The 144179-nt window shown below is 42.4% G+C and overlaps 1 protein-coding gene across 1 annotated transcript; it reads left to right on the top strand.

Moving 5' to 3' along the window:
- Nucleotides 1–44818: 44818 nt before the first annotated feature.
- On the top strand, nt 44819–117444 carry LOC311507979 (ephrin-A5b-like). The gene is made up of 5 exons (XM_084572559.1): nt 44819–45635; nt 104751–105043; nt 111598–111663; nt 111799–111879; nt 113312–117444. The coding sequence occupies exons 1-5, from the start codon at nt 45511–45513 to the stop codon at nt 113434–113436; spliced, it is 690 nt and encodes a 229-aa protein (XP_084428685.1). The 5' UTR covers nt 44819–45510; the 3' UTR covers nt 113437–117444.
- The last annotated feature ends 26735 nt before the right edge of the window (nt 117445–144179 follow it).

The raw sequence follows: 144179 nt of genomic DNA, 5'->3' as shown, positions 1-144179 counted from the left end.
TTGTCGCCGTATATAGTTCAGTGTCAGGAAAGAACAACACTACTTTTGCCGAGATTAGCACTTACATATTCGTTTCAATATGAAAATCCAGGTTGAAGAAGCAGGTCTAAGGCAGCAGAAGAGGCTGGTTCATGGAGCCATGGGATCTAAAGGGAAATTGTAGAGTGGCAAAGTGTCCACAGGCAGCGGTGTAAGGTCATGACTGATTATTTAGTTTGAGGCTTTGTTTGTCTCCATTACTCATTGTTTCATTGGCTTCAAGAAATGCTTGAAATGAACCGTGACAAGCCCATTATATGACTTGTCCAGTCTGCCACAGCATGCCTGTCCCTATATCTGAACCAAGCTTAATTCAATACATTTAATGGATATCATAATGATAAACTAAAAAAAAATGTTCCTAAAAGTGCCAATTCAATAAAACTGAAATGCAGTCGATTGGTAACAGCTGTTGGCACCAGCTTGGCCTTTGTGTCATATGTCTTGTCTAAATGTTGGACAAGGGCTCATATAGGTTGTATAGAGTTAACAGGGAATATGGCTTTTGAAGAGACATTACTGCCAGTTAGATGCATTGCAAAAGAACCAGTCATTATTGAACAATAGAGCTAATGGAACCTTAAGGGCCTGTTATTGATCAACGAGCTGCTACTCTTTTAGACTAATGCAGTCAATAATTCAGCCATAGCCTGAAAAAAAAAATTTAATAGTGCCAGTGGTGTGGCACTCACTCCTCTGACTCCTTTTGAGAGAAATGTGAGATGAACACCTTCCTACAAAACATTTCCATTTGTGAGACTGCAATAAAAGCTGCACGCGAGATGCTATTAATACCATGTATTCATGGGAGAGAGGGCACTTTTCTGTGAAAGGCATGCACTTCGTCTCAGGGAGGAATCAGCAAGCTGCTTCGGCATGGTAAAATGGTTTTGATAATGGGACAGAGAGAATGCATGTGACTTTTGGAGAGGCAGTGGAGAAGGTAAAAGGGGGAATATGAATAGAGATTGGAGGGGAGGACAAAGAGCCAGGGTGTGAAGAGGTCAGACAAGAAATAAAGCTGTAAGAAGCTGTTTGATTTGGTGATAAAGTGGAGAGAAAGTACAGTGCCAAGAGAAACTTGAACTGTGAAAGGTTGAAGTTTCCTTGATACCAAGGTTTGATTATTATGTACGGAGGTCACATAGCAGAATAAAGGGCCAACTGACATTGAAAAATCCGGTATTTTTGAAAAAAGGACAGTTGGAAAGTATTCCTAACTAAACAAGACAAGTTGGCTCCATTTTACCCTTAAGATTTGATTACAAAAGCTCCATATTGCCTTATTTTTGGGCAGTTAAGTCTCATGTAGTAGTGTTTCCACACTTTCAGTCATTTTCAGTTCTTTGTTAGTTCACTTGAGGCATCTAGCTAAGTCACTTCAGATTTCATCAACACTCAGTGTAGTAATCTGACATGCTGATAATTCCTTGTAGGACACCCCCCTCAGAGGAGTCCTCCACGGCTTTGTGCTTGGTCCTCATCTGCTTGTACACTGACTTGATAATGTCCAAGAAAATGCTCACAACTTCTGTCTTTGTATCTTTTCACCAATACATGCTTGTCCACTTTATATATATATATATATATATATATATATATATATATGTAGCAGCTATGTAGTATATATCATATTACTATGCATATACCAAATAATAAATGTCTGACAGTGCTTTAAAAACATGTGGCTCTTATTGTGCAGCTTCGCATGCACTTACGGAGTGGGCAAGAGGTGTATTACATCAGCTGTCTCAACTTGTTCTTTTACCCCCGGCTATGAGGAGATTAGATTAGGATCATATCCTAGCTTGGATAAAAAATAGTCATATTCATCCTGCCTCATTTATCCCTCTCACTGGAGCTTGACATCATCAATCAGGCTGCATACATCTTTACCTGTTTGTCAGCCTGTGTCTTTGTTCTGTCACATTTTTTTTTTTTTTTTTTTTTTTCAGCAGTTTGCTTACCTCAACGCCTCAGGAAATCAAGCTGGGTTGTCTAAGTTGTGCTCTGTGTTTCTTTGCGGGCTTGATTTGATTGAAAATTTCATGACTAAGTCAGAGATTTAGCTCAGTGGTGCTACTTTTGAAGAAAACTTGATGACAAGAGATGGTGGAGTAAATGTATTTAAAATGGTTTTCTATTTGTCTATTTGACTGTCCAGCTGGTCCATGAGAGTCAGCAACTGCCCCTGCCAGCCACGCCATCCTGTGACACAGATTCTCCTCACCTAGTCATTATCTGGGCTGATATGTCCAGGACGAGGATGACTCGTCTGTCTTACTCTGTTGCTTTGCTCTTTTTGTTTTCTCTCTTTCGATCTCTGTCATTTAGTTGTTCTTCTAGTTGTCTGTGAAATGTATGTACACACATACAACACACTCAACACACTGGTGCTGGTGATGAGAAGAGTGGACCTCTGGATGGGATGAGGACTGGATTCTGATAAGCTCAACGTGGGTCTTGGATGTGTAGACTAGAGGTCAGTGGGTTTGAGGTGGGTCACAACTGTGTTGAAATGGAATGATACCTGAAAACAGCAGAGGAGAAACATACATTCATAGTCAGCTGATTAGAGGAGAACAAATGAGTGAGGACGATGACTATGGAGTGCCATTTGTAAAGTTGCACATGTTAAAATTAACACAAAATGTTTCCCACATTTGCCAGAAGGTTTGCTGAGTCTCCAAGCACAGTCTCAAGGGCATGGAGGAGATTCCAGGAAACAAGCAGTTACTCCAGGAGAGCTGGACAGGTCCATAGAAGGTCCTCAATCCATCAGCAGGACATCTGCTCCTTTGTGCAAGGAGAAACAGGATGGGCACAGCCAGAGCCGCCCTAACATTTTCTTGTTATTCCCTGAACACTGTCTGGGAACACAGTGGCCACCAGACCTCTACGTCTGCAAGAACCCAACCTGTGCTTTTACCATGCTAGGTCTGAACTCAAGGCCAAGAGGTGTAGATCTTCATCCAGTTTTCAGCATGGCACAGAGACTGTGCTAGTATTCTCTAATGGCCATTTGAAGTGGCCAAATCAGCAGCGTGGTGTTCTTTCTTGACACAGGCTCCAGGTGGCGGCTTGTGTGTGACACAGTGGCGTGTCATGCCCACATGGAGAGTACAGACCTTAGCCTCTGGCCTAGAGACCACAGTACCCAATGGAGCCGGAGCACTTATGGGACCAGATACATGAAGATGTGTTTTGGCAAACAGTGGTGCAGCTGTGAATTTGTCAGAGCAGTCTTAACCCTACCCTTATTTGGAGCTGTTGTCCTATGTTCTTATGTACTGCTGTTGGATGTCAAGCACTACCACTTGATCACTGTCCCCTTCTCTTCATATGCATGTACTCTCACCCTCTTTATGTAGCATCTATTCCACCACAGACAAGTTTTTGCACGTAGGTGCACTAAGTTTCTGGGCCTCACACAGCACTCCTTGTCTTCTGCTGCACTATCCCTGTTAGGGAGGATTTTTGTGTGAACTATGAACTAGTAGAACTGAGTTGAACTTGAACTAACTTTGTGAAAGATTTGAAAAGAAAACCTGTTGCTATGCTGAAATCATGTCATTACAACAGCTAACATTAAAGGATTTACACCTTGTCTGGCAATATGATTACAAAGACTTATGACTCAACCTTGATATGAAGGACTGTTGAAATTACTCAAGACTACCATTGAGATTTGTCTCTCACTTTGGAGAGACAGTTGAATGTTCTGAGGAAAACATGCAATCAATATATTTGATACTTTTGTTGTAATCAGAAAGATAAAATATGTCAGTGTATATTTAGGGTACCCTAATATCTATAGTATTTAAATAACTAAAACTAGCTCTGGATATTTTGTCCACCAGGTTTAGATTATTTTCAGCTTTCTCTCCGTTCACTTAATTAGTCTTCCCCACCCCCTAATTCTGTATGTTTTTTACTTTCCTCCTTGAAATCAAAATTACACAAATAGATATACTCATGAGGGTATTTGCTCACACATAGATGAACAGACAGGCAAACTAAAAACATATTCAATACCAGTGTACATCAGAACGGACCACTAATTTAAAAAAAAAAAAAAAGCCTCTCCAAATCTCTTTGCAGATTTGATCAAGGCTGCTTTTGACATTATCAGGCCCATGGGTGCCGTTTCTATTCTCGGCTCCATATACGTCCCCTTCAAACTGAACGCTCCTTAAAGAATTAGCGACCTGCAATAACAGAGTGCCCGGCTAAAAGTTACGGTCTGCTGCACAGCCTCAGCTGCACACCACGGTTCAGCTGCTTATAAATCTTCTAATAAACATCTGGGCTTTCTATAAAAGTGAGGAGGGTTGAGCATGCGGAGCGTAGCTGACACCAGATACTCCCAGTGACACCGGACCTTAAGGACACCTAGTACCAGCCTTGAGCCTTTTCCACTGACTGAGACGTGTGTGAATGACCGGAGACTTAATGAGAGAAATGTGCACTGTTACTCCTCACACTTGTGCCCCCGCTCCTAAGCGAAATTACGACAAGTATATGAGCAAAACTGAAAACATATAAAGCCAGTGCCCTTTATCAATTACGCCGTGTAACTTAATATTTACGAGCTTCTGGGGATTCTCTGATAGTCTGGCCTCCCACTGAACTGGAGGTCTGGCTGTTTCTGCAAAACCGAACCTTTCTCAGGGGTCCGTCAGGGGTGAGAGGTATGAGTGATTAAAGGAGAAAAAAGATGATGGACATATTAGCTGGTGACAGGATCCATGTCGGGCGCCGGTTTATACTTCCAAGGTTGCTGATCCATACGCCTGGCTGAACGTGGGTTTATAGGACCCAGGGACCTGCAAAGTTCCAACATGACACACTAATGGCTTCATGTGTTTAAACGGTGTGCACTGTAGCATTTCATTGTACGAGCACTATCTGCAAGATCTGACAAGTTGATTCCTCGGAGGAGAGATAAGAGCCAATTTGTTAGCCCTGTAGGATTAACTACGCCCCTGCTCTGGATTTTGGCCTCAGCTTTGGAAGTAACAGACGGAATCCAGTTGTGAGTTTCAGTTTGGGAGCTTGATGATGCTGTGGAGTTGGGTGAGGATGCATGACAGATACTGATGACTCATAAATGAAGTTTTATTTCAACACAGCTTTGTTCTGCTATCATCCCGTGTAGCCGTGACGGCCAGAGGTTTACAGATTCGGTTCCAAGTTTTAGATTCCATGAACTAAAAGCCGAACCCTAAATGTCCTTTGGGAATGTTTCTCCTGGCTGCCATTTCGGTCTGTTGAAATGTGATTATGTAAACTATGTGGGCCTCACAAGGGGAATCTACACAGAAACACATTAGACACGCAGTATGTCATATGACAACTGAAATGCCATAAAATCCCACAAATAAATGAAAACATAGAATTATCTCCAAGCAAAACAGTTTTTCTTCCTGGCCCGACATATCTGGTTATGTTTGTGTTGAACTGTGGTATACAGTATATATGTATGTACAGTCAGCTGTCAGTAGGTCTACAATATTGTCATGAAAGCGAAATGTTGTAATTTATTATCCTTTGGACTTAAACTAAATGTGATTCTGATTAGTCTAAATTGAGAACAGAACATTTTTCTTTTCATTTTCCTGATGCGGGAAAGTTCGGAATTTCGCTCACCTCATTTATCGATGTACCAGCTCAGTTTCTGTGTTGGCACTGCTGATCCCTTCCTCCACGCCAATCTGCTCAACTATTTACCTTTTCTTCCTGTCCAAGGACATTTGCGGTTTTTGTTACTAGTGGGTAAGGTCTAGTATTGCCTCTCTGCACCCCTGATTTATGTGGTACGAGGGGTTTGGCGGATAAATATTAAAACATGGCCGTTCCATTGGCTGCCAGCAATAACAGGCTGACTGGTTTCCTGTGCAGGGATAGATTGCCCTGCCTTGGCGGGGCTTTGGGGACGGGGAGGCCTAAGGAGTCACAATTCAGGGGAGGGGTGCCCAAAGAAGCAAAAGAAGACTGGATGAGACAGAGGGCCAAAGAGAATAATCATCTGAAGGTCATTTCACATGTGAAAGAAGTATTCACACTAAAACAAAGACAAAATAACACCGCAAACGTGGCTCACACGGAACATCAACAAGGACATGACCATGGGGTCAAGTACACAGTGTCATTGGTGCAGAATCAAGACCCAGCTGCCAAAACTGTGGAGGAGGGTGTCCTGGTAGTTTGAGAGAGCATCCCATCGCTCCAAAATCACAGTGTTCACTCTGTGTTTGTCAGTGTCCTTGAGCTAGACACTGAATCTGACATTTTCCCGTTGCTTTGTAAAATAACCAACCATGTGAGCTTAACCCCAGAGGAGTATAACAAGGTGGAGTGCGTGTTAAGGTCTGGAAGGGAGAGCCCATAACGCTTGACAGTGGTATAGACATTTCCTGTAAGGAATCCTTTTCAGCGAGTTTGAAGCACTTTCTGTGCAGCCGCCTGAAGATATTGTTTGCTTGATAGCTAAGTGGTTCCTGGAGACAGTGGACTGATGCTGTCAACACGGGCCTCAAGATTAAAGGAAAAGAGCTAACATTAGCCCAGCATGAAAAAAAAATGCAGACCCTCAATCAATTCAGTGAGATCACTTTGTTTGAACAGTGGGCTGTTTCCCCAACTCAGTGGGTGGCCTTTGCTGCAGCACAACCTAACCATGCGAGTTAGCCTCTCAGACATGGACAATTTGTATGTACTTCCTACCTGGTGATCTTTGCACAAAGATTTTTGTTTGCCATTTCCAGTTGTAAAATCCTTCCTTATTGTGTTATGATGTGCCAGTTTTGGACTTCGTGGCTCACATTGTCTCACCAGTAAAAGAAGCTGCTTTGTTTTTCTTGCCACGCCAGGTTCGGCAGTAACGGTTGGTTTGTTAATTCATCTGTCAGATCAATAATAAACTCTCTCAACAGCTATGTAATGGGCTGCCACGCAATTTTGCGAAGACATTCATGCTCCCCAGAAGATAAATGCTATTGACTGCAGTGATTATACGACCTTTCCACCAGCTCCAAAGATTCCTTTCAGCCATCATCTGTCTTTTGGAGTCATCTTTTCTGGACAGCCATCTAAGGAGAGCAGCTATAGACAGCTTGTCTAATTATGGAAAGAAAAATTCCTCTACCCTGTTTAAAATGACTCTCAAGATTTGCTGAAGTCAACAGTTATTGATAGTTGTCTGAGATCTCCTGTTTAGGAGTGGTTCACATGAACAGATGCTTCTTGTGAACAGCAAATAGTTTATTTTCTATAAATCAAAGCCACACCTTCATTGACAGGACTCCAGGGCTGCTGATTCCAATTAGATTTGGTTGATGTCATTAGTCTAGGGGTTCACAGCCTGCACTCTGAATGATTAAATGATGTATTCAGTATGGACAAAACAATGATTTCTGAATTATATCTATAAAATGGATTCATCATTCGTAATTGTAACACAAATGAAGATCTGCAGATACCTTCAAAGGGCTCACTTGCCTTTCTGTCCATTGTACATCTTTGCATTCCTCATTTCTTTAGAGCAGATGAGCACTCCTACAGTCCTCTAGTCAATAAACCAATTGTTCATCTTACACGTTTAAACTAAATCCAGAAAAAAAAAAAAAAAAAAAAAAAAGAGGCAGACGGAAAGTAAAAAGGCAGCCAGAAGTTTGTTTAGCCCTGGGTCTGTGGGACGAAAGTAATATCCCCACATATCCCTTTCAGTGCAGCGTGTGTGTTTTAACAGTCGGCGCTTCTAAAAATGAATCGAATCCCTGATAACAAAACAAAGAGACCAAAAATGAAAGATCGAATTCGCCATTTTCCCTCAGGAAGCAGGATATTATGATGATCCGAATCACTGCAGCCACCAATAACTGTTTAAGAATTTGTATTGGCAGAGATGTGAAACCTAATAGGGCTTCACAGGATATAATAATCACAGACAAGGTAGAAGGACAACAGGATCCCACGTATGAACCAGAGACTGCGAATATTAGTCCAAATATATATATTATACAGTGTCAGTGTTTGTGTAGTGTGGTGTACAGAGCATTTGCAGCTGTAGAGGAACTTGCGGTGCCTGATAGTGCACATTATACGGGTAGACGGTTAGATGGAAAGTTGCTGCAATTAATAATTGTGTTTGCTGAATATGCCTCAAAACCTTAACCTTTTAGTAGTATTACAGCTAACATGTCAGCAAATATTTATTACGTAGTAGTTGCATATGATTTGAGTGTAAAATGTCTCCTAATAGTTTGTGCCGCTAAAAAAAACAGACACTTTGCAAGGGGGTGGGCAAAAAAAAATGCAAAGCCACCATAGCATCTCTGACTGTAAAGATGAAATGGCTACTGGCTGTTAGTAGACATTATCATCACGCTGAATAATTGGTTTGCTCTTCACCAGCTCTCGGGGAAAATATCCGTCTCTTTAGTTACTAAATCCTCCGCTTTCCCAAATGCTTTTGCTACAAAGCCCCCTGCAGCATCAGGGTGGTGATTTTTTATATTTTTGGGGGCTATTTTTGCATCACCTCCATCGATGTGACCTATGTGTACGGTTGGTGTTTTGTTCCAGGCCAGTATACTGCCAGTTAAGAGAAACGCTGTAGAAAATACAGATAGGTGACGTGACGCTTTATGTGATACATTTATCGATCATTTCAAGGCTGATCTCTGACTGTAAATAGCCACTGGCTGTGAGCAGAGCTGCTGCTGCTGCCCTGCCTCCCCGTGACAGGTGAAGCTGTATCTGAAAATGGTTACAGCTTGGAAATGGTTTGTCAGTCTATGGTTCTCCGAATGTGTCTAGCTGTAGTGTTAGTTGACCCGTCTGTGACAGATGTGTTACCATCACAATGGAGGAATACAGTAGCTTTAGTAAGCCAGCGAACCTACTGTATGGAAATTTACAGCACTAACACAATCGCTACGCGTACCCCTGTCGTGTTGCGGACGTGAAAAACTAAAAGTGTCACGGCTAGAATCATAGCAACTAAAGCGCAGCCTTGAGCGCGGCCGCGATAACAGTGACAGCTGCGTTGTGATTTGGCTGCAATCATAATTCCAGGCTGTCACAGTCGGGCTCTGCAGGGGTCAGCAAGAGAGCTGAGTGAAACAGTTCTACTAGTCATCCTTCTTAATGCAATAGTGTAGAGGCACAAGTCTACACTGTGCCTTGGCATGGTCACAACAAGCAGAGGTCAAATAATTGCAATGTGAACAAGTTTTATGAACATAAAAGTATGAGAAATTAAATAGCGACCTTCAGAGGGGTACGTTTTTAACTGTTGTTTTCTGATGGATAGCCGCAAGGTCTTGAGCTGGTTCACTAAAAACCTATGCCTACTGCTGGAAAACCAGGTTGTTGAATAAATATGAATTTGCCTTAAAAGCAGACCCATGAGCAAAAAGAAGACTCAAAAGCACTGTAAAAGCTGCACCCTTGTGATTATGATATGAAACCACTGTTTGATAAAGCTATGAATAAATGATAACCAATTTAAAAAATGTGCTTTCCCGATTCTGAAGTGTGAGTTCGTAGCTGGTGTACACAAGGGCAGGTGCACTTTAGGGATCGTGGACTAGGAGCCGGTGGGTGTGTATTCACCCAACCCTTGGGTTACGTGCGTGCTAGCCTGAGGATACAAGAAGCATGTGAGCAACATCGGAACGGACTTAACAAAGCCCGCTGCGAATCCCCGTGCACCTGCATTCAGGGGCCTGTGGAGAAACAGGAGGATTATCAATAAGGAAAATATGCTGACAGCCATGAGGTGGAGGTCATTCATTATACATGTGCATGTCCGTGTGCATGCACCTGCGCAAGTACACACATGTACATGTTTGCACACAGTGTCATTTCTGCACCCAGAGGGGAGTTTGCTGCAACTGTAGTCCCCTGCTCATCAGTCTTGCGCAGATTATGTACATGCATGTGCATTTATAAATACACACAAACATGAAATAGCTCCTGCAATTACACAGTGATAACGGTGCTTGTGACAAGCAAGTGAAGATGTAAGAGTGCAGGTAGGTATGCAGAAGCATTTCTCACACACATGGATATATATTCACACATTCTTTCCTGAAAATGCACTTTAGAAGGCACAAACAGCACACTTATGTTGTTCATGTTATTCTGATACATGGCATTTTATTGACAACATCCTCAAATATAGTGATGAGTTAGTATTGTGAAGCTCCGAGATGCAAAGAATGTCTGAAGGTATCATTTTAGAGATTGATGGTTGTAGGCAAATGCAGATGTTCCTTACTGGTTATTTCTTCGGTAATAAAGAGCAGAGGCTCTTTGTAACAGTGTCTGTTTAACCCACGGATGCAGCTGCATCGACGTGTTTGGATCAAATGCGCTTTAAGGTCGATTGCCTTCATCAATATCTTCAAATGTATTGATCCGGGCACGGGTATGTGGTGGTGCCTGTGTGTGTGTCTGGCTTTACGTGGATTGGTGAGACGCACCGTGTCTTGATTATCTGCACGCAATATTTTGGTGGGTCTATCAATAGCCATTTGCTGACCTGCTAATATCTCCAGATGTTGTGGTATATCTTTTTTTTTCTCCCATACTAACAGCAACAGTGCTATTAAAAAAATAGGTGCTCGTGGTCATGGAAGGGCAAATTGACACACTTGTTCAGTTGACCAGAAATATAATATATCCATCCAAAAGTCTGTCATATCTAGAAGGAAATGGGAGGCCCCGAATGCAAGACACTGGAGGCAGAACGTTTAAACCAAAGGTAATCTAATCCAACGAAAGACTGTCCAACAAATGAGAAACCAGAAAACACCAAGAACAAGGAGTGCACAGAATAACATGAGAAGACATGCAGGGGAGAGCACAAGCACATGTCAGGTTGGCAGGTACAACAGATGAAGTGACAAAGGAAAAACACAGGACTATATATATATATATATATATATACAAGGGCTAGCGAGGAAGTGAGGCACAGAGACTACTGATGGAGGATCACACAAGGAGAAACATATCATATAATCAATGGAGGGGAAAAAAACACAGACAGGAAGTAAAGCAAGACCGCAAACACCAGTCAAGAAACTTTCAAATAAAAATAGGAATCACAAGTAGGTAAAACTTCAGGTTTTACGTCCTGTTTTATTTTACGCCTTTTGGTTTATCACGATACATTCTTGATACTCAACATAAGACTCTGAATTGACCAATGAGTGCAGGCTTCTTTCTAAATAGTCAGTTAAATCACTTATTAGTGTCTGTGTGTGTAATCCATACGCATGTGTGGCTTATACTCTGATACAGGTGGTAAAAACTGTCAGATCTGGTGTGTCTTTCCACAGCCTCTACAACGATGGCTTCACGTGGTTGAAGATCAGCTGATTTACAGCAGAAGCGCAAAGAATTATATGCCATTTTCCACTGAGAAAATGGTTCGAACTGAAACACCGTGTTTGTGCCCACAGTAAGTCTCTACAGCCTTTGTTCTGATTCTCAAGGGATTCCTGAGCTCATGTGCTTTTCTACTTTCCTTAACATGGGCATTCCCATCATCACAGCTGCAATCAGTCATATGATGCCTCCACTTCCTTTAAAGACCACACTGACATTATTTTGCATAATGGTTGGAAATACTTACAAAAACATTTTTCGTTTTACTGCCAGTAGATGGAGGGTAATTCTAGTCATTACAGCACAATGGTGGGTAAATGAATGGACTCATTGGCCTCAGATGGAAATAATTTACTCTGTAGTCTCTGTTGTCGTCATGTCTGGTTATTCATTTATATCGTTTTGGACTTTTATTTGTTTTTAAGTCGTATTATTGAGTTGGACAAAGTTAACCCTTGAACGCATGGGTGAGCCTGCAAACCCTTTGGTTTCGGAAAGATGGCAGTGACAGTATACAACTTATTAAAGATCATCTTACTTGGAAGTGTTTTCAGAATGTCTTATTAATGCCAGAAATGTTGAAAACATACTGTTCATTAGAGATGATCTAGATACTATTTAAATAATATAGTGTGGCCTGTTACAGCTTATTCATAGCCTGCTATCATACCAACCAAACATAAAATAGTCATCACAGTAATGACAGTCACATGTCTGTGATCAATGTAACATGGTAGCTGATGAACATCCACGACTGAAGCGTCGGAACCTAGCGCTACCATTTGGAAATCACAAAACCTCTTTCCTTTTCTGCAGGCTTGGTGATGGCAACTAAGAGACCAGTTACAGGCAGTTGAGGTTAAACCGGTTTCCCTCATCTGTCCTAACTTCTCTTGGGGCTACTCTCAATGGCATATTGACCGTTGTCAGACTCAGGGCGCATGTCGATGGAGTATCAATCGTTAGTTCCGTTTAGTCGCCGAGACTTTTTCTGTCTCTGTCTGTCCTTTGGTAATGAAGCTCAATATGTATCCATTTTATTTATTTTTCTTTAACATGACCATTCTCCTTCCCGGTGCATATAAATGGACACTGTTCAGTCCAACTTTGCTTATTTGGGTTTTCATGTGGAACACTGTCCTGCTAACTGATTCAGGATTCAACTGGCCCGCCTCTCCACACACTTCTTAAATTATGCTTGCTGGTTTCCAGGCTGTGGTGACAGATGGGTAGAAATTCTATGTAGCGCTTACACTCACTTGCCAGTTCATTAGATACACTAGCGAAACAAATGCATTCTAATACAACAGTCCTGAACTTAATCTTAGCTTTGTGAAGGCTGTGGTGTTCAGCATTTGTTTTGAATAACTGAGAGAGCTGTGGTTTGTTGAACTATTGAGCTGTATTGTGTTGCACTGACACATGTTTCTATTATTTTGCAAGTTTTAGTCAGTGGGCTAGGCTAAATGACAGAAACACTTTGATGTTTGATCCAACCCAGTTTAACAGCAACACAAACTACATCCTCCACAACAACCATCCAGTTGAATTACTAACTTTCTCACACTGTTCCAGTATGAAGGGGGGTTTAGTGTTTATTGTGGTTCATGCACAAACTGGCAACTTTGGCATTGTATGGACATGTGTGTGATGTTATTCATTCTGAAGTTTGAGAGCCATTCAAATTACTGGAGATCCCTGACCCTGAGATACAACAAAGCTGGAGGACAGGGCGAGATGGCCTTAAAATATGAGAGAAACTCAGGACAAATGTCGGCAGCTACACTCTGCTGTTATCACCATTGCCATCTCATTAATTAAAAGTCCTCTCATGGTATTATCTTTCTCATCCCAAAAACAGTAGGATGCAAAAACAACAACAACAAATCTGATGCGTTCACATTAAATAGAGGAGACGTTGTTTGTCACAATTTTTAATGATTTTACTACTTGCATTTGCAAAAGTCATTAGTGGTGTTATTTTGCCTGCAGCGCCGAGGTGTTAGCACGATCCGGCTAATATAAGCTGTGAGTATGCAAAAACATGCTCCCTATCAGTCTTTGAACAGTGTGTTGTCTCTCCTAGCACCACCAGCTGAGACGCACATCCGCTGCCAGCATCAATTCCCAGTATGATGAGATCGCACTGTTTGTGTGTGTGTGTGTGTGTGTGTATGTGTGTGTGTGTGTGCGTGCGTGTGTGTGTGGAAGCCTTTGTTTATCATTAGGTCTTGGTAGACAGCTCAATATGTTTGTCCTGGTTGACATCTTTCTTGATGGGCCCTGAGGTAATCATGTGATGCCGTTTTATTATTTGTGAGCGTTTGTAGTTTGACATCATCTACCCAACCCATTCTGTCTGTCTCCTCTTTAGTATGAAGCTGAATTTAAACCAGACCTCCTGGGCTCCGTTCCACAAGTGGGAGAACGTTTTCAGACTCGCAGTGAGGTTTGTAATAACATAATTAAAAACCTAGGCTTTTTGAGCGTGCTCTTGTTCAACAGTACAGGCATGGTGTGTTGTATGATTCACTCCACTGGTCTGGAAAGGATGTTTCACTGCTGTGCCAGCTAAGTTAACTAATGTTAACTAATCACACAAGGAGAAACCAATCATACAGTCAATGAAGGGAAACACGCAGACAGGAAGTAAAGCAAGACAAGAAGGACCAGCGAAGAAACTTTAAAAAATAAAAACGGGAAACACAAATAGCTTCAGATCACCACATAAACATTTAGTTCATGTTTAGTCAGTTGTATTATTTTAAAAAGTGTACTCGTGTATTTGAACATTTCAGGTTTTACATCATATTTACACTGTATTGTAAGAATCGAAAAGGATTTGTTGGTGTCTGTGTGTGTAATCCATGCACCTGTGTGGCTTACAGCTGATTTATAGCAGAAGTGCAAGAAATTACATGCCGTTTTCCACGGAAGAAACGGTTCGAACTGAAACTATTCTAACGTCCCGTGGAGATGGATGGATTTGCAGAGGTGTTTGTGCCCACAGTAAGTCTCTACAGGCTTTGTTCTAATTCTCATGGGCAATTCCCATCATCAAAGCTGCAATCAGTCATATGATGCCTCCACTTCCTTTAAAGACATTATTTTGCATAACACCTACAAATGAATGATTCACTCCACTGGTCTGGAAAGGATGTTTTTTTAAAGAATGTGTTCTTTATTTCATCTTTAGTGTTCTAGAGTCTATTGAGGCTCTACTGACTAAGATTTCCACTCTGGACAACAGGGCTGGACATGCTGCTGTGCCAGCTAAGTTAACTAATGTTAGTCATCAAAAAAAAAAGGAACAAATGAAATAACCTTAGTTAAGTTAGTAATGTTCAGTTAGCTGTTTAGTATTATTATTAATCATTACTGCTTGCTTCACTCACGACTGTCTTGGTTTTTTTACTCCCTCTTCTTTTTACTTTTCTTTCTTTTTATTTATTTTTTACTCCCAGAAGAATGAATTCTTTTCATTTTGAGCTGAGCACTTCACTACTTATAACTCGCAGATTTGTGCCAAGTGGAAGCCCCTTAGGGAGGCAACTTGCTAAGTTTTCAATGACGTACGATGAAATTCTGCCTTGCCTGCCAAGATGCACCTCTGTAGATGGAGTAGTAGTAGCTAACAGTAGGTAGTAGTAACAGACTGTGGAATGAATTGCATGATATCTATGTACTTCAGTGTACCCTAGCTGATTTTTGTCTGTTTCGCCACTGTTTTAAGCTAAGCTATGATAAGTTGTCAATCAATCATATTCATTTGCTTCCCCATTGCCAGGTTAAAGTATACAGTTAGTTCTAACCTCCCCCACCCATCAATGACGTCACAGAGCGCTTGACACTCCAATGGCGACTCGACTACAGTGTCACTTGCAACGCCAACTGAGTTGCTCATTATCAACCTACAGAGGGCCGAATTCAAAGACACCGAGAAAATCAAAGTGAAAAAATGATGTGGCAGCCCAGTCCATTTTGCTGAAATGGCCCTCACGTGCTTGTACGCATGCCTAACAATGTCGCTCCTAATGTGGCGATGGATGGTGTCCTGGGGTATCTCCTCCCAGACCTGGAACAAGGCATCACTGAGCTCTTGGACAGTCTGAGGTGCAACCTGGCAGCGTGGAATGCACCGACAGATAATGTCTCAGATGTGTTCTATTGTATTTAGATCAAGCGAGCAAGGGGGCCAGTCAGTGGTATCAGTTCCTTCATCCTCCAGGAACTGCCTGCATACTCTCACCACACGAGGCTGGGCATTATAGTGCGCCAGGAGGAACCCAGGACTCGCTGCACCAGCGTTAGGTTTAACAATGGGTCCACAGTGCCAGGCAGTGAGCACAGGGCCCACTAGAGGGTATCGGGCCCTCAGGCCACTCTCATGAGACCTGTTTCTGATTGCTTGGTCAGAGACATTCACACCCCAGATGAGTTGGACTGCCTGTGCAACCTCTGTAGGGTCCAGATAGTTACCAGTAGTGACACCGACCCTAGCCAAATATAAAACTACTGAAAAACAGTCAGAAAAAACGTGGAGGGAAAAAAAAATATCAGTGGCCTCCACCTCATTTTTGCCCCTCTAATCCACCATCAAAGCAGCTAAAGCTGATTAACAACCCCCTCTACTACTAAACTGACCACATCAATATCCCAGTATCAATATTAACTGACTTGATATTATTCTCTGATTAAGAAGTGTTCTTTACAACAGTATATATTAGCAGTATAATAGTAGTATATAATAGATGTGTTGTTTTATCAGCGCTACATAACTCATGTTGCTGGTATCAGTGCTGGTGGGCCGCAGTTTAATTTCTGAGGAAAAGTTTTCTCCTGATGTAGCAGAGCTGCTTCCTTCAGGGGAGAGAGACGCCGACTCCCCAGGGTCACGGGCAATGGATACAAACATCTCCTTTTAGTATGTGCAATAAAATCACTTAATTTTCTCCACAATTCATTTGCACCCTCTGTAGTTGCCAGCGGTCGCTTGTTGTATACTGTTTTCTTTTATTAACATATTTATTGGACTTTACCTGTTTTAATTAGTTTTTATTTATTGTTCACAATTATAGTTTTTACAGATTTTTTTTATTCTGTTTTTACTAATGATGAGGCTGTTTTAATGAGCTGCGAGCCAAATTTCCCAAGTGGGATAATAAAGACCAAAATGAGCTGCTTTTACAAGCTAAACATCGTCGCACGTAAAAGCTTAACTGCTGAGAAACTGCCAACAATGCACGCAAAATACAAGCAGCAGAGCAAAAACAGCATTTAAAGAAGAAGCATAAAAGTGAAGGATTTGCGCACTGTACTTTTGTGCACTTAATTCAACATTTCCACTTTTAATACCACATTATTTGGCCTCTTGCCTTTCATATTTGTAACCCTTCTTGTAAAGACTAACTCGCTTTTATTACATACAGCGATCGCAGTCAGCTTTGACTCTATTTGGTTTTGTCATTCTGTTTGTTCTCAAGCCTTCTGAAATTAATCCGTTGATCAGAGCAGAAATGTTAATGAGTTCCATGCAAGGTTTGTTTTATAGAACTGTGTCTTCCTACTACTGACTTGATATGAAAAATTGATTAGCCAGATTTCTACCTTTACCAACATGGTAGAGGCCCATACACTGTGTGATGCTATCATGTAGACTATCATCTAAAATCTCAGGATTTTCTTGAAGCCCGTAACACATGAGCAAGATCGAAGACCCCTGCCTTTTTTGTTTTCTCTGGGCTCATGATCTCCTGTTCTGGAACAAAACCTGTAAAAATCAGTTCATCAGTGGTTGAAAAGAGTATCAGGTATCGTAAATTCAGACATTTACAATAATCTTGTACTTATTTTATGGTAAAATTTGTATATAATGTTGCTTTAAGTCCAACCTTTTTTCACTTTTTAAAAAAGCTTGCAGACTAGCTGCCAGTTTCTTAATTTTCCAGTGTAGGTCAGACGTTTGGTTTTGAAGATGTTGTTGTATATTACACTCTTTATTACAGAAGCAGTTTCATTGCAAATTAAACATACGCTCCTCCACTTGTGTTGAGTGAAGAGATATTCATTTTCACACACTGAAATATTCTGCATTCACTTGCTACCTTGTGTTTGATTCATTCTGCCATTTTTGGTCTCCTGTGATTGATTAATCTTGTTTTGTGTAGACGCTGCAGAGTTCAAGACGCTAGGGTCACTCTCTGAGTAGCACAATACAGTCAGGTTGCATGAGTAGGTCATATCCATTATTCCATTATATGTTTAGAATTTGCTGCCAATTAAAAATGGACCACGGGCTGCACTTGGCTGTAGTTTATACATGCCTGCTTTAAGAGGTGGTAAAATGTCACAACTTGCCAAGGACTAATGTCCATGTGGAACAGACACAGTCTGTCGCAATGAAGTTTTACCCCTGTTCATACCTTTAGACTGGATTCTCTGGGTCATTAGAGAACCATTTAGAACCTTTGAGAAAGAATACAAGATCAAAAACAATCTCCTCCAACTACAGGTAAGGATCTGGTTGTTAACAGACACTAGTCATGTGACACCCACAGATGTTCCTATTTAGACCCCAACTCCCCACCACTCTTTTAGCATTATAAAAGGTACTTGGATGAAACATCTTCAAGAAACTCCACGAGTCCAGTTGTCATTGTTTCAGCTTGTTTTTTGGGCTATATTTAAGACATTCCTCTCTTCATCTAAGTCATTAGAATTCATTCTCTGGGGATCATGAGTCTCGTCACATCAGCTTAATTTATAAAACCCAATATTACAAATGTACCTCCTTTACAGGCTTGGCAGCACAAATGAGATAAGGACCAACCATATGAAATTAAGTTTCCTGTCACCTACATATTTTCTAGACATGTATTTAAAATAAAAATGAAAATATTAAATTTAGGAAATGTCTGAGCCAAACATCTACGGCATTTGATCCAGTAATTGTCTAATTAATTGTGTCTATATCAAAGTGATTGGCCAGTCAACAATTAGCATGGCCAAACACTTGCTGTTTCCAAGGTGGTGGGTAAAAAAGAGTTAATGAAGGGAATAAATAAATCAGTTAAGAAAGAAAGAAAGAAAGAAAGAGAATGAAAGAAAAGCAGTGTGTTGTCTCCTCGGAAGCTCTCATCTTAGGCATGGGGTCCCCTCCCTCCCTCCCTGTGGAAGTTCTTTGGCTCTAAACAGAGCTGAGTGTTAGGGTTGGGTAAACTCACAAGGAGAAAACACTTCTGAAATGAGGACGGACCCCAGCTTCGGCTTCAATCACCAGATTATAAAATGTAACCGGTGTCCTCTCACGGAGCTAACGAGAGCGAGGCCGCGACCTCTGACCCTTGCGTGGTAAAGGCCGCTATGCTCATGTGAAATTAAGAGCTATTAACAGGGGAGGTCATTGCTAATGAGGACCCCTGTCTGGACGTCCGAGGAGATCTCAGCCTGTGGAATGTGGACTTCTCATGCGCTCCGGGAGAAGTTAGCACCATAATATCCTGTGACGCGGGATAAGGTGACATTACATTACACAATACAATGAATTTTAGGAATTCCTCTGTACACTGTGGGACTGGAGACTCGCAATGAGTGCAGTAGCTTATTTAGCTCAGTACAATAATGAAGACAAGACAAGAAAAGCCTCTATGAATACCATGTATTTCTGCAGGGACACAAGTATTTCTAGTTTATTTAAAGGTTTCAGATTTGATGTCACACCCCATATTGTTGATAAGTAGCTTTAGGAAGCAGACAACGCGAGATGATTCAGATCAAGCTTGCTAGCTCCTCAACAGTATGACTCATTGGTTTTGCCTCATTAATAGAGTTAAGAAAACAACAAAATAAGGCTGAATGGAAGGTCAGAGTTGGCTGTGCTGGAGGCAAGGCAGAGGGATGTGACTGTATAGGTGAGACATCAAAACCTCATGTAAGTCCTTGTGACTCATTTAAAGGCACAAATTGTGAAATTATGAATATTTTAATACTTAAATCATATCTATATAACACTTAGGCCTGTTTTAAAATGAAAAGTCATGGATGTCCCTTTTTTGACAATACGGGCCCTTTAAATGAAGCTTTTTATTACACTCACACATTGTGAATTGCCATGCATGATCTGGCCATCTTATTTTGTGAGACATTACACAAGCTTAAAACTGTTGTGGTTTCTTCACATGTCATGTCTCAGTATGTTTGCCCTTTTCTCTGAATCATTAATGTGCATGGCTAAATGCTCCCATTTGCGCTGTTCCCAGGCCCTCAATTTAATTTTCCCCATCTGAATGTGGCTTGTTGTCTGTGTTGATATGAACTAACTGGATTGCAAGAATTTCATTGTGATTATCTGATTACAGTTTATTACCCTGTGAACTCACACCACCCTGTGCTGCTAATGTTCAGGCACCAGGAGGTGCTGCAGGCCATGGTGGGGGGAGGGGGGGCAGTTACTTCCTGTTAGGTCTATTTGAGGGCGACGTCAACTCTCCTTTTGCTGGTGGAACTCTTGGATATTAGAGAATGCATGCCGACAGCTGAGAGGAAGATTGTGGATGAAAACGTATACTGTGTTTGTTCTGTACAAGGGGTAAACATCCAATTTTACACTGTGCAATGTTATTAGGTCATCATGCCATTAGTGGAGGGTTTTATTGAAAACATAACATAGCCATGAGTCATGACCATATTCCTGTACTGTTGTGTCTACCTGTTCTGACACTGATACAATGTAAATTTCCCAGAAACAAGCCAAATCTTATTATGTATAAAAATAAAAATTCAGGGACCACTGATGACAGACACTCAGAAAACAACAATGGCACTGCTTTCTGTTTTAGAGAAATTAAATATGAATGAACCTCAGCCGAGCACTGACATATACTGTAGACTTTAATTAGTCAAAAGGTCATAACTAACACGTCCTCCAGTCTTAATTAAATAGAGATGATTCAACAACTGATCTTATGGTGGGAGTTGCCAGTGTTGCCAGACCCAGCTGATGGCTTTCAGTCTGCTAAAAACCACCAACACACTCACAAACTGCTCAAAATATTTTGATATTTTCATTAGTTCTTTAACCACCAAGATGGCCTACTCTAATAATAATTAATTAATTAATAATAATTTGTATAAGTAGTAGTACAAATTATGTTCCTGCTGTCCGACCCATCTATTCGTTCGCACGGTAGTGTGTGTGTGTGCAGACCGCACCAAAAACTTCTGGTTTTATATCAAATAACAACTGTTTTTGTTATCTTAGCTTTAGATGTTTAGTTCTTTCTGATTTCTTTTTTCATATACTAAAGGACAGAATGTAAAATAGCTCATTTAGCATATTTTGCTTTTGCTTTTTAAATTGAAAATCTAATTACAGTCACACGAAAACACCAAAAACTTCCTGGAGAACACCAGGGTCACTGGGAACCGCCTGTTGCCGAAACCCGGGATCAAGCCAGGGACCTTTAGATCTTCAGTCTAACGCTCTCCCAGCGCCGCGATTTCGGCTGGGTTCGACACGTGAGGTCACGGCCCCTGTACTTTTTGCTTTTGTAGAGTCACCTTCTTTGATTTTCAATTTAAGAAGCGAAAGGAAAATATGCTAAATTAGTTCATTTACATTTTCCCTTTAACATATGAAAAAAGGAAGAGAACTAAACGAGAAAACTGTCATTTTTTGATTCATATAAAACAGACATTTTTGTTGGTGAAGAAGAAGAAGATGACGACAATTAGGAAGAAGAAGTAGTTCACAGCGGTCATACCGGACTACGGACATGACTTTGGAACAATGTTCAGATGTAATTTTCTGATTTTCTGTAAGATTTTATGACAAGGTTTGTCATCTGAATTTATCTCTGAGCCTCTGTTTTCTGAATATGGGAATCACCAGGTCAGGTTGTTCCGTAAGAATCATCATGTTCAGCACAACATCCAAAGATTTTGTGCTGAACATACCCCGGGCTGTAGTAATGATCCATGCCTGTGTTCAAGTGCTCCAGATGTAGTCTACTTCCCTTCTCAATGAAGGAAAATATATCTGTTTTTATTTTATTTCTTTTTGTTGGACTTTTATTTTTTAAATTAATAGAAAGTCAATAAAGTCTAATATTAACTTTCTTTTTAGATTAAGGGATAAAAGAATGGTTTCTTTTACTAATTTGTTATTGGATGTAATAATAAAAATCAAATAACAGTAGTGTTTCCCACTTTTGTTTCTGGTTTTAAAAGCAAATTTGAAATACCAAAGAATACACCAACATCAATGACAATAGTCATTCCAGGCAAACCAAATCCCCCAAGGTGTTTGGCATGCTCTTTTCAAATTTATTTAGATCATACAATATGAGGACAAACTGTAGGTGCAGAGTTCCTCTTACGCAGATGAGCAGATTGCATCAGTTTAACAGACAATCCCATACGGGGATCCTGGACAGTTGTCACACATAGCTAAAAGAACTTGGCTGCAGCTCAGACCATCTTAGATTTAATAGCACCTACTTTACCAAAATTGAGAGCCTTGCTTTTATGTCTCTGCACACATGTGTTTTAGTGTTTGACTTTTTGCTGCGTGCCATGTAAAACAGTCCATCTCCAATCCCAGTGCGACTCTGACCAGTGTATCATCACAGTATCTGCTCCTGTTGCATCCGACAGTTACCACATAATGGATAGCCTGGGCGGCAGAGTAAACACTTCAGGGGCGTGAGCTGTGTGCAGGAGAGGTCAGACATCTTGATTTATAGCCGCTGTGATAAATCGCCTCCTCTTTCGGGGAGGAGGTCACCGTCAGGATCCTCCTGACTGAAGAGCATCTGTGGATTCAGCTGTGGCCTCCGTGACCTGCAGGCAGGGCCGCCAATGCGTCCTGGAGCCTGAGCGCCAATCGAAACCTCCTCCTTCCCCTTGTCACTCTCCTCCTCCTCCTCATTTGCCCTTTGTTCCCTCCTGCGCCTCTTCCCACTTGAGTACTTTTCCTTTTGCCATCCATCTCTTGTTTTTCACTCTTGTGTTCTCTTTGTCTCTTACATATCTTTGTCCTCCTGCATTTGTATCTCCTCCACTTTCTGTCTCAAATATCACAAAACCTCTTTCTTTGCCATCTCCTGCTTCTACTCCACTTACACAAATCTCCTCCTTTGTCTCGTTCTTCTCCTGTACCCATTTCCATCCTCCTCTTTCCCCCCTCCACTCTCTCTTACGTCTTGCTGCTCCTCCGCTCATCCCTTTTTATCTGTCTCAACTGCACTCCTTTCTCTTTGGCTTCTCTCCTTCCTCCTCCTCTTCCTCCCACCTAATGAGACAACATGCATTAATGCTCACTCCATCATCATGTGACCGCAAATGGCTACTTAAAAACAGAGAGAGAGCATGCAACAAAGGGGTATATTTATGTACTAAGCCCACCACAAATCACCATAAAGGATGATTTCCCCACAAACTTCTCGGTCCAACAGGGTATTTACCATGAGACTATATATGTTAATGAGCTCGGATGCAGTTCATCTGCATTGCAAGTGCTCCTACTGTAAATAACTCCTGATGCCGAGCTGTTATGACAAGTGTTACACATGGAAAATAACAGCACAAAAGGAAGCGTGTGCCGCTGTTTGACTAACAAGGCTTTGGGTATGATGAGAAATGTCAGCTAAACAAAGGGATCAGTAATTGAATGACTTTTTGCAAAATTCCTTTCACATCTCTGCGATATATAATTACACATGCAACAATCTATACCAAATTACTAGGTGCAGATAGAAATATTGCACAGGACTTGAACTGCCGTAAAAGTCAGGAAGAACAAGCATGATGCAGACGTGTTAAACAGAAAGTTTTATAGCCTTGCCTTTAGACGTAGTCCAACTACGCACTATATGACGTTTGCTTTAGAAGCTCGACACTCCATGTGAAATCTTTCCAAATCAAGAGGAAACAGGCAGATTTGTTTGAACCCAAGTTAATGCCACTTGCCTGAATGGCATCATTAAATGTGCCAGCTTCTATTCTGCTATTGTTCACTTGCTCACATAACTGTGTGTTATGAAAAGGTGTAAAAGAACATGAGTCCATGACAAGTCATTAGCTCATTATTATGACTAGGGGTGCTGCTGAACCACTGGCAATAGCTGCCGACTGTGACGTCGCCTCACATCGCTTCTGTCTGCACCAGAAAGTTGCACTTGAACACAGCCAATGGCAATGCTTTGAGTCTGCACGAAAGGAAATAATTCTCCACACCAGCAAATGGTAGTAAAGTTCAGTAGAGGTTTAGCTATGAAGCTAGGTAGCAAGGGGAAGCTACAAACCGAGGCAGAGAGCTTGCATCTCCTGAATCATGCTGGTCAACAGTTTATTCATTCAAGATGATCATGATGATTGTTGTAAAAAATATTTGTGTAGTTCAATGTTCAGATTAGATGCACACTGTACAGGCACAACATTATGACCACCTTCCTAATATTGTGTAGGTCTCCCTTGTTCCTCCATAACATTTGTGACTCATCAGAGAATGGACATGGTCCTATGGGTTGAGGGTCCTCTGTGGATCGGTCTTGTTCCAGTGCATCCCACGGATACTTGATCAGGTTGGGATCTAGTGAATCTGGAGGCCAGGTCAACACCTTGTGCTGTTTCCCATGATTTTTCAGTTTACTAAACCATTTTTGTGTGTGTGAACAGCAATGGGAACGTTCTTGTGCAGAGTCAAGAATGCCAACTATTACCTTATCTACACAACCATCTGTACCATGACAATGTGGCATGAGGATATAGATATCAGCAAATATCAGCACCCGTTTTCATTCATATTGTGTGATTTAGACGTTGGATTAATCCTCTGATAGTCCAATGACCTATCAAGGATGTACCTGGGCTCTCACCCAATGCCAGCTGGGATAGGCTATTGCCCCCTGCAACCTTCTAGTGGATAAGCAGTGATAGACAATGGACACATTGACGGATTTCTATTTTGCCATTTAATATTATGTGTTTCTTTATTTATGATGCAAACTTGGATCCAATTAATAAAAAGTTAGACCTCACAGTCTGTTTAAACCCAGTCATCTACTAACAGAAAAGGAACAACATTGCGTGAATCGATGTTCTCATCAGTATGGAGCAGGTGATCTCTGCCTCTCTGTCTCATCCTTCACTTCTCTCATTATCTCACATTCCAGTAAACACATATGGACACAGTGAAGGGAAGTATTCTCTCAGGAGATCAGTGCTTGCGTTCATGCTCCAGATTTCTCCCACGTATCTGAGCGTGTTGGTATGTGCATGTGATGCTGTGATATGGAGAGATGGGTTGAAATCACCCACGGCGGGGTGTTTGTTTGTGTGTTTGTGTGTGTGTGTGTCACAGGACCCTGTCATTTGATTACAGGTCACACTAATCTAATCATCCAGCTGTGAGCTCAGTGAGCAGGCGTTTACGAGAGGGACTGTAGCGCTGGTGAACACAGACCTCAGTCTGCCACCACGTTACCTTTTGCTCAATGACAAGCAGTGTCTGGGCTGACTCTGATATCCCGCAGCTGTTTCCCAGACTGATTACCAAGGGAATGAGTGGCTTTTGCTTCAATTTAGACACCTCACCAGCTTCGGTTAGACATGGAATTGTAAACAAGGGGTCACGACTGGCCTTCCAAACAAATACAGGTCTATGTGAAACCTGGAAGATGTCCAGGTGTGATGGAGGACAGAGGCATCTCAGAGATAAAGCTGTTATCAGTGTGACTTACAGGACTGGCTGGGACAAGCGAGTCAGTTCTCCTCCCTGAAATCATATTGACAGGAAATACAGTTCCCTCAGATGAACTCCGAAGGCGCTTCGACTGATTTTCGTTCTCGTGGCCGCTTGTGAGGGTTGGCAGCTGATACAGATTTTCTCAGGCTCAATCAGCTGAGCGGCTTGAGGTAAAAGAGATCAATACTTTTCATTTTTAACACAGAGGCAGTATCGACCCTCCGAAACGGCCTCTTCAGTGGGCACGGAGAGGCTTTCTGCACCGCGATAAGAGGCGTATTATTTTAATCATCATCATCTTTCATCTGCTCCTCTCTTATCTGGCGGCCTGACACGGGAAGATGGCCGAGGAGAGGGTGGCAGTATAAAAGGCTCCACGGAGTGCTGTGCAGTCACGGAGGCAAAAACAGATGGGTTGATTCATGTCTGAACCAGTGACTTCTTATTTTCTGAATTGAGGCTGGAGCTAATTGGATGACACGCTAATGCCAGGTTGTGAAAACTTGTTGGCATTCACTCATGAATGCAACCACGTAGGCAGAAGCAAATGAAAACTTAGGGCCACCACTGCCTTCGCCAAACCGAGCACAACATGTACTATTTGTACTAGGTACTGGTAGTGTAGGTGATAACTAAGAGTTGTACGGACTAGATGATTAGTCGACTAGTGACTTCTCACGTGACAACATGGACGCCTCAGAGAAGGCAGATGAGGAGCCGCATTTCATCAAGTGTGTAGAAATATTTCACTTAAGATGAAGCCCATGCTACCGTGACATGCAGAATATGTAAGTCAGTCCTGAAATACGACAAAGGTACTACTGCATTACGCACTCATCCAAAAAGGCATCCGCTAACGCTAGCAGAGGAACCGTCCAAATCCTCTTGACAGCAGTCAATAATCATTTCTTTTTTTATCCCGGCTACATTATCCCATCTTACAACACGCTGTGGAGTACTATTAAATGCTGTTGCTCTGCAGCGTACAGTTTTGATAAGCTCATGTGTTGACATTGTTGCTGTGGTTGTAGAACGTGCTTTTTGTCCTTGATGTCAGTGAATGCACCATGTGAGAGAAGGTAGTTACGGTAGTGCTGAGAGTTTGTCAGACTGACGGTGTTTATGATGTTGACATGGTCTACAGCTGACAGTAGCCCGTGTTCAAGCTTCAGAAAATTTGCAGAAAAGCCTCCGCAGCTTCCTTTTTGTGAGATGCTACAATATATTCAGGTCAAGAATATAGCATTCACTATTGCAAAGCATTACTATCTACTGTGTTTTTATGTGTGATGCCATCGACTAGTCGACTGTGACTCGACTTTCACCACATATTAGTTGACCGTAAAAAATCGGAAGCCCCTGATAATAACAGCAGTTTTACAAGCACTGTGGTAGTAGTACGGTTATGATAGACCACAGGAGGTACTGTTGCATTGAGGCAGAGGATTTAAATAGTTAATCATGGCCATCTGACTGAATTCAGGTGGGGTAACATAGTACTGGGCTGATCTGTAGGGTATTTATAGGTTTGCCATTGCCCTCCGCATTGGCAAATCACATGATCTTTAACAATTTGTGATCAGTTCTCAGGCCAAACAGATTTTTTTGATTAGGAGACTATGGCTTTGACTTTCTGATTCTTTTCCCCAAATTGTTTGTTGTTGGAGCAGCTACTAAAGACTAGTTTGTGGTTTCTTGGGCCCTTATTCATATGATAATTTAGGGTATGCATCAATCTGCTACTTGGATGCATTACTAATTGTATCATTCTGAGGGGCATTGCTCCTCACAACACAGAAAAACACAAGGCTCCCAAGGATATTTCTGAAAGATTGGCTGTGACTTTGTGCTTTTTTAGCAACAGTATCTTCTGCAGCAATATACAGCAGCTAATAACAGGCTGCAGCCCCAAGACAAGCGCCATGGAACAGCTTGCAGCTGGAGTTTGTTGCCTACCTGTCCCAACCAGAGTGTGCAAACATAACACAGGGTCTCCGGAGAATTTTGAATTGATTTCTTGTCAGCGGTTCAAAACCATTTGTATGTCCTTTCCTGAATGAATTATAAAGATGTGGATAACAGCAAATTTCTTTTCACTGCTTCTCTTCAAAAATTCTTCTCTCTTTGCGCATGAAGTGCCTGCAGTTTGCAGACAGGGGCCTCCCGGACTTGATTTACATCACACTAACCCTTGTAGGAGTTAAAGGCATGAATTGACATTAACAACACAGCTCTGCTCACCTTTCTTGCATTGCTGATTTTTCTTTTCTCTCTCCCTCCTCATCTGCCTGTGACAGGCTTTTATGAGATAAGCTCCAGCCTTCATGATGTCTGGCAACCAGTCAATGGAACACTGACAACCATGTAATGGTGACACTGCTGAAGCTACAACAGGAGGCTTTTCAGTCGTATTTTTTGAGTCATCCATCTTATGCATGTCTGGCAGAATTAAAATTAATTAGGCAATTTTAATATTGGTCCGTTTTAATTAATACAGAAGCTAAAGTGCTGTTTTAGTGCTGCGTCTGAGCATAAGCTGAATAGACAGTGTGACGGAGAACCGGAGCTGCCACTGCCTTCACGATGCAGTCTATCTAGACATGATTTTGCTGCTGCAGCTACGAAAAGTACTCATGCTTCCACTGATACGTCAACCACTACTGCCGTTGCTGAAAACGCCACTGCTGAGATGGCTCTGCAGCCACTAGTACCTAATGGTGTGGCTCCAGCTGCAAGGTTTATTGCTAGGGCAGCTGTGGCTCAGGACAAGTCCACGAATGGCAAGTGTGGTGGTTTGAACCTTGTCTTTTCAGCAAGACACTGAAATCTGAATAAATGTGCTGTATAATTGCAGGTAAAAACTAAATGTGTGTGTGTTTAGGGAAATACCCAACTCGGTGCCTTGCATCTGAATCTTAAATTGTGTTGTTGATCAAGGTGCAGAAGCGCTGCTACTGACACAGCCTGCAGAGGGGGGCAAATGAAGGATCATTTCCATTTTGGAATCAGTATTATCATGAGTTGCAACACATAGATATGTAAACACTCAACAGAGGAGCCTGGAGACACTGTAATGGCTGTATTATCATAAGAGAACAATAAATGTGAGTATTCACGTCCACATTCATGCACATTCTATGATGAAGCCATAATATTTAGGGGGGGAGAAGAAAAAAAGATCATGTACCATCACCCATCCTGATGAAGATCGGAGCAGTTGGGTTCCATCACAATTTGTCAAGAGGCAGAGCAACCAGCAGACTGCTTATTGTAATTTTATTCATTGGCCAAACTGGCATAGGAAACACAAACCATATCCGTAAAGTGGAAAAGAAAGAACAATACGAAGCTAATGTGGTTGTAAAGTTGTTGTTTCACTGTGGTAATAGACTGTCTGGGACAAACTGTTGTTTAGAACTGGCCTTAATGTTGGAGGGAAAATCACATGTTTAGTCAGACAGATTACATTATGTTAAATACAGCGTGGGTAGTTTTTGCATTTTTCCTTTCATGATCTACAACTCTAGGGTTATGGTTAGGTTGAGGGTTAGGGTCAGGGTTAGTTAGTGCACATCTCTGCACAAAAGTTAGAAAGCTTGATTCAAAGGAGGAGTCTTGCTGAAAAAGTTGCTATTGTGGTAGTAGTAGTCCTGGCAACAACTGTCTACACTGGAGAGCGATACAAAAATATGCAGTTTAACAAAAAAGGAGTCGAATAGAGAGACAATAAAACACATGTCAATGAGCGTTTCAGAGTTGGGGAGCATTCTCTCAAGTTGGATTCTGAACATGCTGCTAACTTCCTGTAACATATGGTTAACTAGCTTGTGTTACTAGAGTTACCATGATAGCATCTTGCCTTCTTCTAACAGTAGCCAAACACAGTTGTGTCTATGGTTAATTTAATCTCATGTTCATGTAGCTACTAGGGAGCTCAAATCACATGCTGTATGTCTTTTCAAAAGCTTTATGGGCCCACATGTTTACAGCGTAAACAACCCCGGGATCACAGTCACGATCTTGATGATTGTATATTATGCACATGCAAACTGTAGGCCTGAGCTCCATAGGTGGAAGGACATAGGACTGAGAGAGTTGCATGAGGAGAGCTTTATTATCAAAGTTTGTCTTCTTTTCCTTTTCAAGGTCTTTGCTTTGCCTCAGCTTTAAGCTATATTTCTATACATTTCCTGGTTACAGTTTCTCAAACATTTCATCCATAATAAGGATTTGAGGGTTTTGTATTTTTAAGAAGTCCTCCTAGGTCCTTCTAGGTTTGGACTTTTTCCACTCTTTTATATCTCTTAAAAATTCCAATTTGATATTGTAACATTTTGTAACCGGTAAGAGTCTTCTTCTAGGTAAACATCTGTCCTATTTAGCCCATTAATTAAGATACATACTACTGGCACACTTAATATTCCTCTGTAATGCACAAATATAACCATGACATTTGAGAGTACCCGCTCAAGTTTCTCATGTGTAATAGTAGCATTAAACATCTTCTAATATAAGAACTTTAATTCAGCATTATTGTGTATTTTTATAGTTTATTACCATCGCATACCTAATGATACAGACATCATGACTTTTACATAAAAACAAACGATCATCAGGATTCACTGCTTGTTTCCCATTAAAACAAGTATAATGGACAGACCTGAGTCCAGCTATTGGCAGATAAAAGTGGAAAGCACTAAAAATGTTGGTAGTTTTTGTAGTTTTCATCCACAAAGATGACAATAGAGACTTACTCCATGAATGTAATCCTCATCAGTACCATTGGATCATACCGTTACTTTGTCCTCGTTGCTTCATAAGATGTAGACTAAGTCTGGACGTGCGAAAAAAATCTTGAAAATGCTGCTGCTGCGCCGCTGTTTTCACACCCTCATTCTTCCTTTGTAGATGGGACACATTGGCTTCTTTCTCTGAAACCAGGCTCAGTTCAGTCCATTATGACACTCCTTTGTTTTTTCGCGACAAGTTTACAATAACCAGGCACCTCAACGCTGCCAAACACTGATTACCTTGAGCTATCACTGCCAGCTCCCATTCAACCTCCCTATGAATCACTTCTGCTGTGTCCATTGTGAGACACAAACCAGAGATAGAGAGGAATTTACTCACTTTTTGTGTTCCTGCTGTTAGGTAAATGTCAATGTCACAGGGTTGCTCTCTCTTGGCATGGAAAAAAAAAAAGAATATTATTTTCAGATTGGTGACCGTGCATTATTGGAAGATGCTTGCTTTCCTGAGCCCAAAGGTGGTTTTAATCATCAAGCTCAATAAGATCACCCAAACTGTAATCAGGAGACTCCTCCTTCTTAAAAAAATGTGACCTCTGCTTCCTCTCCCAGCAGCCCCTGACAGATTTACCCAATAATCCTTGCTGACAATTCACCAGCAAGAGCTCTCAGGATTGTAAAGGAGATTAACTAAACAAATACATCACCTTTGGAGGCTAAATCTGTCTTCAAGGAGAGCGACGAGAGATGAGCCTATGTGCAGAGAAATAAAGACAATAAATGAAAACATCTGATAGCTACTGAGGGTGGTCTGTGTCAGCCAAAACATGCATGTCATCCTATAGCAACCTGTGTGTCACTCACTGCTGAAGTGCCCTTGAGCACAACCTTAAAATATATGAATTGTTTCCAGGAGTCTCCTTTTTTGTTACCTTTTTTTCAGAGTAGTATATAAAATAAAATAAAATAAATAATTTGCTATGTAAAGCACTCTGCAATCCACTTATATGAATGAATAAGCCACATTGCCTGCACCTTGTCACCTGGGGCTTGATAGTGAGCACTGAGTTGAAAAGTAAAGATCATTCAGCCTTTGAAACCTTAATTAACAACCACTGAGGATAGGAGGGCTTCTTGTGGTGAATTCCCTAATACAATTTCATCACTTCTTAGAGTAGATTATTAACTGGATAGAATATAATTTTGAAAACTTTATCCTTTTCCCTCCATTGCCCCTCACTGCAAGGGGCAAAGTGATTTTTTATAAAATGATGTGAAGTGAAAATCTCCATCACATCTGACACATCTTGTTGTGATCAGTGAAATACACTTTTTAGAGCAGCAGCTCTGATGTCCTTCAAGGACAAATGTCCCTGAATGTCCCTGTACATAAGTTTAAATTAGTTTAGAGGGATCCTATCTCCGTGGACCCCATTATGTTGTGCCCCCATGTTTCTACTGTATGGGCAGAAAGGACAAACCAAATCCTGACTCTAGAGAGGTCCTTTTATATTTTCACAAAGAACTGACGACCGTGGTATGTGCACCACACAAAACAATGGGTGGAGGAGGGGATCTCATTTTGGTTGTAATCTGCAACCCCACCACTAGATGTCACTAAATCCAACATACTGGTCCTTTAAACAGAATTCATGGTCAAATAGTATCAGAAACTCCATCCTACCACATGTTGCGTATGAGCTGGGTGGGTCATACAACTATTTGTAGCATATGTGTGTGTATACGAGAGACAACGGATTGTCTGAAAATGTAATGTTGTGTTGCCATTCAATCCCCCATGACCTCCCACATTCACCCCGTGGCCATGTGAAATATGATCTGTCCTTTGCTTTGGTTGGACAGCACATCTTATGAAGTTATACTGGGATGCCATCATTATTCCCTGTCAAACACGAGTGACATGTAACATTGCCATCTGGTTTATTCTTCAAATATTTGAAGGGTATAAGAAAGCTTTTGGCTTTGTCTGTTCTCCCTGCAGCTGGGTCTTCATATTGGCCAGACAAGAAGACAAACGCAACTATGTGTTGTGTTTGCTTCCTTACCTTCTGTTGTCTCCATCTTCTATTATTATTTGTTTTCAAAACCAAACATACTTCACCATCAATCTTATCAAAGTTGTTGTTCTTTTTTGCTATAGAGAGAGACTTCCTTTGGGAGTTTTTCTCTTTGCTTTGTAATTGCTTCTTCCTTATATCCCCTCTCTGTCTCAGACAAATGTTTTATGTTTGTTGTGGAAAGTGTTATGCAAGGTTTTGCAATCAATTGCCACACAATTGTTATTGTTTTATGTATTATTCCGTATATGTACAGTGAATTGATAGATTTAGTCTGAAAATGACTATTTTCAGAACAAAGTATCAGTTCATGCACTATTTATTTTTTTGTTCATTTGCAAGGCCCTTGGTACCCTTGTGATTCTCAGTGTACTATCAGAAAACTACCAGTGTAAAGCCATAAATGCATTGCTGCCTGCTGATGTCATTTTTGCTGCAGAAAATTATATAAAGCTTGGCATCAATGAGAGGTTGATTACAGGAAGCCAACCACGAGAACTCTTGAAAGGCAGTCACAAAATACTTTAGTGCCATTAGCGCCAAGGCACTATTTAGAGCACTTAGGGCTTGATTGTTACTGTACACAATGTGACATTGCAATGAACAAGAGCTTTACCAACATACTTGATGTGTGCGTTCAAACGTTTGTGGCTGTCTAACATCAGACCTAAGACTTTGTCAAGAAAGGTCAGGAAAAGTAGCATGGTTAGGAGAACGTTTGCCCAGATATAGTTCACAAGTATATTTTAAAATGCAGCTTTTTCTACTGACCTTTTGGAAAACTCCCTCTGGGTGAAGATATGTAAAACCTCAGTTTAACCGCGAGGATATGCACTTCTATCGACATGATCAGAACAATACTAAACTGGTAACATGTTTTCACACCATCGTAAAGTTATTCTTCCACAATACTGAGGAACAGAGGAGTCAGAGTGTCGATTGAACGGAGATCTCTGCTACATAATCCTTTGCCAGGAAGTAATCAAAACTGGTAATATTCTTATTTTAGGCTTCTGATTGGCTTACATGACTTTAGGGTCATGTAACTGCTGGTTTGGCAGGTTCTTTACAGTTGTCTTTTTGCATTTAATGTGGGCAGGCAGAGTTTGTGTGCAGTGGATGTTTTTAGGTCTAATTTAATATAATTCAGACAACAGAGGATGGGAGGAAAACCAGTTATAAAAAAATGAATGCATGTATGGACAAGGCATGATTATGCAAATTAAGCTCAGGAAGACTATTTCTATCCTCAGTCATTCACAACTCTCTCTCTTCCTGCTTCTCTAATCAGCTGACTGCGGGGGTTTCCTATTTAACCATTCAGCTCTCAGTCAGACAATCATGTCTTTGCTGTCAAATCTAAATATATTTCTCCTCATCTTCTCGTGTTAGATAGATCAGATCATCTGAAGGAAAAAAAAAAAAAAAGATCCAAGAAGTTGTAATAATGGCCGCCTCCTCCACAGGCCTTCATCCAGTGCAGGGGAATACTAAACTATATAGTTTTACAATTTTTGGTGCCTTCCATATTGGGTGTTGGTGGAATGCATGCTTTGCAAAGTGATTTGCTTGTGACCTGCAGCAAATTAACAGTTAAAAACTCTCACACTCACTTGGTATTCTTGGTAATGGACGTAGATTAATCACAGATACAATAAGGAATCAAAAGCTCCAAATAACACATCCTGAACCAATCCCACAGCATCATTAACCAAACAGCTGGTGTAGCCGGGCTCATACTCTGAGAAGAATTGGTAACACACCATTTGGATTTCATTACAGGGGAATGTTTCAGCTGATATGGAGACAAAATTCTTGCCAAGCACAGTCCTACAACCAATCAGAGCCACTTTGCTGTAAACAAAAACGGTGTTCAGACGACATGTACGACCACGTCACTGTTACTCTTTTGTCCATCACTGCAGAAAGTCCAACCAGACGATGATTGGCTCGGCAGATCTTTGCCAGAGCGTAATCAGTTCCAGACCAACTTTTTGCCGCAAAAGAACTTTGGGCGTGGGGAAGTCAGTCTGGCTTCCAGGCTACTGTTGACTCATACGTCCAGTATGTTCTAAAGTCTAAACCATATTAAATACAACATTCAAAGATTCGAATTCTACATTGTTTCGTCTCATAGACTGACAGAGTGATGGAATAAACGTGCAGATATGTTGCAGCTCTCTCTCCCCTCTGAGTGCGTCTGTGATGCTCCGCTGGGCTGGCACAGACACCTGCGATCCATCATTACCAGACTCAGCCAATGCATAGTCACCTCATCCACACACTTCTCCGCGGGCTGTCTGCTAATTAGGGGAAGCACAGAGTTGTGAAGTAGCTGCGGTGCAATAAAATAAAATCCACAGCACAAGTTATGCGTGCACCCCCCAACGTGGATCGGTGATATCTTAGATTTAGCTCAGTGAGCGGATATTTAAATACGGTTTTACATCAAAAGTTTTGTCCAAAGATAACTTCTACTGGAAAAAGAACAAAATTAAAAATGAAATGGAAAAGTTTAGGGAATAACTTGAGCTGAAAGTTAGGACCGTGACAAAACATGAGTGTGGAGGCAAATAATATTTCTTTGTGAGTGTTTTATATTTCTGTGTTTTTCCGGGCCATATTTCTTTCCCCCACCGAACAGAGAAACATCAGTAAAGGGTGATGACTGATTTCAGGTATTTGAAGTGACACAGCCTGCATTGCCCACATACTGGTGGGACCACATGTCCCACCAATCGTTAAAATGCCACCGGTGCTGCACCTGGCGGCCGGTTTTCGTTGGCTCTTTGACAGTTTCATGATAATTTGGTTGCTCACAGGATGCTGTGCCGGAATTCCTGGAGCTGGGCCAAGCTTTAAAAACCAGAGATATACAAATGAGGAAGAGTTAGGCGGACAGCTCATATTTATAGCTTAGTGGATTTAATTAAATCCCACTTCACTCCACACAAGGGTCTTTGTCAGGTTTAAGTGTTGTAATTTTACAAAATCCTCGGAGAGTGATACGAGCTGCGAGCATTCTTGTTGGTAATTCAGCTGTGTGATCATTTTGGAGGGTGTAGTTTGCCGTACCCTTAAACTGGATTGAGTTAAACACTAAAGTGTTCTATTATATAACCTAGCCCACTGACTGAAAGGAGGATGCCAAAATAATAGAAACGCAGAATTGAATTGACAGCTCTGTCAGTGCTCTTTACTTTTAGGCAACATGTGTGTGTTTATGATACAGCCAGCTACTTTTTGAAATCAACTGGGTGCTGGTTATACAATGTTTTTTGATTTCTATTTTCAGGATATCAATCACCTGGGGCCCTGGCATCAGTCAGTAGACCCACACAGAGGCAAAACTGTGCTTACACAATAGTTGCCCTGTAAAGTAGGTGGTCTTTAATGTGATCCAAGACACATTATCCAGACCATCTCCAAATGTGGTCAGAGATCGGATCACTCCAATGTGACCTCAATTCGTCCTGGGAGTGTTCACACCTGTACTTCAAGATGGTCACTTACGATCAGATTCCTGAGGATGGATGTTAACGTAACGTCTGAACTGGGCCTTTCTCTGCTCTTGACACTGGATAGCTGCTTCAGGGCTGCATTTTACAATAAAAGTATGCAGACAAATGAACACTACACTGACATGCGATCTGTCTGTTCAAGTTCACCACAATAGTGTCGGATGGCGACGAGTTCAGAACTTCTCGCAGGCCGGTCAAGTTCCTCCGCACCTAATTGTGAAAATCTCGATGGACCTGCGTGCAAGGGGGGATTTTTTCATGTTGAAACAAGAAAAAGTCAAACACAATGTTGGAATTATACATTGTTCAAGATTGTAAGCTGTGGATGTGAGATTTACCTTAATTGGAACTGAGGGAGAAAAAGGAGATGGAGAGAGCGCATTTTAGTTTGTAGTGCAAGCATATTGCACAATATTTTTGTGTGTGACACATTTAACATTATTTATTGACATTATTACATACACATCATATACATCTTGCATTACTTTTGAAGTCTAGAAATCTATTATCTATTGTCCTATTAGCTGCTGAACGGAACATCAGTTGGCCTTATTTTTCATAAGCTAATAGTCTTTAAGTCATTTTCTTAATGTGACAGTAACAGCAACCATTTCAAGCTTCTCGTATTGTCAGTATTTCCAGTTTCTTTGTTGTTTTTTCATAACAAGAAACTGAATATTGCTTTGGGATGTTAAGCCAAAGCAATAAGCATAACAAGCTGTTTGAATATGTGAACTTGAGACACAGAAAACCTGATTACTTCACAATTTTCTCATATTTTATAAACCAAGCTGAGAAAATAATCAGTCAGTTTGATGAACTGACAACAAAAACTATCATTAGATTCCCTAGAGTGTGTGTATCAGATCAGTTTGCCTCCCACTGGCTGACCTGGTTATTCTTGAATCCAGTGTCATTTATATTAAAACTATAACACACTTGAGTCAACAGTGTAACTCAATAGTTTATTTGTGCAAATGAGTGTCTTTGCGGCTTCGTTCTGCCAATTTTTAGATGCTTCCACTTTATGTTTGGAGAGTTCTTCCGCAAGCCGACTGCAGCACATGTCATTTATTTACAAAACCTGGACTAAAGGCCGCCAGCTTTATTGAAAAGTGTTTGTTTCATTTTCACACAGATCTTCCCAGAGGGCGATCAGATATCTGTCGGAAGCAGAGCCAGACAATGTATTCCCTCCTGCTCTGCCACAGACCTGTCCCCCTCCTCCACTCCAGGACAATATCAGGTCGAGATCATGACCCATCACCACGTGACCCGCCCAACCCCCCCTCAACTCATTCGTTCCATAGAGGCACATGAGCTCATGATTGTTTTCGGTCATTATCTTCGGATCGATGTTGCTGTGCACGGAGTGATTATGTTTTACCAGTCTGATTCGCAGCACAGTCGTGGCGTGCTTAGGATGAAGTGCGCACTTCAGCCTGAAATATCTCACATCAAAGGCTAATGAAGAAAAGCTGGGTACACTAATTTCAAGACCTGTTTCATTGGCTGAAATAAAAGGTGTAAGTGTGGCATATATAATTAATCACTTTGACAGAGATTAGCTGGAGGAGCTACTTCAAAGGGTCATTTCTTCTTTACATGTTCAGCATACCGTACTGTACAAAAGGTTTTTCAAGAGGGGGACGAGGACAAGCTCAGGCCACTTGGACAAAAATACATTTCAATATAAGTAAATCTCCTTAGCAATTTTCCATTCTGTCTTTATCCCTCTTCCCAAATCTAATGGAGGCTCCCGCGGCTTCAGAAATAAGCTAATTTCAAGCTGACAAAATTGTGTTATGAGAATGGGCTTGAGTAGATTGATTGAAAGGGCAATAAGGGAAGATCAATGTGCAGATAAGCATTGGACCTTTGACTCCACAGTGTATGGCTCCCCGAGGCAGATTTTGCTTCGATTTGGATGACACCCTCTCATTTAGTCTTTGGAGCAGCATGCTTTGACTCTAACTGGCTCAGTCCTGCTCACCCCATAGCACCATGTTCAGAATCTCTGAGTTCCAAGAGTAGAAAGGAAAATGGGCACCTCATCCTACTCTCACAGGTATAAGGATTATTTCTGTCACAAGCTCAAAGGAAAATAGCAACTATTAAAAGGGCTCTTGGCATGGCCCTGGCACTAAGTTGACTTCAAAAGTGTTTGGGGAAAATATCGCTTAATTATTGAGGTACTTGGGTTCACTAAAATGGCAGCTTTGTTCAAACAACAGTTGTACCAAGGGACACTTTAATCAACTGCCAGAGCACTTAAACAGAGTGGCCATTTGGTTGTCCAGTGTGGCACTACGATCAGCCAGAAAGCTGTACCACACGGGCAACCACGCTCGCTATAAGGTCACCTCTGGGTTTGTAGATGAGTTGACTGGAAAGAATTTGGGCTCACTAAAACGGCACACTGGTCAACCAGAATCTGTTGGTCGGCAAGAGTGGCATTTTAATTCACCACAAGGGCACGTGGGGTCGCTTCGGTCGACTAGGCGAGCATTCTGGTTGACGAGAAGGGCACATTCATTTATCAGCACGGTTGAACAGAAGGACCTTTTTCTCATTTTAGTCAACCAGCACGGCAAACTGTTTGATCAGATGCTTTTAAAGGATGCAGGGCATGGTAAATCCAAAAAAACAAGCTGAAAAGGTTTCCTTGAAGACGTTTCTCCGCTCATTCAAGTAGTTTCTTCAGTTCTAAAAGACTGGTGGGGAGCTGGGGTTTAAATAGGAACATGTGTGAGCGTTGATAATTGTTATTGGGCGAATCGGTTTCGACAGTCACTTGGAGGCTCTGTGATTTTGAAGACTGGCTGTAAAGCTAGTGGTGTCCTTTGGCCAGTCAAAGATGTGTGAACACCAGAGCAGTCAAAGATGTGTGAACACCAGAGGTTTATTGGGTTGACCTGAAGACATCAGAAGGTAAGCGCAAGAGTTGATCAACCAGTGGGACATGGCAGGGATGCAAAAACCACGTCCAGGCAGAGCACTTGGACCCATTACCAGAGCGACGCATCGGTTGACCACAACCACAGATTGGTTGACAATAGGAGTGGTTAATGAGAGAGGCGCTTGACCTTACAAGAAAGTCAACCAGAGAGCTTCCTAGGTTGTCTAAAGGGATATTTGGATTGACTGGAAGAATCAGGTGGAACAGAGTGAGGTACTAGGGTCGGACTGAGGCACACGTTGATGCACTTGTGCTGATCACAGGACCAAATAGAGAGGTAGGGGTGAACATGCTCAAGCACTTTGTTTTACCACAGGGGTATTTTGGCCACACGAATACTACAGCGGTGCGACAATGACACAAAAATAAGGCATGACTCTGTCCCACTGTGGCAAAAATACATGCGGGTTAAGGCTACAAAGAAGGGGCACCACCCCTGCATCACCCTCTGTGCACGCTGCTGGTATAAATGTACAAATCTGGTGAGAACCTTCCCCCAACCAACATAGCTAGCATTCCAGTGTCAGCAGTCCTCAGTCTGAATGACTTTAAGCAGGGCAGGCTCCACGGGTCACAGACATTACTTACCTACATGCAGAGAAACATCACTATGAAAACATGGTTGGAGAGACGTTTTTTTTTTTTTTTCCCCCTCCATAAAAACACGTGAGGTGTGTGTGTGTGCCAGCCTTTGTGCGAGTTTACACACTCTCAGGCTTTTGTGCGCAAGTGTGAGTTTGCGTATTTGTGTTTGCAGAGGTCATGTATACAAAAGAGTTCAACCAGGTGCCACACACAGACCTACAAGTGCAGATTCAACGGGAATAACTCAGACCTCCCACATCTTTCTGGGCCCGAGTCAACCTGTCATCATGCATCTTTCTCACACCCCGCCGCCCGCCCTCTCTCAACTCCTATTTCACCTTAATTTGTATATTTTTCGCCCAAGCCAAATCTTTTATTAGAGGCTATTCTTCTTCTAAGCTGAACATCTAAATCCTGCGCCGAGCAGCGTGCGAGGCCAGCTGGGAGGGTTCATGCTGGAGTTTTCGACAGAGCGATGAAGAAGGAGAGCCAGCGGACTAAACCGCTCCCTTGGGGGAGAGATAAACATTTACTTTTCCATGAGGGGATGGCGATAGCATTACAAGCAGCTGGAAACAAGGGAGAGAGAGAAAGAGGTGAAAGCAAAAGGAAGCGAAGAAAAAGAAAAGGAAGTGCATGACTCATTAATCTGAATCTAATGCCCAATTTATTCCAATAACTGTGGCTGACCTGAGCACTTTTTTTGCGAAGGCCTTTTTGAAAAGAAGCAGAGCAGAAGTTGCGATCGCAGCCGCCACCAGACATTAATTATTTTCAGCTGCACTGTTACCAGAGGGCACTGGGTGTGGAGCGTGATGCGAAAACTGATTTTTATAAAACAAACACAAGCTGCTACGTAACCAGAGCTCTCAGTGAGCTGTCAGTAACATTTACAAATGTATTTATAGATCATAAACTGCGACTTTTTTTTTTTTCTTAGCCACATTTATTTCATATGAAAGAAAACAATCTGTACTAGAAAGTGCCAAGCCTCAGCTTTCATCTGAGCAGGTTTAACATCAGTATGGAAAGAACTGTCCGGGAGCTCATTTAGCATGTTGTCCACAAATTCAAAAAGGTTCAAAAGTAATTTGACACTTGGCTACTTACAGTCCCCTGCGCAACTGTGAGTTGTTCTAGTGAGTCCACATACAGAAAAGCTCACATGAAGCTCAGAGTTGATTTAGAGCTGACAGGCTGAAGGAAATGAAAATAAGTGGCCCTATCAGCTAACAAAGTCTGATGGATCCAGTGAAGTGATGTTCCATTTTTAACGTTCCTTCCAGTGGTTTAAGGAACACCACAACCTGCCCGTGTGTTATATAACGTACAGGGCTAGTGTCAAGTTCAAAATGACGGTAGTTTTGGGTGAATATTAAAAAACTCCTCCTTTCTTTTTTTAAACCGAGAACACAGACGTCCCCCGGATGCACCCAAGTGCTCGGAGTTTCTTTAAACGGGATCAAATAAAAGTTAACCATGCTTTCTTTGCAATTTCGGCCACTTAACAAAACCAACAACTCGATCAGCCCAGGGTGCGGAGGTGAGAAGCGAAAGCAGAGGTTGCGCAACATGCCGCCTTCAGACATGGTTCATTAAATGAATCGTGATCTTCCAGTTTGTGCGAGTCTTAAGAAATCTTTAGAATTTGTTTTGACAGGAAGTCAAAGAACAACCAGCATATCTCACAGAAAATATGGCAAGTAACAGAAATCCACCTCTTCCTTATGACAGCTATCTGGTGTGTTCAGCTCACATCTTGGCCAGTGTATATCATTATTATTCAAACACCTGCATTAGCTCGTGTATATTAAAACTACTTTTTTGCTTTTTGCGAAACATTTCTGCTGTTTTTATTATAATAAAAAAAAGCAATTTGTTTAGTTCTTCAGTTGCAAAGCAGGAATATTGAAATGGATTTTTCTTTACAGAGCAGAACGTGATTAAAATCTGTTTAGCAGGTGCTAATGGAAGAAGACTGGTGGTGGTGGTGGTGGTGGGAGGGGGCTCTAACGCCTCTGTCCCAACATAAACCACTGGTGACACATTGATGGTACACTGCATTCATAAACAACAGAAATCTTTATTTTTTACCCAATGGCCAGCTTTCGCCACGTAAGTGAGCGTGAGTGTGATTTAGTTTCCAGTGGTAAAACTGGGTGTGATATACAGTGTGAATCACACAGAAAGCTCATTCCTCTGAGTGTGTGACGTTCGACTCATAAGACACATTGGGATGCTGCGTGTTGTGCTGGCAGCCCCACTGACCCTAATTTATAACGACTCCATTGTCTTGGGGAACACAGACGTATATCAGGCGTAAATGAAGTAGGACAGGCACTTTAGCTGGGGAGATGAGGTGATTATAGCGCATGGATTAGTCTGCCTGGGTGAGGTGGATCATCAGCCCGGTTTACACACACACACACACACACACAAAGCACACCCTCAAGCACGCAAGCACACATGCAAATCACCTGACCCGCCGTTTTCTGTTCTCACATTGATACGTTGATGAGTTTACAAGGCGTGCACGTTTGTGCACGTTACACATGCAGTGACTTCACCCAAACAAGCACGGTGTGAAGCTGATTTACTGTAAACAAAACCTGCAGGAACACGATCGCGATGCCGCCGAGTTGGGGTCAGGCCTGGGATTTGAGGCAGGTGCATCTCTGTGGTTACAGTTTTTTATTTATTTTATTTATTTTGGTGAGTTCAGGTGTGGGCAGGTGGTTCTGGTACAGTTATGGCAACATAGAGGTGATTCACAAAGACTGAAATCAATTAACGTTAAGCTTGTTTCTCCAGTTCAGGTCTGGAGAGGTTTGACTCAAGTTATTGTGGAAACAAGTGCCTAAGAAGTAGCCTGGTGCTGGTCAGAGCTCAAGATGAACTAGAGATGCAATCAGTCTGTTACACTGAAATAACCGTGTTTTCTCTCTTAGTTCCTTCCTGAATGTTCCTCTCCAATGCTGGGCTGTGAACACAAGTCAGTTTAACTTCAGTCCAGCTCAGTATTAAAGCTCATACAGCCCTGAGCCACGGCTGAAGCCTCAGAGCGCGAAGCATTTCCACCATGTGTTCTCCCTTAAGTACAATTCAAGAAGCAGACACCCTGAACTCAGTTTAATAAAAAAATACAAAGAGGGCAGAGACAATCTGAGGTAATTCCAGCTTTAAACGCACGCCTCGGGACCACACTACACCCTGTGTAATTCCTTGATTTCCTTTAATTAAGTATTAGGTATCACATGTACTCGTCAAGCTGCTGTTTTAACAGGGTTCCAGTGTAAAAATAACAACAAAATAATTTTGTTCTTCATATTTTAATTGACTCACAGCATCCTCCGTGCAAGTGTTAGGGTGTAATACTGTTTTATCTTTGTGACTGCTCTGTTATCTCTTGTTACTGAGAAACGCAGACACAATGATAGAGATGTTTATTTAAATTACAGGGAGTAACATATGGTGCAGAGCCAGGGCATGCGGGTCAGTGCAGAGAAGCATTTCCATTGACGCTCCTGCACATTCATGACGGCACATCTGCACATAAAGAGGCTTGTCTGTGGGTCTTTTTATAAAGGAGATCATTCAAACGAAGGACAGGTGTATGAAAATGACAAAGCTCAGACAGTACAAGCTCTGAATAGGACTAAGAGAAGTTAGGACCAACAGAGGAGCCCTGTATAGTTAGCTCAACCACCTGCTTGAGTAGTATTCCTGGAAAAATGTTCAACTTTGAAAGCCAGAAGATATTATAACTGTGTACCTGCCGAGCACCATATGGCAAACACACCAAGTTAGCTAACACAGTTGAGCAAACAGACAGGAGCACTTGGAGAATTCCGCTCATTTTAGGTCTTTGTTGGGTACAAACCTAATGAATTCTCTTTATCTGAGCCATGTGAACCACTTAGCCTTAGCTGTGTTGTTTAGTCTATGGCCAAAAAAAGGCATGTGACTTGATACAAATGAATAATTTGATAGGGTTATAATATAATGTGATATCTACTCCTTTCCATTCTAATATTTTTCCTCATTTTGCAGCCAGAGCTGGTAAAATAATAAAGAAAATCCTCATGTGAAAAGTCATATCTACCCCCTCTATCTAACCGTTGCATATAAGGCGACTATTTCTTTTTGTGGTGTGAGAAACTCCAAGTGGTTTCTAAAATAACTTTTACACACTGTGGCATCAGAGGCTAAACAGATGGAGGGGAAGTGTGAACCCGGGCGAGACAGAGTTTAGCGGGTCTTTTCAGGTGGAATAAATCAGGCAGTTTGTGAGCCACGGCCCGAGGAGCGGCGGCACAGACTGTTTAGTGTCTCAGTGAAGTTTACAATCCTCCAGTTGAGCCGAGACGAGCTTCCTCAGTGGTACTGTTGTTATAATGAGGATTAGCTCAGCTACCGGGCTGAGCTCCGTCTCTCTGACTCACTAATGGACAGACCTCCAAACCCCTCCCGGTGAGGTTCATCTACCACTGAACAATATGAAATTACAAATAGTTTATTTTAACCTAGTCCTCAATGAGCATGTCATAGACACTGTTCGACCTGACTGTTTGAGGTTTTCCCCATGATCACCACTACATGGCGCTCCTGAACCCAAACCACTACAGAGCACACTGTAGGTCCACCTCACTGAAACCTGTTAGAAACAAAACAGGATTTATGCAGTCTGTAATGTATGGGCATAAAAACATAAAATAAAGACAGGCTTTCATTTATTTTTCCACTTTCGTTTTGTTATTTAAAGAGCTGTGGAAATATTGTTCCCCCCAAACAAATTCAAACTCTGCCAAGAGAGATACTTGAGACTCTTTTACTGGTTTCTGAGCAGTCTCGGTGGGGGGAAAACATCTATTGGAACCATCTGAATCCTGTTCTCAGGCGGGACATGTTACAAGAGCGCTTCATTTACTGGAAAAATAATAATAATTCAGTAAACTCATTAAAAGGCGCTTCCACGGGACCCCGCACATCCGAGCGGAGCTTTATTGGAGTTTAAATCAGAAAGTGGAGTTCAGAGTGGATTCATAACGGCCGCTAGATTAAAACAGAGTTCAGCCGGTGAAAGTGGCTCGCTGCGCGGCGTGTTTAGAAAACGGTCCGGGATCCGTCTGCGGGTCTGGGAAGCGCAGATACCCCCTAGGAGGAGGGATGTTGTTTTTGTAAGCGAAACGCCCGTCATTCAAAATCCAAGCCAATGAGAGTGCGCGCAGCCGTGAAACTGTACACTGCAAGAAGTATCTGCAATAACAAACAATGCCGCAGCGCCCGCACCTAAAAGTTCCACTTGCGAAATTTGACTGAGGTGGCCAACAATGCGGCTTGCAGATCTGTCTTTTACTGTGTGAGTTTGCGAGATTCTGTGTTAAGTGAACTCATCTGCTCTGGGAAATATCTAAAACTCAAAGTTGAAACAAGGCAAATCTGGTGAATCCGTGATGCGTCTTTCTTAATTTCCTCTCTGGGCAAATAAACCTCAGAAGATCTGAGACTAAAAAGTGTCTGAGCCTTAACTGTCACAGACGAGCATTTTTTTTTTTTTTTGCAGCGCCTGGCACAGTAGGAGGGAGGGAGGAAGGGAGAGAGAGAGAGAGAGAGAGAGAGGGAGGAGGAGGAGGAGGAGGGGGGACGTTGGGGCTGAAGGAGGAGGGGGGTTGGTCCGGGAGAGCATGGTAGCAGGAGCAAGAGCGTCGCTGACTTGGTTTGCTACCCCCAGATTCACAACACCGCTTCCCGTGCGCTCTCGGTTGCGTGGCGGAGCCGCTCGTCAGGGAACGTTTGACCCAGAGATCTTGTGCGTCTACGGCGCGGCGGTGAGGTTTGTTTCCTGCTGGACAAGCAGCGCTCGGGCAGCCGCGGGTTCAATCGGATCGGAGCCGGCTTGAATCTCCTCGATGATCCACGGCGAATCGGAGGAGTAGAGAGACCTCGAGCCGAACGGGGACCGCGCTTCTGCTCAGGAACATTTATTCACTGATTTTCACGTCTTTCCTTTGCGCACGCAGCGCTGTCTCTTGTTGGTAAATTTCATTGCGAGTTGGAGAAAGTGTTCGCGGAGCGGAGTTGAGTCGGAGGAAAACTGTCCGCGGCTGAAGCAGAATTTTGTCAGATTTCACGACTTTTAGTAGTTTTTATTTATTTATTTTTTATTTGACCGAGTTACGCGTTTAGACAAGATTGTTAAACACAGAGTGGAATCAGAATCGCTGTTTTTTTAAAGAAAGAGAGAGACGCTGAAGCTTAAATGTTGTTAAACACCAAGGAAGGAGCTACATCTGTGCGGGAGTAAAAAGCGTGAACTGGACTGTCATCCCTTCTCATCACAGCTGTTCACCAACACCGATACAACTCATCAGAATCTTTTCATTTATATGTAAAAAAGGACTTAAGGACGATTTTGTTTCATCGGAGTTCCAGCGCAAACATGCCGCAGGTGGAAATGATCCTCTTCCTCATCCTCATCATTGGGGTGTGCGTGTACGGCCAGGACCCGGCTTCCAAGGTGGTGTCCGACCGCTACGCCGTCTTCTGGAACCGCACCAACCCGAGGTAAGTGAGCACGCATGCCCGCTGTCGCGCGGAGGCGCACCGCGGAGGAGCCGATACTGCACCCTCGACGTTGCCCGGTTGCAGCTAAAATCTGTGACTCGGTCTACAACAATTGAGTCACTGCTTGACTGCATGTGTGTTCTAATCGGAACACCTTGAGCTCTATGTGTGGCATCGCACGTGTTTTTAAAATCGATGTAGTCCCGTTTAAGAAACAAAACAACTCAGATCATGAGGTAATATTTACATTGTGTTACCACCCTCATTAAAGCGGACTCAAGGATGACTAAATTGGTGTTTGTGCTTCGCTCATGAATACAACCGTATTGTACTCATAGGTGGATAGTTGTGATGACTGCAGTTTAATCTTCTTCCTAATCAGCTGTGCGTAATCCTCACTCGACATGCTCCTCGCTATTACGCGCCATTACGCGCTATTACACATTAATGCTCAGTGTTTGCTTCACATTCGGGTTGAAAGTAAAATATAGGAGCGCTGGTAGGAGTGTACCAGGCTGAGCTGTGGCAGCTTCTTTAAATGAATCCCCACTTTTCTGAAAAGGCAGAGTAGTTTTCATCCTATGTTTGTAGATATTTCACGTCAATGAAAGGTCTGTGTGGTTGATTATTGATCTGTCACAGTAACAGGCTACTTTGTTCTGAATGTGCTGATGAAGTGTCATTTGCTGCTTTGTTTAACTAAAAAGCTGCAGTTTAAAAGCGCAGGCTGGCTCCTGTTTTCTCCCAAAACTCCCGGATGATGATGCACAGATACCTCTGGGTTTGATACTAATGTGACATCTCTCCATCTAAATCTCCTGGTGTGTGTGTCAGGGCACCTCCCTTGGTGACTCAGTGCCTCACTCTTGGCACTTGGCACTTGAGCACATAGTGATATAATGAGTGTCTGTCACTTTGTTTCAGCTGAGCAGAAATACTTTGTCCTCAACAGGCTGGAGTTTCGGCATGAGTCAAACAAACAAAAAAAATCATATCAACATTTGCTCAGGCACAAGGAACTGGTTTGTTGGGCTTTGCAGTCAAAACACATATCAAGGCCGCTGCTTGTCTTTGAACACACTTTGCCTCGGGGTCAGCTGAACTGACAGTATGTTAATGATATAAATGCAAACGGTGGTCTTGGTGACATGAAAGGCAGCTGATGCAGTTCCTGCTCCGCTAACAGATAGATATCTGAGTCTGATAGCAGCTCTCTGTCCTGCTCACTGGCTCCAGGTTGTTTTTTTTTTTTTTTTCCTCCTTCTCCTCTTGGCATTCAAGCAGTTCCCAAGTCTGGTTTCTTGGTTTCCATGTTCCCCCGTCCAAGTGTCCCCTCCACCCCATTTGCCCCTCTCCCGGCCCACGCTGGGGCAAACAATAAGGGGGTACACAGGGGTATTTCAGCAGCGGCCAAGGCACAGCGTGGTGCCCGGTCTTGTGAGAGATCCACACATGCTGAGGTCACACACTTGGTAGTAACCAGGCAAGCCGTGGGTTAAGCAGCACAGAGGGGACCGTTGTCAGGGTCAAAACCGGGGCAGTACCGCTGGCCATGGGGGCCCTGATGACGGCCCCGGCACGGCACCCTGCCTGGGCTTTGTCTCGACAGAATGGAGGCTAAATAAATGAGTAACTCTAAATGACTGTCTCCTTTTCTCATTCATGACTTTAATCTAAACCTGACCCAGGCTGTATAATGTAAAAGGGGGAACAGGGCCATGTTTAAAGCCTGGGGGCCCCCTGACCCGCAGCAGAACCTAACAGTATTCCATACAAGCTCACGGGCTCTGAATCCCCGCTGTTTAATGTAACCATACTCAGTATTGGAGCCCTGGGAACCTGCTGCGGTACGGTCCCAACTTCCAGATGAGCTCTCTTACCCCCCTCTTCTGCCTTCTCTGCTGCATATTTGACCAAAGTGGGGAAAAATGGCATCCGGAGCAGCAGTCCATACTCAGCCATTCATGAAATCCCCTACAGGAGCTCTGGAATTGAAATGGGAAGTGAGTCGTGAAAAATGGAAATGTGTTGACATTTTCATGATTTTCTATTGTTTCAAAGGTGCTGAAAGGAGCCCCCTTTTTTTTTTTTTTGTAATTTAGATAAAGGTGTTTGTGGCGCTTTCATCTCAGGGAAGCATCTTTCTGCGCTGATGCTCGATGCTGATTAGGCTCAGATGAGCAGGACTTGGAGCAATGCAAGAGGGATTTACAGCCCAGAGGATGGTTCAGCTTTTCCTGGAGTTTGAAAGGCTTCCACGGTGACAGCGAGTAGCTATGCTTGTATAAGCTACTTAATGAAATTAAAAGAAACTCCAGCAGCAGGGAGCCTTGTTAGAAAGGCATTGATATGAAGATTCATAGCTATTTCGTTGATGCCAAATCCCCCCAAAATAACCGAAAAGACCTCAGATAATTGTGGCATTTTGGTATTTGCCAGTCAACAGTCATTTGCTCGGTGTAGAGGGTGCAGTGAAATCTTCTGCGTTTTGCTCAGTTGGTTTAATCACCGTGTGTCTATTAATCTGTGGGTGTTGCGTGTGTGTGTAAGCTCTGCACATAAGCTGGGTTGAGTCTGGGAAATTCAGGGAATGCTCCTAATTTGGATATAAAAAGCCATAAAAGCCAGAATTTAACAAAAAAAAAAAAAAAAAAAAAAGCTATATGTAGAATACGTAGAAAACTGTTACATGATGTATCTGAGTATTGTGAGCGCAGAGAGACATGGCCTCTATTTTTTATTTTTGACACTTCTTTTTTGATGCTTCGTACTTTACAAATAGAAGTTATTTCATACAGCTGTATTAGTATTAATCATAACTTTTCAATATTTAAAGATATGTAGGAAGCCGCCAGAGACCCTTTTGTGTTCCCCGTCTGCTCGACAATTCAACCTCCCTCTTTCTGAAAAATGGCAGCAAATTTTGCACTTAGCCTATTTATATTAATTCACATCGTTATTCACAGTTACAGCTGAAGACTAGATGGAATATTTTAGCACCAGAACCTTTTATTATAGAGTCACGAACATTTATATTCATAGACACGATGGCTTCTGAGAAATTTATGACCAAGAACAAAAAAAAAAGCCAAAAACAAAGTTTAGTTGTACACAAAGTGCTATTAACAGGACAAATGAGTTGTAACAAGCTTTTATCAAAACAATGAACTACCTGCTGATGTCTAATTTAAGAATTTTTATTAACTACATATTTATTAACCGTTAGTTAACATTAGTTACTACTCATAAACCTTGTAAAATGTGTCATTTTAGGTAATAAACACTTAATTATACATGTAGTGTTAACATATGACATTAATCATCGATAAAGCCTTTAGTTACAACTTATAAACCCTTTTTAAAGTATACCTTAAATGAAATGATTAAAAAAGTGTGGGGTCTATGAAGAAATGTCAACAACTGCAGTGACAGCTTCTAAAGCCTGTCTCTAGTACAGGCTTCGTAAGACAGCGGCACCAAGGGATCACCAAGTCGAGGCAAGAAATCAGAACCCGGAAAACAAAAGCCGTGGCAATTTGTGGTGGAAAAGCTCATGTAAGAAAAATGAGCCACAGATGTTGCTTGTCAGCCGCGCCGGCTGTGTCAGTAACCAAATGATGGAATAAAGTGTAAGAGTCGGGTATTTACTGCTGCTCTGACAAGGAGCTATTAGCGAATTCCCCACTCACCAGCTATTTAGCTGCTTCATTAAAGCCCACCCGGGTCCATATGGTCCGCACGCAGGCGCTGCCTTTGCCCAAGGTGTTTATTTGTTGCTGATAGGTGGGATCAGCGAAGAATCAGGACCGGGTTCCGTCCCTAATCTCCCAAGCTGTTTGTGTCTCAGACGCCATGGAAACTGATACCCCTCGTCATCAAAGAGCCTCATTGGGTGGGACTAACGACCTGACAGCTGGGGAGAGAGGGATTCCAGCATTCAGGGAGAGCTCTGTCACCCCAGGGGTTTCCTTTAATCCCCGATAAACCCATCCAAAGCTTTCTACAGCAGATGCAACATATTTCTCCATAAGACAATCAAAGAATCTTTGCAGCGGCTTGTTTTCATGTTCTGTACTCGCTTACAAGACCTCTGATGATCCAAACAGTGTTTTCCTTCTCACTTTATGGATGCAAGGTTGTTTTTTTTAGTGGCGGTAATAAGCTCAGGAAACTCCTCGTTCACATTTCTTCTCATAGCGGAATGACCTCCGCTATTTGTTTTCCTTACACTGCTCTCTTTTTAATCTCCACTTAAAGAAACAATGCTCAGTTTTTCTCTCGGTGGCGAGCTGATGTTGTGATAGTTTCCCAGTGGCATTGTGAGTTGCCCCATTTGCATTGTTCCCAGTGTTTACCCTCGCTTTCCCCTCTCAGGCTTTTCCCCGGCTCCCCGCCGCTCGGTTCCGCTTGGATTAAAAACGGACACAAAAAGGCAACCACGTCCAAATATTGACTGGGTCTCAGGACCGCAGCCCTCTCCCAGCGCCGGCACAGACCGCCTGAAAGGCCGCTATTGTTCTGCTCGTACTCAGCGGCCCATAGCCAGCTTTTAGATATGCAGAGGCAGACTGGGAGAACGGGGAGATGGGAGAGGTGGTAGTGGGGAGCGTGCATGTGCTATCTGAGGTGGGGCGTGGGGGTTGTATTAGGAGGGACGACACATTTGTGGGGGTGAGTGAAACTTCCTCACAAGAGGCCAGAGGCTACAACAGGAGAAGAGTGTCCAGGCCGCGGAGTCTCAGGGTGGGGTCAGAACCCGTGTTTCCACCCTGAGGAAGTGTTGATCTCAAAAGGCATCAAAGGGATCTGAGTGAATGTGATTTCCTGCACCAGAGGCTCCAGAAACTATCAATAAAGTGAGCACGGTGGGCTTCTTATCTGAGGTTTACCTTCCATTTTATTACAAAGTGCAGGAGCATTAAGCTTCCACGCAGCACTTCAGTCTCTCCTCGGATGATATGAAAGAGTGTCACATCTCAGAAAGGAAATCTCCCGTATTCAGTTTCTCACATCATGCCAGCTTCTGACCACTCCGTGTACTTTAGTCAGCCGTACCTTACACAACGTACTCAAGCATGCTGAACTTACGGGTCAGTTAAGCCGCGAGATTCATACACTTAGTGTTCTGCAGTCGGTGAATAGATGTCCAGTGGTGACGCCCGTCATTCCTCGTGCTCTCTGTGACTCTGCCTGCAGAGAGAAGCTGCCCCAGCCCTCCCTTTACGCTCTGACTAATAAGGCGAGGGCCTCAGGCTGCCAGGGCGTGATTGACAGAAACTACCGACTCAGAGGCGACTAATAAGCACGGCGGGTTTATTGGTTTACGGCAGCATTTGTCTCAAGTTGTTGTGCAGGCTACAGTAAGGTATGGTAAGACACCGATGCAAGTTTTATTTTTCATCGCCAGAATTTCATTCTTTTACCGTAGTCCCAAGTCTTTTTTTCTTGTTTAAGAACAAAAATAAAATCTCATAATGATTGCTCTGAGTAGGCAGGTTTTCAGGAATTTTTCAGGAATCAGTGCACGAGAGGAAAAACCCCGTTTGGATTTAGAAAATTCATCATCATCTTTCGCCAAGTTTCCAACACAGGCCAACCAAGAGCCACGGGTATACTGAAAGAAACAAAAATAAGCGAGAATGCAGACAAAATGCAACCCCTATTGAAAATGTTGCTTGAAACGAGTCCACTAGTGTGATTTCTCTAATCAGGGCTCCTTGTCTGTTTGTTTACAGATTGTTCAAGAATAGAGTGTCTACTTCTTGAAAGAAACCACAGAATAAGTTAAATTATTCCCTCAAGAAATAGCGCTTTGAAATAAAATCTTCAATCTCAGATTTGTCTTAACTTTCCATACAAATCTTCTGGAGGTGAAAAAAGACAAAATAAGCCAAACAATGCTCGGTAATCAAGCAGAATAAACTGGGAATGTGACTTCAACCTGTTTTCAATAAGTCCACTTGTGTATAGATGTGTTTGGAACTGCTGGTGTTGTGAAAAAAATGAGAATAAGGCGGCAAGGAATCCTTAAACAATGTCTCGTTTTAAAATTCTTTCAAGTATTTACGTGTGTAGGATTAGAAAATGGCTAGAGAATGGAAACACGCTTCACTAGTGTAAAGAAAACGTAATACGCTTGAATTTAGAACATTCTTTTTTTAGTGGAAATAAAAATGCATGTCGAGCAAAACACATCAAATGAATATCAACATATTTCAAAAATGCATCTAAAAAGGGCGACAGCCTCTTAAGTGAAAGGAGAATGAGGCAGATTGCAACACTAGAAACCTTTAAAGGGACTCCGTCTGCAGAAAGGATGCTTAAAATCAGTGGAAGAATCAGCCAGGACTGTGTGATCCCTTTAGCTTCAGATCTCACACAAATCAACTTGTTTAGAGATTTTTTTTCTGGAACTCATTATCTTGACAGTAGACAGAATTAGGAAGATCACTGCAGGACCAGGATCCCATATTGATCCACATTAATCAGTGAGTCTGGGATTGACTCATTGTGTCAGCAAAACTGATGCTTAACTGTAGAAAAGGGGCTGCACTGACGTTGTGTTTCTAACCAGTTTTTCTTCATTTGTTGAAGAAACTTATTTATGACGCGGTGCCTTGATGAGATCCATTGTGTCTGCGTCCGACACTGTGTGACTTTGGCTCCTTGTGTTTGATATGCGCAACAGTCGGTGTGTTAGTGTGGGACTCTCCAGGCCTAATCTGGCACAGTCTCACTCCGCTGCACAGAGGTTCACTTTTCCGCCGTTTTAATCTTGGTGGGGCTTTTTTTTTTTTTGTGTGTGTACGCTCTTTAAATGTGAGTGGTGAAATGGCATCCCCTGTGTCTTTGTAGGCACCGGTGAGGGTATTAGCAGAGAGGCTCTAAGGGGCTTAAGAGGTCAGCCTTCCCTTTGTGTGGTGACACAAAACACTTCCTGTGGGACCCTTCACCCCTCTCTGTTCTTCCCTCAGAAAGCCAGGCCCTGCCTGACCATTCACATTAATCAGCCTTAGCTCCTAATGACTGCAGTAAAGCTTCTAAAAAGTGCTTCCAAAAAGGTCCTAAAGAGCCACTAAGCTGCTAACAGACTGGGCACGGCTGCTGCTGCTGCTGCTGTTTGCAGGGCAGCGCTAAGTATGAGAGATAGCGGGGTGGGTGCTCGGCAATCCCTGCATCTGTTTATAGTCACAAACTCATGGTGTTTATCAAGATCTGCTTTAAAAGTTTCAGACACAACAATTCAAAGTAAAAAATTACAATGTTAGAAAATGTTCTGTGTATATTTTTAAAGCCAGTTTCTTTGTGCAAGGGCATGACTTGAACTCATTGCCAAAAATCAGTCAACTTTTTTCATGCACTTTCTCCAACCGTGGCTCATTTGTCTTAGTTCTCGTGCAACATTTGGACTCGTTCTGTTCCGTCTCTTACCAGAACATTCCTCATTTGTGCTGGGGAAGGGTTGAATTTATGTAATTTAACCGGTTTATCTGTTCCCCTTGCGCTTTTCTTTCGGAGTTACGAGCAACATTACAGAAGTTAAAGGCTCATTTTAATCCATTCTTCAAGGGAGAGATGATGTAGATGATGAGTTGAGGAATGAATGGAAGCCGGCGGACGACAGAATCACAGTTTATTTAAAGGGGAATCATCAATCTCTTGTAGTAATCATTGAACTTATAACGGCTTGGAGCAATCGAAATGAAAAGTTAGGCTTGTTAGCTTTGATGTCGGTGGTTTTTATTACGTGACTAGAATATTCTGTCAGGAAAGTCTTCGCTGTCTCCTCTTGTTTAAGACAAATGAAGGATATGAGAAAAATTGGCACAGCAGTAGGTACAAATCATACACACTTACAGCTGAACTGTAAATTGGCTGGAGACGTATGCTTGATAAAAAGCAAATGTGATCATACTGACAGCAGGGGCCAAACCTCCAAGTAACTGTTTCTGGAACTGTATTTGGGTCAGCGCGGCTTTGGAGGGAGGCCTGAAACTAGAAGTATGCGTACCTTCTCGTTGGGACTGGTTTTAAACGGCTGCTGACTTTTCGCTTTTTGTGTATCTTGGAAGAAATTAGGCGAAGCTGATGTGTGAGCGTGTTACTTTTCCAGTCAGTTTTGTGATTCATGCGTGATTCAGAGTGATGAAGCTGTGTGAGCTGCACGTCCGATGGCCTTTTTTTTATTTTCTTTTAGCCGCAGAGACAATCTAAAACATCTCTCGTGAAGGAAAATATGCTTTTGTGCGAGACGCTGCCGCTGTCTTAATTGCTTTTGTTTCTCGGCTTTAAATGTAATCGCTCGGGTATGAGGTTTTATCTGATGATGGTCTGGAGCTGTGATTTTCAGACCACAACAGAGGAGGCCCTTTTCGCTTGTTTCGCTGTTTTCAGACCTCCGTGGTACAACAAACACTGAAAGGACAAATGTGATTTATCTGCATGTGACGAGCAGTTGTTGTTTCATGAACTTGGTGTGACTTTGTGGGACCTTTCGTGTGGCTCTCGGGCCTGTTGAAACTCAAAGTGTTTCCTCCTGCTGGATTTCAGCAGCACTTGGTGCTTTGGGACCCATGAAATATTAAAAAAGCTGTTTGTGATCTCACGATAGAGCCTGGACAAACCTTCACACGCAACCAAGAGAAATCCAGGTCAGGACCGCCATGACTTTAATAGAGGGGTCGACATGATGTCGGCTTTTCTTTCAGGTTTTTTTTTTTTCACAAATCCTTTCCTGGCCTGCGTTACTTTGGTGATGAATGACTGTGATTAAATTGTTTTTGGTATTTTATCATCGCGCGAGCCGACTTAGTTGCAGGGTCATTAATTGAAATCTCAGACTGCCAAGATTTGTACACTTTCCATAAACGTGGCTGACTTCTGCTCTACGCCTTTTTTCTCTGTGGTGTGCGGCGGACTGGGAGCACCAGGCAGCCATTTTCCAAATTTGACTCCATTTTGTTTCAGGGAGTAAAAGTAGGTTACGAATCCTGGGATGTCACGTGAGCAGTTTCTGATCTTTCCTCATCCGTCACTCAGCTACTGCAAAAAAAAAAAAAGTCTTTTGTGTCTGTTACTGGGTCCTTAAAATCGGATTTTCCTGAAACGTGCAAAAAAAAAAATATATGGGCGAACTTAAAATATTTCAATCTGTAATTAATTCCGGTCAGTTATTGGGAAGTCTGTACTAATATGGTCAATTTCTTGATGAACTTTTCTTTATTTTAATGCAGAAACGTACTTAACCTCTTAAGATTTGGACTCTGACTTTCGGACTTTCTGCGGTACCACATTTTTTTCCTTCAGTGTGAGATAATTTTGAGGTCTTAGGAGTAATTTATCCTATATGTGGAGTTCCGTAAATTTAGAATTTTTAAAATGATTTAAATCCAGTCACTTAGCAGGGAGGGCTCATGAAGGCGGACTTTGGATGCAATCAAGGAGAAGCACTGTCAGAAATTAGAATCAAACAAAAACTCAGTCGGGGACGAGGGTGCAGTGACTGTGCAAGATTTCCCGAAAATCAGGTCACTGCAAAACAGTTTCCGACCTTTTTGACCTTTCCGACTCACGTCAAGAATACGACGCCGTCAGGAAATTGAAAAGAAGAAGAAAATCGTAAAATAACTGAAGGTCATTTTTCTTTTCCAGATGTTTGAGATTTGAACAACCAATACTAAACTTCCATCTGAAAAAGAGTCCCCTAAGAAACCAGTTTGATAATCCGGGGCCCATTTTGCATGTAAACTTGACTTATCCTTCAATCAAGCAATCAAGCTAAAGTAAAGATTTACAATTGCTGCATATCCTGCATATATTACAGTAAAGTCTCCGTTTGACCTGCTAAAACAGCACAACTTTGATGCCCCCTGTTTGTTTTCTGGTGTGCGCCACCGCCGCAGCCCTTGTGCGAGCCGGTGCCTTGGCCCTCGTATCACTGGTCGCAGGCAGCGTGGTGGGAACGCGCGGGCAGACGCTGCGAGCGCTCGCGCTGATGATCCCCTTTTATGTCTTGGCTCCATCAGGGCCCTGAGTTATTCTAGTGCATAATTGATGGAGGAGTTAGAATAGCAGAAGTAATGCGATGAGAGGGTGCAGCCAAGCGGAGCGAGGGATCGCGTGCGTGGGGCTGCAAACATTGCAGGGGACGAGAGGAGGGCATCTGGCGTAACAGGTCCCAGCGCTGATTCGACTCAGAATATGTCACCGCCTCAGCCAATCGCAGCCCTCCTCCTCCCTGCCAATGAGATTTCTCCCCTTGAGCAGAGTACTACGTTCCCATGAATCAGACAAAACCTAATATTAGTGCCTTGGCCACCTGCTTTCTCCTTCTTATTCGTAGTATTAAATCTTCATGTTCTGATGTTTTGTTAAAACAAAAAGCATTTTAGTGGTGGTTGCACTTCTAAGGAATGCTGTAAATCACTTTTGGGTATCGTTGGCCTCAGAAGGCTCTCTTTGTCCCCGTCGTGCATTCCTCCCTTGGCTCTGGTATCAGCGGGGACAGGGTGGATATCACACCTAGACGAGCACCTACAAAGAGAAACTAATGGCCCAACAAGCCCGCATTGTCCGTTTAACAAAAGGGACAAGGTCACAGATAACCCGGCCCGCCTGGCTTCAAAGAGATTGACGAACTCCGGGGGAATGAAATAAAAATAAAAAAATAAAAGAAACGGGGGAAGAGACAGAGCTCGCCCTCTGCCTCACCTGAAGTTTGACTGCAGTTTAATGTCGTAAAGTTTTTTAACCAGAATGAAAAGTGAACGAAATAAAAGCAAAACATGTTGATAGCAGAACAGGAGCGGGAAATTATTTTTTCTGTGACAAGAAAACTGAAAAAACAAGCCATTCAAATTATAAACACAATCATGAGTAATACTTATTAATTAATATATTATTATTTAAGTCCCATTTTACTGGAGGGATCAGTTTTCAGTAGTAATGTTTTTTGTTAGAATACAGAGCAATGCGGACAAAAACAATCTGGTGGTGGTGAGATACTTAAATAGATTTTCAGTGTAAAAGCTCAATTGATTTAAGACTTATTCTAAAACAAAAAATAGTGAAAAGTACAGAAAATAATTCATAGAAAATGCTTAATCTGTACTCCCTGAAAAGCAGTACGGTATCTACAATGAAGTGTAGTGGAAAATATGGAGACTGTGCAGTTTAATCACCACATCCAACCCAAGGATTTTCTAAAGAACAGCTTTTATAGAACTAGTTTGTGTCATTTTATCTTCTAATAAACAGACCATATGACTGCTACACACAGTGTTTTTTGTTTATCAATTAGCTTCATACTCTGTATTAATGTGCAAAATTGGTCACAGCTAATGGGAATTTATTGCAATTTTACAGGCGGAGAAAGTGTTCTTTCAATTATCCGGCAGCCAGCGTGAAATAATGAAAACACTAAGTTGTGTGCCGCCCCGCGTGCGGCTCTGTAGACGGTAGCCGGTGTCTGAAGTCGGCTCTGAAACGCAGACCTGTCCACCGGAGCACTTAGAGGCCACTGGACCGGGAGTGTGCCTATTAAGACCATAAAACCCAAGTCATAAAGATGTTTTATTTGTTTCCTGAGTGTGCCGGCTGCTTAGGTTTCCATCAGAAGTCTTTATGGCTCACTGCTCATATTTCTGTCTCTGCGTGGAGGTGACTATTAAGTTTTAGTGGACTTTTTTAAGTATCAAAAGCCTGGTCACTAAAAGTTCACTAATTATTTTTTCACTTGAAAACAGCCATGGGGATGCTTTAAAAAGAATATATTTGTTATTGATTGTGATTTTTTTTTTTTATGGCGGTGCCATCCGCAAGAGAAACAAAATTCAATTTTAAGTGGATGTTATTTAAATTTATAGCAAAACAAATAGTTGAAGTCATTTATACGGACCATATCTACCAAAAGTAGACTTTTTTATGATCAGTAATAATTTTTAATCTGCTTCAACTTCGGCATTCTACTATTATTACGTACAGCATATTACTTTTACAGTTTATTTTACTTACTCATTTTTTGTAATTGAAATACATTTTTAGATCCTACATTTTTTTTAGAAAAATGATATTAAATTATAAATTTTAATTCTAAAATTGATTTTAAACTATTTATATATAATATATATTTTTCGCATAAGCATAGGTTTTGGTTATAATTTTGTTCAGAATCAAAATACACGATATGCGTAATTTATATATTTCAAAAGAAAAGGTAACATCTGAATACAAATAAGCATATGCTGATTTCATGTTTGCATTAGCACCTTATGAAATTTTGCTTCAGCTTTTCTAGTGTGTCATGACTTAATCGTACTACACACTGACTTCAACCTGAAATTAACTAAATCTTGAATATTATGTCAAAATATACGGGTTTGTTGAGTTCAATAGCATTTTTATAATGGGAAAAAATTAAAAATAAAAAAATAAACGAAAATAAAATAAATGTACTGACGTAGTATGTCTGTTTTTGATAATCTGTTTAATATCTGTAGCCATAGCTTATTATATGAATCTGATATTTAGGTCTTATGACTGGTTATCTGCCGCTAATCATGAGGTAAAAGAAATAAATCTTTGAACATTTTCAAAAGCGAGCTGGTATTTGCGGATCTGAACCTAGCCTACATGGTGCCATGTGGCGTTGACGCTGGGTCTTTGCGTCGTTTCCCCTCAGCTTCACTTATTTGAGCCTGTCTGATTACGGGCTGGAATTAAGGTTGAAGAAATTGATTGAAAAGATTTAAAAAAAAAAATGCGGACCTGGATTGTGGAAGTCCTGTGACTGCTCCTTTGGGTCACATGGTCTTTCCAGAAGTAGCGCTGTGGAGGTCTAGACACGCAATACACAGGGGGGTTGGAGAAACACGCCGGCTAAGACGTCACACGCATTTACCATCCACCGTCGAGCCACTCCTGTAAGGAGGCAGGCCCGTTCTAAATTTTGCCCAGCAACCCAGCAGTGTAGTGGGAGATGTGGTGCAGCACCACTGTTTGACACACATATCGACTTTTCCATTGAGAAAACGTATTTTCAGGATTTTTTTTTTCCAACCGTGGCAAAAACATTTAAGACTCTGCATCTGTAAAAAGTTTATTTTGAGATAGTTAAAACAGTTTTAGCGATTGTTGTCTAGTGGCATTATGAGCAGCTCTTCATGCTAAAGCACCAGCTGACAGGTGTTGGAAATATCATTTGCTAATATCACTTCTTTGTCATTTGCAGCCAATTTAAAAAAAAAAAACGAAATTAGGTTACAAATCCTCCACGATACATTGAAAATAGATAAATATGCAAATTTGATCCAAGCAACCCCCCATCGCCCCACCACACCCCCCCATGAAAAAAAAAAAAAAACTGGGTGTGTTCTCTCACAAAGTCACCAATCAGGATTAACTCGTAAGCCCTCGACAGCCAATGAGCCGTAGAGCAGCTGCGCTTTCATTGGTCCGTGGAGCACTGATAACCAAAACTGTGCCAGATACACCAGGGTAGAAATAACCCAGAATTACTGTAGCCTGAAGGGAGCAAAGCTCCTAATGCAGCATGCTGAATTCGTCCTGCAGCAGCCCGCTGAATTGTAGGGGACGTAAACAGAAATGCCAACAACTATCTGGTCTCATTGGACTGTGGCAAAGACACACATAGACAAACACACAGCTGTAGTGTCCACGACGGTATAAATTGGTTGGAAGGTTGCACACAGCTGAGTTAGCTTTTTTTTTTATTTGATGTCATCCCACTGTGTTTTTATTTCTCTCCTTTACCTAAAGTTTTGACAACTAAAGTGAAAAATCTGCTTGTTTAAAGTGGAAAAAAGATGCAGATGCTGCAATATGCCAATATATAGCAACAAGAATCCTTGATTCTAGAAATTATAAATGTATAACATTTGCATTTAGGCTCCCTGAAGTAGGTGTTTGCAGTCACTCTCAGATTTGTTATAGAAACACGAAACTCCCCGAACTTTCCTCGTCCAAGGCCAAAATACATCGCTCTAAGATTTTATCAAAGTTCCAGTATTTATTGAAGTGTCAGACTTTCAAAACTTGATCCAGCGGCAATTTCTCAAAGGTCACCCGCATCGGTGTAGTCTTCTAAAAATGTGCTCTTTGTGATAGTCACCAAGGATTCCTCAAATATGTGGTAATGTTCAGTACAACTGAAGTCTGTTGCAAAATAGGTAAAACCTCACCGCTGGTGGTTTAGAAGAATGGAAAATTGTAGTGCATGAGAGTCTGCTTAGTTTGGTGTAATACGCCGCAACTTTCATCACAAAGTGAAATCCAAATTTGGTGCAGTACGACCAGCTTGTATTTGTGGTAACGCAGCGTCAAAATCACAGCAGTTAGCATAGGAGTGCCACATTTGTTATATAATCACGTAAGCCCATACATTTTTTTGGCCATTCCCCAAATTTGTTAAAAAGAAAGACGGAAAAAACATAAGAAAGAAAAAACCTTTATTAGTCCCGCAATGGGGAAATTGCAACGATCCTAATTTTAATTTTTTTTTTTATTTTGTAACGTACAGCAACAGTTATATATTAAAAAAAAAAAAAAATAAAAGATTTTACGTATCTTACGTACAGTATGGTGATTGTTAAACCAGAATTTGTTATATGGCCATGAACATTTGGTATGCGTGGGAAAATTTGGACGTAATCAAAAGACATTTTGTTGTATCCTGAAATGAAAAACGTTTCCAGGCCGGTGTATTATAGTATTAAAGATATAATTTATTAGCAATAAAACCCAGATATAGTTCAGGGTTTCAGCACATTCAGGGAAACTGCCTGCTGGCTGAGGGGACATGAGCTGCGTGTGTCGATCCAGCTAACCCTGGCGCCCAGATGTTTGTCATCCAGCTGCTGCTGCTCTGCTATCAGATGTGAGAGGGGCGATTAGAACTGCTCAGACTTCACAGCTTTGTTCTTCCCCTAAAAAAAATCACCTTTAGCCCTGACTGCTTAGCTGACTCCTCAGCTTACAGCCAGCTAGGAGCTCAAGTCACTTCCCCCCATGTGTGCGCCACAGACCCAGTCGACACTGCAGGTTGGGGTTATTGTAAACTCCGTTATCCACTTGTTCATGAACGTCGAGCACTTGATGAGCCTCGGAACACAGATTTGCCAGACTTATTTAAAATGTGGGCCAGTTCTGTTCTGAGAGTGGATCTTCTTTTGAGCAAACTTGCAGCTGTAAAGAAAAGGCGCAGATGAAAGTCGGTACACTGGTGACTTTAATTTGGTGCCGTGCTCCGCGGGTGCAGACACACACACTTAATCTGCTGTGGAAAATGAGTCTGCAGACTTGCGTTGAGACGCGCACGGGCCACGGAGAAACGCACCGAGACTAGTTGCAGACTAGTGAGCAGGGTGTCATATGTTTATCCTGTGAGGCAGTTGTTTGATCATAATTTGTGATTAATCAGCCATGAGAGCTTTTGAATTAAGAGCAGCTTTTCATGTCAGGGTGACTGCAGCCTAATCCGTCTGGCCTTTCCTAAATACCTTACAGTTTGGCACAGTGGACGACACAAAGCGAGGCGGCTGGGTGCTGCCGCTGGTTTATGTGGAGCGCCGTTGAGCTAAAATGGCAGGTTTTAGTCCCAGTTATTCCTTGAACACAATATATTTCTGCCTTGCCGATTAAATGTGCATTTTGGGGGGATTTTTTTTTTCTCCAAACAGCATCTGCCTTCTCATTCAGAGAGTTTAATTTCTATATAATCTGAGTAGGTGAGGAGTCTGCACGGTCTTTTTGTGAGCCAGGAAACTGTAAAGGACATTATTACTAAGAAGAGGCTAAAGTCTGTGAACAGGCAAACAGCATGGAAGTGGATAGAGAGTCAGGCAGATTTCCAGTTTTAGCCTTTCAGCTTTACTTTAAGAGAAGGAAGAGGTGTCAGGAAACATGGCTTATTAACACCAGGTGAGCAGAATTTGGTGGTGAACTGTAACATAGCACTTCAGTCGATGGTGTCTGAAAATTTGAGCTGGGTTTACCCACTTAAAATGCTCCATTCTTCACGTACAACCCATTTTCGGGGCTTTGGAATACATTCCGGCTAAAATCTGTGGCATTTTATTGAATCAGAAAACACGTGGATGTGTGGATGTGTGGATATTTGCGGCATTATGCAGGATGAGAACCAGGCCTCTGAAAATTAGTAAAAACACTTCTCTCCAAAGATTTGAAATCTCCTTTGTCTGGTGGAGTGTCAGGTCCACCAACGGTTCTGGCTCACGCAACTCGGGTTTGGTCCGTGCTATACTGCTACCATGAAGTTGCAGGTTCACCAAAGCCGTCAGAGATCTCAGATCCTGCCATGAGGTAGACTTTGCACATGCATCTGAGAAGAACAATCAGCTTCCAATCTCACAGCATCACCATTAAAATGCTTAAAATGCGTCAAACTCACCCTGCGTGCCATGCCCTGGGCACACTGTTCCCTCCCCACAAATGTTTCTCCTACTGCCCCTTTGTTCCGCCTCAGAATGGAGTTGACGCGTGTGAAACCGAACGTGATACCAGGGGCCCGAGAGTTCATTATTCGCCGCTGTTCTCACGGGGCGAGTGAAAAATCACTCCTTTGTGCCAAGGAAGAAAGAGCCTTCCTCTGACCTCATGGCTGCGCAGTGTAATGTCAAAGGGCCCAGAGGTTTGTGCGGTGTAGCCACACCCACTCTGTTGTGGAGCCGCCGTGGAATCCAACCAGGGTCCCTCGTTCCTGAGAGAGAGAGAGAGAGCGGTGCAGAAAAAAAAAATGCCTCTTGTAAACAAATGTTTGGATCCCACATGGTATACCACACTAATTGGACCTTGGCTGCTTAAAGCATTCTTTTTTTTTTATACTCCAAGTCCAAATAGTGCATTTTCCACATTCTCTGTAGGCTGTCCACTTCAGACCACACTCACTCTCCAATTAGGCGCTCCCTTTTAACATGTTGAGGATTTTTCTTTTCCACAATCGCTCTGATGCAGCGGCACGCAGTACCAGAAAAGTTGCTCTTGTAGGTTTCCTGACCTCCGCTCATCTTTCAGGACACGTTTCCGTCTTTGTCAAAGTGGTTGGAGAAAATAAGTGAAGTGCACATCGTGATCATGGATCTCAGGAGGCGTTCTCAAAGCTGCCATTAGAACAGGTGACGTAGTGACCCCGAAGAGCCTCTAGTGTTGTAGGTGTTAATTCAGGCTTTGCGCGTTATAAACCAACTGCCTCCTCAAAAGTTTTGCTTCAAAAAAAGGTTCCTTTATTCCAGCCCAGATATCTGCCAACATCTGTCTTGTTTTATTCTAGAAATATGAGATTTTATTTTGCTTGTATTAGTCCCATAAAGACTTTCAGTGGTCAGCAATCAACTAAATTGCCTGTGGTTTTTACGGCCTTCCCTATTACTATCTTCTTTCAACATTTTGATATTAAGTTTCAGAAAATTATTAAAACAGCCATATATTTTTTTTTTCACGTTTCATCAGCTTGTTCTTTTTTCTTTTTTCTTTTTTTTGCTCTCTTCGGTTTCTTATTCTGTTTCCAAAGTGCTTTATATGTTTTTTTCTTCATAATAAACCAAATGACCTGATATGGTCCAGCTGCTAACCATGCTGCTGTCGTACTGCCGTTTGTGAAAAAACTCCTTGAACCACAGTACTTTTTGTTTTTCACGTTTTCATACACATGACTTTTAAATCTCCATAATAGATACCAAACAGAAGTTAGGATCTTTTGGTTCAGTTCCCATCTTTTTTTTCTATTCTCTTTAAACTTCCTTTTCTGTCCCTTTTCAAGAAGCTGAGCCTCACTTCTTGATTTTTCTTACGCAACTTAACATGGGATTCCTCTTAAAAGATGAGAATACGTGCGGCACAGTCCTTAGCTTTTCTTGATTTAAGATCTTAAATTCTCAAAAAAAGTTTTAGGGCTCCACAAAATGGCTTGAATACACAGAGATTTTTGCTGCATCCCACCTGCTGCCCTGTTCTGTTTTTTACACTTCTTTTCACCCACACTTCTTTAAATTCTTGAAACAACTAGTTACACTAACATCCCTTTTAGTGGCTCAGTGCTATAATGACAATGGAATGGGTATCACTTGCAAAATCAACCGTCTTTTTAAGCAAAGACTGAGGTGCTTCTGCAGCAGCTGCTAAAACCTTCGCTACATCCAGCCTCAACCTGGATTACTGGCAGTAGTGATGTTTTCGTAACCCATCCTTGTGACTGTGTGATATATGATAGTCTGCTTTAATCACTTATAATTATGACACAACTCAACCAACCCGGCGCTCTCATGAGGTTGATCTTGGACGCAGCTCCGACGTTCCATCCAGCTCCTCCGTCTTTCCGTCGTCTCCCTCCTTTCCCCAGATAGCGCCGTCTTGTTAGCCAGGAATGTGGAAATGGCACATTGCTGCTAAACTGAACCTTCATGGGAAAAAACGCTGATTCTTCTGTGGAGGAAGAACTGTTAATGGATTAAGTGGCTGCCGTTTCCCAGCCGGGGGGGCCAAGCCTCGATCGTACCCCGGTTTATTCAGTCTCGATGTCCCCCCACCATCTGCGCCGCAAGGCTAATAGGCATGGCTAGCGTAGCACAGCTTTAGGCCCTGGTCCTCCGCCATGAACTTGGCTTTCCTGCCCCTCTTCACCCCATTCATGTCAGCAGGCCCTGGCATTCTTGTTGAGCTTTTTAAGTGTGTTCACTTTGGACGGCGATGAAAGGAGTCGGGGGAACACGGGATCTTAAATCACTTAATGAGGGGAGACAGGCAACGCTTTTGTCCAGCTTGTTCTGGAGCTGCGTCCAGCCAAAGTTCTCTAACGGGCTCTGACACTTTGCTCTGCTGCAGACCCGAGTGTGTGTGTGTGTGTTGGTGCATCGCCAGCATTGCTTCAGCTTGCTTGGCCTCGGCGTCTGTGCAATTTTTGTTCTACATCTCAGCATTTATCCGCCGATTCCTCACCAGCTCGGCATGTTTATTGGGTGCATTTCACGTCTTCGGGCAGCGGGAAGCATATTTGTGTGTGCGGCGAGGGTTAAGCGAGCCGCGGTGTCGAGGACGGGGTCGCTCCCTGCGGGTGTTTGGCCTTGGCCCGCGCTCCGCTTGTGCTGACTGCGCCGGAGCATGAAGGGAAAACCCGGAGAAGGAAAGAAATAAACAAGTGGCAGCAGAGTCTCACATGTGTGTGTGTCTGGTCATTACATCGGCCTTCGACTTCCCAACACACGCCTCCGTTGATCCAGTGAACTAAACACACAAATATGTTAATGATGGGTGTATAAGACTGTTAAACTTTTTAATGAGCTCCAAAAGTACCGTTCCCAGGTTTATTCTCTTAGCTTTAGAAAAAGTAATGTGACTCTTGCTTTATATCATGTGCTAGCAACATACGCTCACAAGCAGAATCTTGGCTCCACCTCAGTTAAGAATGGACAGTATATCTATCAGTACATGTACACATATGCTATGAGGCAATTTATTACTCTAAAATAAGTGGTTCTCAATATTTTTGGATTGGGAGACCCCATAAGGTTAAATACAGTGTGTATTAACCATGGTTGCAACGTCTCCTTGGGCTCCCACTGGTCTGTGGTTGCCCTTTTATACAGTGTATATCATACACAACATTAGCATAGTATACAGTGTGAAGTGTTTATACCCTTTATCTCCCTCTTTAGTGTACCATTGGTGCTCATTGGGTTCAAAAGTCTGCACAAAGAGGTGCCTTAGCATCAATGCAAATTCTTTAGCTTTACAGTTTAGTGTGTCCGTTCCCTCTGTGTTCCTTCACCTTCTCTGCATTCTGATCATGTTGTCAGGGTTAAAAAACAATGGTAAAATAACGTCCTATTAATGTGACATGGTAGAAGAAACGTGCAACTTATCAAATAATTGGACTTATTAATTTACGGCCCTATTGGTGAGCCCTGCGCGAGAGCATAGCTTATTATACGTAAGGTATTTTTGCTTCGCTTTCTTATTAGTTAAACCAGATAGAAACAAGTCAAGGCAAAACATCCACGGCCACTGTTGCCTGAGTGCAGGGGCTTGCTGAATGCAGCTGTCGCTTGACACGGACTGACATGTGAGCGTACAATACTTCTCTTATTTACTGGCATGTGTCGTTGCATATGAACATTTTTGTGGAAAGTGGTGAGGTACGGTCCGAGCCGTAGTAGAATCACGTTTCGGGAATTGATTACTTATTCTCAACAGCGTGTTTGGATGTCAGCAACTTGTGCTATATGTGTGTGTTAGTACTCGCTTAGCTTCCATTCACGAGGAAAAAAATCCTTCTCTTAATCATAAGGAGGCTAACGACTTTTTGCCCTCACACGGCTGCTCAAGTTTATGGTCTCTAGGAAATTACTCAATAATAGACTATGAACCTGCCTTTGTTTTTTCATTCCAGTCTCGATTTATGTCAGTCAGACACCAGATTAATTTATAACAGGTACGGTGAATAAAAATATTCCCCTTTCTCTGTCAGAGTGCGGTAACACCCTAATAATTAGAATCAGGAAGGGCTGGTGAGTCAGGGGTCAGCTTTTAAGTGGAGGCCTCAACCCTCTGACATCCATTAGTTTTAACCTCCCTGGCTCCCCCCATCCTCAAATCAACTGCTGGCTCCCTCTCAGCTCTTCAACGCTCGCTGCTCTGCACTCCTCCAGCCGGGCGGTGAGCTGCTCTCCCACTCTGCTGTCTCCTCCACTGCTAGTTAAGTCGGTTCACCTATCTCAGTCCATTTTCACTCGTGCACTGCTCTTAACACTCTCCCCCTCTTCACCCTGTACTCCCTCCTCCCACGTTTTCCTCTGACATTTCATTCTGTTAGTGCTGGGATGGCTGTTGGGATTTGACACTTGTACTGCTTTCTCTCTTCCACTCAATCGCTCATTGTCTCCTGCCATCTCCCACCATGTCCCTCTTCTCTCTCCTTCACACATTACTGGATGCACATTGACTGGCTGGCAGGCTAGTGTGCAGTTACAGGACACCTATCAGTGTTTCCCCGCTGTCCTCCAAGTGTAAATGAGTTTTTGTGAACTCCTCTTCATTAGAACTGGAGCTTTTAAGAGGCCAGATTGGGCGCCCTGGCAAGCAGACCCGCCCGGGATGAGCCATTAGCGCGTTAGCTGTGAGCGGTCACAGCAGAGCTGCTGTGCATGTGTGCATTCACATGTGCGTGAGTGATTGCATGTTGATGTTGCTCTCTGAAAAGCCAAGATTTATATGACATTCTCAATTTAGCTCCACTGCAGCCGGTTCTTGGCTGTAAGACCTCACTGTTCTTTTCAGCTGGCTCAAGTCCGGTTCTTTTCACAGTCCTCCAAAACAAGAAGAATGCCACAAAGTTCCCATGGTAAATCACATTTGCATTTACATTTTAGGCCTCTGCCCGAATACAGCTAACGTTGTAGGATTGGCTGTGTGCAGACTCACAACAGCACTGCATTAAAAAAACATAATGGTCTGCATTGGTAGTTGATATAGGTACTGGTGAGGATATTTAAAATTAACCACATAGTATAGTTTGTAGGTTTATCACACACAAACACACCAATTTACAACTCTGCATACTACATTCATGCATTATTCTACAACTATGGGAAGTTAATGAAACCTTCTCATTTTTGTTTTTAGATAAATCTTTTTGCAATTGGTTTAGTAAGTATGAAGTTTAGAGAGTGTATTATCTCAGTCTCCAACATTTAAATTGTGGTTACAAATCTAGTCCACTTGGAAATAAGGGATATAGTACATATATAGGAAACAAATATAGGAAAAAACAACTTCTTTGCAGATGACATGGTATTTTTTTGCTTAAACATACATTACTTAAACATAGGACTTGCATCCAGAAGGGTTTATGCCTGTTGATATTCAGTTACTTTTTTTATGTAGTTAAATTTTTTTTTGTTTTTATATTGTAATTTTTGCCGCCAGTCCCTGTCTGAGGTGGGTTTAGGCTCCAAACCTACTTGGTTTGATTTTTAAAATTCAACTCCTTGGTTAGAAGAAAGCTATAGTTTGGATTATAATGGTTCCTTTTTACAACACTAAAAGGCAAGATCTTCAACAAGATTACAGACTATTTATTTGGCTTCTGTGGTGACGCTGAGGAAGTCCTGCCCCATCTTTTTACATGCACTTATTCACAAGACCATAGAAGGGGGCACAGCTCTGTAAAATCAATCACCACTGTTGTTTTTCTGCAGGACGAGTTCACAATATGGCTCAAATTAAATTTTTAAAAAGGTGACAGTTATACTTTGTGCCTGACATTCTCCATAATATTGTTTCTGGAATACCTCTGAGAAGAGCGATCAAATAGAGATTTTAGCATCTGCGTACACGTGATTTTTCTCTCTTGACTACCACAACTACAGAGTTCAACGGTTTTTATTTAAAAAAAATTATGATGGTACGAGCAGCAGCGACAGCAGAAAATTTGTTTGACGGGAACATGATGTAGATATCACAACACGCCGAAACTGAGACAAATGAAATGCTCTGGACACATCACTAGTGATTATAGGAATCTTGAACCCAGTTTCAAGAACCCTGCAGCGCCATCGGTCTTTTTCGGATGTTTACTAGACTAAATGACAAGTTTGTGTAAAAAAGAAAGAACCAACCAAACCACAGTCCACCCAACTGGTGGCTGAAGAACAAATCCCATTTCCAGATACGGCGCTCCCTGCCAAACAGTGCTCTGCCAGCGCTGCCACATCTGTGTCCAAGTTTTCTGCCGCATTCCTCCCCTCAAAAATATGTGGACATGTTTTCAATCAATCTTTATGTCTTTGGGCTGGAAGACAGCGTGATCATGATTTTAACACTTTTTTTCTCCCAATCCAGACTGGGAGACTTTAAATTGAGCTTTTCCAAGTAATGTGACTACTGTTTGTCACGTCTCATTGCCACACTTAATGACACTTTAAAAGAAAATGGTTGTTCCATGTTGCCTGCCAGGACTGAATGTCGCTGTGCTCAGATAGATATGGATCCATGCGTGCGCGACTAGACTACAAACAGACATTGTGTACTTTGCTTTGCAACCTCTTTGCATGGTGTTTGAATGGGCGGCTTGATAGGCCATGAGACCATGAGAAACCTCCGACATGAAAGCCGTCGTCTGCACACCAAGGAAATTCTGCTGACACCTAATCACAAAAAGAGAGGAGCGGAAAAAAATCAGCCGGAGCTCACAGCGATCTCCGCGGGTTATCTTGAGGGAGCGTAACCTTTGTGACATTGATAGGATTGTACACAAAAGAGGGTGCTTTGCCTGTGCGCGCAGCAACACACACAACCTCACGAACTTTCTTTCATTAGCTTTCTGTGGGATGTGTGTTGTCGGGCTCTGAAGCGGCAGAGGTGATGGATGTCAGGTTGCCCTCTGTCGCTGTTCTACTCGACTCGCCTTAATGGACCTTTTAGAGACTCAACAGAAATTGATGGGAAAGCTAACCCCCCAAAAAAACAAAACTGTGGCTTTCTTCTTTTCTGTTCTTTTCTCAGGTTTGCAACCGCACAGCGCCTTATCAACACCCAATATTTTACACACAGTAAAACCTCCCATAAAAATCTGTTTCTCTTTACCTCAAATGGCTGGTCAGAGCTCATGGAGCTGGAAGTTGAAGTCAGCCTGGAAGGCAACCAGTAAAACCAGTCACTCCCCCTTCTCTCACACTTATTTCTCAACGTCTTTCTTTCTCCTCATCTGACAGAGCTTTCTTATGTCCGGCCAAACATGTGATTCCCTTTAACCGCTGCCTTGGAGCAGCTGATAGTGCAGACGTCTTCTGAGGCAGAGGCACAACTGTATATTTTCTTTACTATCTATGGAAAGTAGCTAAATCTGGGGGAGGTGTAAGGCCATCTGATGAGGTGTTTAAATTGGGGGGGATGAATACCAAGCTGTGAGGGTTTCCCTGTGCCCTTGCTGAACTCCGTTTGACTTTTCTCCATTAGGGAAAGAGGGTGTAAGAATGAAAGAATGAAGGGAGAAGTTGGCGCAAGGGAGCTGTACTGACGTGTGAATATTTTCATTGTGGCACCACCACCGTCTGTAGCTATAATCCAGAAACATTTTAAGAAACACAAACTCCCACATCTGAATTAAAAAAAAAATAGTTGCAGGTTGTTTTTCTGTTCCCTGAACATGTGTGAAGCCTTCGCACAGTACCCTGAAATCACTCTTGACGAGATGTGTATTTTTCTTTTGACACGATTTCACTGGACCTTCAACTTTTTTAACAGCCGTGACTGAGAAAGACACGCACCGAGAACGGGTGGTAGGGGCGAGAGAAAGGGGGAGGAGGGACGCACCTGGATAGAGCACACTGAATCCATCCAGATCTCCATCTCTACCTGAAACCGCATCGACGCTTATTTCTGAGACGGTGGGACACACTCTGCGGAGAGTCCAAGGCCCCCGCCGCGTGCACAGCATCACGGCCTAATCTCACGTCTGCCGCCACTTCACCCATGGCGCTCAGCTTCTCGGGCTCGACTCTGAAGTGCTTTTGTTGATATCGGCGGCGGGCATACCCGAGTCCCCACCTGGGGAGGACTCCCTCGACATAACAAAACTGATCTGATACGAGTTACCTGCATGTTTGCACACGTGTGTGTAATGACCTCATGCCTGTATATCACAGTTATCAGCCTCTGGCTCATAGATAAGAGGGCAAACACCCTGCAGGAAGTCACTCAAGACACACACACACATTCTGAGACGGACTCCTTTGCACGCACAAGTGTCAGAGGAGTCTCTCGGTGTGAGCGGATGATTTTGGACTGCTGGCGGTTTTGTTCAAGCTTTGTATGACCGTTAGTGAATGTACACAATTACTCATGGAAGTGGTGTATAATCCCGGATAGAATGAAAAGCTCAGTGTCATTCAAAGTTGTGTTACTGGCCCTTTTGTTCACGTTACATTTTATAGTTCGAAGTGGTTATGTAGTGTTAATTTCGTGGCGCCGCCCGGCAGTGTTCGCTCGTTAAAAAAGAAAAGTACGCGGTCTTCCCTACGGCAGCAATATCTTTGAATCCTAAAAAGTTAGAACCGGATCTTGTTCGACTTTTTTTTTTTTTGTTTATCACCACCTTCGCCTGCGCACGCCAGGTGGGTTAACACTCTCGCTCTAATTTGTCAGACGGGAGAAATTATGGGGTTTGCCCGAGCTTGTTAGGTGCCACTAACAAGCAGTGTTCTTGATAGCGGCGATAAGCATCACTGGAGAAAAAGGAAGTTGTAAAAAAAAAACTAAAAGGTGTAAAGAACAAAAAAGGGAAAAAATCAAACGTTTTGTGGAAAACACTAATTAGCTTTCTTGCTGAGTGTTGCATGAGAACACTTTCACTTGTGCTCTGTAGCTAAATGTAGATTGTGGCTTAGGCTAGCCGTTGCTTGACTTATTGTTAAATCTGGCACAAATGCACGAAACTTGCACTTTTGTTGGCTGAATAATTTCTCTTTTGGGTGCACTGACTTCTTCACGTTTGTGCCGGGTTCTTGGCAACCTCACAGTATTAAACCTTTAACTTAATATAAAACATATAAAGGTTATATTGATCTTTTCAATTAGGTATAAGAAAGTGATTACAATGCGCACTATACCTTATAAAAGACTCCAACACATGCACATGGATATTTGCACTGGTTATTTTATAGTTGGTATTGTAAGTATTTTATTATGTCCTACTTCCAAGATCGTGTATTGCTTGCATTTGGTATTTCTCAAAAAAAAAAAATTCATTGTACAGGGAAACATGTTTTTATACTGTGCACATGACAATGAACTCTATGAATCTTTGAATCTTGAATCTTGAACGTCTCCTTTTCAGATTACTGGCGTCTTCTCTTTTAAAAACCTTCTTTGCACACTATAAACTTGTGCTAACTTAACAAAGCTATGACTATGAGTAAGAACTTGAAGGTCTTGGCAGGTTGAGGTTTTGGGTAATTACAACCCCTTCCATGTAAACTGGACCAGTCTTCAAAATAAATCACCTTACTCCACATTGAAAACGTCAGGCTTCCTCTATAGAGGATGATGCTTTCTTAAATCGACTGATATTCCTCAGCAGTAATGAGGCTTGCCGTGGGGTAAGAGCAGCAGCGACAGCAGGAAATACAATTGATGAACATGATGCTGATGTCTAATCAGAAGGCATTAAATGGACAGCCAACATGAATCCGTCACTGGTTCCTTTCTCCTCCCGTTATTTTGCGCCTTGATGTCAGCAGAGGTCTTGACCTGCTGACCCCCTGTTCTCCAGGAGTGCACAAAAGCTTCAGCCGTCACTCATACGATGACCGTCGACAACGCCCCGCCGACTCCCCCACCCCCGCCACACACACCCGTCCTGCAGCCATTGTATAAATGTCATCTGGCAAACAAAACGCCTGTTCATACAGAGCCGGAACAAAACACAGCATCCTCCATTCACACTGCGTCTGTCAAACACTCCGACGAACACCGCCACCTTCTCAAAACCCCGGCTGTCTCGGTCCTTTTCTTTTTTTTGTCATCAGGGGCAGAGAACTTCTCACCCCAGATCAAAGAGGGTATCATAGCAAACATGGCACTCATCCCAATTCTGATATCCATCCTATGTGTGTGTGTGACAAAGACAGTGTGTATGATCTGTGCATGCAGCCCATGAAAAAGCCCATTGTGGTCGTACCAGTGTGCCTAATTAGTGTGTACACAACTATGTCAGTCGCCCTCTGATCTCCTCTTGTTCGACTGTTGTGTGGGGCTCTATTGTGAGGCGAGTGGGAACGCTGGTGGAAATGTGGATCTGTGTGTGTGTATGTTATCAGAGACACACATCAGCGTTCCATTCTGTCTGCTTGCGGTCTCATCTTCGCCTCGCCCGCGAGCTCAGCGTCTCGGATGGCTCCTGATTTACGGTGTAGAGGCCCCGCGGCTCCAGGATCGGGTGGCGCTGCTGCCCCGTGTGCCAGCCAGGGGCCCGGGCAGCTGAGTTCATCCGGGCAGCATACTTAATGCACTTTAATAGGGTAGTTTACACCCTTATCAACGGATCAGGGGCCAGTTTTTTGATTTTGTCAGGCAGCTCAAGTTCCGGTTTCCCAGGCATACTTGAAGGTCTCCCCATTATTTTTTTTTAACGCTTGAGTTTTTACCATTGTATTTAAATTCATTCTCACTAATTATATCTCATTTTTTTCCTCAAAGCAAGTTAAAAAATGATCTATTCTATTGTTAACAGTTATATGTGTTTCTTTACAGTTTGAACTTGACATTCAGAATGAAAAATCATTTCAGTTCTCAGTATGTTTGGAGGAATTTGCTGTCTTGTTGGTGCAGAGATGTGATGACAAGTTATCGGGGGACTGTAGGGCCACACTGTATACGTGTGACTATTGCAAAAAGAAGCACGAAGAACTGTTGTGCCGTCTAACGGATCTGTTTGTGTAGTGACAGAAAGCATAATTTAGTCCTTCAGACCTGCAAACCTGCAGGTGTTTGCAGTGTAAGGTCGAGTTGCGGGTTGGGACTCATTTTATTTTCATTTATATTATCACATTTATTGGGTGGAACTTTCAGACATGCCCCAGAAGGCAAGGAATATCTGCTGATAAGAAAAGAAAACACAAGCCTTTGATATGAAATGGCACAAAAATCCATTTCTAACACCGGGGACACGAAGTGACAACACAGAAAAGCTCCTTTTGACTTTCAGGAAAGAAAAAACAAATCCTCTAATGGGTCCCCTTGAAACAAAGCTTGGCGAGTTCAAACTGTTGGAAGATTAACTTTGACTTAATCAAATGTTTTCTGTCTCCCCCCTGTCCTGTTTGTGCAGATGAAAGAGTTGACTGAATGGGCTTTGTGCAGCATGAGGGATAAGACTATTGTCTGGCTTAAACTTTTGTCAGAATGCCCAAAGATTTTCAGTTTACCTTCTCAGGGTTTTAGTTGCTGGGTTTCCACCCTGGAGACAAAGAGTCTGACTTTGTGTTCTTGGGATTTCTTTAGTGTATTTCTTGGGATGTCCTCCACAGTTTACATTCAGATTAACATTCTCAGATAAATGCAAGGATTACACGTTTAAACGTCACATGTTGACTTTAACTCTTGTTGTACTGCCTGCAAGGGCAATAAAGATGATTCAGCACCAAAGGAGTTAAATGTAAGGATGCGTTAACACTGCTATCTTGTCTGTGTGCCGACATCAGTGACCAGTATGATTCTGCTGCTTTCATTTGATAAAAATCTTGTTTTTGAACTGAACTGTTCATCAGAATAAAGCGTGCGTTTCATCTCTTGTAAACATTTAAAGATAGATTTGCCCTGTTGAAGCCCCATACGGTCCCGCTCCACTGGAGAAAAAAAAAATCAAGGCGTTTGTGTAGTGTTGTCTTGGGAGACAAAGCCATGGGAAGATAACGCTGAGGTGTGTTATCGGTCTTTCATGTTCTGGTATGGCCGTCTGAACGCGTACGTGTGTGCGTGTTTGTGTGTGTCCTGCTTTATCGGCACGGAGAGATGGAAGGGGGCCTGACCTTATCACTGCTTCCCTGCCTCCTCATCCTCCCTTTCTGCTCTTGAGATCGTCAGTACAAAGACACACACACACACACACACACACACAGCCAAACAAAGCAGATCAGAGGAAAACGCTCCAAAACAGTTCAATGCATCTGTCAGTGACACTCTTTGAAGGGACAAGGATTCCTGACAGCGTGTGGTGACGCACCCAGACGGCTGATATCGATAAAACGCTGGATGACGGTGAAGTGCAGGGAGTGAGGTGGCCCAAATCATTGACCTGTGGTCACTTATAGAGGAGAGCCTGCAGTGTTCATGGATTCTTTTTTTATGTTGTTAAGAGATATGTGGACCTTTACAGGTCAGTACTGCACTGCAGATGTGGTCTGAATTAGCCCACTTAGAAATGTTTCGTCTGAAGCCACATCCCATTTACTGAGCGTGCAGCGATTGTGTGTTGGGCTCGGAGTGCCGCTGAAACATACACACAGCACTGAATCTGCTTCCCTTCACATGCTACTCTCCTTTATAAACACTGTGTAAATTGGAGCAGGTCTTCGTTTCACATATCTCCTCGTGAAAAGCTGCCTTGAACCTGGAATTCAGCTTGAACTGGTTGTTGGAGGCAGTCAGGTAGGCAGGGAATGAGTTTAACAGGTGGGCAGAAAGTGTAAAGCCAGACACACTGATTTCAAACACTGCGTTCATTGGTAGGTTTCTATTATTATCTACTACCCTGTAGAGTCGTCAGTCACCAGTTGATTAACCTAACGAGCGTGTCTTTGGACTGTGGAGTCCATGCAGAGAGAACACACAGAAAGGCCACAGGGTTCAAACCCAGAACCCTTTTTGCCGCGAGGCGTCAGTGCTAACCACTACACCACTGTGCCGCCCTACATTGGTCACTCTAGCATGCTTGATCTTGACACACACAGGTATAGACTGGGATAGTGATTGTACACTAAATTTGTCCTGTGCCTCGGTCTTAAGTTTACTTTTAACATTTACCATTTTTATGGAACTGTGGGATATTAAAATCTATATTGTAACAGATAAAACACAAATTGAATCACAGCTTGGTGATTAATAACATTAAGCAAATACAGATTCTGTGCCTTAGAGCATGCAGCAAACATCTGAGAACATTTCTGCCTAATGATCTTAATTACACCAGAATGTAAGTCTACACCTTTTTAAAAGAAACCGATCAGATTCCCTGTTGCCTGTAAACTTCCAGTCCAGTCCATGTCTTTGGTATGAATCTTCATACCATACCATTATTTGAGGATTTCTGAGGTCTAGTTTCCCAGAGCTGGGTGACGGCTGCTGGAGCATTTGATTTAAGGCCGTTATTTTCGCCCAACACTTCTCCACCAGAAGAGAAAGCTTTAATTTATGTCCTGGTTTTAGCTGTGCGACTGTGCGGTCACAGCCCTCATCTGTTTTAAAGCACGGAGGGGAAGTCATTCTGTAACCTCTCCGCACGTGTGACTCGTTAGCTAACATGGCTATTAGCCACAGTTAATTCCTTTCTCTCTCTTTGCTGAAGGGCCCACAGAGACGCGCACATAAATATCTCGAGCGGAAAAACTAAAAGCAGGGACACGTGACTCCAATAGCTTCCTGACCACCAGCTGCCCAGCTAAGCACTTTTTGGTCCTAACAAAGTCCTTGATATACCTCATGACCGCTGACACCGTGGAGAAAAGGACTGTTCCCGGGTGTCGCTTGGTCTTGATCAGCGCAAGATTTACGGTGGCCTGACCCAGGCAACGCCATCGTGGGGCGCCTGGAATTATCCTAGGTTGACTCCTGCGGGGAGTGAGTGCTAGAGGTCAGGGTGAGGGATGCAGATTTATATAGTCGGCGCTACATGCTGCACATGCTCTTTCTCCATTTAGCTAATGGCCCTGCTGTCATAATAACTATCCTTTCAGGGAGGAAGAGTTATGGCCTTATTGTCTTTCTGCTAAAGTTGTTTGTGTGTTTTCCTCTTGGAAAGCTGTGCGAGCCGCAGGTTTGGTGCTTATGTAAGGAGCGCTGGGCTGGCCTGATTGAAATCGTGCGGTTTGATTCCTGCAAAAACCACCGTCCACGTTTAAGCGTCCTTGACCATGTCCCTGAGGACGTGGCCAATATAGTCTCTTTCTTTCTTTCTTTTTTTTTTTATATGTATTTTTATTCGTGAAAAGATTAAACATGTTTCTGCTTTCATGTCCTCAGCATATTTTAAGCTGAATTGCTTGGGTGGAACCCGATTTAACACCTGTCATTTTTAGGCACGAAAGCCATTCTGTTTGCATTCAAAGCCAGAAACAGGCAAGAATTTTACCGGCGCTCAACAGCCGTGGCTCTTGCAAGACTTCCACAGCGTGCCAGCACCTAAAGGGCAACGCACACCAGTCAGTGTCACGTAGCGTCATGTCATTTGATGCCCTCCAGCTCGCACCCACATTGTGCAGCGCGGACAGAAGGAGTAGTCAAGCATATGCCAAACGTGATAAAATTGTTGTTTTTCTCGATCATCGCCTCATGCCGGGTTGGCATTGTCACATGTCAGCCCCACGGTGGCACCCGGCGGTGAGGGGGCTCACGTAGAAAACATGAGACAGAGCTGTTCCGACTCGTGTCCCACGCCGACTGTATGTGCCGGCCTTAAATCGTGGGATAAAATGTGGATGAATGCTAACAAAATAAGTACATCCTTCCACTACTGGTAACCCATCTGATTAAATTTGAGTGGATAGGAATAAACCATGCAGGATTCTTCTGTAAATTCACAATTCATGGTGAGACACAGGGTATATGTGTGTAGGCTGTATGTTTGCAACAGAATAAAGAACTTTGACATATTAGAGAGAACAAGAAACCAACAAAGAAATCATGACCTACAGGAAAAGTACACAAACAGTGCAACAACAACACCATGTTAAGAATTCATATGCACATGGAGTCCACACGGCAAACATCTGTGTCACATTCCCCTCCTATTCAGCGTAAAGACAGCAGCGCTGTAGCCTCTAGCTAACCCCGAATAGTACCGATTAGCAACGCCACGCTTGCTAACAGCACAATACCAAGTGTTGAGTGGAGCTAACAGGCCGCGCTCCGGTTGCACGCGGAGCAGGTGTGTCGGGGAAACATTAAAAACGCGCACGCAGGTACACGGCGCGCGCGTTCAGATTCATCACGGGCTCGTCGCAAAAAAAAACAAAACACGCAGACAGCACATACGGGCCAGATGGGCGGTTATATATCGACCTGGGCCATGTGCCAGCCAGCATCATGGTCATTAGAGGGAAGAGGGTGAGCAGAGAGAAGGAAGTTAGGCCGTGAGGGAAACCTAAACCTCCTGGGAGCCATTCGTCTCTCCGGATCTGTGTATCACATTTGGAGGAAGATAAAACTTTATATTGTCTTAGATGAGATTTTAACTTTGTTTCAGACCGGGTCTCGCTCCAGAATTAATGTTGGCCCCTGGACAAGCATCGAGCTGATGCACCACTAAAAATCTCCACTGAGACCAATACTAATTAAATTCTTTCAGGCGGTATGACATCTCTGGTGCAGCCTGGTAAACTCGGAGAGGAGCTGGAGTGAATGCGCGTTTTCAAAGCCAACAGCTATCACATCTGTAGGAATAATGGATTGAACCTCGGCACGTTTTTCATGCTAAAAAAATGCATCCGCAGCACGGATTATCCAAACCTGGAACTGGATATCTGCTCACATTTGTGACCTATTGTGTTCTATGTGTGTGACTCTGGTTTGCATTTCAGTATCAGATTTCGCTAATCAGAACCAAACACTCTTATCAAATCAGATTAGGTTTAGCTTTTATCATTTGTAACAACCCAAGGCTGTATGTATATAGCTTTCACTTGCCGTTCTGTTATCGGCTTTTGTTGATTTGAGGAAGCAGTTTTATAGGGTAGTCCAATAAATATTAATAATCTGGAACCTGAATCAGGTCCAGGCTAATCTTAGAAACTTGCTCCAAATATTGATGCAGAACTAATAACCATCTTAAAATATTAATATGAAAGTTTAAAAAGGGATTATTTTACAACTCATGCGACCTGATGATTAGCCACCAACTGCTAACCTCTAGGTTTTTTTTGGTTGAGATAAAATGTTTACTAAGATCCCAGATCCCAAGCACATGGGCACCAGAACTGATCAGAGCCAGGCGGTGTTTAGCGTTTCCGAAAAGCAGGTTTGCATCCCTCGACGTAAGGAATCACACGCTCACACAAAAAACGAAATTGTCTTTCTATCGGCTCCGATTCTCAGGTATCAGCACCCTAATAATAAAAATTTCCAGCCCGGGTAACAGATGACAGTGCAAATTTATTGCTTCAATTTATTTTTTATGCTTGTGTGTGCCTCTCTCTCTGTGTGTGTAGTGTTTATTTAGGTAGTAAATCCCCGGCAGGCAGGGCCGAGCCTGGCAATGTAGCTGTGTGTCAGGACTTACTCACTGGTGTTTGGGGAAGGGATTATGAGGGATGAGAGACCTACATTCACATAAAACAGGATGAAGGGAATAACAGAGAGAGGGAGAGAGAGTATGCTTACAGTAGACAAGTTCCCCGCCTGTCTCTTCTTCTCTTTTGTTCTCCTGCGCCCTTTACCGAGCACTTTCCTCCAAAGTGCCTCGGCGTAGCGTTGCGTGCATACATTTATAGCGCTGGCGGCCCCGCGGGGAATGCACCGGCAGGCGCCTTCCTCACCGCTGCCACCCTGGCGGTGGCGACGGCGGCGGTGCCATGCTCTGCCAGTTGAGTTATGCGGGACCACACACTTCTTTCCTCCTCGTTAGGCCTCTGCTGTCGCTGGTGTGAGTTATTAGAGCAACGTCCTGCTTTTTGCACCAACGGCCTCAGTCACAGCTGCGTCACGGGTCTACCACGGAGGGCCGACGTTTGATGAGCTTTACGCTGAAAGAAATCTTTTTATGGAAACCATACTGGACAAAACGTCATTAAAACTCTTTTACAATGTCGTGTAGTTAGAATTAAAATTGGCAGTATGACCATAATTCATATTTCACTCAGTTATGCAGAGCAGTGTAGAATCTTTAAGCATGCTGTTTTGGTTTTAAATCTGACAACTTACTTTTTTTTGCTCTAAGACCAAGTTAACAGCTAGTGGTGAAGAAAGTGGTGCATTTAGATGTCACATTTTACACATGAGCTTGCACAGACCAAAAATACGCATAAAAGGAAAGCGAATATTGGACGGCACACATACTAGCAACCCAGAAGCAGAAATGCTCTTGTGCTCTTGTGTGTGTTCTTTGTTGTCTGCTGGATTTGTGAAGCATTCATGTGCTTGAGTTGAGTTTAATACGCAACATTGAGAATGAACTTCCACGCTCGAGATGAAATATGTGGTCCCTCAACAAACCAGAGTTTTTTGTTGTGTTTTTGTTTTTGAAATGATGTGCCTATCAAAATCCTGTCAGCAGTATCTGACGCCTGAGTGTCTGTTTGTCACGGACAGATAAAAATATACTGCCAGCATGCCGAACGACAAGGTATGGCGAAGTGAAAGGCATCCTTTCCCCCTTTTCCTCCTGCGTCTCTCTTGTTTTCTTCATCTTCTATCACTCTGTCGTTGGTCCTCCACAGCTCACCCCGAGCTGTCAGGCCCAAATCAGGGGAACAGATGAGAAACAAATGGGTTTTGTCTGGCACACATGAGGGAGGGAGATACGCTTATCAGCGCTTCAGTGGTGGGCTTTGCCCGAAGCACCTCCACTGCTCAGAGCCGCAGCTGCCCCTTCAACTCTCTCCTCTCCTCCTCGTCCTCTCTACCTGCCATTTTATCTAAGGAATGTGGGAATGCTGCAGGGCCGGGCATGGAGGGGAAGAGAGCTGAAGGGAGGGGAAGGATAAAGCAGGAAAGGATGGTGTCTGTGGGTGCTGACAGGTCCCCTCTTTATGCCGACACCTTCTCCTGAGCCCAGACGGATTAGAGCCTCAGTGAAGGGCCATGGAGCTCCTCCTCCATGACTTTCACCCTCCTATCCACCCATAACCAGTCCTCCTCCTCTTCCACCTTAAATCAGACACTGGCGGCTCCAGAAGGACTTATCGCAGCTGTCATACTAAGGAAAAAAAAAAAGTGCCTTGAATTCTGCTGATTCTTAGCTGAAGAAATACTGAAGCTGGCACTTTATGGCTTAAAATAAAGATGGTTCAGTAGGTTCCTTGTCCCTGTGGGTGGCCCAAAAATGCCCAGACACATACATTATAGAAGGTCATTAAAAAAGTGTTTTTTTAACTGTGTTTTTAACATCAATTGGTGTACTATTTGATTTATTTTTTTTTTTTTACACTTGATTCAATAAGCAACGTTGGCATATTAAAAAAAATAATACACAGCACAAGTTAATAGTGTAACTGTATTGCGATCTCTAATTAATCATACAGTCCACAGGTATTCAATTATTTCATGAGTTTGAGCAACTTTTATAAATAGAGTATTTCATCTTCTGGAACTGTTGATGTTTTTAGTGAGGAGCAGTTGTGCTTAGAAGCCATTTTCAGCACTACATATACAGTATCTGGAGCGTAAAACTAAAGTTTCGAAGTTTGTGTGTGCACATGACCGTTCCACATTCAGAGCCCCCGAACTTGCAGAGGCGTATTTGACCAACCGTGTGAACCCCTACCTTTGAGATACAGGATCAGTTGAATTGTGGAAATCTTTCTGTAAATGTTTAGTTCCAGTTTTGCTAGAATCTGAAACAGACTTGGGCTCGAATAATTCTCCAGCTCCTTTATCAGCAGGTCAAATTCTCCTCGCTGCCGCCGACGTCTTAGGATATTTCCACTTTCAACAATTGAGAAAAACACAAAATGACCCTTCATTGTGTGATGACTCCGTTTAATCTTGTACTGTCATTTTTGATACACATTTTGCTCCATTTATTAGCTCTACCTGAGCTGTCATACTTTAGGTTTTTGGACTATTTTTTGTTCGTCATCCATGGCATTCACAGTTCACGTGGAGCAATGGTTTTAAAAGTTGGTGAATCTGTTAAGGGAACCACCTGCAGGCATCAATCACAATATCCAACACAGCCCAGACAGTATTTGTTCCATATCATATGCCTTTACATCAATACGTCTTTAAATCAGTGCTGATACCAGAATTAATGTGCCGTAGAATCCGTGGTTTTCACTCAATTTTTCTGCCGTCACTTGTTTTTTTTTAATGTTCTGTTTTTTCCTCCGTCCGCAGCAACCGTCAGACAAACACTGACTCTCTGTGCTGTGAAATCCACTTGGGGCCATTTAAAAACTCATCGAACGTAATATCATCCTATTGTGCAGTGTTCACTGTCAACACCATCCACTTAACGCGGCCGCAGATGCGCGCATCGCCCACTGCTGGCACCGAATCTGTGACACGTCATTTGTGGCCCGGGCCCGCTGACCGCCAGGCCACCCCTGACGCTCTCAGCCATTTACGGCCAGGCAGTGAGTGCTTCAGTCATGACGAGAGGCCCAGGGGCAGCGTTGGCAGAGCCCACAAGTGTTCGTGAGTGTTGGTTAGTGAATGATTGAACGCAGCCCCCTGTGATGTGTGTGTCAGGAGCAAAGGATTGTGTCAAATATTGGGCCCCGTGCATGCTGACTGATTCCGCTGAAAGGAGAGTCATTTGCAAGCTTTCTGTGTGTGTGTTTGTGCGAATGTGCACACATTTATGAGCTTGATTGCGGCGTTAATGAGAGGCAGAGCAGCCTGAAGGTGTGCGCGCTATGAGCTCTCATCTCCGGTGTCAGATCATCGGTGCAAAGAGAGGAAACACAGAAGTGAATATTTATTCCAAACGGGGGGAAATTCCTCTTTATGAAGACAAATACAGGAAAGACAACGCCGCAAAGGATTTCAGAATCAAAGACTTGTCAAACATTCATTAGCATTATTATGATCTACCACTTTTCCCGTTTTAATCATCGGCATTGTGATCTTCCATCTTATTTAATCCACATTACGTTTGAGAACAATGCGACACACACAGTGGGTCTGACAAGCAAGCGTTTTATGATCATCAAGTGTCAATGAATCACCAGGGAACATTAAATAGGGGGAGAATTTGTTTTAGTCACCCCGCCGTAAGGACTAATGACAACAGTTTATGCTGAAACATATGGTTAAACATAAACAGAATCCCGTGTAGACTATACATTCGCTGCCACATGTAAATATTCTATATTCTCTAACTGTGTGGATTTTGCGTTCATTACAAATTGTATAAATATTTTAGCTGGCAAGAGCTGACAGTTGTTTGTGCGCATCAACCACCAAAAAGTCAATTACGTCTACTCCCTCGCCTGTTATCTCCTGTAATTTTTCTGCTCTTGACTGATACAAAGCCAAGTGAGCACAGCTGGTTTGTGACCCTTCAGCAGGGTCTCTGCCTACTCCCGGAATCCCCCGAACTCCTGTCCGGCCCTTTTCTGTTTGCACGACAGCTCAGCTGAGGAAGCCAAGAGAGAGCTAGAGAAGTAATCGGACACAAAGCCAAGACACTTACACACAGGTTTAATTACAGACGCCAGAATTTTGGTCTTTGGTTTTCAAGAGCAATTGTGATATGGATACCACAGAAAACACAGAAAATCAGCTTGGTGTCAAACCAACGAATAAGAATCTGAGAGTATTCCATGCTGACTTCATGTGTTTTTGGTTTTATACGGTTTGATAACAGCCCTTAGAGCCTTTTCACGCTAACCGAAGAATAATGTTAATTTAAGAGTTATTCAATTGACTTACAACGAACCAGTTCAGCTGTGTTGATCTAAACTATACGTGTCCTAAATTTTACAGGTTTTACATACCTTAAGGCTCATTTAAAGTACCGCAGGACGTTGACTGCGTAACCTACGCACGTAGTCTAAGCCATTAATACTTGTGTGCTCAACATTCCTACTTGCCCTGTAAAAACACCACCCAAATGCCAGGCGGTTAAATGTTTGTTCCAACTTCCTGCTTCACTTTCAACAACGGCGACAGAAAGTTTCGCAGAAATTTCGCCGAAGATGAGTCGTACAAACGTTTGTATCTCCGAACCTCCTCAGTCAACCTTTGCTCAACGTGTTCCATCTTTATTGATCCAAAACAATCAGTTCGAAAATTGCGGAGATGGAGAAGCAGCTGGAAATACTAAAGCAGAAACACACTACTACCAAGCAGACCTGCATCACCGCGACATGTAGTTACATTTCTGGGGAGGTGCACGTCAGACTACGCCGTCAAATTGATTTTTAGGTGTAAACATTAATCCTACAAAGCTCTCATTGGTCTTTTGTTTTATCCACTTTATCAACTTAAAGCAACTGTCTATTTGCACAGCATCATATGCATTTGAAACATTGACTAGAATATTTAGTTTGCTAAAATCTAAGCTACTGCAAATATGTAAAATAATATGTGGTCTTCAACCTACTTCATTTCACTTTGTTTTCTGTGCCATGGCAATGAGTTTAGAAGCTATGTGCTGATGAGGGAAAACTTTAATCATAAGGCAAAAAACATTATCTTAATCTTAATCTAGTTATGTTGCATCACCATGCTTTACTTAGTAAAGTAGGTGTAGTTTTATCGTTACCAGGCAGACCTTTGACAACAAAATGAAGCACATGCAAAATTGACAGGAGGCCGATAGGAGCCTGAGATCTGGTCCGATTAAAGGTTAAAAAAAAAAAAAGACCAGAAAGGTCATTTCCATTCCCCTCGTGTACTGTCTGTCTGAAACCTGCTTTACATCTGCCGCTGAGCTGAAAGGAGCAGCGCTGTTCCATCCAATTAAGACCACCCCCTAAACACTCACGTCAACGTAACCACCGCTGCCACAGGCCGCTGTGCGTCCATCTGTCTGGCTTTGGCTTTGTCCGCCCAGATGTCACTGTGTGTCTGTCTGTACTGCTGTTTAAACAGTGTGAATAATATGTTTTTATCACTGCCGTAGAACACTGGACGCATTATGCTCGAACCCTGAATTTCTCACTCTAAAGCTGCGGTAACAAGTTGTTTCTTTAATTACGTTAAAAAAGGACTTCGGTACTCACTAGTGGTAAGACAGGAATACCCAATATGGAATGCTATTGTTAATATAGTTTTTATGCTGTAATAATGAAATTCTATTTTTTTTAAAAAGTTTTTTAGAATGTTAAAGTGTTAAATGCCCCCGCACCATATACAGTATTGCAATACACCTCAATATAAAATATTTAAGGGATCCTCGTAAAAAATGTGTCTTGTTCTTTTATTAAAAAGAAAAAAATTAAGATATTTCAGATAAAACTCAAAATGTATCCTGTCAGGTCTTAAAGATACCATTCTGTCAGGATAAAGTGTAAAGTTGAGTAAATGTACCGTGATTTTATAGCAACACACAACTATTTAAGAGTGGGTTATTTAGTGAAGAACAGCCGTTTAATGTAAACTATTAGAAACCAGACTTAATTACTTCTGTGAACTAGTTCTCCCTGCAACGTGTCGGTGCAGCATTTTGAAAATCAGTCTCGAGGCTTGCAGCCGCCGCCGGCCTCCATCTGTGTCCCGCGGCTCCGACTCTCTCTCGTCACCCGACACCATCTGCATGCTAACAGGCCCGTGAGAGCCTCTTCAGGACGGCCAGCTCACACTGCCGGGCCCTGCGCTGTCCGGTGACAAGTGTGGTGGGACGAGAGCCAGGAGGCAAACAGGAATGCAGCAGACGCACTCACTCTCTCGCTATGTGTGTGTTTGTGTTTGTGTGTGTGTTTCTCTTTCCTGGTACGAGTCAAAGAATGGAGGAATTGCTCTCTCTGGTTTGTTGAAGGCAATCCTTGTTGTTTTCTTAGTTTGCTTGCCTCTGGCTAGCCTGCGTCTCTTCAGAATCTCAACTAGCCTGCTGAGGAAACAAAAAAAACAAAACATTCACTTCCTTTTTATGTCAAAACTGCTGCCCCATTTCCCATTTATCCTTAAATGTGTTAATTATTACTTATTAGGGATGGAATTACTTTATGTCTGGTTGTTTGTCAAGCACACCAACACCTTGCCTTGGGTAGACAACCCTTTCCGCCCGCTGAATCTCAAAGAATGAATGCAAATAAGGGTGATGAGTAATGGAGTACAGTTATGTCCACTTATATTTAAGTAAGAGATAATACAAAACAAGATGTTGCGACATATCTGGTATATGAGAACACTGCGTAATACATTATCCAGCATATACCAGCCGCATTTAAAAGAAACACAGGGAGAATGGAAAGGAAACTTAAGCTGTATCCTGTAAATTGCCGCTGCCAATAAAAATATGGCGTAATGGCAGTGTCTGCAGTCAGTGTAGCAATACATTTGTTCCTAAGCCTACGGTAGTAATCCATAACATAGCAGTAATCATTACTCTTATTGCTATACTTATCTTTAAATGTCCTTGTTATCTTGCAGCATGTGGACAAACAATACTAATAATCATTTTTACAGAAGCGGGTTAGTGTCGTGGTCCACCAGCAGTTGTTCCATATCTGGATTGTTTAGTAAAAATTACAATTGATCAATAATAGTCCAATATAATTCCAGTACACATCAACAAACTGATCGGAATCGTTTAGCATTAATGAAATCTATGGCCGATAAGCTGTCATGTTTCATTAATAACCATTTTTTCCTGGATTTTTGTGCCTGCGTGTGTGCTGTCACTCATGGCATAAGCTTAATCGTTAGGGATTATGGGATTTGAGCCTTTACCTGCCCCGAGAAAAGTTGACCTAATCAGTCCGTCTGCTCATAACGGCCGCAGCCTCGGCCCAAGCGTACCGATGCCGTTAGAAACAGGTCAGGGCATGTCTCACGCACACACAGACAGACACACAGACAGACACACACATCTGCACATGTGACGACAAAAGCAGGCAGGGGACGCGCTGTTTATCAAATGTGTTTCCTTTGAGCTCGGTTCACACACATGCACACACCTACTCAAACATACAACCGCGCTCAGTAAAGCCACCTGTGTGAATAGTGCTCAGGTCGGAGCAGTTTGCGTTACCTGAATGATGATTGCTCAGGCTGTCAGAGCAGTAAAAAAAGGCTTTGTTGAGGGGGATTAGCCGGCTGCAGGGCAGGACTCAGGTTACTCCCTGTGTTAGGCTTAGCTAGCGCCTAATGACAGAGGGAAGGTGCACCCTGTGACCTGTAGGTGTTAAACTGAGACCTCTTCTCAACTGCGATGACCTGGCCCTGGGATCAGACAGGTTGAATGTGTGATATGACATCTTTACCCCGCGCACAGAACAAGCGTCCCTTGTGGATTACCTCAGCAAACGTTTCTAACACTCAAGCTAATTCTTCTTAGCTCTTTTGTGATTCAGCAGTTTATACCTATGTAAGCAAAAATATAAAGTTGAACTGAACTGAGGGGCCGCTGGTCGATTACTCAACTAATTGGTCATTAGGATCTCTGGTCAACCAAGAAATCTTTAGATGATTTGTCATTTTTATGGTCTTTTTAAAATGGAGAATGGACTATTAATCAGTAGCCAATGTGTTACTGGGGAAAAATGGGATTAATATGAGGATTAATGACCAATCAACGTGTTTGAAGTTTTCTCTAATTTCACGTAAAAAAACTGGTAACTGATTCATTAGGCAGTTTTTCCGATGGCTGTTAATACATTACTTTTTTTCATAGATGCCGAGACTATATTTAGGTGTTGCATTTCAAAATAATGAATGCAGATGAACTGCTAGTGATTAAGGTTCAAACTTTATTTATGGCTTAGGCGAGACCATTAAGTTCAAACTAGACCAAGCAGAAATGAAATGTAAAGAACGAAGCCTGGCTACTCTACTCGTCTTTGCTGAAAAGACATTTAACTATCACTGGACTAACAGTTATTCATAGTATAGTAGAAACTGGAAAGTCATCATTAAAAGCCAACAAAACGGAAAATTATACAACATTTTATACCCTAACTCTAAGCACATTTTACCAATATCCATCAAATACATGACATTCGCAAAAATATTCCATATGTTGTTGGAGGAACAAGCGCCCATAGCTTGTATTTTACCCCGCGGCTCTTAGAGGCTTAATATGACCCTGTTGTTTATGGCAGTTTTCACCAAAGTGCCCTATTTTGAAAAAGAAAAAAAAAGAAAAATTGATTTGAGAAATGATAGCACTGGCAGTTCAGTTCGGTGTTTAACGGCTGCTGAAAAATGGTTTTAACAGTATATTTATTTCTGCAGTGAGTAATGTTCTTCGCTTTGATTTTTGTTAATTGAACCCAAACAGTATTGTGTGGAATACTATACAATGTGTCCAAATGTTTGCGTCTGTGTGATTATAGTGGCTCTGGTTTAGCTGCTGAAAGCCTCCCTGTCCGTGTAATTGGTTGTTGTTCGGAGGGTAAACACTCTCTGAGAAGTGTTGAGCCCGTGAAGTGTTCTGTGTGTGTGTGTGTTAACGTGGTGAGTGCTGAGTGCAGAGAGAGAGAGTGTGTGTGTGTGTGTGTGTGTGTGTGTGTGTGTGTGTCTGCTGACTGATGCTGGTTCTGAATGATTTTAAACTCTTGCCCTCTGTCTCTTTCAAACAGAGACGTGTGGTCATAGTTGATGTGGTTATTTTCGGTTACTCATTGTCAAAGTATCGTCAGGAGTGCTTACCGTGTCACTGACTTTTAGTGAATGCCATATGTTTGTGGGGCACTCCGGTTATTCCGCAAATTCATTGCCTATAGTGACTTCCAGTTTTATTGTTTTGCCTTTTGCTGAAAGTCATTCCTGTCTGTATCAGCCGTAGCCTGGAAGCCAACCTGACATCCCCTGACCACAACAGTGACATACAGTCATACAGTCATCTGAGAACCATGGAGTTGAACTTCTTTACAAAAAAATGTCTCTGATTGATTGTAGGACTATCCAATTGTGTGCAATTTTTTTATTTTTTTGGTATTTTATCTCTGTATTGGTTTAAACCACTCTATAATAAAAGCCAATAAAAGGTTACCAAACTCCCATTCTGATAAGAATTGACTCTGGCTATGAAAGGCTACGTCAGTCGAGTATCTAATGAGTAAAAAACTAAACATTTATCAACATTAGTCAACTTTTATCAGGCTTAATTTCCTTTGATGCTGCTCTGTAACAGTAGTCATACGTTTGGCCATATGCCACATCAAGTAGCCAAAGTCTTCCTGTGCTATTTGAAAGCAGTGACATAGACGGCCAAGTGGGTCTGATCAGCTGGATCGCCATTGAAGTTTGTAGACTCTCATGGTCCACAGAGGATGAATCGGGAAATGACTTTAGCACCATCTCTGGGTTGATATTTGTGACGCTAGTTGAAAGCGGCTTTAATTTGCTACCCATGTTGACATATCGCTAGCCTTAGCTTACTCTGCGTGTGCTGCTCCGTCATAGAATGAGGTCACAGTCTTTAAATGCGTCTCATAATTATGACCAAACACATCAGAATTCCAGGTGGTCTCATCATGCAATCTGCAGTTGCTAGTATGCTAACATACAGTGTAAACACCTGCTAATTAAACAGCATCAGCTTGTTAGCGTTGCCATTGTGAGCATATTAGTGCGGCCAGCTTAGCATAAAGACATAAACATTAAGTACAAGACCTAAGCAAAAGACTTTGCCAGGCTTTATCATTTCTCCACCTCACATTCACTTATCTCAAGCTATCCCACTTTCATACAGATTTAACAAACACAACAGCGCTTTAATCTGTACCATTTCTGTAATAGGATCGTGCGTCGTGACCGGCCCGAGATCAGCACCGCATCATTATGTGATTCTAATGACACAGGATACCAGCTTATTGAGTTGCTGCCCCTCCTCGGTCAGATAACAGCAGCATTGATTGAGCTCAAAAACTCTCTGCTCTGGTAATTGGTGCAGCTATCAAACCTGTGGCTGTTTTGATGACAGGATGGTCTCTCCCACCGCTAATTTCTCCTCCTCCTCTGGCTTCAAACACTGAAGGGCAGGAAGGATGTACATTAAGGGCCAAAGTACTCAAAGTCATAAAAAGTAATGACAGCATCTGCTGGCGCGGACGAGCAGCTGTAGTCCAACCGTGTGCCTGAAGTCCATTATTTGAAGACACTGTGTTAGCGGTCGTATCTTTTTACAATGATCCTAATGGTTATGGATGAAAATGATGGTGTGCATGATGACGGAGCTCTTTCCACAAGGCTATAATGGCGGTCACATGCCATTTAGGACAGCAGAGAGGGTTTGCTAATAGCAGTGAAGGGGCTCCGACACAGAGGAAGAAACGGAGGGTTAGGGGTTGTATTAAAACGATTAGAGATGCAGGGTTAAGACGGCAGCCCTGAGCGCCAGGCAAAGAGCAGGCAGAGAGATGAAGAAGAAAGGGATGGTAGTGTAAAATGAGCTGAGAGGAAGGGTTAAGATGGCAGGTCCAGCCCTGTTCTGCTCTCTGTCTCCCCAGGGGGTAGATGAGAGATGAGAATGCCTATCATTCAGTAGAAGGGAGTATATTTATCCAACCCTCCACCCCAAGACTCCTATTGAATGTGATTCAATTCTCGTTTGGGCTTTTCCCTCTTTAAACAGTTTCCTCCCTTCATTTTTATTTAGTTGTTTTTTTTGCTCTTCTTTACTCTCACATCTCTCTTTGTCTTTTAGTTTGTGAAACCACTTCTGCCCCTTGCATTAATGAAATCTATGATATGTTTTTCCTGGCATGATGCACACAGTACTGCATATTGTGATGTATCAAGTGTAGACAAAACTCATATATAAAACAATGAAACTGTGAGCAACTAGTTTCTGTTTGCTGATTCATTGTTTGAGAGGGCACAACTCCACACCTACATGTTTTATTTAACAGCTAATTTTTCTGGAACCAGGCTACTCTGCGTGGGCACGTACTTTGAATCCAGCTCCTCTAACCCGATGCACCAGATGGGTTGTTCCGCAGAAGTCAACTCGTTTGCAACAGTTTGCAAGACGAAATGCGCATCCAAAAAAAAAAAATCTAAATAATGGCAGCTGTTTGGTCGAACCATCACCATCTATCACAGGCCGACTTCAATCAGTCTCGCCTTTGTCACAACAGAATGTCATCACACCTAAAACATGCTCACACCTGCCAGCAGTACGTCATAGGATAATCATCGGTGGAACCAGTGTGGCTTGCCTGCGAGTCAGAGATGGGATTTACGGCTCGTCAGACGGAGCCGGATCTTGTGGCCTTCGTTTTAAAGAGCCGTTCAAAAGACTGGCTTATTTTGATATTTATTTATTTATTTTTAAGATGCCAGTCTGGGGGTAACTCATTTTATCCAGGAAGAAAATCACTGGGAGGAATGATAGTGTAAGATTTGCCGGCATCAGTAGACTTGGTTTGTTCACAAACATCACAACTCTGCTGCTAGTGCATAGTTTGGAGCCTGGTGAGATGGATTCTCTCATGAATTCCGTGAGAAGACTGCTGCCTCGCAAGGTATCCATCAGATAAACTGGAATTATAAAAAGGTAACTAAGCAATTTAACAAATAGAGGCGTAAATAAAGACTGGCCAGTTACAATTAGTATCAAAAACTTGACTTGAAATTTAAAAGTGTTTGGGTTTCGGGATCTAAATGTCGTTTAATGTCAACTTGAAATAACAGTTGCTCAGAAAAAAAGCCTTCACTTACAGTTTGCCCTGCAATTCACAAAATTGACTCCCACCAATTACCCTCCTCATTAGAGTGTTGGACGCAATCAATCATTATCTGAATTTCTTGCTTCCTCCCCGTGCGTTTAGTGAGGGTTCTGACACATTTTGATTTCACTTTTTTTCCCCCACTCTCACACAAGTGCAGGCAGTCACGATGTCGCCGGCGACTGTCAGAGTGAGAGAGGGAAGAGATAGAGGGTCGTGCACGTTGCAGTCTGAACAGCAGGCCAGTATCTCCACTCCAATAACAATTACATCAAGTGGTGTGTTAAATGAGGTGGCCCACGGTTCAGAGGCTAGGGCTAATCGCTGCAGTCTGCTCCCTAAAATACGGCGATAATGACGGGCGGAGGGGAGGATTCGGTTGCCGGCGAATGCCTAATTTAACCCAGGCACGTACTGTACGAGTAGAAACACACGCAGGGGTGGACCATGGAAAGAAAAGGGAAGTTTCCAACTCTGAGAGTGTCCGAAAAAGAGTTACACATCTGTCTTGAGTCTCCTTCCCTTCCCTTTGGCGAGGTGCGGAGGTGAGGAGGCTGTCTGCTTGTGTTCTCAGAGATGGAAGCCGGCCCCGCGGTGAGGTGATCCATCAACGGCGGCTCTATCTCTCCTTTATGGCCCCTCTCCATCATCACATAGGCGCAGTAAATCCTTCCTCAAACTGACGTGCAACTGCTGACATGTGGTTCCTATCTCGAGATTTCACAACTGGCCCAGATTCAGCCGAGGTGACGCTCACCGGGGAGAGGAACACACCGATAGCTGATCTGGGGTCAGTTGTGAAGTTCAGAGATCAGACCGAAGAGAGGCTGGATGTGTGTCAGGTGTTGCAAAACATTTGTGGGGGACATGCACACGTTTGTTGGATGTAAAGTTATTCAAACATTTGAAAGGCGTGTTTGGGCTCGGTTTGGTTTAATGCTGATCAGCTGTTGTGCAGCAGCTGGTGATATTTTTTTTGGCCAGGCCGGCGCGCCGGACCGGGTCTGCTCTGTCCCGGGCCAGATTTCTGCTGCTCTCTGTGGCCTTTTGCTCAGAATAATACGAGCTGTGTCTGCAAAGTTCACGTACATGTGGGCGGATGAGTTTGTATGTGTGTGTGTTTTTTTTCTTAACTTATTTATCTAGGGAGGTTTTTTTTTTGGCAACGCCCTACTTTAGGCTCCCAAATTTAGCTACATTACTACCACTTTCTACACTACAGTATTTAAGTTGGTTCTCAGAGATGCTTTTATTTAGGATCCTGTTGCAAATTAGCACTTAGCTTTAAAGTTAGTTTTGTATTTTATTCCAAAAATATCTAACTATTAGAGTGAGACAAATTAAAATAATAATACTTTTTGTTATGTACAGTACAGTTCTTGTTACATTGATCATATGTACATTGATACATAGTTAAATTACTGAATCCTTCAAATTGGATAGCCTTTAAGCTAGATGAACTGCATGGCTTAAGGTAATCGTTGTGTTTCCTCTTCCCCGTCATAAATCCTCCTTTCTAAACTTCTAGTTCCTGCTGCCTCTGCGTGCAGTCTTCACGTGTGCTCGAAATTTTGGAGCGCCCCCCAGCTCCATCTCTGCTCCGTAGCTGCGGGGAACCGTTTGATATGCATTGAAATTTGCCCACTGGAAGACCCAAAAGACAGGCCATTACCCCTCTGAACGAACACCTCTCACTGTGCCGAATATGTGAATGAGGAACATGGCCTCCGCCGGCGCTGACACCGGAACGCTGCAGCGGGTGTGAATATGAAATACGGCCTCCCTTAAGGTGGAGCGCGTGAAACGGAGCCCGGGAGTTATAAAGGCGGCGTGTGTGAATTCGAGCCGGGGGTCTCTTAAGGCGGTATGCGCAGATCTGAGATGGTCTCCGGTTTGTGGGCTGATGGACGAGACTCTGACAGACATTCTGTGTCAAGGGGAACGGGCGGAGGGGGCCCTGTGGGGGCAGATTGAGCGGACCAGGTGGTACCGCTCGGCCCTGGCATGCAGGGCACTCAGGGCCTTCTTCTATGTTTAGCCCTTACACGATGTTACATGTGCTGTTTTTTTTGGGCCTGCTGCGGGGTGTAAAGCGGAGAGTGGTGGGCCTCCTAAGTGGTTCTCCCACCGCCCCCTTTTACAGTGAACATGTTTAACTTTTACGTTAGGTTTATAACATTAGTGCCGGCACGTGTGTAGCCGTGCACTGTAAAACATTCTCCAGAAATATATCAACAGTTAAATGCAAATGTGCATAGTAGTTTCACCTTAGAATTAAGAAGTTTTCATTTTCAGATCAAGTTATCTGCAATTTAGCAGCATGAAATCAGTCGAAGTCTTACTATTTATCATGGCTGCCATTTCCCTTAACTAATTAAACAAAGCAGCAAATTAGCAGACTACCCAGCATGCACTGTTCGAGGGTTAAATCTTATACATAATTTATTTAAAAGGGAAAAAAAATGTGCGTATTATACAGCTTTCTCCATTTGTGTGTAATTAGCACCAAATTGTTTGCGACTTTTTGGGAAGTCTGCTAGCGAGTTCACATCAGAATACCATTTCAACAAAGTTATGTGAAAACTTTCCGGAACGTTATCGGGAAAGCGTGGGACAGACGAAAATAAAATACCACACCAGGCCATGTGAATCATAGTAATCATGATAATCAGACTAATTATAGAGTTAAAAGTAGAGGATTCTATGAGTTGCATTCTTCCGCTGAAATACGTTAAAGTATATTTTTTTCTGAGTGGTGCATCCCTGCGCGAACGGACGCCAAAGGATTTCTCCGTTGAGTTCGTCTTATTCAGAAGGTTGTTGGGCGATGGGAACCGTGGATGCTGCAGGCTTTTACAGCCCGTTGAGGCGTTGTATGTGAAATTGGGCCAAACAAATAAACTCAGAGAGAAGTACGCTCACAAAGGGACCTCCTACTTCGCGCACAAGACCTTTGGGAGTTTTAAATCAAGGACGATCTCTTTCCAAGTCCCCCTCGTTCGCGTCCCTTAAATTTTTCTCACATTATTTTGGCTTCTTCTTTCACGAGTCAATCTTGAACTCCTCCACTTCTGTTTGGTTCCCTCTTTCCCTCCTCTCTGTCTTCAGACCTCAACTGCAATCCCCTCTCACCCCTTTTTCTCTCCCCCCCACCCACCCCTCAACTCCTCCTCTCAGAACCTTGAACACAACAATTTTTCCAAGCCCAAGAGTTTTTAGCATTTCACCATCTCCCCACAGAACGCCTATTACTCAACCAAGTCGACTCCACCGCACTTTGATGTGTGCTAGACCTCACTGGTGGATAAGTGCTGGTGCTGGTGTGTGTGTGTGTGTGTGTGTGTGCATGCCATGGCGGTGGTGCATGTGTGTGTGTGAAAAGCTTTGCAGGCTTGTCATGGGCGGGTGATTGAGTCCAGACGTTGCGGGTTCCTCTCCTCACCGTCGCCCCCTCCTCTCCCCCCCAAACCCTGGCTGTGGGTTCAGAATGTGTTGGGCCCGGGGCAGGCTCGGCCGTGGCTCCCTGGGGTGCAGTAAAGTGATAGGGCTGCGCAGGGGTCTAGGATCACCCCTGGGGAGGGAGGTCAGGGGTCGGAGTCCCGGCCCTGCCGAGTGAGGATCAGGGCCATGTTAGTCAAACATGCTTCAGGTGGGGCCGTGCTGTAGAATTCACTGCTGCTAAAGCTAGCTCGCATCTGGGTTTGTGTGTGTTTGTGTGTGTTTGTGTGTGCATTAGTTTTGCTTGTGTATCTCTTCTTTGTGTTTATTTTTGCAGCCCAAGTCAGGGGTTTTCTTCATTTATTTATTTTTTTTAATGTGGTGACTTCAGCGCCAATTTAACTTTGTTTGCAAAGAGACACGTGTGGCATGAAATTCATCATCCGTCCATGTTCGTGCTTGCACAAGGGGAAGTTTTTTCCCACTCTAAGAGTTGATAAAGTAAAAAAAAGTTATTGCAAGAGTAGGATTCAGTCATTCCATCATGTCAGTGTTTTTGTAATTACCTTCTGCGGCTGCTTAGCATTTTATTTTTATTCTCTTCACAGTTATTAGTCGTCTTATTACTGTCAGGGTTCAGATTTTACAGGACAGTAGTTTTAGACAATTTATTGATATATTCAGACAAACCTGGCTAACTTTTTAGACCCTGGCTGCTTTAGCGAGAGCTACTTTTTGGTATTACTTCTTTGTATTTATATATATTTTTGATGCAAGATGGTGGAATTTGCATGAAGAAGTTATTAAGTTATTCATATATATATAACCTCTACAAAATTTGTAGTATCAAAATACTTACTGAAAGTGAAAAATAAGAAACATAATTTCTTATGTGATCACAGACGATTTTATCCATATTGAAAATATACTGTAGGGAAAAGTTTGAATGTCTCTACTTTAAAACACATGTTTTTGTAATTAAAATGTGGACAAAAAAGAATGAAATAATCAAGTGAACAATCAAGAAGTTCATGAGATATCCACTGAGCTGGAAGACAGGCAACGATCCAGTTCACAGGCAGCAAATACGGAAGTGATTTGAGTACGAAGCCTGTCACGGGAAATTTAGTTCTTAAGAGACGCTCTAAACTTCACCTTCCATCCCTCAGCAGCTCCTAAGATGGACGGCATCAAGGTCAGACCGTCACCTGGGCTCAGACACCGGCCAAACACTGGCTCTCGGGGCTGAATAATGGGCTGTCACTAACCCCTGACCTCAGCTCAGAGTCTAAGGTGTCAGATCGATATCAGTCGAGCGCGGCGAGCGGCTCGTCTGACGGGGAGGCGTCCTGGGATGCTGAGCTGCTCTCAGAGGTTACGCTGTGCTCTGCAGGGGTGTCCGCATTCACCGGTATATGGCGTGATCATCCCCAGAATCACATGCACATATATTCATAGTGGTGTATATACACCCTAGAGTGATATGTTCCACTTCAGCAGGTGCTGATGGGACATATGTTAGTGGGGTTATTTTAACAGGACCTGCTGTGGGCCTCCTGGAGTCATGTGGCATTAGATAGCGGTTGTGTGTCTGGCCACATGTACTGCATGTACTGTGTGCTTGTCTATACACCCGCTAAGGTATGCGTTTGTCAAAAGCGCGGATTCCGTGGTTGGAGCGTTGTGTTGTAAACTGCTGTCATGGCAACCTGCACAGCCATCTTTAGCACAGACGGGGGTTTATGAGTCGCTTTGTCGGCCCCCTTGGGGTTTTACACTGACTGAATGACGGAGTCCTGCTGTGTGCGCGTTTGTGTGCGTGCGTGGATGCGTGTGTGTTGACTGACACTAACCCCATGCTGATGGCGCTGCTTTGACCTCCTTGACACCAGAATAGCATTGTCAGTAATTAACCTGCCTCATCCATGTAAGACAGGGGGAGATCTGCTTTGCACATGAGCCCCTCAGTTTGTGCGGCGCCGGAAATATTCACCTCGAAGAGTCGGGTCGCTCGAAACAAGTCATTCACGGTCTGATCTCCCGGTGTTTTATTGTAGTAAAATAGATGCACAGTGGTAAAATGAGTCTAGTGAGTTGTTTTATGGTTAAAGTTAGACGTTTTTGTAACACAAATAGGGAGACTTATTTTGTACTCAAAGTAAAAAGAAACACATGTATAACTTTTCACCAGCAGATCGTATACTGCACGTAATATTCACAGTAGAATAAATAAGATTAACACCAATTAATTTCATATAGTGATCAGTTACTAATAATAGAATATTGAATAGTTGCTTCTATATTAAAGGACACTCCTCTAATTATCACACATAATGACCAGAAAATATTGTAAGGGCCTGGGTGACATAAGTCAAAACTCAGCGGCTTTGTTGTTTTTCGTAACCCAAGCGTTCTGGGATGTCATTGACAGGGGTTGTGGGGTGGATGGGGGACAGGCACTGACTTTACAGTATGTATAACACAGCATATAAGTTTGCAAATGCATTTGACTGCCACATCAGCGCGTCAGAGGAGCAGCAAAAAAAAAGCTGAAGCCGGGTAGACTTTCATGTCTCGCACGACTCTTCAACAAGCGCCTGGCATCCATTGTAAATGTGCCGCGGCTCGTCCCTTTCTCACTGCTGGCGCCAACTCACCGTCGGGCTCTGCAAAACACCTGCACTGCAAGCTGAGACTTTTGAATCTGAAGTGGCTGTTTACCTGCATGGGTAGTAGCAGGCGCAAAGTGCTCGGCGCTTCGAGCGGCAACTTAACATTCGAGATGTCGACTTGAGTCGGTGCTGGGCAACGGTCGGTGTCCAGGAGCAACCGAGGCTAAATATTTTGCGAGCTGCCGATGAGGTAAGCCGGCGTAGGAAATGCGTAGTAAAGGCATAATAAAAGGATGAGGCTACTGGGAATATCAACATTTTCCTCAGACATGCTATGAAATTATGGAAGAAACTCTATACAGCTAATTTACTATTATTACTAATATTCTGCCAACCCAGCCATTTTTTTAAACTGTCTGCAAACACGTCACAAGAAAATATCTCTTTGCAAGGTTGTGGAAAACTACAAGAAGTGTTCCACATATGGACCTCCAGGTAGTTCTGTATGAACACACTTAGTTTCTTCCAGGAAGCTGTGCATTTAAGATGAAAAGCCTTACCTAGAGTGAATGTGTTTAGCCTACATTTAACATTTTAGTATCAGTTCTCGCAGCGAACAAGAGACAACAAGGCGTTATGTGCAAACCAGAAATATTAGAATATACGCAAAGCTATATATAACACCTTCTCTGTCTGTCTGCCTGTCTTTCTGTCTGTCGGTGTGGCACACGGCGCTGCTGCAGCCGCATCAAAGAGCGAGTTAGCGATTGGCACAGCCGGGACCACCAGGATCCATAAACAGGCCGTCCGCTCTCATTCTTCCTGCCTCTGCTTCCTCCCACACCCTCCAGCCTCTGTTGTGTTTTTTAACTATCCGAGGTGCCTTCCCACCAGCAGCAATGTGTTTTCAATCTGAGGCCAATTATTCACCTCCCCTGGTTTTGTTCCCAGCACGAAAAAAAAAAAAGTACAGAAACAGAAAAGTGTCTATACTTTAGAGAGGCTCCCTTTCCCCCCCCCCATCTCCGTGCTGTCAGCGCCCAGCCGGTCCGAGCCCTCTGGCAGACACATTATGCGTTTAAAGGTGTTCTGTGCATATGTGCGTGTTTGTGAGTCCACGGGCAGATGTGTGTATATAATTAGCCAACTAAGTAATAATGGCTTAAACTTCCCAGCGGCGGAAAGCTATGAATGATGGGACAGGTGGAGGGAGGGTGATCGAGACCTCCCAACCCCGAGGGTAAGAGGATGGATGGACCTCATCTGGTGACATCACATCACACCATCAGCACCTGAACAGCACTTTTTTGGCCCCATAAAGAGTTCCCCCTGGAGGCTGAGGCCAGGAACTGCAGACTTCCGTTACGTGTTGTGGAGGTTTTGTGGAGGAGTAAATTGAGGGACTTGATATAGAAGCAGCGTGAGGTCTGCAGTCTGTGGTTTGTGTGTTTGCGTCAGACATTATCACTGTGTGTGTGTGTGTGTTAAGACAGGAGCTTCATGTGTTCCTGTGGGCTGAAAGCATCTCTTCTGTTCTCTCTTTGTGGAATAACCCTGGGAAGCTGCCCCTCGCCTGACCCGACTGTGTTCATGAGGAAAACAACAGGGCAGCTTTATCCTCTCCTCCTCCTATTCCTCCTCCTCCTCCTCCTCCTCCTCCTCTTTACCTTCTCCGACCCTCTTGTTTAGTCCACATTCTTCTTCCTCCGTCTCCTTTCTTGCCCCTTCTCACTTTCCCTTCTTAATTTCACCATTTTTCCCATCGTCTTCCCTTTATGTGTTTTTCTCCTTGTTTTCCATCCCTCCACTTTTCTCTTTTCCACACATATTTCCTGTTCCTCTTTCCTTCCCTTTTTTCACTCCATTTTTTGTGCCGCTTCTCCATTTTTCTCCATTTTGTCTTCTTACTCTTCGGGTCCTCTTCTCCACTCCCTCTGTTCTGTTCTACCGTGCTCATCTTTTCCTCTCATCCCTTCACTTGGCTTCTCTTTTCCTTCCTTTTCACTTCCTCTGTTAGCCTCTTTGTTCCTTTGTGTCCTCCTCTCTCCTCTCCCTCCTCCTTACATCCATTCTCTACTTGTCGCTTCCCTTCCCGACTGCTATCTCCCTTTTCTGCCTCTTCTTCTCTCCTCCCTTCACTTCTCCCCTCCATTCGGAGATGTAGCCACAGTTGAGAAAGCAATCTTGAATGATTGTACAGTTTTTCTAAGACCCACTTTCAAATACAGCTTGAACTCTTTGACTTTTAATTATTCTCACATTTGTTAATTGTTGAAATGGTAGATTCCCAGATTTCCTCCTCTAGATATGAATGCTTAAATTCGTCAACTTGTGACAAGGGGGTCTGTGATGACTGTGTGGCAGATGTGTGGAGTTATTCTTGACAAAACATTAAGAAAAGTAAATACATCAAGATTTCAGTTTCCACTGGAATGTAATTCCTTGCAGCTCAGAGAGGGCTTGAAACATCACTTAGACCCTCAGGTTGGGAAATAAAATACAAACGACTTATTTACTGTGATTTCCCAAGAATTTCTTTCAGTGTTTCCTGGAAAGAGCTTTGTAACCTGGCACTCTGTAGAGAGCAAATAAAGGCAATTTTTTTTTAGTTAGAGTTTAGTGAGTTGCATTAAGTTTCTAAGGACTTGTTGATTGCCCGAGGTCACTTGCAGGAAATAAGATTAAACCACTAATGGAATAAATTAAATAGGAAAATTCCTCTGCTTAGTCCCACTCTCCCTTCTCCATCTACAACCTCTCCATGTGTTGATTTCTCTTCCAAACTGCCTCTTCCTTTCTTTACCTGTGCCAGGCTCCAGAGTGACACAAACATAACAGATGGGGATAAAGAAAGCAAACATGTGGGGGAGCGGACTGAAAGGAGGGATTAGCCGTAGATGTGTGCTTTGTTAAAAGCTCCGGTTACTGATTCATTGATAAGCCCCACTAACTGGCCGTGAGTAATTCTGCCAATCAGGGACCATTAATCCCAAAACAAATGGATTTGGGATTTAGGTGCTTTTATTTTCTTAATGGCTAATTATGACACGTTTATAACTGATGCAGAACTCTTGAACCGTGCTTTTTGTCCCCATCGTTCTTTCTGCCCCCTGCTATCAAAGCCCCAAACCCTCGATCAGCTTTCACCACCTCCTGCTGCTCGGAGCAGCGACAAAAGGAAAACACAACTGTTGAAATTGCCACGATCAGCTTAATGGCTCACTTAATAGCCTGTAACAGCAAAGCCATTTAGAGAAACAGATGAATAAATCTTGCTGGTAATGAAAATGAAGGAACCACGATGCTTAAGATTGCGAGTGCTGTTGAAGGTTTTCCGCCAAATGAATCGAGGTTTCTTTCTCACGCTTCAGTCCAGCCTAAAGTAGGAGGAAACGACTGACGCTCTCATAGTCTCGGGGATGACATTGTAGAGATCAGAGCGGAGATCAGCTGGAGAAAATCTTTGGTTAAAAGAAGAAACCAGGAGGCAGGGAGGGCTGTAATGTTGTCTATTCCTCTACATCTTGAGTCAGGCTGTGTGCTTATGGCTCTGTGTCGTATCAATAGTTCACTTGTGGCACTCACAGGCTCCATGTTGAAAACATCTGGCTCATCTGTTGGTGCTCTTTCTGTTCTCCCTGCATTGTATGGTCTTTTGCAATACAACCATCCATATGCAGCCTTTCTGCTGCACATATGCTGGCCCTGTTCACAACTGAATCTCATGCTCTGAACCATAAGACCATGAGGAAAAATAAATATAGTGTATAATCCAACACTTCTATGTAACTGGTGGAGGTAGAGCAGAGCGCAGTATTAATCAAACAAAAACTGGAGGAAGTGTGGGCAGGTCATCGATAACGCGGCTCTGTGTGGCTCCACTCTCAGACTGTACTGACCAACCAGATTCTGGCTTCAAATTTGCAAGATGGTGCCTCCTATATCCCCTGGAAAATTGTGTCAGTTTGGCCGATGCAAGGAAGTGGGTACGTATTGTCCATATTTATATACAGTCTATGTTTTGAACCCACGCAAAACAATTCTAATAAAAAATGCAGGACATGGTAGCGCGGTGCATGCAATGTGCTCCCCCGCTGCACGCGTAAAAGGAAACTATTAGCAATAAGTGTATCCACTGCAAATTCTAAAGCTTCACTGTGAACGTTTTCACTGACGACTATTGATCGATCATGCGTCACGCATATGATCCGCAGCTGACCTGAGGGGATTCCACACAGAGGCCCGTCTTCCTCAGCCATTACTGAAGGGCGGAGGGATGCTGCGGCAAACCTGCCTCCATGGGAGTGTTTGCATTGTTTTTGTCTATTGTCACATCCCACTTTTCCTGGCCCGTGGCCTTCCCTGCGAGAACGTTTGCTGTATTTATAGCAAACTTTCCAGATCATTTCCTGTACTATTTTGTGTAGCACCCTGCCGTGGTTGGTCTGTATTGATCTGTTGCAGTTCAAAGGTTTGGATAGGATCCAGACAGCCTTTTCAGCATAACTTGAAGTTTAAATGCAGCTTAGCAGCACTTAAAACGTGTAGCATTGTCATGAGGGCTTGTTTATTTTGACGACCAGAGTACATTTTCTCACTGTGCATGCTCTTTTGCTCACATATTGTCATACGCTGTTGTCGAGTTGTGATTGTGAAAGTTTAGTGATCCCGGAGTTGTATTTTAAAAAAATTACTAATGCATTGCTTGCACTAATGGATCTATCAATAAAATCGTGCAGGCATCATAAGGCAACAGGTGCAGCAGCCCCTTGCAAAATTCAACTGCACAAATGTATCCAAGAAATCTGTCCAACAATATTACTGGGAAAAAAAAAAGAATAGTGTATTATTCACATCATTGTTTTTAAAGATTAATGAACGATCCGTCAGGGAAATGAGATCCCGTCCAAGAATTTTCTTCTAGTTATGGGACTGCTCTCCAACCATATTTTTTCTCTTTGGTAATTTATCTTTTTTATTATTCTTACTTCTGCTTATATCATCGTTTTCTCTTTGCGGACTTCTCAGGTTATTCTTTTCCAGGTGGTTTTGGTTTTGTTTGCACATGTTTTGAGACCACTGCTTTTTGTGTCTCCATTCCAAAACAATGGATGCGATGTGTGCGGCGTTGAGAGCTTTCGGTTTACAAGAGCAGCCTCGTGTGCTGAGTGAACAGCTTGGACTGAAACACTGAGCAAGTGATGATAGTATGCATGTATTTCCATTAAGTGCAGAAGTCTAGACTAATCAGTCACTGGAGACTAATTCCACAATGCCTGTTGCTTCTAGAAGTAACTGATGTCAAAACATAGAGATATCTGAATACAGATAACCAGAACTGAGCGTGGTCGTCGTCACTTTTACAAACCTTTTTTCTCACCTCTCTCACAAAGGCATTAGTTAGAAGCTCTCCTTAATCCTGACTAATCTTAGCTGTTACTCTTGGATCAAGTCTGACTGACAGCCACTGACACTTACGAGGCTGAACTTAACATTTACAACTCAGTAAAGACACAGTAGGATAAAGCAGGCTATCCCACAGTGCTCCTTGCTGAGGACATGATACTGCAGAGATGGCTGACCCCTGGTAGTCATAATATCAGCAAGCTACTCTGAAACTGAGGCGATGGAAGGCCATGCTGTGCCTGCCTGGAGCCAAAGCGCTCAGCTGCTGCTGGAGGGGGAAAGAAACTGGAAGAGAAAACAAGGGCTTTGGTTTCACATTTGACCAGACTATAATTAGAGAGAGAAAAAGATTAGAATACGGCTGACAATGCCACAAGACACCCACGCAGCCTGCTATGATGCACACACACACATTTGCAAATCTTTGGCTGTTGCAAACCCAGTAGGATGGCCACTAATCCTGCAGCACATTTACAATCTGTGTAACGACAACCTGATACCCCCAGCAAGCCACGCTGATCACACACTTTCATTTATGCTACTCATGCCTCCCTAACATGTTCGTGTCAGCAGCAACAGCTGCGGCGCAACCCATCCCTCTGTGTCCCACCTGGCTTCAGATCAGCTGATTGTTACTCCTGTTCCCTCGGCCAGGAACAGGAGTAGGCGTTAGATCTGATCTGTGGCCAGCAAAGTGAAGTCAGGGCAGAGCCCCCCTGCGGCGCTCAGCCAGGTTCATCCGTATCGGATCATCAGCCTGCTGCATGCTCCAACACGGTCTCTGGCCCTGTGTCCCCTGACTGCTATCACTGTGTCAATGAACAGAGGTGGAGCATTGAAGACATCCGCAGTACGTCAGTGATACTGACCCGCAGGCCATTAGCAGCTATATAGACACAACTAGTCTAATCTGTCTCCGCTAAAAGCCTCAGAAATGAAACCTTATACGGTGCCTATGGGAATATGTGTTTCCTATCACCCTCCTCAGGAATGAATACCTGGCATATCTCGCACTTTTTTCCCTCCTTTTCCTGTCCACTCAGTTTACAGTAAACACCAGGCGAAAAACTTCTTGGGGCTGCTTCAAGGCAAGACTTGAGAACAGGCCTCGTTTTCCCAGACTCCCAGATTCCACAAGGGGCTCCTACATCAAGCTGTCATATTGGGCTAATGAAAATCTCATTCTACAGAGGGATCCTCTTAAAGCTGCTAAAGGCACATGCTAACCAGGGGATTAGCTCTGTAACGCTAAGGGACTTTAATTTCAGCACCAGCATAAGTCATCGCTGCAGAGCACTAACAGTGATATATGGCTTAGGACTGACTAGTGTTCGTCATGAGAGTTTTCTGCTGAGGCGGGTGTGTTACATTGGAACTCAGTTGAGTGTCACAAGAGGCTCTGGATGTTTGAGACTGACATTATGAGATGTTGTAAACAAAACCAGAGCAGCCGTTGCCTGGATGCATCTTTCACACTCCGGCTTCAGTTTCCAAGCATGTACGGTAACATTGTCATCGGCGGTGGCCCTGCTGAGATACCCAAAGTATAATTTCTCATTACCAAGTTTTGGAGTATATTGAAGAGCGCATCATCACATGATGGCAAGAGACTCCCCGAACAAATCAATGAGTAACTTCCTGCGCACTTAAACAGATGCTTCTGATGTACGCTTTAGCAAAGCACCGCTTCAGGGGATTTGAATGTTAAATGTGAACACAACACAACGCAGGCTGCTGCAGGGAGCATGCATGCTCAGCGTATCTTCATTAGGTAAATAAATCATTAGAAAGGTCAAGACCAGTGATCACATTTTGCTGCTGTGGGAATTGTTTTTGCATGTAAACACAAGCAAAGTCATTACCTTAACCAATAATAAAATAAGTATGTTCGTATTATCGCTGACACGAAACCTCCCCTCCCCCCTTTAATATAAGCGCAATTAAATTCAGCCATGTAGTAGTCTATGCTTCTTTGTTGTAAACGCAAATTTAGTCATGTATCTCTCAGAGATACAGTATGTTTTGGGTTAAGTGAGATTTAAAGTGGCTGTTTCGGTTTTGTGAGCTCACCATTTTTGTTGAGATTCATTGTTTATCACCAAAATATGCGCATTACTTTTGAAACATGTCTTTAAAAGTCTTTAAAAATATGTACCACTTGTCAGTTTATGTTGTAAACCTGGTAGGTAATACAACATGTTAATATGTGCATCATATTAACCAAAGCTCAAGAACAAAATAGATACCCATACTTAAAAACACTGCTCTATAGCACTCCTAGTGGTGAAAAAGTCCACTGGTCACCTTTAAGTCACAGAAACAAGGACCTAAGACTTGACTGAAAATTGTCGCCTTGTAAAAGTGAAGAAAAACGAACAATGTATTTACAGACTGTTTCTCCTATCTCCTTTTGTCTCTAGATTTTACCGAGGCGATTACCACATTGACGTCTGCATCAATGACTACCTTGACGTCTACTGTCCGCACTACGTCAGCCCGGTTTCCGATGACCGGGCCGAACGCTACGTCCTCTACATGGTGAACTACGACGGCTACAGCTCCTGCGACCACACCGCCAAGGGCTTCAAACGCTGGGAGTGCAACAGGCCTCTGTCACCGAACGGGCCGCTCAAGTTCTCGGAGAAATTCCAGCTTTTTACACCCTTCTCTTTAGGCTTTGAGTTCCGCCCTGGCAGAGAGTATTACTATATTTGTGAGTATGCACTTATCTTGCTTTATCAGAAACTATAAGGTACTTGAAGTTGGTATTGAACATAAGTAAAATGTTTCTGGACCAGTTGTTCATTTCCAAACTTTGGCTTCTTTTGTTCAGTGAAAATAAATCTCTCTCAAGGTTAGATACCAAGAAAGTTTTTATATCAGTGATGAAACTAAGGAAAATACAGTATAAACTCAGGTATTTATATCGTAATGCATACCTCACAGTATGCTAACTGGGAACTATATCAGTCGGGTGATATCACTATCATCTTGGAACAGTACACAATGATCTTCAGATTTAGCTTTACAAGTCTTTGGGATGAGGGTCATAGCAAAAGATTAGCCAAAGGGAGAAAAATGTCTCTACTGTTGAGGTGTTGCCTGATATGTCTTTTGTTGCTGACTGGCTGAGCTCAGCTTTCTCTTCCTCATGAGAAGTTTCTGGAAAACAAGCAGCCGGGAAGTCATGTTTTTATAAGTGAAGTCAGTGCCCTGCAGGGGCTCAAGAGATGGACTAAATGAGACACAGTGTGCTTCGTGTTAGATTTGAGGTATTGAGCCGACACTTGCGGTCAGGCAAGCTCTAACCGGTAACAGGACCCAGTGAAGGTAGAAGAGTCAATAGTAAGACGGTACTATTGAGGCATTACAACAAAGAAAATAAAGATAACAGACCAAAAGAGAAAGGGTATGAAATTTTTTCTCCATACTTCCCCAATAGTTCTGGTGCAGCTTTGAAACCATGTCCCCAGATCCAGAGCTGGTGTTTCTGTTAAAGCTGGCCGAAAATCAGACTTCATGCTCATCTGATCGATCTCAAAGTCTTCATTTAACCCTCGACGTACACAGGCTAAAAATCCAACTAGTTAGGTACTTCTCCTCTTCTTTCCTCACTTATTTTCTCTCCAAGCGAGTACCTGGAATCGTAACAGCGTCAAGATTGTCCTTCTGAGACTTCAACCAAATCTCAGCCTTTTTTTTTTTTTTTTTGCAATATTTTGTATTGTGATGTATTACCCGTCACCATATGTTTCTGTTAGATCTCCGTCTCAGTTGGCGAGGCTGCTTGACTCCATCGCACAAAACTGTATTGTTCAGGGAAATTGTGGTCTACTTATAGCCGTGCCAAGGAAATGTTGATGTTGTAATTCCTTGGATGTCGATGAGAAAAATCATGGATTGCCTAGTTTTTATCCATTTGTTCAGTACACGCGGAGAGGTTTTTCGTGGACTTTGATGATGATTGATCATCCAGAGAGACGGAGATAGAGACAGAGAGAAAGAAATAAAGACAGAGAGAGAGAGAGAGAGAGAGAGAGACCATCCATATGGCTTTGAGCAGTTTCAGGCCATACGGACTATCTCTTGCTGACTCAGATTGATGTCTCATCCATCAGATCCTCGTTTTTTTTTACATCTGTGAACATGGGATCTGAGAATGTGATGAAATAACAAATGACAAAGACCTCCAGGAATGTAGCAAGGCTGTATAGCGAGATCATTTCACTTACCAATATTTGTTCTCTCTCTGAGTTCTGAAGTTAGAAGATGCTGGTTTCAGAAGTATTCTTTTAAGTTTTTCAAATTAGTAAGCAGCAGTATATTTATGTTGTGTGTGTCACTTTAATTATTTTTTTTTTATTGAGAAAGTTTAGTGTGTGTGTGGGATTTCTGCGGAGAGGTTGGTGAGAAGCTTTAGCCAAATCAAAATCTTACATTGTAGCACAACAGCTGATGAATCAATCTACGGTAAAATGGATCCAGATGTTAAGCATAAACAGATTTAAAGATATTTTCCCACTAAAACATAACATTGACTTTAACCCTTTAAATGGACAAGAACAGGGACAGAGCAACATTAATGTCAATCTGAATCCATGCAATTTCAACACTTGCTCTCCTTTTAGCTCTGACTTTGGTCTCCACCAATCCTATGGGGAAATATCTGCTGCTTTGGCTTGTAAATGCTATCCCACTCGATCATGTTAGCCAAAGTGCGAGAAAACTCAAAGTCAATCGTTAAGCTGATGAATGTTCCTATAGCAGGACCTTTTTTGCTTTTAGTGACACACAAACATAGCTTTATTCTTGGCAATTGAAGATGTCTGATTTTTTTTTAACATAAGAACAAGTTCATATTTGTACGAAGTGTCACACTGCCCAATCGATCCAAAAGAAACAAAAAACAAAAAGGTTCACCACTGACTTTCAGATGAGTCAAATGTATATTTGAATTTATACCAGTGGCGGTGAAACATAGTTTTTGAGGTTTACCCTAGGAACGTATTTTTCCAGAGGGATTCTTGTTTTTTTCCCAGAATCTGAAAAGCTACCTTTGTTACAGTAAGCTGTGTTTTATCAGCTGCTGCATCAGTGTCAAATTGCGACAATAGCTGAGAGTTAATACCAGTGTTGTACATATAATATGTCTTGAGAATCTGTTAAGTGGGCATGTAAATGACATATTGCAGGGGGGGTCTCACGTCTGCTTGTCTCAGTGAAGACAGACACTCCTTTGTCCTCCTCTCTGGTGATCGTCATTTGCCCCAGGCGAGGGAGAGGGGGGGGCAGAGGGGCAGAGGGGGGTGGGGACGCGTCAAATGGATGACACCTGCAGCTGGATATGGGCCAGCTTTATGGCAGACAGACAGACAGACAGACAGCTAAGGGAAAGCTGCCCTGGTGTGGGATCAGTATGGTTCCAGAAGGTCAAAGGTCACCAAGATGACGAAGAGGTCTGAGCTGCGGGCTTCTCCTAACCTCAGAGGGCGGCATGTTTTTCTTATAGAGCTGCAGTGGAGCAGGGGAAGCCTGATCTTAATCTCAGGGGATAGAAATCCAATTTTCAGAGGAGACAGTTGAGAGTCTGGCTTTCCCTGTGTGAGGGAGATGACTGTCTCCCTGTAAAGCCTCCGTGCTTCAAACGCCCGAGTCCCGCTCCGTACAGCCAGCGCAGATCTACATCGATAATGACATGAACCCCGGCAGCAGTACGCCCCAGCAGCTCCCCTTTGGCTTCTCACGGCTGCAGCAAAGACAAAAGGCTTTGTTCCCCAAGATAAACCGATCACCACAAGGAAAACATCTGATCCCGCAGTATTTATATCAGGATCTGCCTAATTCTTCTCACAGTCACACCAAAGCCTGGCCTTTACGTGGCATCCCAGCTTGTGATCTGTGATCTGTGCCGCCAGCGCCGGCGGTGCAATCACGATGATTGCGAGTCAGGCGGCACATGACCGAATGTGTAAAAGTGTGTCTGAGCGTGTGACCGGGATGTTTACCATCGACCCGTATCCATGGCGAGGCAGCGTACGGATGACCTGACTAACACTGGTGTCTAGAGTTGCAAGCAGAGCTGGAGTTACAGTCACGGAGAAGCACGGCGGAGTTTTGCTCGGGGACAGAAAACCCAGACTCTGACCTCAGTGGCAGACATGAGAGAAAGGAAGAGAGACAGTTGTGTAATTGCGTGTGTGCTGGAATCTGCAAGGGGATGGTGGTATGGTGGGGGGGTGTAGAGAGAGGGTGAGAAAGTGAGATGGGGGAAAGATAGTGTGACACAATGTCAGAGAAAAAGGAAGCGTGGGAAGGAGAAACAAGAGCAAAAAACAGAAGGGAGGAAGAAAAGATTTTTCAGCAGCTCTAGCGCTGGAACAATTTATTAAGTTTCAGCCTTAAAAACATTTAAAGAAATACCGTAGCACAGCAACAAGTCGTCCCTAACACATCGAACATTATTCATGACTACTTGCAATGCATTCAGAATGATTCGAGTTAGTTACTACACACAAAGGAGCAGTGTTTTATCCATCTCAATGCTTTTTTTTTTTACACTGGTTTTACAAATTTAGCTTTAATACCACACCGACTGCAGCTACTGCCATCTGCTTTAGTAGCACACATCACTTTTCCTCTTGTGTGGATCTCCCCTGCTGATTGGCCACCAAATCTGGCTTGTGCATCTATGCAAATTCAGAATTCTGCACGTTTTGAGAATATAAATTTCTGCTGATCTCAGCAGCAAAATTCCGTCAAAATCTCCGTCTCTGCAAGGTCTACAGAATTGATTAGATTAAAAGCATCCTCTGCACTTCATTTCGGTTTTGTCAGCCTTTTATTTTATGTTTTTTTCAGTAAGTTATTCATAAAAATTAGGAGAGCAGCCTGTTTGTCACGGCAGCTGTTAACCGCCATGTAAGTACGTTGCCATCTAACATATGTAGTCGCTGTAACCGGTGTCTGTTTTAGCACTGAATTTATTGCCAATGCAGTGTGAAGTGTTTGTATTGTTGCCATGGTTTCCTGTAGTGTAATGTGTCTTACTTTCAGATTTAGTGACTGGAAAGAAAAAATCCTTGGTCTCTGTAGAAGAAAAGAATGCACCTTTTTGTGTTTTACAATTGTTTCAATACGCAGATTTGCTGCTTGTTCTGATTGCTCTGTGTTTTGGATCTCGGTAAATGTAATTTATTTGGCCTCGGACTGTCAGTGAAGGAATAATTTGAAGGAGGAACTCGAACTTTAGGAACTCGTGCTCGACATTGGCTATTTTTCTGAGATTAAATTAATAATTTAACCAAGAAATGATCAAGAGACAATATAGGGATTCTTAGTTGCAGCCCTCATCTTAATAAATTCATCAGATTAATAAAATGTTTTGAATGGGATTTTGGAACAATGTTTCTTTCTCTCTCTCTCTCTGTCTAGACGTTCCGTGCAAGAGTGCAAAAGTGCTCTTTTTTTAGGGATAAGAAAAAGCCAGAGAGTGATAACGATAGCCAAGGACAGCCAGATAAAAAAGCATGAGACACAGACAAAGAATGACAGAGTCAGAGTTAGGCCAGTTGAGTTGAGTCGAGTTTAGTGCCGTTCCAGCCACCGTCGGGGTGTAAGTTACTTGATACCCGCTGACACAGACAGAAGCAGCGTGATTGACAGCGTTTCTCTCTCGTTTATTTCCTCCCTCTGCCGCTTCACTTCCAATATTCCTCTCATGGTAAACTTTAAAGATGATTTCTATCTCCTGTCACAGCCGCACGGCATCTGATAAAGTTCCTTTTGAAATAAGAGCCTGAGTCATCTGCAGCAGTGGAAACACTGACATGGTTTACTTTTATCGGGAATTTACCGCTGGGCCAGAATCCATCATCACACGGAGCGTCTGGGTGATAGCGTCTGCAGACAGAGCACGGACACGTCTACGTACAGATGAACACACTCGGGGAAAAGCACGTCCCGCACATAAATGCACGTGCTCGACACACACTTTCAGGACAGTGTGTGCGTGTGTGTCTGTGTGGTCAGATCAAGAGCAGTTTGAGACACTTGACGGGCAACGGGAAATGACAGATGTCACAATGCTGAAACACGTGAGGACAAGTCGGAGAGAGAGAAAAAAAGTACTGTGGGATGAAGATAAGAACAGACAAAACGTAAAAATACCCCCAGTATCACTAAAGCAAAACAATCGCAGCAACCGCCCCCACCACCACCAAAAAAAAAACGTCTTTAATTTGTCTTTCTCCGTCAGGAAACAGAGGAAATGAGATTTAGTAGGCGAGCGCAACAGTATACCACACATCTGCAGAAACGACCAAAGCCAGTGACCAAATTAGACTTGGAAATGTACGGTTGACATTGACATAAAATGTGAACACTTATACATCAGGATGAGAGAGAGTTCAGACAGCGAGATAAAGCCTGCATTTAAAGGGAGAAGTCGGGTGAAGTTGCCTTTTTAGAAACAGATGAGGTGATCGTGAAAAGTCCCATACGCACCTACTGGTCACCATTTCAGGACAGGAAGTTGTCAGATTTTGCCATAGATAGTGTCATGAAATTAGTTATCATACAACAGCCATCATATCACAGGTGGATCTATTTTGTAGTTAAATCTAATGTCTGCCAATGAGTTGACACACTGGATCAACATTACCGGTGACCCTACACAAACTTGAGGTAAAAAGATTTGACCACAGGATTGTTTGCATTTAATATTGCTTATATGAAACAAGCTCTGAGGATACGAGGGTTACAACACTGATATGAAAGCCATGTGTTTTTCTTCCATAGCAAACTTTGATATTTTTTACGGAAACTTTTTTTCCCCCCACATGACAGAAGAAGCCAAACTCCTCAAATATTAAACCAGAAAAAAATGTAATACCCACAAAGACCTTTGGCTAAAGACAAAGAGAAAGGGCAAGCTTCAGTTTTCTTCTGTGGAATGAATGACATAACCTTCATAATACTAATAGAGGCACAGACTGCAGAAGGAATGTACAGGTGTACAAATCAATTCAAGATGAGTTCACAGCATGCATCCATACCTCTCTTTAAGAGTGGCAGGTGCTCATAATATTTAGAAGACCTTGAAGGACCAGATTCCGTAAGAAATGAACTAGGCCCAGCTTTCCATCATCATTAAGATCATTGATTAAGATGAGGACTAGATTGACAAAGATATTTTAATATGTACTGTACAATTGAATGCAATGTATTTGAAGTTTCATTGTTTCCTAACTCTTTGCGACGTGTCCACAGCCTCCATCACTGACGACAAAGGAAGGAGGAGCTGCCTTCGGCTCAAAGTCTTCGTCAGGCCTCAAAGTGAGTCACGGATTGTTGTGTCTGCTCTGCCCAGTTTTCCATTCTGTTGTGCACCAGCTAGCAATCAGCCTGCGGACGAGTGACGTTTGACTTGTCTAATCTTCACATCTCCTCTCTCCTCTTTGTTTTTCAAAGACAATTGTGTGAAAAACTCCGGGAGCACGCAGGAAGGGGTCGATTTTGACGACAACAGTCACAACTCCCTAGAACCCAGAGGTTGGTGGGAATATAGAGTCTTTAACATTTGTGTGTGCATTACGTAGGGCAGAACAATGTGGGATCAGGATAGATTATTCTGAATATTAATTGCCCGTAACCACTAAATCTGCTGATTTCATTTTTGCAACAAATGTGTAATTTCGTGTCATAAGTTCATACTGCGACTAGATTTCAACCAGGTTTGGGCTTCTACCAATCAGCTAGGTCCTCATTGCAGTTGGGTGAATTGCCTCTTCTGTTCATTAATGCCCGGTATATGCCTTAGACGATACTTTCGATAAATTATGCTTATCCCCATTTTTGACAAGAGTAAGACATGAATAGTATCGTCTTCTCACATATCAGTTAAATAGAAAGCTGGCGCGACTAGCCAGTTAGCTTAGCCAAGCATAGCGTAAATCCTGGAAGCAAGAGGATAAAGCTAGCTAGATATGTTTAGTGCTAACTAGTTAAAAAAAAAATGTTCATAAGGTCATAAGCTCCACCCCCTCCATTTTTTTCAAGGATGATTTCTGTCATTTTACGTAGTTAATATAATGAAGCTGCATACTGAAGTGTCCATTTTTCTAATAAACTGGTTTTAGTTAGTTATTTGACTCTACAGAAACAGGATGTGACTCCTGATGACTACAAGTTGCCATGCCAACTGCTCCATAAAGTTCCACAGGACCATGAGAGTGGGAAAAAAATAAAGTGTATAATGTAACATTTCTTGTAACTGGTGGAGGTAGAGCAGAGTGCAGTATTAATCAGACAAAAACGGCAGAATTGTGGGCGGATCATTGATACCACGGCTCCTCATGGCTCCACTCTCTGACCGTACTGAGCAGACTCTGGCTCTAGACTAGCGAAAATAGCATCAATTTGGCCATTGCAAAGAAAACGTGAATGCGTTGTCCATGTTTATGTACGGTCTATGTTTAAAAATGGCGGGACTTCCTCAATTGAAGTGGCTGCAGCAGTTCCTTGAATGGCCACTTGAGGCTGGCTCCAAAAGTGAGTCAATCAGAGGCCTTTATGTCAAAAAGCCCAAAACACACACACAAAAAAATGTTTTGGTCTCTGTAGCTAGTTTCTTCTTTCATGACAACTGCAGAGGGGGTTAGTATTTGTATAACTCAATCATTTAAATATATAATAAACTTTATATTTATGCATAATTAAGGGAGGGACCGCTTTGAGTGACAGCCTCATGGTGTCGTCTTACGCAGCATCATCAGCCTCAGCTTCCCTCACACTCTATGATTTTCCAGCTTTTCAGAAAAACTATTCATCTTTATACTGTATAGAGTCAGTGGCTGAATGTGACTGCAAGATTCAAGGGAGTTACTATGTATAACCAAGACATAATATTGTCTTTTTGCTAAGTTTTGTTTTCAGTCTGCTGCTAATGATCCTTATTTTTCTCTCTCTCTCTCTCCCTCATCAGACGGCATCAGTCACGAGTCACCAGAGCCGGCGAGAAGGGACGTGAACTCTGCCGGTCGGCACCAGACTTCAGTCCTCCTGCTCAGCTTTTCCCTCATGCTCCTAGCCGCCATCTTCTCTTTATAGCGCCCAGTCGCAGAAATTCCCCCCAGGAACTGACTGTCCTGATTGGACCACAGGCCACTCTACCCCGCTACCCCTCCCCTCAAGGAGCACTTTTTTTGAAAAAAGGACAAAAACACTGACAATCTCTCCACGTGAAAGGAGAGAGGAAAGGACTTCGACACCGAAGCCTTTGTTGCTTTTTGACTTTGTAAAATGCCAACTAGTGTGATTCCCGACTCTCCGGCAGGTGCTGAAGGCCGAGGCACCCCGAGGTAAAAGCGTCTCTTACCTGTCCGCCTCGCTACCAGTCACAGTGTGCAGATATTACGCCACTTATTTGTGTTTAAGACGAGCACACAAACATACTTTTAACCATATAAACCCACAGAACACGATCTACACAATCCTTAGCTCAAACAAGCACAGCAGGATCCCTCAAAAGTTTACAGACCTTAAAACATTTTTGTGTTCAGGAACATCACGTAACCCCCGACATTAACATGATTTAATTGCACCTCAAAGCGGGAGAGGTTTCAGACCAGAGCGACACATCGTGCGCGGGCCAGCAGGAAGGAAAACAAGAAAGGATGCTGTTGCTGGGCGACTGTTGCTAGGACGCGTAGGGGGCAAGAGGCGGGCCTTTGATGACTTAACCTTCCTCTCAGGTTAAAAAGAATGCATTGTCTGAGACTGTGGAAGACACTTGTTGAGAGAAAATTTGAAGAAGCACTCATCTTTTAGTGTTCGGATAGGGGCAAGTTAATGATCGATTAATGTATTTGTGTCTTTTTTTTTCTCTTTTTCTTTTTTAATGAATCACGTAATACAATTGTAGCAGCCAACACGGGTGTACAGTAAAATATTTGAACGGAGCGTAGAAGTTGATATGGTATTTTGCCAGGCGAAATGTATTTTCCTATTTATTGTGAAGTCCTTGTGCTTTTTTTTTTCCTTTTTCAGTTTAGTCTGTAAGTGCAGTAGAAAGGCAATAAAAAACAAATACTCATTAAATTAGTTCATATTACACACCGTTCATTTGATTTAAAGAAAAAAAAAACAAGTTTGTTTGGACTGATTGCCCATGATAGTTTTTAATTATTTAAAAAAAAAAAAGTCCAGAAAGGAAAAAAAAAAAAAAGGAGATACTGATGTGGTATCAGGGTGTAGAAATCGTAGAATATTTGTGTTTGGAATCTGTCATTAACGAATGTCACAAATGTAGTTTTACTGTTACACTATTGTTTTTGTGGATCACTGTCATAACACACGACAATTGTAAATAGAGGCGAATTTTCTACAAAGTTCAGGGATGTGTCCATGCCTAACCTAACATGTGGTGAAAAGGAGGGACTCTCCTCCTTGAATAAAGCGAAAGTTTTCTGCGGCTAAAAGACCTTTCAGCGACGGAGTGAGCGAGCTGAGAGACAGGTGGTAGTGTAGCACGTAGGGCGGTTTGCCCTCTCTGATGTCGTCTAAAGTGGCGTCTGTACAGAAACTGTACCAGGGGGCACCCTCATACCGGCTATTTCTGGAATGAAAAATCGACCACCAGGGGAGATGGAAACAAACAGAGTGAGGTGTCCTGTTCTCTCGGGGCAAACTGAAACTCTGCCCGTAGCGGACCAGAGAGGGGAAAGAGGAGGAGAGTAAGATCGTGAAGCTTTGTAGTACTCCTGCTAAGATCAATACTCTTCTCTTTTTTTCTTTTTTTTAAGGATTCATATTCATTCAAACGAAAAAGCCCTGCTAATTTTAAAACTGAAAACATGTAGTACCTGCACGATGTCACAGTGTGAAGGAATATTAGGACCACTGTTGATGAAAATTAAACTGATAATGAGATTAAAACAATAAAAAAGGAGAAGTTTTTAAAAAAATAAATCAATAAAGTCAAGACATTTAATAAAATGTCACATTAAAAAGGGAATTCTAGCAACAATTTAGGAATATGAGACACAAATGTTAACACTACTCATTTTAGGAGAAATGTTTTATCACATTAAGTGATTAAGGGGTGACATTTCATTTCAAAAAGCCATTTTACAGTGAAATAACATGACAATATGAGATAGAGTTATAGTTTTATTAATAAAATCCTATTTATACAAGACAAATGCCAATTATAATGGAAGGACACAATGAGATCAGAGTAATCTAATGTCTAGTAGTCAGAATATTATGGAATAAACTTATTTTAAAGTCATTTTACAAGTAAAAATAGAAGAACAAAGACTTTTAACAGTGGCCTTAATACTGCATCACTGTACAGAGACAGGCCAGGGTCAGAGAGGAACATGTGTCGTACATTGCTTCCTTAAAGGGCCACGCCATCTTAGCTACTTGTTATATTTTCCCTGCCTGGCAAATCCAAATTCCACACCTTAATAGGTATGCCGAAGTCAATGCGAGTGCCCCCGTCGTTACGATACTGCTTTTTATTTGGTGAAAGTAAAATCGTCATCTTCCCTCGGTGGCCTCAGTAAGGATCATCTCTGACTCAGCATGAATTCATTATTCTGAATAGCTCTGCATTAAGCGATCTCTGATTACTTTACTTGCTCCTTTTGCCCCGGCATGGCGGTGCGTCACTTGTCTCGGTGTGAAATAAAAAAAAAAAAGGAAAAAAAAGAAAATGTCATTAAATCCAAGCTGAGAGTGCGAGGAGAGGAGCTCCGAGGGTAACAAGATTACGCTTTTAGTTGGAAGAGATGAAGTAGCCCACAAATTCCCAATCTGAGGTAACGATTTGTTCATTTCAGTGCCTCAAATGAAGTCACCTGAGCTCCTGAAGGAGGCATTTTTAAATGTTGACGCCTGACGCCCATCAGCCTCTGTACACCTTAACTCAGCCATCATGAATAGTCTGCTGATATCCTAACAGCCAAGCAACGTTGAGATAAAACTATTAATTTTGTGGATACCGTGTATCCAACAGTTAGTCCCTAGTAACATACAGTGTTAACTTCTTTCTGCTTTGTTCCCCCCCACACGTCTTTTTAAAGGGCGATTTAACTGACACATTAATGTTCTTAGCAAGAAAAAAAAAAAGGTTTGATACAATAAATGCTGAATTTCATTTTGTATGTATTTTATATGAAACAGGAAAAAAAATAAACAGGATCAACATTGCATCTGCAAACGTGGCACATATCAAACAAGCAGTACGGCTGGGTTACAATCATGACTCAAAGGGGCCTGAAGAAAGAACAGATGGATCTGTGTTCCTTTCCTTTTTTAAAAAAAAAAAAAAAAGCAAACAACTGGTCTTGTTTATTGTATTGTTGCATCCAAAGTGTCTTTAAGGTGCAGGATGTTCTTTATTTCCATTCGTGGAGTTCTGCTTATCTTCACCTGCAGCTGTTTCCGAGCCGAGCTGCGGCTGCGATCACTGTTAGCGGCGGCCGGCGCGATTGACTTTTCGTTGGCGCGAAAGCTCGACGTGTTCGTGGCGGAGGAAGAAAGTCTGTTTTCCGCGTTAAAATTCTGATGTTTCATGTGCTTTTGAACGAACTCTGCTACAAGGAGGGTGGGTAACAGGGACTAAGGACTTCTTCACCCAGTGTTGGTACCACGTAGCCTGAAGCTAACACCACTGTGTCCCTGGTTTTCAGCGTCTGTTCTTCATCCTCTGTATCTAACAACGGATGTGTGCTTTTGTCAGTGCATCTAGCAGTGGGAAACTTTTGTAACTACGGCCACAACTGTGCTTTTTTCCCCCCAAACTAGAAATGGATGTGCCACCAAAACTGCACATTTCTTTTAACATTGTAGTAACTGTACCTTGTGCCTATATGAGTCCCATCTTCTCCTGTACTCATCTGAACTACTCCTGTCTGTTTTCTGCTCAACCCCTCACTAGACTTTTCTACAAAAAGGCCATTTCTATGTAAATACACGTGTTGGAGCAGCTATGACTAACTAAAACAAACGAAAAAAAAAAAAAAAAAAGATTTAATAAATATTTCTTTGTCGTTGTAATTGCCGTGTCTGATCTGTTTTATTTAACCGCCACGCACACGATGAACCGCTCGCGAAACGGAGAGAGCATCAAAAAGGCGCGAAGCCCCCGTCGGAGCAGCCCGAGCGAGCGCCGAGTGTTTGTCTTGGTTGTGACTCCGTGTATAATCACGCAGGAGTGCAGGGGAAGTGAGTGAACAGCTGTTTCTCTGTAATCTGGAGGTAATTCACGCGCTGAAAAAACAAAAACAGAAACAGCTCCAATTAATCTTGCGGGAATGTGCAGCGCTTCGGGGGAGCTCTGCCAAGAAACCTTCGTCTCACACGCTCTTTTGCTCCTCGCTCCGCTCTGCCTCTCCTGCTGTCTGCTTCAATTTCTCACTCTCTGACTTACTCTCAGCCTCTCTCTCCGTCCCTCCGTTTCTAACCAACCTTTTATCTGAAATGACAACTTAAAGAAGTCTTTTCATAGCATTCAGGCCGTGTTGTCACAAACAGAATTACAGCTAGATGAGAACATGTAGGCGTTTTGGGCAAACCTTTTATCAACAGTAGCGAAAGATCAGCTGAGGTGTCGGAATCAAAGCGTGCTTTCAGAAGAGGCTTGTAACTTGGTCACATCATTAGGGACCAAACCAAACAGCTTAATCATGAGGCATTGAAGACATCTCTTTTTCAGAGGCGGCTTCATGCAAAATGTGCGAACTACTGGAGTGTACCCAAAGAACCCAAAAAGAATCATTCCAACTGTCTGTAGATTATTACATCCTATGCAAAAGAACACAAACGTTGAGAATAGCATGACACGCCATCATTGCAGTATGCACGTGATCAGGTAATTTAATCGATTAACAACTAGAAGCCAAAATAATTTGCTTCTGCTTCAAAGACAAATGAATTGCAAAAATCTAAACACTTAATTTTCTCCTGTGCTCAGTGCATGATCAGAGTTGACAGACCATACGGACCAAGTCACTGGATATGCTGACAAACACAAAAAAGTGAGACCACACCTGACCCAGCTAAGATCTCTACACTGAGAATAATGTGTAAAAAAAAAAACAAAAAAAAAAACTGTGGCATGTCCCTTTGAATGCATGCAGCAATGTTACAGTAAAGCAAAAAACTTATGCAGTTTCAAGATAAGCTCTGCATTTGAAACTTCACTCATTCAAATGCTAAGATGAATTTTTTGTACAGTGCTGTGTAATAAGCGTACAGGCTCCATTGGGCAAAGAAAGGACTGAGAGAAAGTGTTGCATTCATTTCTGTTTAACTCCAAATTGCAAAGACAAATAAAATTTTTAGCTTCCAGATCACAGATCAGGTTTTCGATTTGCTTTTCATCATTTGGTGTAAATTTATGCGAGGCTCAAACAAAAACAGAAGTCGAACACCTTTCAAAATTACATTTTTAATTGTTTTACTAATACACCTGCACTTCAGACATTAGCTGTTCTGACCTTTTGAGAGCTCCTGCCTCCCGTTGTTATGGAAACTCATCAACTCACTGATTGATAGACCTCCTCTGCCATCTACGGAATTATGCCGCTAATATATTCAAATGTGAGCGAAGCATAACAGCTTGCACCTGTTCCTTTAACCGTGAGCAGTTTCCATTATTGTGTCTGTCTTTCTGTTGACAAATGGTGGACTGTGGGAACGTCTTAAACTGGACTTCCCACTGATAACCAGTCCCTTGTTATCAATGTTTTGGGTACAGGGAAACATGTCTGTCGGACACTTCCACTTCCTGTTCTGTCTGCTCTGTTCTTAAGTGACCTGTGATTTTCAGTGTACCTTTATGAATATGTGTTATGTAGTTGTCTGTGGAGGATATAATCAGTCTTTGAGACTAAGTGATTGAAGTTTATCCTGGATAACTATAAGACTTTGTTCATAATGGCTGGATTAGCTGCAGTCAGACATTATCATAAGGGATCCTCTCTATAGAGCTCACCGATGCACCCAGTAAAGGTTTAACTACCCTGAGAATGTGTTTCCATTTTCTAAAACCACCTATTCTGGAGCTGCATGATGTTCCATTAGACAGACGGCAGTGTGACATTTGAGTGTTGTGCATGTATTCCCAGCTGATCATCCGTGTGTAATCCTGCATTAAACCACCAGTGAGACCGAGCGAGAGCGAGAAGAGGCTGGTGAGCGGGGGATCCCACTCTATTATATTCCATAAACCAGTAAAGGCCCAGAAGCTGTTTTCTGTCAGGTTCCGCATCGGCAGCGCGTCTCACACAGCCGACGCCTTAGCAGGAGGCGCGGGAGAGCGTCGCTTTCATTAATGTAGCTGAAAAGAAACCTGCCACCCTGACACAGTGTCCGCGGCAGGAAGTGGAGTCTTGTAGTTGCTTTTTGTTTGGTCTCAGGGAAGACTGACATCAGCGTGGACTGACAAGGGAGTTGTTTGGAAATTATATGGACACTCCCTACTGTTATTCTGTTGCTTATCAGACGTGGTAAACACATAACTGAGATTAAACCCTTCCTTTTCAAGAGTAACTTTTTTGGTATTTCAAGCTGTTCTTTTCAAAAATGAAAACTGAAAACAATTACTCTTGTGTCTAAAATGTGTAAAGGTCTAAAATTACATCTGATTAATGGTAAATTTGCTTTTTTAGATTTTTTGTGGTTGTATTTTCAATGAAAAATCAAATCACTTCTTAGTTATTTTTCATTGTAGAGTCTAAAACCAAACTTGAAATACTCCAAACTTCATGGCCCCTTGAGCAACGGTGCTAATTTCTCAATAGTTTTTGGACTTTATACCCTTTACTTGAAGGATAGTGGAGAGGGACACGAAACTTGGAAGGAGAAATGAGAATGGTCCAGCTGGGAGTTTGGGATCTGCTGTTCGGAGTATATTTACCCATATGGTACGGAACAGAGATATCCATATTAGACAATAGCGTGTTGCCCACTGTGCGCCAACAGTTTGTGTTTGACTCCTGTTCCAGCGTGACAATACCTCCTCCGTGCACGAAGCCATCTGTGAACAAAGGCTTTTCCCAGTTACCCTAACCCTGCACAGAACCCTGGCTTCAACCAGCACCTTTGAGCTGGAACACCAAGCACATCAAGCATGATCCAGGCATCCATGTCCACACCTAGCAGGGAAACATCTGGGGAAATCGTTTGCTTTTTGTCCAAAATAAAAATTTGGTTTTGTTTGCCACACATGCCACACGTCCAAAGTGGGCTGCAGACTGTGCAAATCTACACCAGTGTGGTTCTGTTGAGTGAAAATGTAGAAACACTAGCATATTACTGACTGTCTCGATGTCAGCCATCCCTGATCACTTGTGGTTTTAGTGTTTTTCTTTCCCTTGTTTCTGTTTGTGTGATAATGTGTCGGTCTTGTGGCTGTGGTGCTCCAGTCCCCCACCTGATTTATGATCAGCCTACACACCTTTTATTTATTCATCAACCCAACCGTGTTTAATCGCCGGTTTTACACCCACTCTTTTCCACATCCTGTAGTGGATTTTTGGTTTAGTCTTGTTTTCCCCTTGCCTCCAGGTCCCCAACACCTTTTCCGCCTTGCTTGTCAGTCTTCCACCCTATGCCACACTCATTTCAGTGAGTGCAATGCCGTATACATACTGGCTATGCGGTGTATCGTGGGGAATATTCAATCATCACATAAGTGCATCCCACCCACTGTGCTCAAGAGTATGCCACTGCCTTAAAATGATGCAGCACCCTGCCACCTGGCAAAAATGTGTTGCACTCAGCAAATCAGCAGGAGTATCCAGTAGCTACTGTCCTGTTGTGTGCTGTGTTTAGTTCAAATGTGGAGCTGGATGCAGAATAAAAAAAAAGGTGATGACTGCAGTCTGAAACACACACTGAGGACAGTTTGACAAAAAAAGCAAAAAACACAAGGAGCATACTAAGGTCAGGAAGCAATACTCAAAAACCAAATCAATTCCAGACTAGGAGGAACACAAGGGAGGACTGCTACACTCACAAGAAGCAACATCCTTCAACCCAGTTGCTATAACGCCACGCTGCGGAATGTTTAATCTGCCAGAAATCTAACAGAAGTCATTTATTCCACCAAGTTTATTGACAAAACTGGCATTCAGTGGATGAAGATTACTGAGGTAGCCCCACTTTTTAACTTCTGTGTTCACATCAAATTTGATTTCACTCATGCTTTAAAACACCTGTTTGAACAATCTGTGGTTTTGCTACCATCGTGTGTCTGTCCCTCCTGGAAATTCATCGCGTCTTACACTACCCCATTTGATTTTTAGGGGAATAATAGTGTCCACGTAAGCATAGAAAGGGGGAGGACATAAACTAAATACACAATGCAATGGCTTATCCAAACAAGCCATATCTGGTCATGTTAAATATTCACATAAACAACAAAAAGGGCCTTAATTCATATTTTCTTCTGCAGATTTTGATTAGATCAGGGCAAGCAAAGCCTTCTCTGCTGGCCTAAAATCATTGACTTACATTTTAAATTATTCCCAATAGCCTATGCTTTTCATTTTATGGCTTGTCTGTTTCTCAGCTGTGTTGCTTCTGGTAGTGTAACTTTGAATTAGAGCTTTTATCCAATCATAATTTAGCCATTATGTGTTGCCAAAGTCAAAGAAATCTGCCTGGGCCTTCCCAATTAAAACTGCAGGCGGCTGAAGCTTGAAATACATTGTAATGACGCTGTTCTTTTAACAAATCACATTTCAAGTACGTATTCTGAGGCCTTCTCTGTGGCCTACGGTAGCGTCAGCGCTTTTGCGAGTCCTCAGATTGGAGGGTCAGCAAGTTGCTCCATTTAAGACAAGCCAGCAGTTCATGTTCATCTGTTGCGAGCTAAACACAAAAATCGTCCCCGTTTAATTTTTTATAGTTAAACTCACAATGGCGGAAGGAAGAGAAGCTATCGATTTGGTTGCAGATCTTCTTAGAAAGATGTTTTCACAGCACATTTTCCAGAAAAAGCTGGATATTGTGAGGAAAGGCTGCCCAACCCTGGAGCTAGCTAGCCTGAACCAGCAGGGAAAAGGGTGTGTCCGCCACTTTTAGGTCAGCAACTATGAGCGCTACCCTTGCCTGACAGACTCTGAGGAGAACTCTAAATAGTTTCTTAAGTTCTGGGATGTCAAATTAATTATATTTACATCTTTTATGTATATTTTTGCCAGTTGATTCGGTCGACATGGATGCTTCTGCTGGATTTGGCGTTTGTGGGGCTGCAGTGAGTGAGAGGAGACTTTTTGAATAAGTGAGATTTAGATGATTTAGATGCTTTAGTAATGACATTCATCTCGCCTTTATGAGATACCAGTCTGCGATGCAACGTCCTGTTTCCTGATGGTTGCTATAGCATCATAATGATCATATTAAGAGGTGTTTTGAATAGTTGGAGGGACTTGAAGGCCGAGTTGGAAAATGCATGACCCGCCACTGACTACTACTACTACTACTATTATTGTGGAAGACAACAGACCTAGCCACTGGAAACCATTAAGTGTTCTGTGAAAAAGATAAGGGAGTCATGATTTGAACAAGGTGAATCCAGTTGTCTAATCTTTAAAATCAAAGCTTGCTTATCTTATCTTGACTCTCGTGAAGACATTTCACCGCTTACCCAAGTGGCTTGGATAACCAAGAATCTTAACAGACCTTCGCCTCATTCTCAGGTCAGGAGCATTACGCACATGCTGGGCACCTACACGCTCGACATCTTTCTAGTGATTTGAAAGTGAGCACCCATGTTCACCGCCTCGTGTTCCAGATCCACCGGCGGTCATATGTGATTATGGAAACACTGGTTGCTGTTGTTTTTGTTGATATTGTTAGGTGGAACAGTGACCTCTGCCAGGAAGAAATTATGACTTAATCTAACACAGCTTCCGTCTCAAAGGGCAGAACTATGTCGTCTGATTTATAAGAGGAAAGCCAGCAAGGGAGAAGTGGAATGGACAGCTGATGGATGTGAATTTTCAAGATGTAGTTATGTGCTCTCGAATAAAATAAATCAGGGATTAAGGGAAGCAGTCACTGTCAGTGAGGTTAAATTGACATGCAAGACTGAACTCAAATCTCAGAATATCCAGCATACTTAACAGACGCGAAGGTTACAAGTTTGACACCTCCTAATTCACAACCCTTCATTTTCCTGATTAATTTTCCTGTCGTCTCAGTCTTAAGAGCGTCTCGTGAGGCTCAAGTTAATTTGATCTCACGGGGAGAGCCCCTTAGTAATATCTTCACTTTAATTCTCAACACTTCCTCCTCAAACTTTTTATTCCTGTCCTCTTCAATTTAGCTGAAGGCCCAGAGCAGATGGAGTGGGCCGGCGGGCCGAGGTAAATGAATCGTTTTGGGGGCGCGAGGCGTAATATCAGCAGCCAAACAATCGCACCCACTCTTCAGAATTGTTGACCTTCGACCACGAGGCAGCGCAGCCGCAAACCCCGAGGACAAACTCATTTCAGAAACCATCATGGAAAATCATGTTGGCCGTGTGCACGGACAGCGAGGGACAGGCTGTATTACTGAACTCCCCTGTATTCCCATAATGGAGACCACACAATGGCACGCCAGCCAATTCTCTGGCCCGCTGTTAAAATGAAGCCCTATTCAGTTTTATGTAGGCCATCTGTAAGTCTACTCAAACCTAAAAATAAAGGCCGAGTGGAATAGAACATATTCATCGCTCTCTGCTCTCACCGTGGATGGCTGCGAGCTGAATGGGATCTCTGAAAAGGAGAGAGCCGAGCCAGAGAAAACGCAGAGCACGGCACTGTGATTGACTCAAGGCCACTGAAACCGGCTAAATCTATTATATGGACACACGCAGGACTTCACGATGGAGAGACAAAAAAAAAAAAAATCAATATCTGCAAAACAGCCTCTTGTACTGGCACAGCACAGTATGGGACACTGTGATTGATCATTAGTCATCCCTCTATACATTAAAGCCCCAAAATAACATTACACTGCCTGTCATTGATCTCGGGGTTATATATTATGTCAGGTTAGAATAATAACTGTTATATTAAATCACTGAGCCACTGCTGTGTGGCTCTGAATAAATAAAGCCAGCGGGACATCTTGCTGCCCCGGCTGTTTCTTGTAGTAGCAGTTGATGTAGTGGTTTCAGCACGTGCTCAGAGCCCAAAGTGCCATGCTGATTTACAGTTTACAGTTTGGAGACTGGCAAGGTATAAAACATAACATGCAAGTTGTAATCATAGGTGAAGGAGCAGGTTTGATTTCAGACGTCGCTGAATAAAAATAAATAAAATCATGTTTTGTGTGGAGTTCATATGTTGTAAATTTGGACATAATTTGCCATTGTTTCTCAAAAGACATTAATGCTCCTTTACACGGAACAACCAAAGCAAACAGTTCAGCTTGAACAAAAGTTCTGCAACATTTGCATACCTTCCATCAGTTATTTCATTATTAATGTTTGGGATACATTTTAGCTCCATTCTCTTCTTGAGACTAGATCTGGAAATCATGAGTCATTATGACATGGAAATCAGTCATAAGATAATGTAGCAACAGCTTTACCAACATGACTTTTCATATGAAAACTAAGCTATAATATACATTATAATTTTCACTGTAAAAAAAATTTGTTTTATGACATTAAAAATTTAAGTCATACACCATTTCTTGATTTAGAGTAATTCAGTGTATTAACTACAACAGTATAGTATTTTATATTTTGCAGACTGCTGCTATGTGACTGTACTAATGTTTACCATTATTTCCACCAATTTTGTAAACCTTAGGGTCGTATTTTCTAATCACAGGTAGAATTTGGGAGGGCCCAAATGCAGGACACACACAAGGAAGGAAGACTGGATGAAGTACAGTTTAAACAGAGCCACAGCAAAGATAGCAACAAGCGCTGCAGAGTGAGGCAGAGTTATACGAACTTAAATGCAAAGAAGAGAGACTGATAACAAAATCAACCAGAACATACAAGGAAACCAAACTGGATAACAAAAGGTACCAAAACACAATATCGTGGGAATATATATTTTTTTTCACTTTGTCAGTTTATTTAACTCCTTTCATTTATTTCAACTATATTAATATATACAGGTGTGTAAAGTTTCTATACAAGTTCAAATATTGTAAAGTTTCTGTTGTTTCAAAACCTTAGTACCTGAGCTGGACAAAGACAACATATGTAGCTGCACACAGTGACTTTATAGAATAATCTGTCCTTTTTCATAGCAGGCATTTTGCTATCAAACTAACAAATGAATTGTGATCCCTTTCTATTCCTTTGATGTTTCACAGTCACTCTAGTGAGCCAGTGTGCATAATACCAGGGAACCAGTCTTGTATAATGGAGCACGGCCTTAACTGAGGTTATCAATTACACCTATGGTAATTCTGCTTTGACATGTTAAAATGGCTGCTGAGAAAAAGGCAGACTGTATCCAAATGTCGTTACTATAAAAAGGCAATTGTTGGATATACCATGACCTGGATGACTGAGAAACTTCACAGACATGTTACTATAAAAAGTAATTTTCTTTAGACTAGAAAAGGAAGGGTGAGATAGGGATTGTTATCTTCTGGTGAGTTTAATCAGTACATGCTGGGTCTAATGTACTAGTATGGTTTCTCTCAAATGTCAATTCAGTGTAGGTGCGTGTACTCTAGTGGTAGTGTATTTAACTCATCACTTCAAAATAATCCTTAAAGTTAACAACTTGTCTTTTGGAAGTTCTGAAGATAAAAACAGACACTGTAAAATCACTGTTAAATCAGTTTGACATTAAATAACTTGCACAAATGAAATTAATGCATATAACCTAACTGATAAATGATCTTTTGTAGAATCAAAGGGCAGGTTCTATTATTTATGTAGGCATGTCAACTTTTGGGAGAAACACTTTATCTGCCTTATTTATGTGGAATACCAAAATGGATGTCAAAAATGTTGGCTAATTAAGACTGACATTTTCTCTCAGTTGAATCAAGCTTGAAAAGGTACATTAGAAAAGAAATGCTTTAGCGAAGGGTAGCGAAGGCTAACTTTAGCGAATGTTAACTATCTTCCTTGCTTTTTATTTCAAGTAGTAGATGTAACAAACTTCTCTTTCTGGCAGAATGGAACACTTAAAGACTTCGAGCCTGTTTAGCCTAAACATGAAAAAGCCTAATGTAATGTAGTACAGTGGAGTACTACAATGTCTTCTGGTCTAATGCCATACGCTGCCTTTAAAACAACTGATGCTTCAAATGTACATTAGCAATGGTAAATGTTTTTATAGAACAGTTTTTTTCTACTCAAAGCACTTTACAGTCACAGTGACACATCTACACATTCATTCACTCAAGCACACACTCATTCACTTAACAGCCCTGGAAACAACTTCAGTGTCTTGCTCAAGCAGAGCATGTGGTCCACCAGGGAATAGAACCACTAGCCCTCTGGTATGTGGACAATAACACGCTCTACATTTAACAACTTAAATTCCAAAATTGTTATAAAATAATTGAGAAAGCTGTTACCAGAACTGTACCTTGTGAGGTCAGTTCATGAGACTTGTTGGAAACAGAATCTAAAGAGTTGGGCAAGCAAATTAAAGGTATACGCATGGCAGCAGGTGAGTGGTGAAATGTTTTAGTTTTAAGGTTGAATTTACCTTTTCAGATACTTTCGTACAACCAGTAATATTACTGGTTGAAATGGTAACAGTGTTAGTCACAGTATCAATGTAGTGCACATTAAGTATTCTGAAAAGCTTGGTGCCTCCATGCCGCCTTCAGCAGTGTGTTACAATAACTGTTACACAACAACAACATGAAGCTGGAACACAAGGGACAACAGAGGCTGCAGGCGGTGCACAGGCAGGTGTTCTCCAAGGGACTCAGGAGACCACCTGGCGCTCAGGAACACATCTACACACAAACAGTTACTGTATGCGAGTACACACTTCCCAGCAATGCAACTGCGTGACATCCCAGGAGCCAGCTCACAGACAGGGCAGCTCTGCAACACACGCTTTAACATATGCACACTCAAACACAACCAGTCGCTGCAGAGGTGACCCGTGCCCAGGTAGAATTAGTACAAAGTGAAACAAAGTAACTGGAGCAGTCAGTGGAGTTTTTGGGATCTGGGCTGGCTGGTTGTTCGTGCACAGAAGTGATGGATATCTCAAGGAAGGAAGGAAGCAAGGAAGGAGGGACTGTGCTGCCTTCAGGTGAAACACATGAGACGATATTAAAATGAGTAGTCAGGAAGAGTTTGGTTGGCATTATGGTGGTTTAGTAAGTTAGTCATGATAATGAAAAAGAGGAAACGTTAACATGTGTGACAAATCATGAACCTGAACCTTTCACTAACTTCCACTGTACAAACTAAGACCATATTGTCAGGTTCCTGAAATAGTCTTCAAATGCAGTGAACTGAGCCATGAAAAATGCACAAGAAGTTGTTTGATTTATGAAAATATCAAATGGAGGCAGAGGCAACAAAGGCCACGGTGACAAATGGAGCGCGGTCCATTATTTATCGGAGGGAACCCTGCAAGTCCATTATGGCCCTGCCGCTTACAGCGACACTGTGCAACTATATTACCTAAAAATAAAAGCGTCAATATAAATTTGATGTCACACAAAGAAAGGAGATGCCCAGTGCAGTTATTATGCCAGAGACAAAGAGGTTGAAGAAAATGTTGATGAAGGAAGCTAAGAAGAGAAAAGGAAAGAGAGAATGAGCAAGACTAAATTCTGGACATGGTTTTAAATCACTGATAAGATACATAGAAGCAAAGGCAGCAAAGCATACATAGAGTTGGTCCTCGTACTGTTGGTAAGTCATTAATTTGCTGGATTGACTAGTGTTTAGTGATATTGCACTTGCCTGATATTTGGCTGTGTTAGCAAGTCAATTCAGTAGCTGTGGAGCCCATTTTGGGTTTAATTGCTATCTAAATACCTCAAAGGGTAACAGATGACATAAATACTGGATTTATACTGCAGGGGTCCTCAATGTCCAGACCAATGGCAAATTTTCTATGGGATATTGAATATACAGTGTAGCCAGAGGTTCACAGCAATCGTGTCCCCAGTGGAACGTGGTTTCAGAGTGCCTGAAATCTCATTTATCCAACGAAATGATGACCAATCAAAGAGCAGTTTGCAACACGTACCAAACCAAGGTGAAATGCTTGTAACAAAACTGTATAAATTGTCTGAGGGTGACGCACACGTAAATAAACAACTCTAGTTGAAGTTAGCATCATTGTGCAAAGTTGCCTCAACGTGGTATTCCTATAGAGACTCTACAGTCCTACGTGACTATCCAAACTGAGTTTTTTGCTCCCATTTTTCTATCCTTTTCAGGGCAAATTGCCTTGCACATAAACAGTACAAGCTGCTGGATGTCCATGTTTGTGTTGGTTCAAGAATGCCCAAGCGAAGATCCTCGCAGCATTTGTTGGGTGGTCTGCAGCCAGAACTTCCAGTCGTTATCGCCCATTCGTTCAGTGCCTTGTCTAAGTTATTTACTCTTCCTATCAAAGACTAAAATTAATCCAAGTTGGTGGAAACAGTGTTTGCGTGTGTTTTCCGTTCAGACTTTGTAGGTTTCAGCTAACCTTCTGGTGTATTCCAGGCTTTAAGAAGATCAGGTCACATGTTCCTTCTTCGAGGAGAATGTACAAACACACTTGTGTCAAGAATTCCAGGCTGAAGCTCTGCAGGGATGTATATTGAATTACAGCTGGTGTTATTGTTAATGGGAACGGTGACAGTGGGGTTGATGATGGCCTGAAGTATCAACCTTTTATAAATACAGCCTGGATATAAACTGTTGTAGACTGTTTAAATATTTAAAGGTTGCTGGTGAGGGGTCTGCAAATGTCAGGGATACTGAAGAAAAGTGCCAAGGTACTGGCAGTGTCTCATTTAGGAACTGTGTTATGTAAGCGTGGCGGTAATTTTCCACTGGTTTTTGTTAATGATAATGTGTATTTATTTTCACACGTATAATCATTCACATTAAGCACACAAATCAACGCTTACTTCAGTGTCAGTGCATTAGGTTCACTAGTGAAAACTAATCTAATATACTAATATACAGTAATAGCCCGCAGTAAATCGTAGCCTCATGGAGGCTGTGGTGTTCAGCATTTGATAACAGAGAGAGCTGTTTTTTCATTTTGGAGGTTGTGGCTATTGAATTGAATTGTGTTGTACCAACACATGATTCTATTATTTTGACAACACCATTCTAGTCAGTGGGTGATTTAGTAATTTAAATTTAAATCCGGTGTAAGAACATCACAATCAACATCCTCCAAAAATTTTTCTGGAGTACAGTGCAGAACTACTGTAGAGTGTAGTTCTTTCCTGCAACATGCCTGAATGACAACAACAATGTTGCACCCTAAATGAATCTTCAATCTTCAATCTGGGGATGTACTGTATATTCTATAAGTAAATCTGCCATTGTGATTTTTAACACATTTGCAAATCAGCCTCTATGAAGCATTACTTGGGTCTTGTGCCTCAGTCTGCCAAATATATATCTTCTTTTATTCCAGGACACTGTAGACATTTCTTGGTGATAGATAAATGTATTACACTGCCAGTAACTTCACCACCAGCTGTTTGATCTGTGGGACTCTCTGGGTTGATAATTAGAGGGTCACACCTAATGCAAATTTAATAGAAGCACACAAACTCTGATCAGCTGATCAGCTCAAATAGTGCAGTCATGTATTTAAAAGCTCTGCTGTCCCATCCTGCTGTTTCTTCCAAGTTGCGTCACCCAGCTCCAGCTCAGTTGTGACAGTTGTGTTTGTTCTGTCTGAGGTTTAAGGCTCATTAGGACTAATGCTTGTTTGACTTTTTAGTTCACTTACTTTCCATATACTAAGAAGTAAAACACTTCTTCTTACTTCTTCCTCCAGAGGACTGGGGGAAACATTAGATAAAGTAAACATTAAAGGGGGCGCGGGCTGTCCAGTGTAAAAAAAAAAAAGAGGCTGATTTATATTGTTTTTCTGGTTGAATGACATGTTTCCTCCCAGCGGTGTTCAGCATCCTGCAGCCGCCAATACACCATGAAACACACTCATAGCTCGGTTCTCAGAGAACCACAGTTTAAAGAACTAGAGAGCATGGTTCAGAATACTGGAATCTAATACCAGGCTGTGTGCATTTATTAGAGAGGTAAAGGAAGTCCTATAAACACCCAACACACTTACTGGCTTACAGAACAGGAAACAGACAGTTGTTTTTGTAAAGGCCGCACCTGCAGAAAAATAGCTGCTATCATAACTGACTGCAGGTGTGTCCTTTTTAAGACATCTACAGTAAAAGGCTACTTCTAAAATAGTTAAAATACTGTTACTGTTTGACCACAAAAGTTGATTTTATCTAGAAAGGTGTTTTTTGTAATTTTATTATCCTGATTTTAGTTTTTCGGAGTTAAAGATTTTTGAATGAAAATAGGTAAGGACATTTGTGTTATACATGGTTTGAAAGGAAAGAAACATCACACAGGCTAACTAAAATGCTAACAGCATTTCTCACTTGGTTGCTAAAGTGTACACTACTCAAGAGATGGAGGATTGACTCCTGTTTGTCTCCTAACTGCCTCAAGTTTGCTTTGTGGACTAGTTCATGCCCCGTGCCCGGCTTGTCTCTTTGAAACATGCATAACCGTGGTCAATCATCCTGACTGCAGTTGTTAACCTGTGTGCGGGTGAGGCTGTGTGATTCTCTGTAAAGGCTGTGACACACCAAGCCACTGGTTACCTGTTTGCTGCAGCTGGCCTTTCCGGGTGTACCCCCGACCCTTGTTACCAGTAGGTCTTTGATGTCGGTTTGGTTTACCCATACCTTAACACTCCGAGAAGGACATTCAGCCCAGAACATGCCGGTGTTTTTCCAGTCCTCTGCCCTGCTCTCATAAATGCCTGCACAACACGCAGATGTGCTGGGATCCAGAAGTTCTTCCTGTTTTAACATTTTACGGACCATTTTACTGCTTCCCATTGTTGCAGCTGGGTTTGTTGCAGGGAGTTTCCTTTACAGATGCATGCCACCAACATAGCGCTGCTGCTTTTTTTCGTGTTGTACAGGACTGCAGTCTTCAGTCACACCTTATAAAATACAACTGCACTTTGTTGTGACCTGCAGGAGTAAACACATTTTAAAAGGCTTTTGTTTGTGTTTTGCAGCTACTCTGCATTTATGCCACTTCCCATAGTGTCTGCTCCATTTGTTCAAGGTATTTTGGATAGTTCCTTTGTATGAGTATCAGAGGATCAGCTTGTCCTGGAAAGAGGATTAAAAAACACTAATTCTCAAACTGACAGCAAGAGCAATTCATCATTGTAGAAATTAATTCATGCTTACAACATGTTTTAATCCACATTATCCTGTTCCTGGGTAGTCTTCATTGTTAGAGCCCTGCTTGTGCCTGTGAGATATGCACATTAATTGAATCAATGCACATAGAAATATGGAAAAAAAAGATATTGAAAACTACTGCTGAAAACATTCTTTAGTCATCTACATAAAGCTACATAAGACTTTGTAATATAGTGAGGTAATGTGGTTGTTTAGATTTTTTTTGTGCTTTACTATGCTATGACTGCCTGTTATCCCCTGGCGCCAGTGTGTTTTGTAGATAAATCAATGAAGATGAATCTGTCTGACATGATAGAGGCTTTAATTAGAAAACAAACCCCCAGTGACCATGTGGAAGAGCTGGGCATTCTCAGACATTATGCCCTCTGCCTCATACACAAACACCTTAACCTCCCCCTCAATTAAAAAAAAAAACAAAACCCACAGGCAGACAGGGGCACGTTCAGCCCACACTCAGCTGGTGCTTGGTCTCGGACATTCCTTGCTTTTGTGAGACGCGGCTTGAGCTCCCTCCTCCTCTCCTATTTGACATTCCTTCCTTTTATATGCCTTCTCTTTGTTAATTAGCCCAAATGTTTTTATTGCTTGGTTAATTAGCATAGCTTTTTAGTGAGGTGACACCTGGTTCTGTTTCCCATGCTACAGTACAGTAACGCTAACTAGCCTGGGGACCGGGAGTGTGTAGTTGTATGGTGGCTTAGAGACGCCTGCTCACATGGCTTGATGGATGAATGGCCGTGGCCCATTTGTCATGCAATGTCATTAACAGGCACCACTCCCAGGGCTGAACGGTTCAGATTGCTAATTATCACCAGTCACAGATTAAACTGCTTTTGAACTTTGTGTAAACTTAAATTTGAACTTGCTGCAAAACCCGCACCTTGGTGGTGATGTGAACATGTACATAGAGCAGTTTGCACGGATTTCACATATCCTGAAATTATTCCAAATTATGCAAAATGCATTTTTACAATGAGTGTTAGAAACAAAAAAGATCATCCTTTAATATAATACTGTATCTATATATCAAGGTTTACAGATAAAAGTGGTAAATTACATTGGGCGGTCTGCTTAATTTACAGAGTAGCAGAACAATGTGGGATTGAGACATAAGGTTCATTAACATATCCCCAGAGGAACCGGAACCTTTTAAGGAACTCAGTTCCCCTGACTGCATTTCCAGCACAGTGAAGAGGCTCTAAATTAAGTTACATTAAGGGTGAAGGGAGATAATCCCTGCTTTGGGGGTAATACTTTCTGAGGGTTCAAGAATTCCTGGGGTGTGGTGATTGTTTTAGGACACTGGCGTTTCTGCAGAACTGTTATACTTCTGGCATTTTTTTAAAGCCCTCAAACTGCAAACTGTAGCCGACATTAATCAGAATGGAGCAGCCAAGGAGATTAGACTAACAATAAAATGACGACAAGATCCACGTTTGCAAAGAAGACGTTGAGACTGACTTTGACAGTTATGCTTTGGATATGTTGGTGAACTAATTTGCTTTTTCATACCTTTGACAATGCTTGGAATCAGAACACACTTTGACAAACGAGCCATTGGAAACATCCTATGGCAAAGCGCCAATACAGTGGTCATGGTGATAAAGGAGCATGTCACCCTGTGCAACTCTCTTTTTAATATTTTTTGGACAACAAATAAGTTCTATAGTATGCATCAAGGAACATTTATCCTGCTTTAGCTTTAGGTAACAGAGTAGACAAATGAAATGACGAAAACCAGCAATAATGTATGTAATGTAATGTGTTAAAGCCTGTTTGGCACTCCCTTGTGTGCTATCAATAAGAAATTATAGCAGCCATTTTATAATGACAGATTGTGTGTTTAGAGCAAACATAGCTAACAATTAACTGTGATGGGTTCAATAATTCAGACTGTTCTGATTTCCTCACATCTCAGCAGTGGCATGGTATCTGCCTCTTTAACCGCTTCTCTTTTGTTTATAGGACAGGTAATATTGTCCCAAGAACTTGCAACAGTTGGTTTAAGGAGAGGAAACATGGCAATTTAAAGTGAGAAAGAACATATCTGGCACAGTCTGCTGGTCAAAAGTTGAATCATGGCGGGTGTGTGGTGTGCAGATGTTCCAACGCCTTGATTCTCACAGTGTTGGAATGCTCTGGAAATGTTTATAGTCAGTGTTTACTCAGAACCGTACTGGCTGAGGACTTTGACGCGTCCTTGTCAAATGATAATATAGTTAATTTCAAATGCAATCTTTTTGTTTTCATATGAGTCCCAGCAGTGCGCCACAGTGGCTAAAGGGTCCAGTGCTGTCAAACCTCTGGTCGATAATCCAAACTCACAGGAGAGCGAAAGTGAATATTTGTGTTGGCTTTCAATGTGTCAGGGAGAAAATTAGCCATGTGTAGTCTTGCAGTAATGTACAAACCGCTTCTCTGGAGGAGAGAGCCGAGGTGTGTTGGAAAGAAAGCTGGAAACACGCCGTGCGCTGTCAAGTACTTCCTCCAACTGCTACTTCCCGCTGCTCAACAAAGGCCCTTCCTTTCCATCTATCAACATCACAAAAGATTTTAACCATATAACTATACCTTGATGTACATATACCCCATGTTGGTGAAGTCTGAATAGTAATTTTACTTTATTTTTGCAATATTTAATTTAAAAGAGGGCTTTTCATTTTTTTATCATGTTCACGTGCAACTGTATTTTGGTTTCAATAGTACCAGCCAGAGATGGGAGCAAGTCATTGTTTTGCAGTCCCAAGTTAGTCTTCAAGTCTCAAGTCAAGACCAACAATTCCAGAGTCAAGTCCTAAACTTTTGAATTTGAGTCCTTTGGAGTCCTTTTAACGGTAATAATTTAAATGACAGATCGTATATACTTTTTAAATTTGCATTTACTTATCAAAACAAGTACAAAATGTGAAATAACAGTGCTGATACTTGATAACCACCCTATTCTCCATTTCAGTTGCAAAAGATAAAATTGGCCCAAAGTTTGTTTCAAAGTTATGAGTTTGAAAACTCATTCCACTGGAGGCACTGCCAAAACTCTGATGGCATGAACTGACTGGAAACAATGAGTCTTCATGTTCATTGCCCAGAACAAGAGGGCGTTCCGTCCAGCTGATTTGTCAAGGTAGTGACTTAACTGTAGTGCTGGAGTGGTCCCAGCATCCTTCTTCTGCCTCTTGTGGTATGCAGCAAACAGCCCTTTTCCATGTTCAAGATCCTCTTGAACTCCCTCATCAAGAGGCACAAGTGGTTGCTCAGACTCTGCAGCGTCTTGCAGAATCAGTTCTGGCAAAGCAAATCAAAATAACAGAAAAATGGAGCCTTTATTGCTATTAGTGTTGATGATGCAGCGGGTGAGATTGAAAACCATTACATGTAAGAAGTTACATTAGACTAAATAAAAAATGATATTTACCTTGCTACCTTGCTCTCTGTCTTGATGTCACGATTGATGGGTATTCCACCAGCAAAAGAGAAAATGCTGGATTCACCTGATTTGAGGTAGACTGCATCTGAAAATGCGTCAGTGATCCCATCTTGTATTCCGCATATTTTAACTTTTTATTGAAGAAGATTCCAAGAAATCTTTTGTTCAGTGATGGCTGGGGACTTCTGAACAAGCCAGTTTCAGTTTCTCAAAGTGGTGATTGAGGGACAGCACGGATGGAACAACAGCACTCATTGTGACTACCTTCTCCCCCTGGGTCATATCAGTTGCTTCTGCAAAAGACTTCAAGATGTCCACCAACTCCTTCAACAGATTCCCCTCTTGTACTGTGAATGACAACTTCTTTGCCCAGCCTTTTCTAGAGTGTTTGATGATCACACTGGAGAACCGCCTTCACTTTCCTCTGTGTTGAATTCCATCTTGTCCTGACACCTTTCGGTTCTCCAAATTCGGCTTCAGACACATCTTTGAAAGACGTGCTTGTGTGCAGTAGTGAACTGAGTTTAGATAACTAAAGAAGGATTTCGGTTTCGGATTCTTTCAACCCGTCTCCCACCACTATCTGAAGTGTACGCGCAAAACACTGCAAGAGCTGTGTCTTTGCCCTTAGCAGCATCTACTGTTTCCTGATCTTCCAAGGTTAAGTCATGCCAGAGCTCTGGGTCATCAAGATCGCTGTCAGTGTCGTGCACTTCATCTTGTTCAGTGGGGAAGCGCACATGGAATGGGGGGAGGGGGAAGATGATATGTGGTGGATATAATGGAATAGAAAAGTTATTATTGTAAAGGGGGAAACACAGGTTCTGGTGAATAATCGGGGGAGAGCACGCTGACACTAAAACAAGGATTTATTGCCAGGACTTACATTCTAAGATAAAAAAGCCACAGGGCGTTGAAACCTTAAAAAGGTATTTTAGTGTTTTATTTTGGCCCAAGTCCCATCCACTCCCAGGAGGTGGAGCTTATGACCCGTACTGCAGCCAGACACCAGGGGGAGCTCTACATGCTTTGGCGTCACTTTGGAGGAGATGTTATGGGGTCCAGTTTTTTTTACAGTCTATGTGTGGAATCCCTGGACATTACCAAGGAATATGTTTCATCCTTTGTGATACTTTGCCAGGCCTTTTCTGCAGCTGTCTTCAGTTGTGTGTGAGTATTTCTGTCTTTAGTTTTCTCTTCAGAGAGTAAAATGTTGTCAGATTGGGTTCAGATCCAGTGACTGACTTAGACATTGCAGAATTTTCCACTTTTTTTACTATCAGAAACTCCTGAGTTGCTTTCAAAGTATGTTTTGGGTCATTGTTCATTTATAGTGTCATCCAATCACTGAATACATTTATTTTTTTACAAAAATGAAGCTAAGTCAGGAAGACTGTCTTTAACCTCATTCATTCAAAACTCTCTCTCTCTCTCTTTCTGCTTATCACTCAGCTAGCTCAGTTTCTAGCTTAGCCATTCAGACCCTTCCACAGTCTCAATCATCCAGTCATGTGTTTGCCATCAGCAGCATTAAAAACAACATTAAAATTGTCCTCCTCTGCTGCTGTCAGATGTCATTTCATTTGAATTGCTCCGGCCCTACTCCGCCTCCAGTCATCACGTCCAGGACCAAGGTCAGGCTCATCAGAGTCCCCTCGTCATCTCATCCCGAGATCCAGCCTTCTCCTCTCCTCGTCACCACCACCAGATTCAAGACCAGAGGGTGTTTTGTTGACTTCTCCTTCTCCCCTTTCAAATCTTGAGGAAGTCATGACATTCAGATTTTTGCATATATTGAATAAAAATCCTAATTGTTCATTCACATATAATGACCTGGTTGTCTAATAAGCCTGACAATATGTTTAATATAACAAAACTAAAACACAGAAAGCTTCTCCCAAATTATTCATTTTTCAAATACCAATATCCTCAGATACTTACTTATACTTTCAAATTTACTTCCAAGATTTAAAGTGTTTGTTGTACTCACAAACAACTGCCAGACTGAGCATATTGTTTTAGCTGCAGGAAACAGTGGATTGTTCTAAAAAAAAAAAAGCTGAGCCAGTTGGATTTCCTCAGTTCAGCATGTGCTGCTCTGCAAGATTCCTGCTAATATGTTACTGCTGCTGCTGCTCCAAGTTGGAAAAACATAATCATGTTGAAGTTTATGGTTTACATTCAGTAAAATGTAAACCAAAATGTCTTTCTATGCACACAAGAAAAAAAAAAAAATGCTTTTTTGTGCATGAGTCACAGAGAGCTGTGGTTTCTTAAAGTTGCCTTTAAGTATTAGTTTAGTTTGATTAAGAAATGGGGAACAGGTGGACATAAAAAGTGAGAACGCAGATGCGAAACAGGTGATGGGTTTTATACGGTAAAAACATGAATAACTTGACAGCCTGCAAAATAAGAGGAAGCCTTAAAGCCACTGCTTCATGAAAAAAAAATAATAAAACATGCTGCTTCAATAGGCTTTTTTTCACATTTCAGCACTGACTTTGGAAAACGTCAGAGAGTGCAAATGAAACAGTTCATGTGATTTTAGTTGTGTTTTACAAAGACAAACAACAAAATGAGGGTTAGATTTGGCAACACTTAACTAAGCATTTTTATCGAGAAAATAGTAAGTGTGTAGCAAGCAGGCTCCAAACTCCCAAGATGGTGCCACCCGTATCCCCAGGAAAATAGCGTCAGTTTGGCCAATACAAGGAAGTGGGGATGCATTGTCCATATTTATATACAGTCTATGGTCTCAACCAATACAGAGAAAAAATATCTGCACGCAATTAAAAAATCCTACAACCAATCACAGCCATTGTGTTGGAAACAAATTAAACTCCAAAGTGCTCAGATGTGGTATGCTATGCAGGCCATGGGCGTGCTAAGAGGCAGGTCTAAACGTATATAATAAAGCTATGGCTACGGTCAGAGGAGGACACAACGTAGCAAAAGTGGCCTGCAGAATCATACAGCAACAGAATCCTGGTGTCTGCAAAGAGAGGGAGAGTTACATGCATTTATGTGGTACAACAGCGACAATTAAATTATAAATTATTCAAGACATGGGGACAGGATTAGTCACGATGTAACAGCAAATGACACTGTGTACACTCCACAGGTGAGCTACAGCACACAGTCACACTTTATTAGCAGTGAAATCATCCACATGTGCTCTTCTGTAGAGAAGTAGCAGCCACTGCTCCACGAAAAAAATAATAATAAAAAAAAAAAAATCCATAAGTGAAATTGCTGATTCCCAGGGGAAGAAATTTAAAAGCCTGGATCAACTGTTTCTCAGAGGCAATGACATCACTGGTTCCCAGAAGAACAACAGATTTTGAAGCTGACACGTAGAACATTAGAAAACAGTTGATGTTCACACTACATCCCTAATTTGGATTAAAATTGAAAATTGGTGCTCGTTTCAGTTTAAGATTTTCTTCAGGTCATGCTGACATGCAAATGAGATACCAAATCTTACATAAATTCTTAACTCTTGTGGGTTTCTGTTATCAGCCGATGAACTTCATAGCTTGCCAAAACCATGTATCCACTATAGCTCAGGTGCCCTGTGGTTTGTCTTCTTTGGTTTCACACTGCCATGATCTGAATCCAGTCCAGGGTGAATACTGGTTGTATTTTCACCTCTGTGTTGCTCTGAATTACAAGCCACTTTTGAGAAATGTTGATATTTCCAGTGAGGTAGGCAGGACTTCCAGCCACAAGCATCAGAGACACGCCGCCAGATTTGGTGTCAGTCTCAGATTTCTTTTATCCGGCCACTCAGAACAGAGCTAGCGCGTATGAAAGCCGGTCTCCGCAGCAGTATCAAAGATGCTCCTGGCTCTTTGTCAAGACAAAGACGTAATGAGATCTTAGCTGTTCTGAGTCAGCCCCTGAGAGTTTCCTCCCACCAAACGTCTGGGGCCAGCTGCAGGTCAAGCCTCTCCTTGTGATTTATGTTCTTCTTTATCAGACGTAATAAGTGTTCTCACAATTAGCTGGAGGCACGCTATCAGAGTCCAGCTCCATGTCAGCGCTGACCCTCGCAGATGCAGCTGCCTCCTAACGACGGTCAGGGAGAACCCCGTTTTTAATGGGCGGAAATCTCAGCTTCGCCCCTGCCGCAGCCCCAGCTCATTACGCCACCTCACGAGAGCAGCTCTCACCTCGTCACCGTCGAGCATCAGCTCAGATTTTCGGGCCACATCCTGCTGCCACCTTTGAGGTTTTTAGCGGCCTAGTATTTCCTTTTTAATGCTCTAAGTGTCCATGGTGGTAATTAACAAAAGGCTGAAGATATATTACAGGTGTCCTGTGTGAAGTGTGAATTGTAAAATGGCAACAGAAAGGGATGAAAAGAGTTACGACCTCCACCGGTTTTTAATTTATATTACAGGCTTTACAAAATGCATGGAAAACAATGTATTTGAAAAATGCAAAACGCCTACGGTAACCAAAAAAGCCCACGCTAGCCCTGTAAGACTGGTGCAACATTAGAGTATGAAAACAAACAAATGGAAGATTAAAGAAAAAGTAGAGCTGAACAGAACATGATTATCGCTCCTTTGTTTGTGCAACTATGCAACCCTTTGTAAGAGTACGCATTTACTGGAGAGGTTCAACAGCTCTGGTGTCCTCCAGAATATGCTGCATGTTGTGTGTAAGGTCATGGAAGAAGGTGCACCAACCTGCAATTTACAGTCCTGCTATTGTACTCTCAGGTATAAATTTAAAAACACTTAAGCAGAGTGTCTAATACTGGGCTCAGACAACAGGCGCTGATTAATCTCCAGATTCACCCCTCCTGACATTTCCTGAAGAAATCCTTCATCGGTACTGAGGTTCTTGCAGATTCACCTGAAACGTCTGGATAAATATCAAATATGTTTATTAAAATCCAGGTGAGTATATCAGGATTTTCTCCAAATCAATGAGAGATGCAATGCTGCTCATGGATAAACATTGTAGCCATTGAGGCCAACGTTAGCTAGGATATGTCATTTAAAATCTCAGCGACAGCTCTTGTTGAAGAAGAGACACTCCATATTGACAGGGGTGTTGCAGTAAGCCCTTCTTGTTCTGATTTGTTTTAAGGTTGTTCAAACTAGTGGTGTATTATTTCTAAATACACCACTGGTCAAAAGTATTAGAACGCCCCGATATTTCATTTTTTTTTCATTGAAATGTATGCAGTTTAATGTCTCGTTGCACTCTGAAATGAAAGCATAGCTGGAGTTGCAAAAAAACTAATCATGGAATCAATTTATAAACCAAAATGTAATTGAACGTTCGACTCACCAAAGAAGCCACCTTTGGCAGATGTAACATGTGAACACACGTGGCATTCTTTCTGAAATGGAAATCAAATATTTTTCAGAGGGTTCTTCCCAATTCTGTTGCAGAAGTTCCCATAAATGTGTGGCACTTGTAGGATGCTTTGCTTTCACTCTTCTGTCCAGGTTATCCCAGACAAGCTCGATGGGGTTAACGTCTGGAGACTGTGTCGACCACTTCATGTTTTCAGGTTTATCTTCTTGTTCTTTTTTCCTCATGTAGTCCCAGCATAACTTGAACTTAAGTTTCGGGTCATTATCTTGCTGTAGGGTGAACCTAACTAGGTGCATACCAGAGGGTTACTCCATGGTGCTGCAGAATGCTGTGGTAGGCGTTTTGGTCCAGCAGAACAGCCTCAGACCATCACGCTTCCTCCTCCTTGTTTGCCAGTTGATGCCACACACTTAGGAACCATCCTGTCGCCTAGTCCATTTCATGTCCCAGGAAAGCCTCTTCCTCTTATTCAGACGTCTTAGCAATGGCTTTCTTGCTGCAACTCTTCCTGTCAAACCTGCAACTTGAAGTCTTCTCTTCACAGCTGAAACTGAGACTTACTTACTGCGACCACTATTAAGCTGAACTTGAAGCTGTTGTCCTGTGAGCCGACCATCAAACTTGTCCTCTGATTTTGTTGTGGCTTTGGGTCTGCCAGACCTCTTCCTGTCAGAGTTTCCCCCAGTTTCTGAGGGCCTGTTGATTGTGAAGGAAACTGTACTCACTGACACCTTGATTTGTCTTTGCAGTTTCTCTGTAGGAGTGACCTACATTTTCAAGTGTTATGATGGTCTGTCTCTCTTCCATAGTTAATTGACTTTTTTCTCGCCATTTTTAAAGCATCACACTACTTTGTACAGTATGGTACTGTTCAAATAATGCTCACATGGGTATGGTACCTGAGACAGAGGGGGTTGGAAGTATACAAGAAAAGTTGGGATCCATGCAGGAACTGGTAGCCCCCACTTGCAAGGCTTGTTGAACGTTGAACTGCAGAACAGCTTTTAGTTGTTAACCCATTTTTTGTTCATTGAAAAAGGCCTTTTTGTATCATTCTGAAACATACATTATTTTTCAGTTTTGAGTAACCTTACCTTTTTTTTTCTCTTCTTTTTTTACATCTGGCAGTTCACTACTTACCTTTGTACCATTTCAAGCCATTCGTTGGACTTGAACTGCTTGAATTTCAATAAAATAATGGGAAAATTGGAGTAAAGTAAAACTTCTGACTGGTAGTGTAAGTGTGCAAGTTTGAGAGTAGAATGAAGATCATCTGTGAAGTTTTTCCTTGTGTGTGTGATGCAACTACAACTCAAGATCTGGTAGGATTTTAAAACCGCTGCCGTCTGATCCCAGCTATTCCAAAAGAGAAAAATCACGACTGAACACAGAATTTTGATATCACTACCCAGTCCCTGTGATGACCCCATGATCAGTGCATGAGTAAAAACACATTTTTATTTTATTTTATTTATTTATTTATTTTTAATGGATGAGAATTGTCAATTTTATAACTGAAAAGGAACAACAGTGCTCTGAGCACTTGGAAAAAAAGTGAGAGTGAACCTCACCTTTATTTTAAAAGGCTTGGTTAAAACATCCATTTTTAATGGTAAATAATAAATGCACTCAGTCCTTACTAGTAGTTGTATTGATCCACCCAGCCCTATTTGGAGGTGTTTCATATTACATGCCCTCCATTTACTAAAAGCCTGCCATTCCCAGAGCAACTGGAATTAAAATATAATCTGATTTTTGTTTGTTATTCACACCACTGCTTGAGACCACAGATTGGCTTGCATTTCTAATTGTGGTGTGTTGTTTTGTTATGTTATCTCCATGTTCCATGCCAGGGTTTTCCCTCTGCATTTAGATGGCTTAGGTGTGGTTTGGCCTGTGGGAGGTAGTAGCGTTTGGGGCTTTAGAAAGAAAGAAAGTTATCCTGCTGGCAACACTTATTGTACATTCTGTCAAAAAATATGCTTGAGATTTAATGAAAATGAACTTACCTTGTACACATAGGGAATACTGAATGAATAGTAACATCAACACTGGAGATGGTAGCAGTTCAAATCATGGTGCTACCTCAGTGGCAGAGTAAAACTGGACATGGTGTTTGTGAACTACATTTTGAAACAGTGTTTTTTTACACACACAAAAAAAACAATAAATTAAATAAACTCTGGCTTCATGGATCAATTCTGGGAAAACAAAAGTGCTGGTAATGGACTTTCGTAGGCCCAAACACGCAACTCCAACATCAATGAACATAAAGGGAATAGACATTGAGATGGTGAACACTTACAAGTACCTTAGGGTTCACCAGAACAATAACCTGGACTCTGTTGACAATACTAACGCACTCTACAGGAATGTCGACTCTATCTGCTGAGGACACTGAGAGAGTTCTCTTGAGAACGTTTTATGCCTCGTAGTGGCATCACCATATCTGGTAAGATCTACTGGAGCATCAGCATCTCCACTGAAGACAGGAAAAAGCTCAACAAACTAGCCAATAAGGTCAGCTCTGTCCCGGGGCCCAGTATAGGTGGTGGGAGACAGGAGGAGGATGGCTAAGCTATCAACCTTAATATGTCCCACATCCATGGGACTCTGAGAGCACTGGGCAGCTTCATCAGCAGCAAGCTCCTCCATCGGCGGCCTGGGAAGGATTTGCTGTTTACTGCAGGTCCTTCCTTACTGCTGCTGTCAGACTCTTTACCAGAACTCCATCACATCCTTCATGTGCAATATTTTCTCTGAGAAATAAATGAAAATTAATATCTGTGCAATTGTGACTCACTGTTTAGAGAACTTACTGTATGATAGACTGATTAGTCTTTGCACTTATCCTAAAGTATTAGGCCTACTACTGTACTTTTGTTCCGTACATTCCTAATCGAAATCCCACTTTCTGCTCCAAGTGTGCTTACCTATAGTCTGTTTAGGCTGTTTTCATTTATTTTCATTGACTTCTCTGTGCTCTTTATGTTCTTCTTTGTATCCAATAATATGGAAAGACTATTTAAATTAATACAAAAAAGAAAAGCACTCACCGCATTTGTTTTTCATTTCAGTGACTAATTCAAATGAATCAATAAACATGCCTGTTATGGTCACAAGTGAGGGGGGATTAGGAGTTAGTTATCTCATTTGTTATCTCCTCACGTGATTTATTAAAAATGGATGAGTCAGTAATAATTCAGAATAATAATGTCCTAATTCCAAACCAAAGCCCTGACAGCGGATATGAAACATTAATGTTACAAAATAAGGATGAAAGACTCAATTAAAGCGCCACGACGCATTCGAACAAGATGTTTCAATTCGCTGCACGATGAATCTGAGTCGTGTTTACTGCATGATGGGAAACCTGAGGTTGAACAGCACCGCCAACTCCTGCAAGATGTTGGAAAACAAATTAGGAACCTGTAATTTAGACTTGCACTCAAAGCTGAGTTATGGTTATATTAATGCTTTGTAAATAAGCTGCTTTAATTGTTTGGAGATATCTTTACGGTGCTGTGTTTCCTATTTTATCCTCAATCTGAAATGTAATCTGAGCCTATCATATTAATTAAAATGACAGGCAGAGAAGTATGATTTTGCCACAGAAATAAAAAATATGCTGTTTAAATCATAATATATCATT

This window comes from Chelon labrosus (genome assembly GCF_963514085.1).
Source record: "Chelon labrosus genome assembly, chromosome: 22".
NCBI classification, from domain to species: domain Eukaryota; kingdom Metazoa; phylum Chordata; class Actinopteri; order Mugiliformes; family Mugilidae; genus Chelon; species Chelon labrosus.
This window is presented reverse-complemented; position numbering and strand designations above follow the sequence as displayed.

What these genes read in the sequence shown, in the direction of transcription:
- LOC311507979 (XM_084572559.1), top strand. Translation starts at nt 45,511, where the DNA reads ATGCCGCAGGTGGAAATGATCCTCTTCCTCATCCTCATCATTGGGGTG. An exon ending in TGGAACCGCACCAACCCGAG is followed by an intron (nt 45,636 to 104,750) that starts GTAAGTGAGCAC and finishes TTTTGTCTCTAG; the next exon opens with ATTTTACCGAGGCGATTACC. An exon ending in AGTCTTCGTCAGGCCTCAAA is followed by an intron (nt 111,664 to 111,798) that starts GTGAGTCACGGA and finishes TGTTTTTCAAAG; the next exon opens with ACAATTGTGTGAAAAACTCC.